Below are 144,179 nucleotides of genomic sequence, written 5' to 3'. Positions count from 1 at the left end.
AAGCTGGAGACAAGAGGAGGAGGGAGGAAGATATTTTTGATTTATAGTCTAATTCTGTATGAATCAATATCAAGGAAACTGACAGGTAACTGAATGTTTCAAACAGCTTTCTTATGAACTTATCACCTGTTCTGTGCATGCATCTATTTATAAAAGGACAAATTACACAAAAGTGTACAACAACATACAGTTTAAAGTTACAAGTCATTTAAATCTTGTAACTACAGTAAAGGATCCAATAATTATTTAACCTTAGCTATCCCATATGTACACAGTAACCTTAGCAGAATTCAGTTCAGTCAGTGCTACACACCTTTTGAATTGATTGAACTGCAAACAGCTCTCAAGCTTTATTAACTGATGTTTTTTTATTACTCTTGTAATTATTTTTATTAAATATAATATTTGTCCCTTGATTATTGATTGTCTGACATACAGTTGAAATGTTCATTTGGATGCCAGTTTATTAGGTAGTCTACACCTAGCCAAACTATTGCAACAAATGCAACAGACTGACATTAAATTCTATTTTAATTAAGGTTATAATGTTCCATTTTTGTTGAAATTGTTTAGAGAAGTGTTGATTCATCTTGATGATCAATCCGGAGAGCTCATATTTAGTCTACTCTCACTCAGGTAGACTAGATTTCAAGCAGTACTGTTGTATTAGACTGCATTAGCTTTAGCTGGGTGTACCTAATAAACTGGTAACTGAGTGTATATTGTTTAAAATGTTTCTCCTCTTTTTGGATAAAAAAAAACTCCCTATCTGAATAAAAGATATATAGAGAAAGATGGTGTTATATGCTGTACAGATTGTAAAGCACTTTGAGGCAAATTTGTGATTTGTGCTATATAAATAAATAATATATACATATTTAAAACAGACTTGAAATTGACTAGACTTTCTTGTGTGTTGCTCTGTGCTGGCTGGTTGTCTGACTGTAACTGTGAGACTACCAGACTAAATAAAAATTATACCAAAAAAAAGTACACAAAAGTCTAGCTGGTTTACAGTTAAACAAGCAAGCAAAGAAAAAGAGGGGTCAGGGTGTACGCTAAGCAGTTCTAACAAAAAGGCAGAGATCTAACAAAAACAGCAATAGGCATACAGGTATTACATGTTTTACACCTTTTGTTTGCACTGTAACCTATAGTTACACTCGGCTGCCAGTTTATTACGCACACCCAGTTAAAATGACTGCAGTCTAATACAACGGTCTTGAAATAAATCCTCCCTTCATGAAGTTTTAGAGAGGTGTTGATTCAACTTAATGATCATTTTGCAATCTGCAGTTTGTGTGTTGCGTTCAATTGTATATAGGCCTACTGAGTAAATTTCAATATTTAGTCTGCGATCAATGATATAAATGAGGTGGACAAAATATAAGAAACACCTCCCAGTATAACTCAATCAATTTCAACCGCACCACAAACTACAGACTCCAAAATCAACACCTTTCTTTCAGCTAAATCTGATTATAATTTTCATTATGATATGATTTATTCCAGTACTGCTGTATTTTAAACAGCATTAGTTTTAGCTAACGTTGTGTACATAAACTGAAAAGGAGGGTAGTTCTTCCATTAACCAAAGCGGCAGAAATCACTATTATTACTAGAGTATATAGAGTACAGAATCTGGCCATAATTATATAAACATCTCAGATAAAAATCGTCCTTATCATTCCTGAAGTGAGTCTTGTAGGAGCCTCCTGTAACGTAACGATTGGTTCATGTCAGCTCACGCTAAAAAGCGGTTTAGCTAGGTTAACGTTAACTTTCCGTGCTGTATTATGGTAGATCCGGCTTTATTACGGCGCCGTCCGTTTTATAAATTAAACTCTATAAATTAAACTTAAATTTAAGAAGCGACCATCGATACCTGTTTAATCCTGAACGCATTCAGTTGGTGACTCGCCACTACGCCCCGGCAATGCAACGTTGCCTGCAGGTTGCACGCTGCTCGCCAGTAGTATCGTAATGCTAACGTTAGTTTTAGTGAAAACGACCGTCTGTCGCAATAAAATATGGCTTTAATAGGTCCGCGGCTAATTAAATACCTGGCCAAATCGTAGTCCTAGCTTAATGTTCATTGAGCAAATGGTTACCAACCTATCAAAATACCAGTCTCAGCTGCTCATTATCCGTTGCTAGCTTACTAGCCACTTCCTGGTTACTAGCCGTTTTCACTGACGTGTACTCCGTTCCCTAGTGTAAGTGTGTGACGTCATCATTTACCGCGTTGCTTTCTCATCATACTACTAAATAATATATATATATACTACGGACATAAGCGAAAAGAAAAAAAATTGCAAATATGACATCATAGAGGGAAATATGTAATTTTATTGAAATATATAATATTAACTTCTTGTGTAGGGGAGTGTGTTGTGAACAGTCTGCTGATCCAAAATAAATCAATAGTACAAAGATGACTGTAGGAATACAAAACATAACCTCTTTTTGACAGTGGACAGCTGCATGCATGAATGAGTGTGTCCTGTGAATTACACCAACAATTTCCAAATATGAATCATTTAACATAATGTCCCTCAAGTTATTTACACTGTAGGCAAAATAAAGCTGTGCTATGAAGACACATAGCCAGGTATCTCAGATGTACCATAAATGGACTCAAGAGTCAGAGCCTTATGAGCCTTTGACCTCAAACTGCTTCTCACTTACAGGTTTTAAGTTAACATTTTTACACCTGCTCTGACCATTAGTCAGACTGGAAATGAGACAAACTGACAAGAGAAGGTACAAGTGAAAGGAATATACATTAAGGATCACAACTGATGACTGATCAACAAATGTGATGAATGTACACCTCTACTACGCTTGCCCAATCACTTACTCCTAGTTACTTTCATCAATACTGCTGGCATGAACAAATTAAAAAAAAAAAATACAGAAACACCATTTTGTTGCTTTTTAATGAATGAAATATATTTCTTAGCCACATCTTTAACTTTGGTCAACATGTAAAACTGTTACAGACAGTGGAAGAAACGTCTGAATATGCTTAACATACTGTATCTTCCAAGAAAAGCTGGGGTTGCCATTTTACAGACAAACAGATTTCAGACAATTTCCAGATTAATTCTGCTCTCTACAAAAGGTTTGGCTTTATATGGTAAGGTTACCTGTCCAGAATCAATTGCTGACCATGTGTGCTGTAGATTCATTAATTGCAAGCAAAGTCAGAATGCTGAAAGTATTGCTGTTTACATTTTTTTGAATACAAACATTAACCCCAATTTATTCTTATTTTTCCAAAAGAGCTTCTAAAGTATATTTGCCCTAATGCAAGTTTCAACACCCAAAAAGTGCCAAAACACCTCTTGCTTTGACTGCTGTGGCCTCATTTGGCCTCAGAGACCTAGATGCAAAGAAAAAAAAAAGAAAAAAAACCCTGTTCATTAAGGATCAACAGAACCACTTGAACCAGAACATACAAAAGCATGTTGTTTCAAATTTCAAATCATTTGTGGCAGAAAATCAAAAGATTTAAATCCTTGCTGTTGAGCTACATTACTAAGTGTTCACTGACTGCACAGTATGCTGACTTGTAAGTGCTTTTGTAATTTATAGCGCATTACATGAAGAAAAAAAAACAATACAGACAGACATGGCAACAGGTGAAGCAAAGCAAGAGACAAAACATCCCAACTCATATCCCCGGCCTGTCCACCTGTCTTTCTGCCACTCTGACTTGAATTATTCTTGAGAAACAGGTACAAAGACTGAGGCAAGACGGGCGTGTCAACCCCAGAAATAAACAATATTCAAAAACAGTGATTAACAAGATGAAGGGAAATGAACGCCCGGGCCACTCTTCAGTCTACTTTTACCGAACGTCAACGCTGGTTTGTGTAATGACAACATTATCAGGAGAGGAACAAGGAAACTTTAGACTGCCAGCATTCCCGGTTTCAGGGAAAACATGCTGCAGCGGAAACTGGGTGTAAGAACCTGTAGACACCCCTCCTCCTCCTGCTATTCCTCTTCCTCTTCTTGTGGATTAGTTCTTGATCACGCCTCCGTCTCCTTCGCTTACAAAACGCTTCCGCCCTCTAGTGGAGGAAATAGAGTTTGAGAGACACGTTAGTGTAATTTTAGTTTGCACCTTACAATATTAAAAGGTTAAGGCTGGTTATATTTTTTTTATCGTCAACAAATCCTGTGAAAATAAAACCCAATAATGAATTGATCCTAATAACAGGTATTGTCTGTGTTGTCAAAGCCTGATGTAGCTTATTTTTCTGTGCCATAGAGCTCCACTGTTGTCAAAAACAAAAAAACTATTAAAAATACATCAGTAAGCCACACCGTTGCACTGCATGACATTATCCTTCATTACCACGAGCACAGGCACTGTAGTTTACTTAGAGTCAATACCACATAATACCGTCCTGCTGCCGTTAAGACTTTCTAGTGCCCCGCAGCTGAAAATAGTCCCCAAAATGCACTATTTACTCCTGTTTAAGTAATGCTTGTTAAAAACTACAGTTCCCAGCTGTTTCAAGAAATTACTGAGCCTTTATTAAAAACTATATTTGTGACGCCTTTTTAAAGATTTAAATCTTAAGCAGGAACAAGTGGGCTTGTGGCTGAGAGCCACAGGCATGGTAGGAAGGTTGGAAAGTAACACATTGTTGGTTTTGGTCTTTTTATGGGATTTGTTGGCAATATGAAAAACATAAAATAATACCAAGTCTATTTATATATCAGCCATTAAGAATGATTTCATTATGAGATATGAAAAGGAAAACAAATTTTTTCAAGTGCTAATTATTGGCCAGCTAACCTGGAGGGACAGGCATCTCTCAGCTGTTTGGTGATGACAGCCTCCTGGTAGCAGAGGTCCACAAAGGTCTCCATGATAGAGTGGGCATGCGGCACATCAAGGTTGATTTCAGGGAGCTCATCATAGACACGCTGGAAACCCTACATCGGAAACCATGTATTTTCATATAAAATGCTACTTTTGTTAAAATCATAATTTTTAACTTCAATTTGGCTAAAAACTAGTACATAAAAAAGACACTGACCCTGTTCATCTGATCCACAGTGATGAGGCCTGTTTTCCAGAAGGACTGCAGCAGCTTTATCATCATATGACTGGCAGTGTCTCCTTTCGACTCCAGCACCATCACTATAGCCTGAAAAATAATGATGATATAACATGGAATATGTGTAGGAAAGAGGAATGTTCTGCCATCATCTAATGTCTATCATCTAATAATAGAGTCAAAGATCAGTAGAATCAATAAGTGATGATCAAAAATGATCTTTTAAGAAATGTGTAAGCTGCACATTTCACCACATGGTGGCAGTGTTTGCCATTTGACATTTTATACATGAGAGGAGAAGGTGCAGTAGTTTAGTAGTTTCACACTTACGAACATATAAAAAGAAACTTTGCTTATTTTAATTTGTGGTTATTTGTAGATAATAAAAATCTGATAAGACAAATGGCAGAAAAAGTCCAGCTGGGTGAATACTTTCTGAATGTGCTGCACATGTAGGACAAACAGCACCAGGCCACGTAACAGGACACTGTTTACACAACTGAAGCCATAAAAAAAAAAATTTAAACTCAATCGGACATTTGGATTCATCATCGCCTGTTTTTATTTACAAAAGGAGACGTCACACAGAGGAAAGTTCATTTTCTTTACTTAAATTTGAACCATCACAAATATTATTATATATAATAAATGACACCCTACGCATAACAATCACATTTGTATGGTGGATAGACAGCTCCTTGTCATGCAATGGGCTTCGCCATTTTGGATTGACTGATTTAGACCGAGGACTGTTAATACATGTAGTGCAAATGAGAGAACGTCTCTGCCAGACACACATTGTCCTTGGCAGAGAACAGAAATGACCAGTTTTCCTCTGCAGTTCACTTGACTCGGCACCAGGAAGAGAAAATACTGATTTTAACTTGCATCTTATTGCCCTAATGTGGCAAGAACGTGACTACATGTTTGACATTATCTCTGCAAATATGATTTATACTTGAGATGGTTTTCAATCCTGTGTCATGCTTCAATTTTATGCATAACACTTTTTATATGCTGTTTAGTATTGTATTTTGTTCATTTTGTGTTTCTGCATGTCAGTGCTTTACAGTGGTTTGAATCTGTGTGCTTTTGTTTGTCTGTTTTCTCAGTGAATATGTAGGAAAGTGTATTACTTGTAGGTTGTTTTATGACTGAATAAAACCAAACTGAGACTGACACAATAACAAAGTCTTTAATACCTCATAGACCAGCTCATGGTGAAAGTGTGGGACTTCCAGGTCCCGCAGACAGCGCTCTGCCTCCGACACGTCTCCTGATATCAGGTACTCCTTGAGCAGGAGGTTCATCTGGAACAAAGAGACACACAATTAAACATTCGCTTTTGTCTTTGTTGTTGAGATTTCTGTGTGCAAACGTCATCAAACACAGCTGGAATGAAGTAAGACCTGTAACTACTGTCATATATCCTATACAAGATGGATATACAGACGTTAAAACTTAAAAAGAGAAATTCAGTGTGACAGAGTGATGATTATGGTATGACTGTTGACGGAATAATGTGGAAATGTGAAATTGTGCTCAATTGTTCATGTTTTAGTACAGGTCATTTTATTTACCACCCCTTTGTTCCCCAGCCTTTATCTAGAACAAACCTTTATTTGTTCCAACACACCCTGGATATTGAGAACAGTAGTGTAAAACCTTAATAGGCTGAGCTGAACAGAAAGCTCAATAACACCTGAAAGTACCTGTCTCTAAAAAGTATTTCATTAAGCCACTATAGATAGGGGATTTACTCCAGCAATAACCTGACTAACCGGACTGGGAAATAAAAACTTGACACACATCTCTGAAGTATCTGACAACTCAAAGTCAGTAAGAGTACAAAATTTCTTCCTGTTCGGAGCTGCATTCAAATCTTTTAGTCTCGGCTCCATTTGTTAGTATTGCTTGGTTATGTCACTCTCACTGCTGAGCTGCAACCATATTGTTTAACATTTATTTATGGAACAATTAGTCATACCGCTTGAGATTTGAAAGGAGCGCGATTGATGTTCAACATGTTCAAAAACCCTCAAAGTCAACTCTGGGTCTAATGCACTGAGCTGGGGGAATGTGTGGTCATCTGAGAGTCAAGAAACAAAAGAACATGAGGGAATGTAATGTGGACAGGCAGCACGGTGACAGAGGAGAGGACGGAGAAATTCAAAGGATTAGAACAGGCTGCAAGTGAGAGCACAACAGAGTGAATCAGAAAAGAGAGTGAGAGCAGCGAGTGAAAGAGGCCTTGTGCCTCCTGCAGCCCAGTGCATTCCCCCTGAGGCTGCACACAGCCAGGCAGGAAATCAAAACTGGACAGGAGAGCCCAGGGGTCTGAGGGCTACTGAGGCTTGCACAATGCCATTTGACTGAAAACACACTGACAGACCACTCTCCCCGATTCTAAACATTTACAAAATCCCTTAAAATGTTGCATAACTTCCGATTTTCAAGATGTGCGCTTGAAATTCCCACACTATCCACACCCACATTAGCACGAAACATTCCAGAAAATCCAGATCATGGAACAATAATTGTAAACAAAGACAAAGCAGAGAGCATGTGGGGTGCAAGTGCGTGCATGAACAACATGTGTGTGTGTGTGTGTGTGTGTTTGTTTGTGAAGTCTGTATTTCAGTTAAAGGCTAGGGTGTGTATCTGTGTCGGCCCCTCCTGTGCACTAATTTTTGCAATTCCCACTTCTCAAGGGAGGAAAGTGCTCTGCTGACACAGCAACATAGAGGGCTGGCCTGTGGCTCTCTACCCAGCATGCATTTCTGCCTTCTGTTTACATTACATAATGTCAATAAAGAAGCAGAGCTTGTCAATACAAAAACACTCAGGTGTTAGGGATTATTTATTAAATCATTTTGCATATGGAAATGGGCAAGTGACTTGTCAGTTTATTGTTTTTAAAATGTGCAATATTCCCCGTTTGGCCTGAGCGTACCTCTTTGACAAGATGCTTGACAGGTCTCAGGCCTCCACCCACACCCCACACATTATCTAGACGAACCATCTCCCTCTTCATGGTCAGCAGCACTGCAGCACGGTCTAAAGCCACTCTGAAAGAAAACAAATATGATTTTGTTTTGCACAGAAATGTACATATATGCACATTAAGTCGAATTTGTTTGAATAGAATGGCAAGGCTAGGCTTACCAAGATAGTGCCACAACATAGAAGTTTTGTTCTATTTAAACATTATCTGATAAACACTACAGGTGTGTACTACAGGAGAGAACGATGTCTGTTCCTCTTAAAAAAAATCAAAAGTAGAAGCTTTTTTCCAAAGCAGAGAGGAGGAAAGTCAAAGAGTGTTTCGGTTGGTCTGCAATCAACTTTTTGCTTATCTTACCATAAAATTCACCTTAAAAGAACCCTAAAGAGGCTTTAGAAGATTCTTTGAAGAAGAAGCTACTGTATCTGCATTTTAATTTTGCTTGTATTGGCTCACCTGGCATGCTCACAGTCCACTTTGCCCTTGTAACAGTCCAGGAAAGACATGGGGAGGATGTGGTCCGCTATGGCTCTGGCTATAAACTGGCCTAACATCTGAGAAACATTACACAAAACATCTTTTACAACAGGATGTACTAGACATCACCTATGTTTTTTGCAGTCCAATGTTTACAGCAATATGACAAAATGTAGATTTAGTGCAAATTCACTAACTATTTAATAGTACTTTGAGTAAATAAGAGCTTTTTTCCCCCTGAATCAAGCTATAAAGTGTGAGCACCACAAATACAATCTTTTCTGTGAACACTTACAGAATCAATTCGACCGCTCCGACAAAATGTGAAGCGCCCTTTAAATCTAAGTTATTAGCTTACACAGAGTGACACAACTTTTAGAACAATTACAAACATAACTTGGCCATTTGGGCTGATTTACAAGAACGGACTCCATTAAAAACAGACATTCGACAGATGTTTATTTAGTATGCAAGTGATCTTTTGCCTCTTGATGACCATCACAACTATTGTCACACATTCTTGATTTGTGTAAGTTATAAAAATGCAGCAAGGGTGTAAAGAAAAGTATTGAAAATTTGGTGGCATGAGTGTGTCTTTGTGAGACTGGGAAGTGTTGTGTGTAATACCAGTCAGTAACTCATGAGATTTCTGTGTGCACCTCTATGAAAAAACAAACAACTGAATACATGTTGTGTCATATGGAATCTTTAAGTGTGTTAAGCACTGTAGTGTGTGTCCAGCTCCTTATGCACACATCACAAATTCACATAAACAGAAATCTGTGGCTCTGGCTGCCATTCTCCCCTCTGCATCTAAAAGGTCTACCTGTGGAGCCTCCGGTGTGTCCAGTATGAGGTCTGGCAGCTCTTTGAGGATCTTGTCGAAGGCGCGGGCCATGTCACTTTGTGACAGCAGCTTGCCCGACAGATCAGACAGCAGGCGGGAGGTCAGCTCTCTGTGGCTGGCCTTGCCTTCAAGGGACAGGGACACGGCCAGGGAGGAGAACTCGTACTTATGTGCGCCCAGGTTGAGCCCCTTCAGCAACATCTAACGGGAGGGAGGGAGCACAAATAAGAAAATTAAAGATAGCTGTGGAGTCAATTGATCAATTCTGGACCAGTGTACAATGTAAACTGTTTAATATATGGAGTTTACAGAACTACACAGTCGCTAACCAGTACTGTTACTGATTTAATGATCTGTGCATACAAGCGCTCCATTACTTAGTTCATCCATCCATGGTCGCTTCATTTGAAATCATTTACCTGGACCTCTTTTGTGTCTCCATGTTCAAAGTACTCCTGTACAATTGGGTTGACCATTTTTTCCAGTTCCTTCTCATCCACCTCAGGCACAACTGTTGCATAAACTGTGTCCCCCTGCGCACGAACAAACATCAGTCAAAAAAACAAAACATCCATCCATATACACAAATACGCACAAAGTGGATGCATATTAATTATTGCAAGTTTTTCAATTTGTTATATAAATCATATATTCCTCTACTTTACACTATCCAGTATTAAGCATTTCACAGCTTCATCTTACCGTTGTCTATTGAAATTTAAGCACTACGACCTGTTTGAATGATCAATATCAATTAGAGCTGTCAGTTTTCAAAAAAATCGGAAACCTAAAATTTACACTATCATGGTTTTAAATTCATGTGAAATTCCGGTCTGAAAAGTTATAGCATGGCATAATAATTTGAGATTATTTTCACTGAGATTTCTTTCAAAATGCCTGTGTTATCTGACCCTGTTCTATCCTTCTGTGATAATGTAACTTCGTTTCAACGCTTGCATTAGTGAATGCCGAGAACGCCAGTCAAAACTACTCTAACTTTCCAGGTGAGGTTTTGTTTGACCTGGAGAACAACAGCAGGTGTTGATACAATAATAATCTTAGCACAGATTGAAAACATAGCGCTACAAACTATAAAAAGGAGAATAACTACTTTTGGCTTCTTTTTTTTTTTTTTTTAAAGAGAAAAGCTGGCTCCAATTTTAATGTCCTGTAAAAACAAATATCAGTATAAAGAAGGCTTGTAGCCAAAAGTACAAAACGGTGATTCACTTTCCTGTTTTCTGCTCATGTTGCATGAAGTCATTGTTGACTGTAGAAGGTGGGAGAGAACCAAAACAATAATTTACGGCCAAGTACAGGCAAAAGAAGGAACCTGTATTCAACATTTCGGCAAAGGTTCTTTATTTTTTGTCTCAACATGGAGGCCACTTTAGCCAATGGTTGATCAAAGGGGGCATTCTAAAGCATGTTATAGTTATCTTTAGAGGGTTACTGAAATCATTTTAACATTTTGTCATTTTCCCAAGGACAGGATGACCTGTATCATTCAGAAATCCTTTGTCAGGTGATGCCCTCAGTCTGATTCAAAGGGCACAGTCTACACATGCCCCGTGACTTTTCCTGTACCACTCTGACCCAGTTCCCTCTTAACACACTGACATCTTTCCAATAAGCTCCTACAACATTCGAGGCCAAATCACACTGGCTTTTCTGAGCTGTTCCCAAACCGATAAACTTCTCACTGACAGAAGCTCTGTTCCCACACTGCATTCAGTCAGTGTGCCCATAACAGGAGACAAACAAACTGGGCCCTCTGCATCACACAGAGAATTTACTTGATAACGGGGTCAAAGATCAAAAATTCTGTTGATTGTGATAGGACAGGGCCATCTGGATGAAATAATCACGTGAAAAGGAGTGTTTTAAATTAGCTTTGGCCAGATCATGTAGACTTGATATAAAACAGGAGATTAATAATAAGATTAATAGTCCAGTATAAATTACAAAAATATGTACTTTGATCGCATGCCACCCAAGATATAACAAATCACAAGAGAGCAACACATTGTGTAATTCATTAGTGATGCAAGAGTGCATATGCTTGTTGTCTGAGCGTGGACAATCATTATCTTGTTCACAGAGCAAAGCCTCTTCTATATTCAGTGTTTTTCAGCAGCAGCCCTTCCAACATCAGCACGTTTGTTTGACACAAGAAATAAAAAGGCGTCATCCAGTACACCACAGCTTTGATCAGGGGGCCTCTCAGAGGGAACAAAAAGCTGCTCCACACAACCTGTCAGACCAACAACAACTGGGATAAACTAACCTCTGCTGGTGATGCCCTTTCATCAGTGGCAAAATCTGTTCAGAGTATGTGTGTACAGACTGCTGATGCTCAGGTAATGCAGACATTTTGAAAATAAAAGATCAACCTACACATTGCAAAAGAAAGACAAAAACTCATAAAAAACTAATACAGGAGTTGAAGCAATTAATCGATTAGTTGGTCGGCCGAAAATTATTCAACTATTAACTCAATCATTTGCAACTATTTTGACATCTTTAAGTAATTTTTCAGGAAAAAATGTCAAATATCTTTGGGTTTTAAACTGTGGGTTGGACAACACTTCCTTAGACTGTGTGGCAAAATACTATTTCACAATTTTTCACATGGTTGCTACTAGTAGTTTTAATTTTGGGTGTAATGTATCTTTATAAATGATAAAAAAATAAAGTATTATATGTACTCACAGACAGCTTAGCTTATCATGTTAAATGTAAATTTTGTATGACTATTAACACAAACCCAGGGCGTCATGGTGGCCTAGGGGGTAAGGCAACAACCACGAGCCACAACACCTCCAGTTCACATCCTGTCAGGTCATTTCCTATCTCTCTCCCCCCTCATTTCCTGTCATTTCTCTGTCTAATAAAGACACGCAATGCCCAAAATCCTCGTTTTTGTGAGAGCTAAGTCCAAACTCTTTCAGAGAAATATGCACATTAATCTATGAATAGTTCAAAATCCAGACAGAGACAAGTCTGCTGTACTCGCTCACCTGAGCAGATTCATCATAGTTGGGGTCCCGCACATCAGGCTCTTCATCTTCATAAACCATCCCAGCAGCCCCCCAAACTCCTTTACCACCTGCCCCACCTGGAGACAACCAAACAGCCAGCAGACAAACCATAAAGGAATGTTCACCATTATAATTATGTGCAAAAACCATCACCACAAACACATTTTGTGCAGCTAATGAAAAGCAGGTCGTGCAACACATTTCCAACCAAACTAATTGCTACTGTAAACAATCAGCACATGTGCCCAAATTGTCACAACTTCATGATGTGAGTCCAAAAATATGCTAACAAATGTTTCTACCAGTGCAATCTGGTAGTTGAGGTTATGACCTGTCAGCAGTTTATTTACATCAAAACCCTGTATGTTCATTGTTGTTAACTGGTCATCAAGAAAAGAGGAAGTCCATTTCTTAAGCGCTGCTCTACAAAGCTGAACTTTCTCAGGCTACAGAAAATTTCCATCTCCGCCGCAAAGCAGCAGCCGGGCTCAGTGCCTGTGGCTGCTCCCCTTCTCAGTTACTGTAAAAAGCAGCTGGCAGCTTCTAAAAAACAACTGCATACACCAGTGTAGCTCAAATATACCTTTTTTTGGCAGGCCTCTGCCTTTTCCCGTCCTGGATTTGCGGTCGTTGGTGTTGACTTTGCCCTTTGGACTGTTTGGATCACTTCCTGCTAAATCTCCTGACTCAGAGAAGGACTCGCTGGTGGAGTTGCGGGATGAGGACTTGCGCTGTCGACGCTTGGCTTTGGCTTTGAGCCGTGCCTCGTGGATAGCCTTCTCCTGAGGCGTCCAGTTACCGTTCACCTCCACCTCATTCAGCACGTCTTCATCATCACTGTAGGGATGGTTAGCCTCTGCTAGGTTGTTGTCGAAAGAGAACATCCCTGTGGTCAGAAAATCAGAACGGTTGATGGCTGTTAACGATGCGGTTTTGCCACAATGAGACGGTAACAAATATTGTGTTTTGTCAAAGGATTTTTGTTATTGTACGGCCATAAAAACATGTGCAAGTCACTGGAGACATTATTGGACAGTCAAGTACACTATATATAGCTACAAGTAAATGGACACAACAGCTTTTCTCCTTCAACGTGACAATTCCACCATGCACAATGCGAGGTGCGTACAGAAATGGTTTTTGGTGTAGAAGAACCTGACAGGCCGGCACGTAACCCTGACTTCAACCCCATCCAACACCTTTCAGATAAACTGAAATGCTGACTGCGAGCCAGACCTTCTCGCCCAACTTCAGACCTCACTAATGCTCTTGAGGCTGAAGCAACTCCCTGCAGCCAGTTTCTAAAAGCCTTCCCAGAAGAGCGGAGGCAGTTATATTTTGAACAGTCGTGTGTGTGTGTGTGTGTGTGTGTGTGTGTGTGTGTGTGTGTGTGTGTAATGTTCAAGTGTCCACATGGAATATTTAGTCATAATATGTGAATCTCTACTAGAGATGAGTTAATTTCTGTGTCCAAAAAATATAATACTACTAATCTCAATAATAATTCAGATGATTCAAAGAAAGATTGTATCTTTTCTACACTAGTGAATTGATTTCAGTATTAAGTATGCCACTTTTACAACTGTTGAAACAATGTTAATAAAAACTGCAGTAAAAACCTTTATGGCGCAGTTCTGAGACACAAACTGAGGCTGCAAACTTAACAAGGTTCATGTTGTCTGCAAACAAGTTTCTGCCACAGATGCCTTCTGGTGAAAAGACATGGAAATGTTCTGCATATTACTGCTGTACATGAAGAAATATGACTCCAGGATTTGACAATAGTGAGACATTACAGGTTTATGGTTAATTTGCCAATATTGTTTGTCTTAGATTTATCTGCACTGCAAACACTACAGATTATCTCGGGTGCATTCAGCAAACTGCATGAACACCTTTACACTAGAGCAACACCAGCTCGGGGCATGAAAACAGATGGCAGCACAAATTCACACATACATTCTTGTGACACTCACCAGCTCTATCAGCAGGCGTAAGGTGGGTCAAAGTGCCAAGTAATGTAATATACTACTCTTCTGTGGGTGTAAAAAAAAAAAAAACCTACTGTTTTTATTTATTTATTTATTTTTAATAAAAACAATAAAAATAAGGTTACTTCTTCTAGGTGTGGAGACAGAGACAACAAGTGGGACTGGAGTGCTCCTGCAGGCATCGGGGGCGGGGGAAAACACATGCTCGAGAAATGCTGACTCCCATTTTTATTTTGTCTTCTCGCGATCTGTCCGCAGCTAGAGTGGACCTGACTACATATGGCATGGTTGGGTCCGTGACTGGTCACATGACAGGGCTGTAGGAGAGAAGGAATGCACAAGGAGGAGGAGCAATGTCTGAGGGTGTAATGAATACTTCAAGTCCTTATGCATGGGCTCCAAGTGGCAGTTTGAGGAGTTAAGGCCTTATAGATTACAGGACATGTAGAAAACAAAGAGGAAAGGGAAGGGAAAATGTCCAAGCCACAGATAAAACTGACAATCTAAAAGCAGTAGCAGCCTGCGTGCAGCAAAAGTAGCAAATAGTACTTAACTACTCCTGTAATTATCATACTACTGGTGCAGGAAAAAACAATTAACTTGCCACCTACTTTAACAAGGTATTCAAAAGATCTCAAATGTTTGACTTTTGCAGAGTTCAGTGAGCATAGGAGTGTGAATAACAAATGAAAGGAGCACCTTTGAGCAAAGCAGGACACCTCCCTGAATTAACCTGTTGCAGTAAGAGCAGCACCACACCCTTGGCCTTGGAAATGTGTAAACAGTCGACCATGTGTCACCTCCTCCTCCTCCTCCTCCTCCTCCTCCCATGTAGGCCACAGGGTCTGCCAACGCAGTAAATTAGGAACTAACCAATGGTAGTGTGCCAAATACACGACCAGCCAATTGGAATAGAGCAGAAAAATGGAAAGGCAGAAAAAGATGGTAGTGTTTGCCAAGACAGGAGTTGCAAAACAAGCATAGCAAAATGCAGCCAAGCTAAGTAAGTTTTTCAACATGGCAGAGGTCATGTGTCTCAGTAACGCAGAACTTGACTGCAACAGCTAAAGAAGTTGTTTTAAGGTTTACTCTACAAAAGGTAGGTCTGTGTGGCACTGTCAAATAAAGCTGCAGCAACAAACTCACTCTGCTGTCTTTAACCTTGCACGCCTACCAGAGCACAACAAAATGAATACAAACGCTGTCATGGTGGTTTTCAAAACCGCCCCCACCGTTAACCAGTTTTTAAACACACAGCCAGATGCAGGCCTGCAGAGGACCTCTGCTGTGTGGGAGCTTTCCACAGCCAGCGAGCCCAAGCAGCACTGTTGCGACGTTTAGTTTGAGGTATCCATACAGTAGCAGTGTTTATGAATGAGAAAGGGGTCAGTGGAGAAAGGTTCTCACATTCCTCCCAAGGGACAGACCTAAGTTTTCAAAACTGTAAATGTACATGCAACTGCCGGCATGCAGTATTTTAATTTTTGGGCGAGTGTGTTGTATGCGGCAACATTTTGATAGTCCCCCTCCACTCAAAAATACTTATTTGTACTTCACTTGCATGTGCAAAATGATGTATATGCAGAGATTGACACTAGAAGTGTCACAAAAAAAAAAATCTCTCTGCATCTTAAGAAATATACTACAACAAATCCGAGACCGCCAGTAACTTACATACTATACTTTTGATGCCACTTTGATATAAACTGTTTATAGTTAGAAGGTAGCAGTAGGTGATCTAACTTGCACAGACCAACATATTGCACACAAGAAGTGAGACAGAAGCATTACATTAAGGACAACTTTTTCATTATTTTAATACTTGCTTGCTATGCATCTTTATATACTTCCTTCTTTTCTTTATTCCCCTCCTCGTCATTCTCAATTGAACATCCTGGTTAAATAAAAAAAGGTCAACTGCGTAAAAATCTACTAAACAAGAGATCTTTCTCTGTCAACCCACGCACAGAAAAACATGAGCATAAACATGTGTGATGTCCTCTAAGCTCGAACAAGCATCTGCACAATGATATAGGGACAAAAAGAAAACAGCCCTACTGCACATGGTCCTGTGGCGATTATCTATCGAGGAGAAAAGGGTGTGGGTGTCCTAGAATTGTAACTGTCATTTCTTTTAATGAAAGGAGAATGTGACTTAAAAACATGCTTCAGACACATCGTCTAAACTTGTGTGCATAATATGGTGACTTGTGTTTAAATATACAACAGTAACAACGGAAGCTGAGGAACTGGCCACACAAGCTCCACAAATAAAAGTACAAGTGAAACAATGTGATGTCTTTTGTTTTATTAATGCAGAGAGAGAAAAATGAACAACTTCATTTGGTGGAAACTTGTGCAATTTTGCTGACTGTGCCTCTTGAGTCACCCTCTGTAACAGCTGCAGAGCAACAACGCAGATAAAATGCATACAGAAGATTAGAGCCACTCAGATAAACGGTTACGAGTCTGATAACGTGTTTTGTTTGTTAAATAATCAGCCAATCACCTCCACTGACGCACTGTAAAGCACTACATTGCATGGGTGGTTTGTTCCATTTCCAGGCTGAATAACTTAATGCAAACGGATGGTGTGTGCAAACATGTTTTCATGAATGTATGTGGGGGGAGGAGGGTTAAAAAAAAAAAAAGGTAATTTTAGACAAGACATAATGTGTACTCACCAGGCCCTGAAGAGATCTGGCTTGACATTTATGGCAGTGGGCTTATGTAAATGTTCTCACAGGTGGGTGCTGGGTGCTGTACACAGGCTCTAAATCTGCACCTATAGGGCACTTTGCACAGCACAAACCTGCTCTGTGTTACTCCAAAAACTCACCCACGCCACATTACTTGATAAATCACTTAGTTCATTGACATAAAATAAATCTTGTCTAATTTTCAGAACTAATTTCTGTCATTTAGTAAGTCAAAATATCAAAATTCAACACTTGAAGTTGGGCAACATATTCATGGAGAGATGGGCATTACTTGCACAGGCTACTATATGCCAGAACTATGTACCTGGCATATGTGTTTTGTAATGTTTTGAGATGATGAAATATACGCAACAGTTAACAGAAACACAAACCTGACAATCAAGCAAACTCCATCTATTGATTAAGGCCGTAAGATGTGGCGGGAAAGCTCAAGCTGGTAAATGGACCTTTTGTCAAACTACTATTTCCAAGGTCAAGAACTTTCACACTCAACAAACATGATGGTTTTAGATCTAAAAAAACAAATGCAATGAGAGGCTTGCTTTTTACAGATATTTATCATTTTAAAATCAAATACTTTGGTCTGACTAGCAATTTTAAGATTTTATTACTTTATGTCCTGGTAATTTGGCAGATAAACTAGAAATAAACTGTGATCACTAGTTTTAAAGCCAGGGTAATTGATCATTTGGGAAGATCCATGTTTGGTAAGACTTGTGTGCTATACCATGTAAGTTGTACATATTTCCCATACTTTTGTGCAAGCTCAGTGTCCAGACTGACCCACATCTTATTGAGGAGTTGTTTTCCCTTTCCCCCCCACCACAGACAATAGAGGCTTTGACTATGTGTGTGTGTGTGTGTGACCACCTCACCAACAGAGGCTGCTCAATCAAGCGTGACTGACCTTCCTTTACACACACACACACACACACACACACACACACCAGTTACACACTAGTTACATTACCACAGTTGTGTGTGTGTGTGTGTGTGTGTGTGTTCAGACAAAGACAAATCAAGGTATTGATGTTAAATGCTTACTACACATGCGCAATCTCAGTTTGATACATTATAACTGGTTACAGTGCTAACAATACATTTGTACTACTTATGCAACCTTTAAATAGGCAACAACGCAGAGATTATGTAAGGCTGTCCTATTGGCTCTTATAGTAGGGCTATACATGTCGACGTCATCGCCAGGCTGAGAGGAAAACACGGAACCCAGTGTACCGTGAGCTGAAATATCAGTACAAATAAGCCACCGTGCACTGATTACAATCATTATTCGAACACTGCACGCATTATCGACGCGTGCATGATAGAGAGATAAGTAAAATATCGGTGCTGCCCGGATTGTTCGAGTTAAATCAAAATTGCATCCTGTTGTATGCATTTCTCAGTGATGAAACAGACATCCGTTGTGTTCTGCAAGCATTTTCTTATCAAAAAATATTATTTCATGCAGGAAAGGGGCGTGTAACATTATCTGCACTGCGTCTAGGTCTAAATAACGGTTAAAATAACCAGGCTGGCTCACAACGTGTTGACACTCAAGTAACGTTAGGTGATTGAGGAACCATAAAATCCTGCATATGTGCGTTCAAGAAAAAAAGAAATCGGGAACCAAAGCATCTCAATCTTATTCATGCATATAAACACCGAAAATGAACCGCAAAGGAAAGTCTGTGTATAAAAATGCATTCAGCAGCTGTGCTAGTGTATGCAAACAACGACTTGTCAAAGCGGAAGTAAGCATTATGGCCTCGTCCAATCAGAAACGTGAAAGGGTTAAATGTAAGAGCAGTCAACACCAAACGCCGTGTGAAAGATTAAAAAATACAAATGGAGTTTGGTAATAGTTGCAGCGTTTTAAGTGCAGAGCTGCGTCCGTGTGCAGCGATTGTTGCACCAGTGCTCGGTGTGTGTGTGTGTGTGTCTCTGTCTGGCTGTCTGGTTTTGACGGAGCACATGGTGGAGCATGGCTAGCGCTGCAGCCCATCCCATGCAGGGACAATGGATCGGGGGGGAGAGCACGACAGCAGGCCCAGCGGTAGCTCGCTGACACTTTGCACGGACACACGCTACTTAATGCAAGGCTGAATTCATCCACTCACCGTCGGCTTGTTGAGCGGTGGACCACGTATCCACTTCGGTGGCCATGGCGCTCTCCAAATGCTCGATTAAGAATCCTTCACGGTGCACTCCTACTATCGAGCAAGCTCCAACAAATCCCCCCAAAACTGCAAGCCAGACGTCTGCAGAGCACGCTGTTTAGTGTAAAACTGTCTTTTGACAAATGACACGTGATGGAGGGGGAAAAACCGGAGTCCTGACCTTTGGTTTGTCGTGCTGCACAGTATCAGCTGAAGAAAACACACAAAAATCACAAAGAGACCAGAAATGCTAAAGAGTGAAGGAGTGAAATGCTAAGGTTTCACACTCTTCTCAGCGTTCACGGCTGGGAAGAGCAAAATGAACAACAACGCTTAAGGGGGAAAGAAAGCGCACTAACTAGTCGGAGAGCATTTCAAACAAACAGCCTGCATCATAAACAAAGTCTGTTTTTAACTTTGCAGGAGCTATCCGAGCGGAGTCACGTGGGCAAAACGCGGATGGGGAGTGGTCAGTAGAGGGGGGTGGGTGCTAGTCCACTCTGACCAATCACAGAGCCGGAAAAATAACTTGTCTATTGTAATATCATAACCAGATCAGAAATACTTTATTGAACGCGGATGGGGAGTGTAACTCTTTGTTACAGCAGCTCGTCTTTACGTCAGTGCACACAGGAGAAAGTACTAGCAAAAAAAATATATAATACAATACACTATAAAAACTATAAAAAACTGGTCAGAAAATAAATTAAGTACCAAGTGGGTATAAGTATAAAATAAAATAAGTGTGAAGTACCAAGTGGATTTACCGGTTGATGATGATAATACGGTATAAATGCAATGTAATAATATAAGTAATAAGTAGTATTGCAGCAGCAGTAATGGAGGTATGAATAATAAATAGGAAAAAAAACTAAATATTGCACATGAGTATTACACAGTTATTGCACAGTTATTCAAGTATTGCAGAGATGTAATGATCAATGTCCAGTTTAGTGACTCAGGGTCATACAGACTAACACTTAGAGGGAGGAGTTAAAGAGTTTGATGGCCACAGGCAGGAATGACTTCCTGTGGCGCTCTGTGATGCTTTTTGGGGGGATGAGTCTTCCGCTGAAGGTGCTCCTTTGCTTGACCAGCACGTCATGGAGCGGGTGGGAGACACTGTCCAAGATGGCGTGTAGTTTGGCCAGCAGCATCCTCTCTGACACCACCGCCAGAGAGTCCAGCTCCACCCCCACAATGTCACTGGCCTTACGGATCAGTTTGTTGAGTCTGTTGGCGTCCGCTACCCTCAGCCTGCTGCCCCAGCATGCAACAACATACAGGATAGCACTGGCCACCACAGACTCATAAAACATCCTCAGCATTGAAGGACCTCAGCCTCCTCAGGAAATAGAGGCGGCTCTGGCCCATCTTGTAAAGAGCCTGAGTGTTCTTAGCCCAGTCCAGTTTATTGTCCATGTGTACTCCCAGGTACTTGTAATCCTCTACAATGTCCACACTGACCCCTGGATGGAAACCGGGGTCATTGGTGCCTTGGCCCTTCGTTAGGTCTACAACCAGCTCCTTAGACTTTGTTGCATTGAGCTGCAGATGGTTCTGCTCACACCATGAGACAAAGTTCCCCACCACAGCCCTGTACTCAGTCTCATCACCATCGCTGATACATCCCACCACAGCAGAGTCATCAGAAAACTTCTGAAGGTGGCAGGACTCTGTGTGGTGGCTGAAGTCTGTGGTGTAGATGGTGAGGAGGAAGGGAGAGAGGACAGTTCCCTGAGGTACCCCAGTGTTGCTGACACACAGTGCTGCAGACGCACGTGCTGTGGTCTGCCAGACAGGTAGTCCAAAATCCAGGACACGAGGGGGGCCTCCACCTTCTCACCCAGCAGGGCTGGCCGGATGGTGTTGAAAGCACTGGAGAAGTCAAAAAACATGATCCTGTGGATGCGGTTTAGCAGAAAGATGATGGCGTCCTCAAATCCCAGCCGGGGCTGGTAGGCGAACTGAAGGGGGTCTAGGAGGGGTCTGACCATGGGCCGCAGCTGTTCTAGCACTAGTCTCTCAAGGGTCTTCATTATGTGGGAGGTCAGTGCCACCGGTCCGTAGTCCTTGGAGCAACTGGGGCGTGGCGTCTTCGGCACAGGAACGAGGCAAGATGTCTTCCACAGAACAGGGACCCTCCTGTTATATCTATGGCTATAACAATATCTATAATATGCTATATAACAAAAATCCCCAAAATGTTGAGTTTTTTTCATTACAAGGACAGTTTTAAAACAGTAACCAGTAATAAAAGTCAGATGTCTGAAATACTATTAGTTACTTATCTAATAACTATATATATTTATATATACACAATCTCTAATTAACTAATCTACTTTATATATATATATATATATATATATATATTTAACTAATCTACTTTTTGTCATGTTTATGAGGTATTTTGATTGTATTTAATTATATTAGATATGTTATTATCCTTCCTTTTATTCACATCAAATTGTGTCAAGTACAGTTTTGCACAGTACATGCCATTTTATGACCCCAAACATAACCTTTAATTGCAGTATTTTCAAGCACTAAAATGTTGTAAAAGCAGTGGCTGCTGGAAGAATGGAAAACTGCTGGTGGTGTTACAGATGTTTGAGTGTTCACCTCAATCCATCTTTCTGGGCTTTTTTGTGGTTTTTCAGCAACAGTGGACCTGTCTGCTCTGTTTGTTGGCCTTACTCAATACTACAATACACCTTTGTGAATTTTATTTATTTTACAATAAATCATTTTCGTGTGATGTGGCCTAGGGGTTTGAGATGTCCCCAGTTTTGTATCGGTTGGGGACTTCTGTATGTTGTTGCATGTCACGCCCCATCTCTCTGCCTCATTTCCTGTCAGCTCACTACTGTCTCCTATCTAATAAAGGCAAACATGGCCCAAAAATATTTAAATGGTTAAACCATTAGAATTTCTTTTTAGGGAGGCATAAAGGTAAACTTGCTGTACATGAGAAAACCTTATAATCCACATTGAAGTATTTTTGTCATCCAAATTCACACCACCAGATGGTGCTGAAAACATGTGCAGCTAAGTTTGGTGTTGGCCAATCAGCATTCAGGCACCCTTGATATTTAGCAGTATCAACTATATTTTGACTTAAATGGCTGCAAACTTATGATGCTCCCTTAAATGTTGAGACATTATCCATGTTTTTAAACTATTTTCTGGAGTGTTTTGTCCCCTCCACGGAAGCTACTGGTTCCACTTTTCATCTGCCTCAGAACATAAAGTCTCTATGACACAACACTTGGCACACAATTACATATCGGGCTTGTAATAATCATGGCAGGAGGCCCTGGGGCAAAAATGAGCTGATGGACCCATATTAAACCCATTTCTTCCACTCTCTGTGCAATCCATGAAGATTTTCTATGCTACCTGGTTACCTGTGTGGTAATGTGCTAATTAATTTAGGAATTTGCAACATGTAAGATCAAGACTGAAATAATCAAGGTTTTGAAACAAAATTTTAAGTACCAAAACAGGCCCGAGTCAAGTAAGTTGAATTAGTGCTGTAGAGGAGCTTATTCCAAAGCAAATTTTATATTTTTTCTCAGTTGCCTGCTTTGCCAGGCTGGGTTGATAAGTAATATTTCTAGTGGGACAGTAAATTCAGTAAATTTCAGTTCTGCTCATATTTCTGGGTGAGAGGAACAATACGAACTGACTGGTTCGTCTTATCAAGGCATATGGAGGTGGTTGATACATTACATGACAGCTGTGACAACAAAAGACTTTCAATGTTCTCATACTGCATGTTGTGATCTTCACTGCTGATACACAGTGCTGCAAGCTAGATATGAGCACAGATTTCACACTAATTTTTCTTGTGGTTTACTCCTGAAACGAAGACGCTTTCACACTGAGTGCAGCCTGATGATTCATCCTGAGTCACAGTGACAGCTACTCATGAGTGGGTGTTTTTTTAGCTCATACCCTGCTTAAAAAAGGCATTTTCTGTCTTTCAAAGCAGAATATTGCTTGCACCCCAGGCAACTACAACTATGGAGGTGTATAATGTTTACAAAAGTACAGACATGTATTTGGTAGCACTTGTTAGCATTTATTTTGACACAAAATCCACAGTTTTTATTGAATAAAGTAGCACAGATGTCCTCGTCCAATGCGGTACAATCCCAATGAGCATCAATAAAAAAACCTCAAAAGGAAGAAACCTAAATACAACCCCACCTTCTGGAAAAAAAGCACCAGGATCTGTGCAGCCAAACACATATTTAAAAATGTGAGAGCATCTCATTGTTTGGATTTTACATCAGAGTATGTATCAGAAACCTCTATGGCAGGGTTATTCAATTACAAATTCAGTTGGGCCAGATTAAATTAGTAAATGTAGATGGGCCAGACATTTTCAGCAGCCTATTTAAAACCTTTATTTTAGTTTTTGGTAATGACAAATTTTAAACAAATGCAAATTAATATAATAAAAAAATAGCAGGTGTTTGGAGATGGCAGTAAAATAAACAAATACTTGCCAGTCCAGGCAGGGTAAAACTGACAGTTTTCACTGTCAAATTTACTTTTCAGGATTGACAGAGACATATTTTCAGTAGAGCACTTCCCCACTTGTGACTGTCAATAGCAGATGTTTTGAAAAGCTACTAAGCGTGGTCGGAACTCACGTGAGAAAACATTGATTTGTGAAAGATATGAATGGCAGTGTCACTACATCCGTAAACATCCTGCCCAATCGGTACTGCACATGTGCAACTCTCAACAGAGAGCGAGACGGCTCACTCGTTAGCTACTTCCATACACTATATATGTAGTTTACTTATTTTGTCATATATCAAATTTATATATGCTGGGCCACTCGGAGGTTGCTTCTGGGCCAGATTTGGCCCGTGGGCCGCCAGCTGAATAGGCCTGCTCTATGCTATACACCAAGATACAAAATCAACTTGATATTCATGATGACATAAAAACATTTGGATATTTATATTGACAAATATCATGTTAACAAATACCAACAACAATCAACTTTGGCCTCATAATAAGCGACAGTGATTTAACACCACAACAACACGGCTGACAATAACTCTCTCACACATGCGCACAACACACTGAAGAGCTGCAGGTAGAATTGCACAAGGATACCCTCAAAGAACACCACAGTTTGTAGTAATATTAATCTGAACTATTCCACATACAATCACATATAGATACTTTTATAAATCCTGCTGTCTAGTCGCTGCAGGAGTAAAAGGAGAACACTTTGTTTCAAAGTCTCGAGTTATCCTGAATCAACAGGGTTTGATGTTTTGTTTTTTCCTGGCAAACGAGTTCAGCCGTATCAATGTGGGCTCTGTGTTTTTTTTCCCCCCAATTCTTCAATTCTTGGCATTACAAAATAAAGTTAGTACAAATATAGAGTAAATACTATCTTAATAAGGAGAAGTAAACAGTCCTTTGCAGTCAAAACTCAGCGAGGTAACAGTCTTATTTCAGGCCTTGGCCTTCTGTGGCAATGAGGGCAGAGTTTGGGCATTTTGTCTGTACATACTAGCTGCTGACAAGGCAAAAGAAAATCACACTAATTCTATATACAATGAACTCAGATAAGTTTGGCTTCAATGTAAAATCAGAGTTGGGGTAAAACTAGTCCATGTTTGGGCCTCTTGTATATTACCATTACATGCGAGTAACAAAGCTAAACGTCTGTTTTTCTTAAAAATAAATACCTGACGATCTTTGAGAAATCAGGTCATTTAACAACACTTTCAGAATCCTCGAGGATTATTATTATTTATTTCCTATGTATGATATTTCATATAGTTTAGTACGGCACAAGAAAAACATGTGAATGAATGAAGTGAATACAACTATGTCCATATACACCAATATAGAAAATATAAGGTAATAAAACTTTTACATTTTGGTTCACAACGTACAAATGGAGCAAGGACATACGTTATTTCCAGCTACCATCTTTGTGTGGAATAAGAAATAGAGTTGCAACTTGGGAAATGGCTTAAAAATCTTATACATCATGCAACGGAAGGATGTTTTGTTTGTTTATATTTGAGTCTTTGAGGAATCTAAAAAAATACCTTCAGAACAGTGGTAAGGGTTTTTTTTTTGTTTTTCACAGATCGTCAGGTATTTATTTTTCAGAAACACAGATGCTTAGCTCTGTGACCCGAACATAATGGTGATACATGAGAAGCACAAACTGGGACTAAGGTAAAACTAGATAATCTGAGTTTGCACTTGGGAGAAACCTTAAGCCAAAGGCATTTCAAATGCAGTGTTATGTACAATCAAGGGCCTCTGCCCAGCACAGCTCACGGATCAGTTATAAAGAGGTAAATGTCTTTTTCACAACAGTTAATTTCCTATCAACCAGCATTAACTAGAGTAAGGAATAAAGTGTGAATACTATTGCTAAATACTATTTTTGCAAGTCTCACATGTACTACGTACTGTGTATATTTTATAAAGAGACTGCTAAGCACTGCTAGAAAATGTTTGCCCATTTGATGTACGACTATACACAATTTACAGAAAACACACACACTCACACAGCAGCAGTAAACTATAGAATGCCTAACCGAAAGTCTATTTTCATCTAGGCACCATATACTTTGAAAAACATACATTAGCTAGAACTAATAACAAAATAACAACTATCCATTCTTTAGCCAAAAAATGTACAGTAGCCAAAAGGCTTTTATGTTCAGAGGATGAAGGTCTCCGTCAGAGCATCGGCCACCTCTGTGACACACCTGTGAGTCACTGCAAAAGAGCTTTGAACAGAGATGATCAGAGGATGTCAAGATAACCTCCATAACAAACCCAAACTGCAACACAAACCTGCTTTCCTTCTCTATTAAGGTACACACAAACACACGATTTGTCTATAACAAATAAAGGTGTTATTAAGCTGTACAAAAATGTGATTTGAGACATTCTCTCTTTCTACATCTTGTTCTATGCTTCAGCACATTTTGTACTGGCAATTACTTACAAGAGAATACATGTGTACTATTCCCACTAAGACCAGAATCGACTAACTTGACATAATCCTAGGAAGTACAGATCATCAATCAAGGGTATCAACCTCACACTCCACCCACTGAGGCAGAGGCTGTTCTCTAGTGACAGACACTGTACAAGTGGACATCAACTGACAAATTATTTTACATACAAAAACCGGATCAACCAGGATACATTTAGAGAAAAGCAGTCCAACCATCAGAAGTGACCACAAGTTTAGCCACAGCAATAATAAAAGAGGCATTATTCTTGTGACTGTGACTCTAAACCCTCACTTTGTACATTTACACCTTTGACATTTCACAAGCATTACTTGACTCATACATTACAATGGGCACTTCATTTCAAAGTGTCTTCTCAAAGCCCACACCTGGCAGATTGTATGGCCTTGATGCTGTTTTGGACACTTTCCCAGAGGTTTTTAGTCAAGCATCATGCTATAAAAATTCTCCATGAACAATTTAAGTATATTTTCTTTGTTGTGATGCATAACCTTTTACATTCATTATCAGTGATGAGATTAGGCTTAAAGTTTCTGCCTTGTAAAAACTCAACAGTCCTTCCGTGAAGGAATCAGATTTACATTGCCTTGCAAAAATGGCAACGACCAACCAGGAACATGTTCAAACACATTAAATCCAAAGTCAAACAGTCAGTTAATTAAACAGTATAATCATGTAACAGTCTGAAACAACAACATATAATCATAATACCATTGTAAAGCTTTGCCACCCACACATTTTAATCAATGTTTGAACCCCTTTTCCTTTAGGGAGTAACATAAGACACAATGTATAAAACACACACTTCGTGAATCAGTCTTAATAGTTGCCTTCTCTCATTATTTCGTCTGATAAACAGAGGAAAGTAGGCTGGTGAAAGCAAAACTTCACCCCACAACAAAAAAGATCACAGGTTAGTCCTGTGACCTCGAACCATATGTTCAATAGTTGTGATCCTTTTCAAGAAAAGTTAGAAAGTAAATAAAATAAATTAAGATCATATAACGTGATCCAGACAGTTTGTTAGAGCTGCTCTTTTGAAAATGAATTGTTCAGTGATTTTATATCATATACTCCTAGAAAATATATTCTTTTCAATTCAAGAAGAAGTCAGTTAATGATAAACAGTCTTGTTCATTTTTATAGATGCTGATTAAGCTGCCTGGGATGATTTGAGTAATATACTATATCAGGCAGTGGCTCCCAACCTTTTTACTGCGTGACCCCTTAAAATGAAAGAATATTTTGTTGTGACCCCATCACACATTGCATATGTCAAGCCGTTGTGAGCAGTTCCACCAAAGATTGATTTTCGCTTCGCAGATTGTTTTACTTTTAAGGTAAAACTATCCATAATTTCACATAAAAAAGCAAAGATTAGAGAAACATCAGAAAATTAGCATATACTTTTCATATAACAGGACTATGTTTTTCTTCTTTCTTATACTGTTAATTATCACATGACCCCTTTTATTTATCTTGTGACCCCTTGGAGGGTCCTGACCCCCAGGTTGGAAACCACTGACTATTAAGGATTTCATTTCAAAGAGCTAAAATAACATTTTAGCAATGTTGCGTCATGCAGAGAAAAGACAGATGACAAGAAAACGGCAGAGGGATGTAGGGATGTTGACACCGAGCCATTGGTAAAAATGGCTTTGGTTAGCATGTGGGTAAATGGAGACAGAGAAAGAGCAATTCATTAGCATTTTCATCATTTTAGAGAAAAAGATATGCCTTCTCCCAAACCACAAATAAATTAACTACAAAATAGGACTTTCAGGTGTCGACTTCTCAGAGTTTCTCATTTGAAATAGAATACAGAGAAAACAAGAGGATCCATTACTTATCCTGTCCCTCCGCTTGAAACCATTACAGTAAGACCCGCAAGACTTTTCTTCAGTGATGGAAGATAGTCTTGATCTATGAGGATGCTATCACGCATAACCATCTCACTTTATCCACTTGTTTAACTACATCTCACTGGCTGTCAGCTTACGAGGACTCCACAGTGATGACGGCCTCGCTTGTCTTCTGGATGATACTGGAGGATGAGGAGATGTGGCCACGCTGCTCAGCGCAGTCATCCAGGAGTGGTGACTGAACAGCGGCCTTCGCTCGGAGGGAACAGTCCACGCTGTCATGCAGCACGTCTGCCCTCTCCCCCTCCTTCACAGCCTCTCTTCCTCCTTTACCAACATGCCCCTTCTGCAGTTCCTCTTCCTCTTGCTCCTCTCTCTTCACGTGGCAGCGACATACCTCGATGCCTGAGTCACCCGTTAGCCGACGATGCCGGAAATGATCCTCCTCGTCATCTTCTTCTTCTTCCTCCTCCTCTTTTTCTCGTTTTTGTTCCTCTTTGTTGTTGCAATGTGTGAAAACAGCCACATTTGAGGAGAAGAAAGCCTGTTTAGGGGGAGACAGAGTGGACCTGGGGATTGGACCACAAGGCGAGGTCTCTTCTTTCTCTTTCTGAACAGCCAGAGCTCCAAGTGGGTCTGAGAGGACGAGAGAATGGACTTGACCAGGAGGGAAGGAAGATAACAGGATGAGGGGAGAAAGTGGGAGGCGAGAAGGGTGTGAAGAATGAGAGTGTAAAGGAAGAGAGAATGGTGGAGCTGGAGGGGAGACTCCTTCACTGCCATTAGAGGACCGTCTTTGTACGGGTATGACATCTGGAGTGACCGCAGGTATAACATCAGGTGGAACTTGTGATGGAGGTGGAGAGGAAGAAGTTGGTGTGAAGTTGGCCCCAACCCTTGGCATGACAGCACAGTCGCCCCCTGATTCACTGGGTGTGGAGATGTGGCTGCTGTCATACGTCTCGTCCGTCACTTGGACAGAGAAGGACGTGCTGGAGGGGGAGGTGAGGGAGCACGACTCGCAGGAGCAGCTGGTGTAATTGTCAGAGCTCTGGGAAGAAGTCAGGCCACTGGGACCAGGGCCGGGACCCAGATAGGGAGGGCAGGGGTGACGATGGTGGTGATGATGGGGGTAAGAGGAGCTAGGACCCCCCATGGCACCTCCCTGCAGGGCAAAGACGGAGCTGTAAGGCGGAGGAGGAGTGCTAGGCTGCGCCGCCACCTCCTCGTAGGAGGGCAACTTGAAGGAAGCCAGAAAACCTGTGACAAAATAAATTTCAGCTCAAATGTGCAGTCTGCTGCTTGGGTTGTTTAAGGATAAGACTAGAGGTACAGTATTCTATATATTCTTGTTGTAAATAAATCACATGAAAAGACCCAAACCAACAATGAATTCAACTTACTAACAAGTAAAGCCTGATATAGCCTGTCATCTGTGCTATAGACCTCCATTGCTGTCCAAAAACTATTAAAAACACATCAATCAGCCACGCCATTTCACCGTCACGTTTCCTCATTACAGTTAATATCGGCACTGTAGTTTATTTTGAATCAATCCCACATACACCCTTCTAACTATCCCACCAAATGTGTATTAATACCCCCAAATTTTTGAAAATGAAACTATACATTTGTTATCCATTCTTAAAGATTTAGTGTAAGTCATTAGTGGGAACCAATGGGTTTGCCACAGACAGGCTAGGGAAGTTTGAAAGTATTGTGAGGTGGACAAAGACATGGTTGGTTTTGTTCTTTTCATGGGGTATGATGACACTGAACTGACGCTACCTTCCAACAAGTTATGCTATTTTGCTTGCATTGTGTCCTTCAGAGTGAGTGCAATTTTACCATACAGAGAGTGTCACAAGTTTTATTCAGACAATTAGCGAAACAGCGCCAGTGTTGCACCTGAAATAAAATACACATATATATTCTTAACTTTTCTCTGCAGCATGGATGTTGAAATTAATCAAGATTTTTTTCTTTTACTTAATGGTTACTGACTGATGTTCTATTTAACATGTTAATCATTTAGCATTTCTGTTATTCTATTCTGCATGGTGTAATATATACTGTATATAATATTGTCTTAATGACATAAAATGTACCGTATGGTGTAAGGATAAGCATTTGTTCCTTATGCTATTCAGTATTTTTTTTAAATGGACCACAGGAAGACTACTTGTTGATACAGTAGATACAGTTAAAATTCTCTGTTTCCTTAGAAAAACAGCACAGTAAGGAAACCAGAACATATGTACGTTCTGGGAAATTGATTTCAAGATATAAAATGCTGTATTTAACTGTATTCAAAACCCAAGCATGATTTCAAACATTCTCAGACTCCGCAGCTCCCCTGACAGTAGATCTACACAATAAAAAATACAGTAAATATGTGAAATTAAATAACACAAATAAACATACTGAGGTCCAGCATTGAGGAAGGGTAGTTGCAGGCTCCATTATAGGCAATCAGATTGATCTCCCTCTGTCTCTGCTGCTGTTGGATCCTCATCTTGGCCCGGCGGTGGCGGTAAGCACAGAAACAGCTGAACAGGATCAGCACTGTCCACAGCAGCCAGAACCCTGCAGAAAACAGGAAATGAACCCAACATGACCCCAACGTTCATCATTATGAAAACAAACGTTTTGTTCTGTTATCTGAATTACATCTCAGATCTACTCAGATTACATAGAGGCATTCGCTGTTTCACAACGACAATAATGGTGGTTATGGATATTTTATCCCATTACATGCAAATCATTTAAGTTTCACAATACTGCTGTTCATTTTCCAAAGCATGCCGTAAGATTTTAGATTTATTTTCTAGTTTAGTTTGCATTCATTTGACTTATACATATTTGAAGTAGGTCATTCATTGCAGTAAATAATTTGCTGCTTTTATTTTTATAATAATAGGTATGTATACTTCCAGAGTCTTCCAGTTGGCACATTCAAGGATAGCTCAGGAATGGAGTGGTTTTTAGTAGCCCACTGTTGTAGGAATGATAGATAAGTCCTTTGATGTCAACCTAAGCATGAACGTAACTTTATATTTAAGTGTCCAGTGTTATATGATCCTGTAAACTGACCAATAAAAACATGCAGTTTCAGATGTCATTTCAAAGATCGATCAGATTTAACTACACAGCGTTGCAAGATGTAGCCTAAAACAGTTGTTTGGTGCCTCCTAGTGTTTATTTAAAATCTTTGACCATGGTAGTATTTTAGTTTTGAGTTTAGTTTGAGTTAAAATTAAACAAATTACATAATAACAACAATGAAAGGTAATGTGCAGGGAGAGGGGAAAATATACCTATACTTAAATGTTATAATGCAATATTCACAATGTCTAAGATATACTGTATATAAGCTATGAGTAAAATCATACAACAGCGGTTAAAGTCTTTTTGAAACATGTTCTGTAACTTTAATGAAAATGTCATTTTAACCAAATGAGAAAAGAGTTCCACCACTATATCTTATTAAAAACGTATTAAAAACTGTTGCGATGTTTGGGAAGATAAAGATTTTATGACTGGTTGACCAAGAGTGAATCTCTGAATTAGTTTGAAAATAAGACATGAAATGATCTGGTTGACATCGCTCTCTGAATTTCATGGTCAGATTCTTTTCACATGCAGAAGTCTGTCTATTCTGGTTTGACAAATCTAGTCAAAGCAGCAGAAATCCAATCACAAGACAAGCAAAAATACTTTTATAACCTCTTCTTAATATGTAAGTAAAATCTTTTTTTTTTAATCCACATTTTTCACTTAATGCATCCCGGCAGGACTGATGATAAATGCCACAATGTACAGCCTTAGCCTCAGGACCACGTCTGAAGTGGAGAAGAAGTCAGTCAGTTGACTCACACCAGAGTTCGTAATAGTAGGTACAGCAGCCTGTCTCTCCACAGCAGTGCCCTGTTTCACACAGGTAACCTGGATTATTGTTTACCCCAGGACAGTACTTGGGATTGACAACAGGCCGGTTACCAGAACCCCCATGATGCTTCACCACCTAGTGGACAAAACACAGCATCTTACATCACCACAGTGAAAATAATGTTACTGCATGGATAAAGATGTAATGGTTGGTATGGCTATGGTATTACCTTTGACAGACAACAGTATGAGTGTGAGAGTTCATTCTTGAACACCCGCAAAAGTAGTTTGACAAAATACTCTTGACTTAAGGTCCACTTGTTAGTTTTTTTCAGAGCTTTTAACCAGAGGATAAGGTCAGGACAGAACGGGATGCCATTCTCATCTGACACCAATCTTTGAACCGAGACAGGGGTTACAATCTCCCCCTTTATACAGCCATGTTATCAACTGAACGAATTTCCATACTTAAGTCAAGTCACGTGATGACAACTAAGCCATCTCCATGACAACTAAGCAAATTCCATCTGCTGATGAAGACCACGAGAGGCTGTTGAAAGCTCCAGAAAAACCTAGTGGGTGGATCTTAAACTTGACTTAGCTGCTTTTTTGGCCACTTGGGGGCTGCGCAGCAAGCCCTAAACACAACACTGGTATATTATCACTATATGATGGCAGATATGTTAGAGTAACATTAGCATCTATTTGGAGTTCTGTTTCTGGTCACCTGACAAATATAAGTCCAATATTCACTCCTACTGCATTTTAGCTCTGTTTTGGTCTCCACCAACTCCTGAGAGAAACATCTGGCTCTTTAGCTGCTAAATGCTCTACTATGTTCGCCAGCTAGTCCCTAAATGTGTCTGTCTGCTGTTTGGTGCACAATGGGTTTATCATTGCTTTTTGCTGAATAAAGCTGCCTGCTGTAGCTATAATCAGAGTTGATATGGGCCTGAGACTGTACCAAAACAGTAAAGTTGTGGGCCATAAAACCAAAACAGTGAGATGAAAGATGCTAAAATGCTTCGTAGTGGGTGATAATTCTCTATAGGTTCCTCGCTATGAATGACCCCTTTCACAATACACATTTAATCCATTGTTAATATAAAAATATTGAATAGTGCAGCTTTAACATTATTTTGTTAGGTGACAGTATGTTTGTTGGCAGCTAGAGGTTAAGGTTAAATTTAAAAATCTCACACCTTATTAACTGTGCGCATGTCAGCCTCCTTCTGAGAAACAGCCACCTAATGAGAAATGAAAGGAATTTTACAGTTACATCTTAATCATTAGCAAGTCAATGCGTGGGAGAGTAGCAAGTGAAGAACTAAACCCAGACATCCAATATTAAATGTTTGACACTTCATAAAAAGCTGGCAAAAAGTCTATATGAGCTCAAGCACTTCAGCAAAACCATAAACCACAATAATAATGCAGCAAGAAGAGGTTGCTAATGTATAGCGTTACCACACATGAGACTGAGAAGTGCCAACAAATAATTATGCATTGCCATAGCAACCTCTGTGGTTACGCTTGGAGGCTTTTTCTACTCATGTGGACAATGTTTTGTATTATCCAGTGGTATGAAATGTTTAGTGGTGGTTGAAGGTCGAGCTCCCTACCGTAGCAGCTTCAGTCCCATCCAGCCCCTGCAGGGACATGGTCATCTGGTAAAAGACAAAAAGGTACAATGGTTAAGATGGAGCAGTAGAGAGAGAAATTATACAATGTAAATGGCAAGAATAAACAAAAGATCAGAACGTGTGTTGTCATTCTAGTAATGAAGCATGACAAAAAAGGCCACTACAGGCCTATTTTCCAGTCTGAAGACGCTGGTTGCCCTACACTCCTGGCTCTTCCAGGAGATGGGAAGGTCAATGGCTTTTAAACAAAACCTATTTCTCCTCTCTGGGCCCAGATAGCGGACAGAAGGCACCAATTCCCAGACACGCTCTTAAAACCTTGTGTGCTCTCTCCCTTTCTTGTTGCTCATTTCTTTCAAACACACCCATGCATGCAAAAGGTACACCTCTAAAACTGCGATGAATTAAAACAGTCAAGGGTTGCAACTACCAGTTATCATTACTGTATTTGTCTGCTGATTATTTTTTTAGTTAACCAATTAACTATTTAGTCTCTAAAATATCAGAAAATAGAGAAAAATGCCATACAACATACATTCCCAAAGCCCAAGGTGACATGTTCAAAATGCTTATTTTATCTGCCTAGCATTCTAAAACCCAAATATATTAATTTTACAATCATTTAAATTACAGAAAAACAGAAAGTGAGACGCTGGAATCAGCAAATGTTTGGCATTTCTGCTTGATAAATGAATTCATTGATAATTAAATTATTAAAATGTATTCATTTTCTGTTGAGCCTCTAATTGACAAAGCATTCTAACACTAAAGCAGTCACGCACACATATGAAATATCTGCTCATTTTAAAAGAAAATCAATTTTCCTCATAGGATTATAAATGTAGCATCTCAGTAGGCAATGAAACCTACAACCATCACACAGGCTGGCCTACCTACTGTATAAGAATGGATGTTAGTACATAGGCAACATTAATGAATGATTTTACAATGATTTGTTTTCAAATGCTATCTGCAGTGGAAATTAATATTATATGTGCGTTTACGCTACCCAAATGCAATTCTGTCACGGTGCAGATTTAAAAATTCTGTGTGTCACTCACGCCTCTGTAAATGTCATTCAGGTCCTCTGTGAGTGAAAAGAAAAAATGCCTGCGTGTATGCTACTGGATGTGGGGCCACTGTCCAAAACAATGTGGAGACACTGGGGGCTCACTGCCTTGTTGCACACCAGGCCTGCAGCCATGTAAATGAGACCTCTTTTGTTAACAACTGGCTGCTGGTTATGCACTCAGCATGAGGAACAATGTTGGCCCTAGACTGCAGTGTGTGCAGTGGCATGCACACACAGCAATTAACAGGTTCAGGATTACAACTGCTGTCTATTTACAAATTGCAAGATGACAATGAGCCATAACTCAACAAGCAGCTAACTCCACATACTGCCCTGAAGTTGTACAAATGGCAATAGTAGCTATTAGTTAGCCTAGAGACACTCATATTTACTGTAGTATGTCATACACAAGTGTGCATACTATACACTTCTTCAACCCCTGATGCATCCACAGGTTTATTAATATTGCATAACACAACATTACATGACAATTTGGTGGAAGAGCAATGTCTAACCAAGGACATACAGGAAGAGAATGGGACAGATGACTCAAGTTTTCTGCCAAAAATTGATCTGGTTGTAGGCAGCACTATGTGACCATGAACACATGATCTTCACAGGCGGTGCTATTATGGCTGGGAACATTGTTCGAAACTAGTGCTGATACAATACTTAATAATCCAATCTTGTTGTACAAGCCGGAGAAGAACTTTGCCTTCATTAAATAGTCTAAAACTGGCAAAATTCTGATTTAAATCTGTAACTATCTGTTCAAAGAATATGTAGGGTATTGACAATCAACAGTTTAATGTTAATTATGAGTCAGTTATGATTTCATGTTTGCTATTTTTCATCTACTTTGCTGCTACTAATTATAGATTAATAAGATATCCTGCAAACTGTGCATTTGTTTCTGATATGCGTAGACCAATAAATATTGTGCAACAACAAAGCCCAACACATAAGTCATGCTGCATATCCAACTGTCAAATATAACCACAGGTGGTTCATAAGTAAGCTTCTATACTGTTGTGAAAGTCAGAGTCAAGAGGGGAAATGTTCTGGCATCAGTGATGTCAAGCTGAGTTCCTGTGGTAAGCTCACCACATGGCACTGAGTACACGTAGACTTCCCCAGAGACCACGGACTAGCCACAAATGATTTCCACCCCTGGAGTCCCAAAGTTCTCTATAGCATCGCCACACACACACACACACCTTCGCTACCTCCATCTTAGGCGACATGAAACCTGTGAAGAACATGCCACTTTGTGTGTGTCTGACTGTGGGTCATGGATGTCTAGGCTTGAGCCTTTCTCTTCTACCTGAAAACCCAAAAATCGTGAGTGGCAGGAAAATCGAGTTGATGCTGACTGTGAAAGGCTGCAGGATGTAGGACAACATTCAAAATTCTGTAAACCATCACAACAATACCATTAAGTCAAAAGATATTTCAGCTGGTGTTTCAGTTGGATGCACAGAAAACATGCGATTATGTAATGTAGTCAAGAAGACTATGACCAATGATGTTAAATTGTAAAACTGGCTGAAATACTGGTTAAGATCTGATTAAGGTGAGCATCTTCTGCAAACTTGTTATCATGTGGGTCTAAGAGATTAATTTTCACTGTCAGACTGAATTCAAGAAAGACAACCACATATATATAAAGACAAACACACATCTAATATGTTTCTTTACCCCCCCTTAATGAAACATTATACTTACGTTGGAAACCTGGTACAACCTGATTTGGCAATACTGTGCTTAATTATGGTTATGCCACCAAAGCAAATTTGAATTTGAAAATTCGATTTGCAAAAATGCTTTTCTCCCCACAAGACTTTTACCTTTCAGTGCCAGGGGGTTTGTGGTCAGTGTTAATTTACATGTCACAATGACTGATTGAACCTGGAGTACTTTCAACATTTCTAGACGTAAGTCAATTTCGTTTTCATTGTGGTATTATAAATGCAGTTGTATACGCCTTAATACTTAATACTTAAACAACAAACTGGAAACAAGGAAACATCATCTTTACTGTTGAGCCGGCAGTGTCCTGAATCAGCAGTATGGTGTTCTTCTGCTGGACAAGCAACTGTACATTAGATTTATTTAGGCTATAATGGTCTGACAGTAAAAGCTCTTTTAAACCCTTGGTGCATTACCACTGATTTTCTCAGCTACTTTGCTTGAAACATGGACTCAACCTAAAATCTAATTGCAGTTTCAGCAACACAAGTCAACAAGTCTACTACTACTGAATTCAATAATATATAACGTATAACATTAATTAGTATTCCCAGAGAAAGTTGACTTTATGTCTGTGGTAGCCCACTCAATTTAGAATTTGAGTGTAGTGACCTTACAGTAAATTTTAAAACATTTGTAAAATATTCCCATAGTATTCTGGACATTTTGTTGTGCATTAGAAGGCCCACGCCTCTAAAACTTATTATCAGATGTTTTGCACTGACTACAGCATCACAGACAGCCTTTCCACTGACCACAAACAATCCAATAGAAACCATACCTGACTGACTTGACACAAAACATTTGCTGCAGTGGTGCAAAAATGCACCTGTTGTCTCCAGAAATATGCCAAAAGACGCAACGACTCAAGATGAAGAAATGAAAAAGACAGATGGGTACAGAACAAGTTGAGGCCACTGTTTGTCAACAACACATGCAGAGGGAAGCATGTTGCTCTGAACTGAATAACTGAAGCCCAGCTGTTGACAGCAGTGTTTGTATCAAAGGAAAGCTGTGCAGTGCAGTGCATTACCTCCTCAGCCTTCAGCCCGAGGCAGAATGTCAACGTTTTCTCTGGATCCATGGCGAGAGCTGAATACCAAGCTAAACAGAGAAAATAGTAATGCAGACGTGAGATGTTATTCTGCTAAACCCCCATCACCGCTGTCCCACTCCACAGACACGGCGGCCTCCCCCATCCGCCATTGCCGGACGGACGGATGCCCCTCCCAGACTCCGCTGCACACACTGGGGTACCAGGGCCAGACCCCCGGTGTATTTTATGGATGTTACCGCTGAATATCACAGTGCAGACGCTTCAGTCGTCGACTGTTGTTTGCTGTAGTGAGATAAATATGTTTCACTCTTTGTTTTCGCAGAGAGGGTTGGAGCTGTGCATGATGTCATGCTTCTCCAGCCCCCAAAGTACTTGTATGGGAGCGCTGCGGCTTTGATTGGCCGGAGCTCCCAGCAACAGCCGCACAGAGGGCTGCCTCAATGGGCTTGTATTCACACACTGTTGCTTTATTAACTACAGCTAAGTATACAACCGCAACACCTGTGTGTTTTTGTAATTGTGGTGGAACAGAAAAATGATATTTAAGTTTTTTAATTGCACAATAAACTAATACTTCATTACCCCATTACAAGAAAGAAATAGAATTAAAAATAAATAGCTTAAATCAGCCTCGGATTTGTATTTATTTTATACTTAAAGTATGCCTACAACATTTCCCTCTGAAATACACAAAAAATAGTACCACTAGCTCCCTCAAAATTGAATTGCTAAGTTAGTTAAATAGTTGTTAGTTTGCTAAGAACAGTGTTAATTCCCTAGCTAACTTACTTCCTATCAGTTATGTTAGCCTAACTTACATGTTGATGATACTTGGAAGAAAACTCTTCTGACTATCTTTTATTTTTATATTTCCAAAACTGTATTAATAAATAAATAAATATAGCGAGTGATACCAAATTTAACAGTAAGAGAGAAAAATATGCACTTTTATTTTACACTAATGTTAGCGTTAGCTATGGATTTACACGCCCGCCTGAGGGGGAAACAATTGGCACCACAATATGCCTCCAAGGGCTGAAACTGAAACACTAACAAAATGCCTGTAGCTAGCTAAAAACATTAGATTTCAGCATGTCAAAGGATTATTTTAGCACCCTATGTCTAACAGAGAGGAAAAGGTAAGGTATACTGACAACTCAATTTTGTGGTGTATGTCTGTGCCCCTTCTCCTTAAGTTGCTTTTCTTGGAGAAATGCTACTGTAGTTAGCTAAAGCACTTGCAAACATAATACTGCATAGCTTTATGGTTTATCCCACTATAACACAATTTGCATACTGTCAAAATGCTTTAGCTTAACTTACATAAATATAGTACCTAAAACTGACATTTGGATATTTGAACAGTTACAAAATGCTTTCTGCTGGGTGTCAGGATCCAGGACAGTCTTCAGAATCAGAAATACTTTATTGATCCCCGAGGGGAAACTCTTTTGTTACAGCAGCTCACTATCAGCAGTGCACACAGTCTTCCAGCTAATGCCTCACGTCTTATTGCCTGTATCCACTTTTGTCTTCTTAAAAGCTCAGTTTTTCAGTTCGGCAGCTTATAAAAACGTAGTTCTGGGTTCTTTACCCTGTTGGTAGTGCATCCCACCACACTGCAGCTTTTGGGCATTTTTCTGTTGTTTGCTAGCAAACCGAAGTGACAAGGAGGCGCCTTCAAGCGATAAAGTCAATGGAAAGCGATGAATTGTTTTCCCCTTTTTTGGGCTCTCTGGGACTTTTTTGCGCTCTCTGTCTCTATAAAGGTCAAACGTTAGCGTTACAGGCTGAATGCATGATACATCCACAGCTGAAGGACTAGCATACTTTAAAGCAATGTACGGTTTAAAATGGATGAGTGACTGCTTTAAAAACATTCTTGCTATCTCCTTAAGCAAACTATTACTATTAGCGTTAGCTTGCCAGACTGTGCTGTGTATGGACAGTCTAGCTAGCTAATACAGTGCTAACTAAGCTAATGAGCGCTAATAAAGTGCCAACTCCTGAGTCACATGTTTGAAGAGCACCTGCTTATTATGGCAAGCTTGGATTTGCTGATATTATCCGTAACCTTAAAGGTCAGTATCTGCTTATCCTGGACCACTCTTGTGACCACAGGTCTCTTCCTCAGATTTTCATATTAGAGCACGAATTCCTCTTCAATTTATATGTTAAAATCTGGGTGCTTGTTTCTACGCAGTTTTATAGATGTTTCCATTGCTATGGAGTCAGGTCAGTCCTTGGTGGGTCTCTTGGGGCATGGATGGCCCCTTGTTGGGCTCCTCAAGATGTTGCCTCCTTGCCTGTTTATAAAATGTCATCTTCTTCTCTTCTGTCTTCCCTCTTTTTATTTTGGCCTACAGTATTTTGAGCATATTGTTGACAACGTACAGTATGTTCCCAATAGTGTACACTGCACAGAACATTTGACCAAGCTATTTTCACAAAAATTGTTGTAGGTCATACCCTACATTTTGAAACATAGGCCCTACTCTTTCTGTACCTTTGTATCATGGTCAAAGTTACAGTCATTTTGAGCTAACATATGTCAGTGAAGATTACAAAAAATCCTAACCAAATAATTCATGTGCCCTGTTGCTGAACTTAAGTATGTTGTCATTTTTTGTTTGACTTTGTCCATTCTGAGCCTGCATACATGTGTTCATGAAATATCATTTTATTTTACAACATTTTATGTTGCTATTTTGACTAGGTCCATGTAAACTAGTTTTGAATTTAAAAGAAGCAAAGTAAAGTGAAATAAAATCAATACATCTATATTCAGTATATTCAGTTATAGGTTTAATACTTTTTTCTTGTTTATTTTCTGTTGATGGCATGTAGAGAAAGTGGTTTGAGAGGGTGATCAGCTGTCATGTTACAATATTGACTGTCTTGTCCTACCAGGGTAGATACAAATCCAGCAAGGGGCATCAAAGACATTTTGTGTCTGTTTGTCACAAGAGGGCAGCAGACTACAGGCTTTTGCTTTTTGAGTAATTTTTCTACACTTAAGGCTCAGAGGTAGGATGAATGACCTGTAGTAGAAAAATAAAACTCCAGCTCTGGAAGACTTGGGCAAACAGTTATAGTTGTATTGTTACAGTTAAAGAAATGCTAATGAAACTGCACTTTAATGAGATTTATTTATCTTTACTCATTTGTGCATCAGTACTTGTCCACAATGAAGTACAACCTCTCTTTCTGTGTGTGTGAGAGAGAGTGAGAGAGAGCCCTTGACACAAAAGGGGAACAAGGAAACTCTAAAGTATTTCCACCGCCCCGCCTATTGTTTTCCCCATATTTCATACCTGTGGTTGAAAACCCTCACAGTGAATACAAGTTTGAGCTCTTGCTCACCAGTTTGTGCATTTGAGTGTAAACCCATTGAACCACCTGGATTAAAGGGAGCACTAATGAACAAGGTGTGTTAGCCCTTCAGAGGTATTGTGTTAATCCAGCAATGGGTGTTAATTGGTTGGTAATCACACCATATGGTGTCAATGAGCCACATACAGACAGGAATTTAAAAAGAACATCTTTGATATGTGAAATGCTGTTTATCGTTATTCACAACTGTTGGTAGATTTGCACTAAAAACATGAAGTGAAGGAATCAGTCATTCAAAGAGTGGAGCAAGATAGCAAAAAAGCTGAAATGGACATTGGAACAATTTCTTAAAACAAGATACAACCTCTTAGCTTTCCAATACTTAAATTTTGATTTAGATTTGTGCATTAATATCAGAATAAAATAGATTAGTATTTTATCTTGTGAGAAATAAGAGATGAATAATCTTGGATCCCTAAACTTCCCTAAAAAAATCTCCCCACATCAGTTGTGTCCACCATAATACTGTAACCTGATTTAATGTAATTTCCCTACGCATTAAAGAGACGACACTTGGTCAACATGTTTGCTCACCCACGTAATGACACAATGTGACAAAACACACTTCCTCTGACGCCCACATGCAGACACACAGAAAAACAACAAACCCATAATGAATGTTAATGGGTGAGGGAAGTTGTCTTTAGTTTTAGTAAACATTTATTTACAAAAATATACAGTGTTTTGCTTAAAACCTTCTAAATTAAGAACTATTTCATGTACAACAGCTAGAGCTATATCAGACCTCTTTGTCACACAAGGCTTGTCAACAGCTAAAATGTGGAAAAGTGAGATTTAATAAATTGTTGTTAGAAACAGGAACACTTGGCAGTACACGAGAAGGGCACACCAATTCTGCAATATCATTTAGAGGAAACTCAAAATGAAACTCATTTTATGTTTTGTTTTTCTTTCCATGGTGAAGTTAGACATGTGATTTATGGTGTAATTACTCCTGCTAATTACTTTATGCCTTCTTTTATATTAGCCCCAGAATTATGTAGGTTACATAAATTGCAACTGGCAGTATGTGAGATGTGGCCCTGCAGCACGTCCCTCTCTTATCTCACATCACACATCAGTCGTCACCCCTTTCTATCCACAGAAGGGGAGTAGCTACAAAGCAGCAGCTACACATCCACAAATACATGAAAAAAGATTACTTTTCTCCAAGCAAGTTTATATTTCTTTAAGTGAGAATGAACAGTTGAACTCTCTCAAATACATACAGAAACTATTTGGGGAACAGTTTAAAGTGACAGTTTAGGGGAGACTTTGGTCAAAGTTTGTTTGGCATTGAATCCTCCTGAGTCAGCAGGCACATGTGAGGTTTAAAAGGCATGGTTACAACCACTAAACCATTTCTTGGCACAGGGTGATTTATATTCTGCTTTTCAGAAAACAGTGTTAAGAGCTGAAATTAAGAGAGCTTTTCCAAAATTATAAGTTACTGCATCCTGTAAACTCCTAATGAAGTTGCAGGATTTTAAACTGTAAACTGTCTTTGTTATATCAGCATGCACAATATTATTCTATTTTAATTTGTAGATGTAAAACGTATTTATGTATACACTGAAATATACAACAAATATTAGTTTGTTCCGTCTTCATTCCACCATCTGATAAAATGTCACTTGCTCAACCAACATACGCTTGTACAGAAATGTCCACTGTCATATCTAAAGCTGACAGTCACATCTGTAACAGCACACACAATGGATGCTGTATGACAGCATGGGGGATGACAAAACATTGGTTGTTTTCTTAGAGATTAGATGTAACCTGGGCCCAAACTCAAGAGATCATACTGTAGACTTTGACACATTCGTCAAAAATAAAGCCCTTATAAGACAGTAGGGAATGTTTCCTGTGGCTACATGATTGCTGTGTTATTTTGAAACCTGTCCATCAGATGACATAAGTCTTCACAATGATGTCACTCTGGAAAGCAAATAGGGAAAAAACTAAAATCATGCAACATTAAACTTCCTTTTTCTCTCTAAATGCCCAACAGAAAGTCCACAAATCAACCACCAAAGCATAATAATTTACTAATGCCGGAAAATGCAAAGTGGTCTGGTGCTGCAAAAACAACATGCATCTGCCTGCACTTACCACATTGTCAAGTCACATCCTGTGCCTCGTGGACATGTGACATTTAAAAATGCCACTGTAAATGACAGCACAGTGCATGATGGATCCCTGAAGGGGAGAGAAAAATTCCATATACTTTGCATTATTACCAGCCATTTTCCAAAGCAATGAGGAGCACTGAGCTTTTTGTTTATCTGCATGTTAAATTACAGCCACATTAATATTGCATTTTCTGCAAATAAGTAACCTCCTATTCTCTTTATGTTGCTTCTCCCTGGGCCCATTTGAAGGCTCTAATTTGCATTGTGTTTGACTTGGTACTCACAGGTACTTAAAACTCAGTCAGTGCTTAAAACTCAGTCAGTGCTTAAGTTCAACACACCAAGACAATTTGATTGTAAACAGAATCAAATTCAACATCTTCTGTTCTTTATTCCCCCATACTGAACACATTGCTTAAAGGCCCTAAAAACCTATTTTCTTAATCAGTTTCTTATTATAAGAAATAGAGTTCTACATGAATACAATATTATCTGTTAAAACGATACTGGTTACTGTAAATAAGATATTTATATGTTTGTATTTGTCTGTGATCCTCTTACAGACAAATACAAACGGGTCATTTTCAAGCCAAAAAGGACCACTGCCCTTTATAATAGATGCTTAATAGTTTACTCTATAGTGAGCAGTCAATTGAGATTTCAGACACTTCATCATTTTACATCTTCACAGAAAGACATAGCGTTGCATGGCTGTAATGTTCTATAAATGTGACATTGTGGGTGTGTTAGCAAAAAGTAATGTGCATGCCATGGACACAACTTAAACTTTAAAATTTAAATTTAGATTTGTGCACTAACATCGGAATAAAATAGATCAGCATTTTATTTAGTGAGAATTAATAAATGTTAGAACTGTTTCATTCAGATCAGCTAGAGCTATATCAGACCTTTATGTCACATGTGTCAACAGCTAAAATGTGGAAAAGTGAGACTTTTTTAATTCCATTATGGGAATTTAATTTAATTTTAGGGCACTATATTGCGCATACATTTCACACTGAGAATTGGGGCAGTCAAATAAAATACCGAAAAGTAAGTTTAAGTGCACTATATAGTAAACAGGGAGTGAATATCGGACATGGCGTAAGAATCAGAATCTGACAGTTTTGTTTAGGTTGGTTGCCTGTGTTGCCAGGGAGATGCCACTGTCAATCAAGTCTGATTTAACCATACCCACACAGTCCTGATGAAGCAGATTATCTTAACTAATAAGAGTGCTTAACTCTTATCGATGTATAACTAAAGAAAACATTTTTTTATGTTATAAAGAAATACTTAACATTTGAAGTTTTCAGGTGCTTTAAAACTTGTCACCTGTCTCTGCGACCAGTACTTAGACACCTCGCCATCAATTGTCCCGTCAATCAGGTAACTGTCAGTGGTACCTGACGTCCAGCACAAGGCCTTCATATGCTCCCTAGAAGATCCTCCACCAGCTCTCACAGACCAAGTCACTCTGCTAATGTACTGCAGCTGTCAAACAGAACTACAAGGAGACAGATACACAAAACAATTTCTCTGGTATTTGTTGAAGGATCACAGGACCAATCCGGGTGCAAACATTTGACATTATGTGGTACAGCCCTACACCAACCACATGTAAACCAAACACAGAAAAACACAATACATTACTATATACAGTATGTTGATACACAGACACAACTGGCCTTATTGCTTATACACCTTTCTGCTTTATCACTTTACCCTCGTCTCATGTGAGTCGACATCATGCGATATTCAGCGGGAAACGTGTTTTTGCTGATGTGTGCCCAATCAGTGTGTGGTATGTGGTTCCATAGAGACGTGACAGTTGTATCAATGTGAGTCACTATCTCCTGGAAAGAGAGCACACCCTGACTCGGCTAAATAATGAGCTGGCAGTAAAGTTCTGCTGTTTGGGCACAAACTTTTAACATTTCATTTTCGTCCACTGTGTTTTTTTGTAATGAAAGTATTGTTTCCACATGGAAGCAGTTGAAGCAAAAATAATGTATTGCTCTGAAACTCTGAACTCATCCGCAAGGAGACACTAGTTCTCACTCAGAGTAAACACACGTGACTGACAGGCTGTTTTGCACTCCTGCTCTCCTGTTCTCTTTGACAGAGGATTAAACTGACAGAAACCCCCCCACACACACACACACACACACACACACAGACACACAGGACAAACAGAGATTCATGACAAGTCCTGGCAAGTCATCCGTAGTTAACTTAATGAGGGTAGTAGAGACCTTGATGCTTGATGCACACACACACACACACACACACATATACGCACAAGCGCATGCTATCAAACATGATTATCATGCTGTTGAGTGAAACAACCAAAACATCATATGAGAAGGCTCGGGTTACCTCATGCTACTGCCTGAAATCCATTGCTTCACATCAGTGTATCATAACCAAAGAACACAAACAAAATATTGTATATTATAATCCAAAGACTTACATTTTGATATTTTTGTTTACTTACAGGTTAAAAAGGATTAACTACTGAGCCTTTTGCATCCTTAAGTAAGCTCATGTAATTTTTCTTCAGACTGGTGCCTTAAAAACATGTCCAAAAAAACATCTAGTATTAGGAAAAATAATAACAAACCACCAAAAGTAATGAGTAAAGATTGCATTGCATTGAAAACTTGAACATGTTAATTTGGAAGCAACACATGCACATGCATAAATAGAGAGCAATAATGTTTGTTTTACTTCCTAATGTAATAAATGGGAGTTAAAATGGTCCCATAGGATATATGCTGCTTTTGGCAGCCACCCTTTCAGTCTATTTCTGATGCGCTTAAATGTGCACACAGCAGTGACACAAACAACAGTGGTTTACCCTGCAGAGCGCTGGAAAAACAGAATATTTCAAAGAGAAAGGCGTTGAAACCCATCATAGGGATCACATTCCCCTTCCAAATGAATTATCCATGGCAGGGTCAGACTTAGGCCCATAGTTAACTGAAACAAGATTGGCTAGAATAACTAAAGTATTGGTCAGCATTGATTTAAAGAGTAAAGAATGGGGGAAGGGAATTGAAAGAAGCGCATGTGAAAAACAGAAGGAAAAATCATGAATAAGTTAAAAAAGCCTCCATATCAGTACAGTTCCTCCCTTTACCCCACTCCCTCCACAGGACCTTGATGGCTTTCTTCAGTGTGTGGTGCTGCTGCTGACAAAAGGCTTTTGTCTCAGCCCGGCACAACAACAAGAGGAACCCAGAGGACCATCAGAGAGGAACAGAGAAGCATGAGCAGGACAACAAGTGCACCAAGCTGAGTTGCACCACTGACTGCTGCAAGCCAGTCAGCAAAGGAAACTCCAGCACAAGCAGAAAAGCTGGTTCCCATTGCATGTCTGCAATGTGTCTGTTTCCCCATCTGCATGTCTCATTTGAGTTCAGTGACATTGTTTCAAAGAGTACTGATGCATTCAAGCCTTACTGCTGCAGCCACGTTGACATGCACAAAGAGAAAAACATGCATTTTATTTGTTCTGCAGCCTGTTGTATTGCCATGGCATCTGGTGACAAAAAGGACTGGTGAGAAACTGTTAATACGGTATCTATAAAAAGGGACTGACTAATATTGAAACATGCCCATTTGTGCTCTATTGCAAACAGCTTTTGAGGCTCACACTTTTCTGTGTCACACCTGCTTTTGGTGATACAAGATGAAAGCGTGCCTGTGACGCTTTTGCAAACACCACTAATTTGTTATTTTCTCTCATTCTGACTTGTAGTAAAACATTTCTCAAGTTATTTGGTTCACCCCTCTTCTCCTTTCCTTGCAGATTTGTTGCTGCACATTTTAATCCAGTGAATTCTTTGCTGGCCTGAGTCCACCACTGACTCTCAGTTTTCCCTTCTCCCCCGCTCTGGTGCTCTCTATTTTCTTTCTTTTTTTTTTCTGGAGTCCTGAGACACAGTGACCCACTTCCAGTTCCTTCCTCTCTCCAAAGCAGAGTGTGTGTAAATGTTAAAGCTAACGGTTTTTGTTTTTGCAGCATTTTTGCACCAGAGCCCCCCCTCCTTTGCTCTTTCTCTTTCTCCCATACAACACACCCAGCCCTCTCACTCGCTCTCGCTTCATGACCCAGGGAAGCGTCCTGTTTGCAAGTAGGAGTGGATAGGGATCTGTGCCATGAGTCATTACCAGGGGACCCCTGGCACTCGGCTGTACCCCTCCTCTGCATGCAAGGAATGCTAGCTAGATGCACTCCAGCCTTAATGAAAGGGCGCACTCATTCAGATGCAGACAGCAGAACTTTATGAAAGTTTGATAGACAGCAGGGTGTTGACAAAGAAAAGTAATTTTGAAACATGGGGATTTTCCAAGTGTAACAAGTCCATCCAGAGGACCAGAAAATTGACGGTCAGGAGGTTTTCATGAGTGTTTTATTTTTTTTAGGTGTGCACAGCTGTACTTTGGGGCTGTGGAAACATTTGCAGACATACACAGGGCTCTAGCCCTCTGACATACTCCGTCACTAAACATGCATGCACACCATGCAACCTGTGTTAGACCTATACCTGCACAATCAATTATAACAAAAAGTAAAAAAAAAAAAATTTTCTGTCTTTCTTTCTTTTTCTCATCTTTTTTCCTTGTTGTTTCTTTTACCCCTCTTGACTCCAGCCTCTCCACCCTCTTGTTTTTCTCCCTCATTCCCTCTACCTTCCCCCATGGCTGAGTCTGGCAGGGCCACGGGTTCAAAGACGTGCAAGCACCAGAATGTAGGTCAGCCATCGGTGCTGAGTTACCGATTAGAAACAGCTGTGCGTTTGTGGGCCATTCTCGCAGATCCGTACTGAGCTATAACTTCACTGTTCAAATGCCCCCCTGCCCTGAAACTCTGCACTTCATTCCACTTTACTCCACTAAAAATGATGAATAAGGGGATTGCATGAGCACTTTGGTTTTGGTCAGCTCTTATGAAACATGCTCCTAGATTTAAATGCAAACAAATCTTGTGAATCCTGCTCATCACTGCTGTCCTACTGATCTTTGTGCATGCAGAAAAAATAAATGTGTTAGCATGCATGTTTCCTCTTTTGTTGCTCATTTGGTTCATAAAAACACCCCTGGAGCCCTTAAAAACAGCCGGGCATATCTGTGGTTCTGTCTATTGTTTTCGGATGAAAACAATGCTCAACTGCAGAATGTGTTTCCCTCCTGCTGCTCTGGAAAATAGCTGATGTGTAACATGAATTAACCAGCGAGTGCCTGAGCTGAGTCAAAGCTGCGGTGGTCCTGAAGGTGACACCAACACTAGCATGTCTGGATAAGCCCTTGATGCCCCTGCAGACCTGCCCTAATTGCCTGTGCTGGTTCTTATATACATATATATATACACATACAGCACCTGGGGGTAATTACCTGCCAGAGCCCATGGGGACGCCACCTGTCAGGGGCCTCAGCAGTGTATGGAGAGAAGAAAGATGGCTTATTTTTGTAGAGAGGAGTTCCTTGCATATCAATCCTCACATTCAGTATTAAAAAAAGAACACATAGAGACCCCACCCCAAAGCCAGAGACAAAACCACACAAGCAAGAAAACACACCACTGAAGCTGTGTGTGAGGAAAGTGAAGCAGTGGAAGAGTACAGCAGGAAGAGAGCCATGATGACCTTAAACAGTCCGGACCCTTTAACACCACTGCCAGCTCAGCACCGGATATGAGCCAAACCCTGTACCTTGCAGCTGTGGGCCTAAAATGCCAGATGGGAAAAATAATGCACATAGACACCCAAACACACACATCCATATATAGTACACTCACAATGCAAGTGTACGTGCAAGCCTACAAAGAGCATAAACAAAGGTTCACATGCAATCAGTCACAAAAACACATCTCGCACTGTATGTATAACCCTTAGATGGTAGTAATTACAGTGGCGTGTTGTCTCTGACATTTGTCCCTGCCACGCCCTTCTACCACTTGTGAGCTAGCTGATGAAAAGCTTGAGCTCGACATTTCAGCAACACAGGTATTCCCACACACACACACAACTAATTATTGGTGGGGAATGTGTGCATGTATTTCTTTCCAAAGCTTATGGATGCTAACAGTTACTTACCAAAATTTCTTCAAAATATGGTTACATATTTAGCAAATGTTTTGATTAGTGTTTCTGTGTGTGTGATGACTGCTTTGTGTGACTGAATTGTCTTGTGATGATTTATATGTGTAATTTGTTCCCTTGTTCTAAATTTGTAAATTTAGCTATATTTTGGCAAGACATGACATGACATAGTAAGCGTACAGATTTACAGTTTAAAAGTGGATTATGCTGCAGAAGTGGTTCAAGAAGTTTTTGTGATCGGTTTAATAGTTTAACATTTCCACACTGTACTTAATGCACACATATGAAAGTGGTAGCATTCTTCTCATCTAACTCTCTGCAAGAAAGCGAATAAGCTAATTTCCCAAATGTCAAAGTATTTATTTATGTTATATCTATGTTTTTTCAGCTGTAAAATCTGGTAAGCATTGGCATAATCAACATCCAAGCTGACCACAGCTACTGTTTTCTATCAGAAAAAAAACTTTTAAAGGGAAGCTTTTCAAGTGGATTTCCAGTCAGTCTTGATGGTATATGTAGTCCATTGAAGCAATACATTTCTGAGTGCATGCTGTATTGACAGAGAACGCTAACTTCACGTGTAACACTGTAATAAAGTAATACTTCCTGCACCGTCATTTGACGTAGTTGGAGGTTTGGAAGAACTACAAGTGATTTCAGCTTGGATTTCTAGCTTCCATGTGTGAGTAGCCAGAGTGCGTGCTCTAGATGCTGCTCAAAGACAGAACTTCCTTGTCGTCTTTGCTTGTATTGCAAACTAGCTACGTTTCCAACAGTGAAAATGGCATCCCAACATAAGTGTGTGTGCAAAGGATGTTATGGATGAGGATGCATTTTACAGTGTTTTTGCTGACTCGGATATTCAGCCGTATTTATTCAAGCCAGAGTATATGCAGAATAAATGCAAAAGAGAGAGGCTGAAGCTGCGGCTGCATTAGCTATGTAAGAGGATATGGCTGGCTTGGACCATCCAGAACCTGAGCCACCGAGAAAAAACAGTCTGGTGGTGCCTTTGCTCAAATTACCCTCCGATACCAACAGAAACTGAATCATTCTGCTGCAACGAATTTCGGCGTGGGCAGTTTTTGACAACCCCCTGTGTGTGCGTTAAGTTTCACTCATCACTTGAACAGAGGTGTGCTGGAGACCTTCTTTATGATCCAGAAGATAAACGGAAAAGACAACCAAGACCAGCAGGGCCGAGAGAGCAGATGAGTGAGTATTTTTGTCACCTAATGCTGTGTTAAGGCCAACAAAGTAATAGCTAACGTTATAGGCTACATGTGGTAGCTGATGTTAGACTAATGTTGTTATATTGAGGGACAGTCAAGAGAAACTACGTGAATGTTAAGCCTCATTTGAAGCCAACTAAATAACAATAAATAGTATGTTGGATGCCGGTAACAGTTTTTTCATGTTTTGTGGAACTTTATTAACGTTAATATTACTGCAGTAGCTAGCCAGAGCATCTTTGAGTTTGCGTTGTTTTTATACAGAAGCCCATTCTGCCAGGATGTGTGTGTGTGTGTGTGTTGCTGCTTTATGTAAATTTACTTGATAAATAGACACGCCCTGAAGGTAATGCAAACTGCAGGAATTAATTTGCTTGGCAACATGGAGTAACTTTGATTAGGACCCTGCAGCTAGCTTGTTCAGACCATAAAATTGTAACGTTAGTGAGGCTAATACAGATCAGATTCCTGCTCAAATATGTGCAGTGGTCAAGTTTTTGGTTTAGAAGCAGTTAATGTGGTGATATTAATGGTAGAAGTGCAGCTAGACTCAGTTAGCTTGTTATAAGGAAAACCACTGGGTGAGCATGGGCGTGAGAAGCTCACACGCAATGCATTCTGGTACATGTAGGTGCTGCAGGCGCAGCTCCGCTGGCAGTGCTGTTGAGGAAAACTCAGCTTTCTCAGTCAACAAAGCACTCACTGAGGAATTTACTGCTTCAATGGACTACATATACCATCAAGACTGATTGGAAATCCACTTGAAAAGCGCTGAAGTTTCCCTTTAAAGCCACCTTTCAAGCCTACAGGGGGTGATCGTTGAAAGACAGATTTCGGGTGGAGTATCACTTCGACTGAATGCACGGAAATGCAAGGTAAACAAGTCACAAAGGTTAGAAGCAATGGCACACCAGGGATTTGTAAATCCAGACATCCTGACAAGGTTTCTCAGTGGGATATCAGACTCAAGTCTAAAATCAGAACAGTGGCTTCAGTTCTTGTTTCATCTAGAGAGCGCTTTCATTTTCTAATATTCATCCATTATCAGAAGAGAATCACATCCATTGGTGGGTGGTCTGTCACCATCCTTCTCCGCTGCCCATCCACAGGAGAAGATAGGCCTGGTTTGCATATTTATAGGGAGGATGCTTGTTGTTGTTAGAGACCCGCTGTTTGAGTGTATGAATTAGCTTAAGTTTGCCAGTTGCCATGGTCACGGGTATGGTTGTTTTATTTGAGCCCATTCAACCTCACATACACACACCCCTGCCCCCCTCCCAGACTTCCTTGAGTTTCAGTGGCTGTATGGCTTTTTATGTGGTGTGGGTGTCTGTGTTTCAGCCTGGTGGGATTTTTCCTCACTAGTTAACCAGCGCTAACATTAAAATTTTAAAATTGAGCGTGGCAAAAAATGCAGTATGTTTTTATTAGTGTCACTGCTTTTTCTTTGACAAATTTCCCATGATTTCCACATCTTCAACTACATATCTGAATACAGCAGCCATGTGCACTCATGCTTTAACATCACTTGAGTTCCTGGTCCCATGGAGGACATATGCCACAGCAACATGGTGTTGTCATGTGGCATATTGAGCACAAGAGGGGAAGGAGCAAATGACAGTGGTTCTACCGCAGCACCCATGCCAGGAAGGCAGAGGAACTGAGGAACCCAGGAACCTGGAGAAAGTCCAAGTGACCAGTGCCAGACGCAGAAAACAGTCCAGGTGCTACTGCTAGAGCCACAAAAAAAAGGATGGACCACAAAATGGCATAGGATAGACGAATAATTTGCTACCTTTCAGCCTCTTGCTGTGTGAACAGCCGTCAGCTCTGTGGGCAGTACCACACCAATAAAGAAAGCAGGACAGAGGAGGGGACACAGATGGGAGAATACATGGGTGGAAGGGGAGGAAAGAGTCTTTTAGATGGCCTTTATGCACATGTACAGACCCAGAACACACTGCTGCCAAATCTGCTTTATTATGCAAATTGCAGGAGTAAAGAAATAGGGTGCAAGTGGTAGTAGAAGAGCAATGTAAAGAGTAAAGAGACGGTAATGAACCAATGATACAATCGACATATACACTTTCACAAATACTGCTGATAGTCATGCAACCTATGCGCATTGGTGATTGAGCTACCTTAAATGTACTAAAAGATCAAAAGATTTAATGACTTCAGAGACTATTTTATCATCTATTAACATTATTTTGTATGCTTGGTACAAAAACAAAAACAACCAAACTGTGACCTAAGAATATCTACATCTTATGCTCATCACACATGCTGAGATGGTTGTATTATGACTCAAACTGACATGACAGCCAACACGTTGAAGTTGGACTGTCAAAGTTGACAGGGTGAATGTTGTCTATAAAATCCAAGCAAAAACACAACAAAAAAAGATGATGGCCTTCTGAAGTCACGTAACAGGGTCCTCCCCAAACACTTCTAAATGTTGCCGCAAAACATAAAGATCAAGTACGATGATTGTGGAGGGAAATGTCTAGACGTCTAGAGTGTGTGTATGTGTGTGTGTGTGGGAGGACTGCCCTATACATCTGAGATATTCTGGCTGAAAGAAAGAAATATAAGCCCACGGACTGAGGTTTGAAGCCTAGCAACATCAAAGCTTTCAAATCAGGGTTGAGATGAGTCTTAGGGTAAAAGAGGTTTCGTTATGGGATGCAAACTGCCAGCTATACCATGAGAGCGCCCTGCCTTAAAATCATAATAACATGATGCAATACAGTTCTGCAAACGTACAGTACCTCTTTGTGTTCATAGGTGCATAAAGATCCCTTCTCTGTTACAGAAACAAGTTAAAACAGACAAATCAAGGTGATGAATTTTCACAGTTTGCTTTGTACAATAACTTTTTAACTGTTTTTAATTGACGGCAGATAAGTAACAAACATTAGCTCATGCAATCAGATGTTTGGGTTACATTGTACAGTAGGTGTACACACCCGACTTCGCCCTTTAGGAACATTTCCAGACAGTTAACTCAGGTATTTCTCTGGTTCGTCACCATCTATGACACAAAAGATGCTCCTGGAAACGCATTAGGGGAGGGATTGATGATGGGACATGTAATTTCAGTGACTAAGATGTTTGTGTCAGTTTCTAAATGCAAACCATGTGGTGTATTGCATCAACCTAAAGCTGAATGGAAAATTGTGAATTGTAGGTGTGAAGTCACATAAGCAGGAGCACCTATTTGTCATGGGACATAATTAGTCCAGTGAACATGAGATGTTGCTCGCGACCAATCAGAGTGTGCGCACGCTAATACGATGTGACCTTTGTTCAGTATGGGCATGAACGCTGGATTTCTGATCTTAGCCTTGTAATAGGCTTTAATTCTATCAGCACAGGGTTTTAGCATCTATTTCAACGCAGAGAAAACCTATATGGCTTGATTTGTATTTTAAAAAAGCTTTTACTCCTTTAACAATAATCTGATCCTGGGCCTGTTGACAGAAAATGCTAAATGTGTTCGTGGACTTTTGTCCTTTCTGCAGTTACACTAGAGCGTAGTAGCATTAACAGGCCTAATCCTTATTACATGTGGAACCAAAATGGCGGAAAGCAGACTACAGTATCTGACCTTTGGCCTAAAGGATGGAGTGGAGGGTGGGAGGTGGAGTGTGCTTGCCAATGGGAGGAAGGTAGTCAGTAAACAATCAGTGTCAACAAGATTAACAACTCTCCAACTCTGCAATGTCTCTTCCCTCGTCTCTCATTAGCGTTCTTGATTAACAACCACGCTGGAGTCACATTAGCACACTGTACAAGAGCTGTGATTTTCCACAAGCATGGACCTAAACAATGTCAGGGTTTAATAAGATGGCAAACACTGCAGGAAAAGGGTGTTTAATATTGATGTTCAGTAAGCAGACCTTTTCCATTTCATTAGGGTAACCTCACAATATGCACATTAAAGGCACATAGTTTCTTTATTGAGATGGTGGTGATTAGAATTTGATCTTCAGAGACCATCCTGGTTAAAGAGGGGTCAAACAATAAACATAAATGACACAAACTGATAGTGATTTCTCTCAGACTTGGCTTGTCTGTCCTGGCTCCAGACTATTTATTGTTGAAGAAGGTTTCATGAGCCACATGCATGACTGTAAATGCAGACTGACAGAGGAGTCTCATGTAAAAAGGAACCACCCTACAGTCGCATATTGAAAGCATTTGGGTTATTTCCTGAGAACATCACTTTGATTGGGGGATTATCACTTTGAGACTGCCTGCTGTGGCTAAGGAAGCAGAAAACACATGTTGCTCATATTTCATTCCTCAGTCATGCCTAAAAATGGAAACTGACCGAAGTGGGAGAATGAAACTTTTTCATTTCATGAAATTGATTCCTTTTATGACTGATGACTATTGTATAACTGTACAGTGAAAAATATACTTGTAATTATCTTTAATTCTTTATGAAAATTCTTACAAAGAAAGACCTTCATTTATTAATAGTCTCAGTTCTCTGTGATTACATGCAGAGTTGCAGCATAGGCCTTAGAGTGGTATGTATTAAATTTGGCTCCAAACAGTTTGCACAGTAATATACAAGTAAACATATACTGTACATATACAAGGAAAAGGGAAATGAGTAGATTTTGATTGAAATTGTAACGGCTAAAAAGACCACAATGAAGAAGCCTGCAGTTTCAGTTGAAACTGAAAGAATTATACCTGCAGTCAATGAAACTGACAGTTTCTAAAAAACAAATGTGTTATGCTCACAATTAAACAAATATTAATATATAACAGTGAAAAGTAGTGCAGGATAGCATGCATGTTACTTAAATCTAAAAACTAGGGCCTACAGTACAGAACAAAAAAAAAAAAAACACAACCCTTAATATTCAAATCACTATCAAAAGCTCCTCTCAGTTGATATTATGACCTAAATTTCAAAATAAAAGAGTCATAATGCTTTTATTTACTGTGCAGATTTGGTCACAGATGATCTGCGGCACAAACATTATCGTTGAGGCCAGCTGGACACTGGTGGGATCGACAGGATCGAGGTGTTTGGCTAAGATGGAGCGACAGATGGAAGAAAACAAAGAAAGAGTGGCGAGAGTAGTCATTTGGCTGACAGGCCTGAGGCAATGAGCAATGCAGGGCCTGAGCCACTATGATCAGAGAGCATGCAGATGATAAGTCTATAAATAGAAACATGCAGCAGGAGGGACAAAGGCTATTTTCTTTCATATGATGCAAAAGGATGGTTGAATTTCTGTGCTGTAATAAGCACTTTGGCTCAATAACATAAAACACACCAGCATGATGACCATATTGTGTACCATGTTTTAGCCTCTCTTCACTGGTTACTAGTTAGTTTTAGAATTGATTTTAAGATTTTACCGATCACCTTTAAAGCACTTCATGGTTCAGCTCCCATGCTACATTGCTGAATTGCTGCCAACCATGTGAAGCACTTTGTAACTTTGTTTTTGAAAAGTGCTGTATAAATAAAGTTTATTATTATGAATCTATTATATATAAATGAAATATCACAAGATTACATTGCTAAACACATATCACCAGGCGTGCTTATGAGATGACGATAAACAGTTTACTCCAATATTTTAGTAAGTTGTAGGAAATATGTCAATAAAAAAACAATAATTCATGCATGCTACATGGATAGCACAATCATGAAAATAGATACCAGGCAATTGATGCTAAGTTTAGGCAATGATCTGGCTTCTTTATGGCTGTGAAAATGCTCCTGCTGATCAAAAGGATTTTGTCCATTTTTTTCTGGGTTTGTAGCCAAGAATTTGCAGACGTCCACATGACAGTGGGTCAGTTTCCATTTTAAAATATATTTTAAATGTTATACAGGCTGAAATCCAATAAATTCAAGTAGATTAATAAAACCAGATGTTATTTTCAAAGTCTTTTACATTCTTGAATGAACAGAACAACCATACTAACCCCTTTTTTATAAAGACTCTTGGATAAAGTTATCACTGCAACTGCGAATATAGTCAAACCATGTCCCTGAATAATTACAACAACGGCGGCAGCAAAAAGCCACTTCAGTAAGAGAGGAAACAGGACTTCTAAAACAGTGCAGGGTGAATAAGAGCAAAAAGAAATGATAACATGCACAAGATGATGAATGCTTGCTTACATAAAATGTCCTTGCAGGGTCAAGGTCAGCTTTCTCACAGGCATTTGCTTCATTGCACTGACCTCCAGTCAGGTCAAACAAATCCTCACACAACAAAACCTGAAGGGACAAACACACCATGTGACTGTATAAACCTGCGTCCTCCTGTAATCTGAAATAAATCCAGATGTACAAAGTCCAGCTGCAGAGTGAATCGACGTCACTGCATATGTGGGCATATGATAAGAAGTGTACAAGTGGCATAACTTCTCTATAATTACCCCAGGAATAGTCATGAGGTGTAGCCCAAACATGGCACCAGGCTTCATCAGAAATGCAACAGTTTAGTTGTTGTGAAACACTTGCACTGTATGTGTCTCTGGGTTATTTTCACTATGACTGTATACCGGCTGCAGTTTCAAACAAGGATGTAGTGAGGCTAATTTGGTCTCTTGTTTACTGTGTCTTCACATCACCACGGAGAACGTACATGTTGGCAAGACAGCAAACGATATTCTCATGTGAAAAGCCATCAAACCTCCTCATAAATAAATCATTGTATTCTATTAAGCTTAAGGAGTGGCACAAAAAAGCAAAAAAATATCTCTCCTATTCTGATCTGTAATATAGTGAATTAAAATTGCATGGGAGGAGAGCTCATTAATCATCTCACTGGCAAACAGCCTTGCCTCGTACGTGGGTATTAAAAGCACAAACAAAAGATAGCTAACACAACATACAAACCATCCCCATGATCCTGGTCTGCATCATGGCAACAATGAACTTGTGAATTACAAAAGAAAAAAGCTAAATAGGAGTTGTCACTCCATTCAGAGGACACTGAAATTAAGTCATGCAAAACGAAGGCAGCCAAAAAACAGGAAATAAAAGCTCTTGATATACATAAATTCATATACAGTTTCATTTGCAGCTGAATGTGGTTTCTGCATGGCTTCAGCTGGGGGGACCAAATATAATCACAATTTTTGTAAATGTCAAACCATCCACAATCACCTGCATCCTGAATGTCTTGTACAACTGTGAGTGGACTGAAAATGTTTTTTTACTTGACACACAATTAATATTTACACTTAGTTGCCAGTTTATTAGGTACACCTAGCTAAGACAAATGCAGTATAATACAACAGTCCTGTAATAAATCCTACCTTCACTTTTTGAGAGGTGTTGATTCAATTTCATGGTCATTTTAGAGGTTGCACTTAGTGGTGTTGATGAGTTGGGTTGTGCTAATAGTGAGAAGTGTTTCTTATATTTTGTCCAACCAAATTATATGAATGAGGGTAGATTATATTTTGAAACACCTCTGAGTATAACGCATTAATTTTAGCTTGATGTAAATAAACTGGCAACTGAATGTATATACAAACAACCGACAGCATTCAGTCTTTTCACAATATGTTGTATACAAATAGATATAGTACATTTTTAGCACCACTGACATATTTCCATTGTGTGTGGCTGGTAGTGCACACATAGCTTTACACATTTTAGGTAATTTTTAATTTTTTTTTCCTTTTTGCAAACTTGTTCATATATACAAAAGCTGACAGCAACTGACTTACAGCAATTTGTGCTGTCTGAAATCTTGCAATCTATGATAGTGTCTGCAGTACAGGCCCCATGAGGATCCTTTGTGACACTTATTACCATGACACTGCAACAAAAACAGTGTTTGTGGCTCTAGTCCTCAAGGTCTTTTTCTTCATCATTCACACTTAAAGTCACTTCCCTCATCATGATGCCTTTGTGATTTCTGCAGAATGTACTCCAGCAATCTGATGCACACACATCTGGCTGCTAGCAACATCCACTGCCTGCCATACAGACCAACCCACATTTATACTCTGCAGGCACTCCTGCTGAGATATTCATAACTCTTCCATTGCTCTTGCAAAGTGACACTTTGCCCATGCCCACAATTCAGCTGCAAGCATATTACACAGCTGAGGGTCTTCTGTGATTATTAATTAAACAACATAAGGCCTCTGAAATGAAGCACTAGTACTGAATCTGGAACCAGAAGTAGCTGCTACCAGAGGTGTACACTCGAGTCACATGAGTTGGACTTCAGTCAGACTTGAATCTGATGACATTAGACGTAATTCGACAAAATCAAAAAAGACTTGCAACTGTACAATGACTGTGACTGTAACACAAATGACTTGTAATTTCACTTGGACTTTATCCTTTCGACTTGGAATGTCTTGTATCCTCCCCAAATCCATAAACTAAAAATATCACAGTTTGTTACATTTTGTCTGTTGTCATTTCCCTAACAATGGATATTGAAACACTTCAACAGCAGAAGGGAAATGTCTTTTTTGGGGGGGGGGGGCATTGCTAACAAGCAGACAGACAACATATAAATCCTCGGATCATCACATTCAGATGTAAAGACTCTGCTGAGGTCAACAAAAAAAGGGAGGCAACGTGGAAAACATGGAACAGAAAATGTTTTATATTTTTTACTTTTAAAAAGACTTAAATTAATCTATTACTAAAATAGTTGTAGATTAATTTTCTGTCAATCAACCGATTAATCAACTAATTGTTTCAGCTCTAACTGTGTCAAAGGAATAACATACCAAGTCACACCTACAATTTTAAATGTTATAAAATGTATTGGTGAGTAATAAATGAGAATTTTAAAAAGTACTGTTACTCTGTTTAAAATCTTAAAATGGCATTACATGTGAAAGCTGCATAATAACTTGTATAGGACTCAAAGTTTAGGACTTGGACTTTACTTGGAACTTCATAGCCACAACCTGAGACTTATTTGTGACCTGCAGAACAATGACTTTGTCCCAGCTCTAGCTGTGGTTATATTAAGAAAGAGTTCTTAGTATTACATCTATGCCACTATACCTCTATTCAAACTGCTTTTCAAAATGAGGTGGCCAATATTTAGACTTTTCAAGGGGAAAAAAAGTTTTACAATTTCACCGTATTTTCCTCAACACCATGCAAATAACACTATAGCTTATTTTATATCTTCAAAACTCATAAACAAATTCAGTTTCTGCAGCCTCATACAAGACTTTCATAATGACTTGAACAGGAAATGAACACAGAACACAAACGTATGGGAAATGGCTGACGTATGAAAAAGAGGCTTGTTGACTGAATGGCCTTTGAATGTATTTTACTTCAAGGTCCAAATCAAAAAGCATACTATTTGAGAAGTTATCAAATTAAGCAACCAAAACAACACCCCAAGCAAAGGGTACAGAAGCAATATAAGTTCTTAGGCACAAGTTCAACTATCACACACGCCCAGAATTCATCCCAGCCAATCAGAGGCCGGTTGTCCTGGTGTCAAACCAATCAGCTACGAAGGGGGGGGGACTCAGGCTGTTGCTAGGGTATGTCCCTGATGACTTTTACTCTGTCAAGCCAATCAAATCGCACCTCAGCGTTTTCAGCCTGCTCATAGGCTAAGACTCATCCGGGGAGCCCGCCCACAGGCTTTTCTTATTGGACAGAGGCGCGATCACTCACTTCTCGGAGTTTTAGTTAGGTGCTGTTGATAGTGAGTTTGGAGTCACCAAGACTCAGAACAGAATATAGGAGGCCTAGATACATCGCTCTGACACAGTTTTTAAATTTCCATTCCATTATTTCATGACTTGTACATTTGTGTAAATAGATTACTTCTATTTTTATAACGAGACAACAACAAGATGGAACTTAATTCTCTTTTAATTCTGCTGGAGGCTGCAGAGTACTTGGAAAGAAGAGACAGAGGTATTTCAAGCTAAACTGACAAGTTGACAGGGTTTCTGGGCTAATGATTTGTTTGTGAATGGAACATTAGGAAGGCAGCTAGCTTAGTATTCTGTCATGTGAAGTTTTAACGTGCCCTGCCACAGTGCAGGTATGATGTCACTTTACAGACAATGGGACACAGACCAGGCGATGGGTGCAAACTGGACCTAGTAGCTTACATGCTATAAAAGAATAGCTGTATTTTATTACTGAAAGTATGTCATGTATTTATGAACTGTGTTTGCCATGTTTTCTAATACAGGTCATGTGTTATATGTGTTATGTGTATATACTCAGAATGCAGCGTGTTTCTGTATTAACTCTTCGGAAATGAGTAAACAAGAGTGACATTGAAAATATGAGCCAGTATCGTAATGACAGATACTCATAAACGGCCATGTAGCAATAATTGTTTAACACACAGAGCTTGCTGTCGGCTATACAGAGCTATATAGATGTATTGGAAGCGATTAAATTGATGATCGATCACGTAGATCATATAGCCTCTACAGCTATTTCATGTTTCACCATTTCCCTAAATGACTCATTGACAGCTTATTTTTTATTTTTACTCTTGCAGACACCACAATAAATTAACAATATTTTTTCCCCTTGTCAATAGAGGCAGAGCACGGTTATGCGTCTGTTTTACCATACAGTAGCGACTTTTCCAGAAAGAAAACGAAAGCCTCGCCAATTTCCAGAAAAAGTCAGAACAATAGGTAAATATAATTCCTGCTTTTTATTTGTTTGTGTAAGTGCCAGCTTATAGAAACACACACACACACACACACACACACACACACAGTGGAGGAGAGCTGTTTTCATGCACACTGCCATCTTTCTGCTGTCTGGGCTGGGCTCTCTGTTTTGGTCTCTCCAATAAACACTGCCACGCGTACACTGTCAACTCTGCTGCTCCCACTCTCTCTCTCTGTTTCACACACACCTAAAAACCCTCCCCGAGCTTAGATGAAACACACCCGACGTGCACATAACCTTTCGTTTTTGCGCCCTGTCTCACACGGCTATCGTGCTGTCACCTGTGAAATGCAGTTTTTTTCATGTGGTTAGTGTGTTTTGTATGTGTCTGATGTTAAATGAAAGTGTCTCTGTCAGGGACCACGGTCCTCCAACCCCCCCGCCCCCATCCACACACAGACACACACACACACACACACACACAGAGTTCATGAAGCTCTCGCTGTTGCCGTAGATCGAAGCTTCTGATCAGAATATCGACTTGCTTTTCCTTCTCTACTCATGAAACTGTAATTAACGCGCGTTCATCCCGAGTTTGACCCCATTCATATGCTGTCACAGTCTGCAAACTAAGACGCTGCTGCAAGGCCATCAAATAACACAGAATTACCTTACATAAATAAATAAATTTAAGTTTCAGTTTCGGTTCTATCTTGCTCTGCCGGTCGTTGGACAGCTGCTTAAAGGTCATTTAAACGTCAGCAGGTTAACATTTAATTCTCATTTCTAAGATTAAAAGGCCTGTTCAGTGGCAGTGGCCCTATTAGGGCTGTTATTATATATTATTTTCATTATTGATTAATCTGGCAATTTATTTATTTATTTTCTCGAATAATCGATTAATTGTTTTGCCTATAGAATGTCAGAGAACCGTGAAAAATGCCCAATCTAATTTCCCAGAACCTTCAAATCCCTTGTTGTATCCAACCATCTGTCTGAAAGAGGGTTTAAATTGATTGGATCAATGTTGGACATGCCCTCATCAGGAATCCCTTTTCTCTTGATGTCAGCTAACTACCTGATGATTCATAGTAAATGTGGTTTTGGTAAAACTCTCTGGAACCATTTGCATGATGTGTTCTAGTCAGTTCCATTCCCAAGAGTGCTTGCACGTCTAGATCTGATGAAAAAACATAACATTTCCTGTTGGCTAATATTAGTTTAGGGAAGCACAGAGAGCCTGATTTCCTCAGTAGTGAGTCTTGCGTCATTGCACGTACAGCATGTTAACCTGTGGTATCACTATTGTAATTATACTCCTTTTTAAGGTGTAGAGTTTTGTACATTTGAAAGTGACGTCACAAATGATAATGCATTCTCGTCCACATTCCTTTCATACAGTCTCTGACGCAGGAACACAATTATTAATGTGCATGTGTGTGTGTATGAGGGTGTGTATGGAGATGTGGCAGGTGGGTGTGGTGGCTGAAACTACACACTGTGACAAACACCCTCCAACTAGACTTTATGCACCAGACCTACTTTTCCCTCCTTTTCCCCAATTCCCCAATTCCCTTTATACTCTCATACGGTTTTTGTAAGCCTCAACAGGATGCTGGGGGCAGTGAAGTAAAAACATGTTTTATGTTTGAACTTAAACCATATTTTCAGTTAAAGAGAAGCTGGCTGTTACTTAAGAAGCACAATGCTTTGCTTTGTAGAACCAAAAACTGGTGTTATAGCGTTTGATGTCATGATCAAATGTGCAAATTAAAACCGATAACATGTTTTGCAATGGTACAATATTCAGGGCATGTGAAAAAAAAACACAGTTGGCAGTCTGTTTCTGCACACAGAAAGAAGAAACCCTGGTGGAGTTTCTTTTTTTTATTTTTAACTTTTGTTAAATTAAAATGCTTCTTTAAAAAAAAAGAGGGAGACTTGGAATTGTATTGGTGAGAGTTTTCCTGCTTCACCTCTCTGTCACACTAGATATAGTATAAATAGTTCTCACTAGAAAAGTATAAATAGTTCAGATGACAAGAAAAACCCTGCTTAACTTCTTTTGCATCCTTGAATTCCTTCCTGTGAATGTGGGAAAACATACACAAGGATGGGTGGTGAGGATGAGCTTTGCCAGTTTTACATCCCATAAAAAGGGTGATATCAGCCTAATTTATAGGCCTTTGATCATCAGGGCCAAGTCCTTTGCGTGCCACACCATTCTTTTACATAACATGTAAAGGTGCGTATTACCTGCTGTTATTACAGGTCCTTGTGCATTATCTTCCTCTGCAATCTTCCGTATGATTTCCTGGTCAGGCCCTGTGCTTTGACTGGGACGTTTCCCCAATTTGGGCAGGTTTGAATAGCACAACTTCCTCCATGATGGAATAAAGCTCTTTGTCTGCCTTTTGGATCAGGTTATTAGCAGCAGTGCAACATCCTGTGCAGACACCACGTTATCCCAGTTGCACAGTCAACTGTAAACCTTGTGGTGCAGCGAGTGGTGTCGCTGTGCAGAAGCCTCGGTCTCACAGCTGTGGGAACCACTGCTTCACGAGCACAAGGGCTCTCAAACAGTGGAAAATCTGAAAAGGCTTGTTGTCAGTCTGGCCCTTTGTTGTTGCTGTTTTTGTTTTTATTGCTGTGGTATCCATGGCGGTCTCATGAACAGAGGGCCTGTTTCAGATGGACTGCAGTGCCCTCGCTGCTCCCGGCTGCACATCATGATAGGGGCTCTCCTCAGAATAGCCCACACGCTGAGGAATTCTGCAGCGTCTAGGCCTCCAGACGTCTGAGTGTGTTTTTATCCCATGTCCACGGTGCTTTTCTTCAGCCAGCGTGCAACAACAACAGCAGTGTGTGCATGCTGTTTGTATGTGTGTGAAAGCAGGCTAGGGGTGGGGTGGGGTGCAGTGTCACAGATATTGCTCTCTCTCAGGGTCATTTTTGCCCTCTGCTGCACACTCTCTGACAGATGTCACAGACACAGAAAAAGATTTTTTTTAAAAACTAGACAAAATTTTTGCACACTTGTCACGGATGTCTATTTCCAGAATGTGTGATGAAGCCTTTGCATTGCTTGTTTGTGCCCTTAATTCCACTGCAAATCAGAATGAATATGCAGCAGATAAGGCTTGTTCTGGAATATTATAGTATTCTATGTCTTTGCTAAAACTTTCTTTCTGTCTGTTACTGCACAATAAAGGAAAAAGCAGAGAAGAATCGACGCCCTTACTCTCTTGTCTTGACACATTTTTCTCAGAATGTTTCTCAGATCTGCTGTTTCTTCTTGCTTTTCGCCTGTCTTACATTTAGATCAAAACATTTACTAACCAAGTATCTCACCTTGGGATTATACATGACATTGCATTCTAACTTTCATGTCATGTGATTTGACAGTATTTTAGCGCTTGCTGCCCTGACACTCATCCTTGTCTTTTGTCTGTTTGTCCTTTCAGATCGTCGCACAACGAGCTGGAGAAACACAGGTAGGGTGACATCTGAAGCTCTTTGACCTACCGCATCTCTCATGTTTGTCTGATTTGCATTCCAATTTATGCACGGCACCTTTGAGTTCCTAACATACTGAGTGAAGGGATGCTGGCTGCAGGTAAACATCAGATATTTTCCTCTCAGTCAAAAGCACCAGATCAGATCAGAGGTCATCTTCAAAGAGATTTAATCAATTAATTCCTCGTGTCTGAAAATGGATAATAAGCTGATTTCAAAGAGCACCCTCATCTTGATTAGATCTGTCTCCATTTCACGCATGAAACTCGTTACCTTGTATGGAAAGGGAATCCTGTCAGTAATGTGATAATCCTGCCCAGAATGACGCTGTGAGCGGAGGCGGAGTGAATCTTGCCCTCGCCTGTCATTTCTCCAAACTCCAGCTCACACAACTTTTTTTTTTTCTTCGCCTCCTTTTGGGGTGCAGCGCTCAGCTCTTGGTGATGTGATATCCTTGCTTATTAAAGGCACAGGCGTCTCTTTTTGCTCTGTTTTGACCAAAGATGTGAAGTGACCCAAAGGGGGTTCTTGTCAGAAAGCAAAACCCCTGTTTGATACAACAAAGCTTTAGGGAAGAACGTTTGGAGGAAGTAGCAAAAGAGTCATTTTCTTTTTTCTATTCTTAAAAAACTGCCTGCCATAGAGGATTTAGGAAACAGCTGATGTGACTATCAGCATGTGAGCAGAGGCTGAGATGGGCGTGTTAGGCTGCATTTGCGTGACACACTATCACCCACGTTAAGGGATTGGGGTTTGCGAGTCACATGTCTGGGAGTGAGTAATGGATGTGTGTAGTGCGAGAGAGAAACAAGTGCAGACATATTCCTCGCTGACTGGAGAGACAGAGCAGGCCCTGGCTGATTACACTGCAGGTGTTGAGACACATTAGTTACCTCATGTCCGATGATGGGAGTGGTTGGTTACAACTGAAGTGATGTCCAGTCAAACTGACAAATGCATGTGCCAGTAAAGTGTTCCATAATCAGTTTACCCACTTCCCTTGTCATCACTGCGGTCACAAGTTTCTAAAAAATACGGGTTTGTTTGGCTTTACATCCAGTGCAGTGTCATGACTGTAATGGTAAAACGTGTGAGTTCTCTTGCTTATTCACTGATGTTTTGGCCAAACAAATGAAATTATGTTTAAAGACTCATTATGGAGTCAATATGGACTGAAGATTCATTAGTCCATATATAAAAGTACTTTCCTGGCGTAATATTTCTCTTATCTATGACTGTTTGTTTGGAAAAATTTCAACCTACGTATTTGTAATGACAGGCCCTGCAGTGACGAGGTATCATTGTGATCCTTTGCAACATAATGCATCCTGATTCAATCTCTGTCTGGACTTTCGGCCTCAAATAACATGGTCATTATTCCAACATACAGGTGTTAAAGGTCGAAACTGTGACTTCAGGCTTTAGCACAATCATGTACAGTGCGTGTGTATGTAGTGTATTATACCTGCTATAGTTGTGTAACTAATATGTAGTGGTGAAATTATTAATTGGACAGTTTACCAACAGGAAATTAATCAACAATAATTCTCACAATCGTCGACAAAAGTAATTTATCAAGCAAAAATGCCAAACATTTGCTGGTTTTAGCTACTCAAACGTGAGAATGTTTGCAGATTTTCACAGTTTTGCATCACGTATATTGAATATCTTTTGGTTTTGGACTACTGGTTGGACAAAACAAGCACCACCTTGTGCTCTCAGACTGTGCAATGGGTTTCTTACAGAGACCTAGAGACCAAACGATTAATTGATATCTGAAAAAACAATCAAGAGAGTGATTGAAAGCAAAAATCGCATTAGTTCGAACCCTATTGGTATGCTACTGGAATTCTCAGTTTCCTTGGTTGATCTCGGTCTATCTGTGGCTAATTCATAAGAAAACCGAAAGTGTTCAACGGTCCTGTTCAACCAGTTCAATGAGTGTGTGATCAGTTTGGAGAATCCACTCGGAGCTTCAGCCCTGTCTAATCTTGGGCAGTGCCGGTATCGCTTCCAAAAGCTCGACCTCACGCCCTCAAACGCCACTCCAGGGAGGTGCTGCTGTTTGCTCCATGACTCACTGTCTTTGTTTGGTCATGTGTCGGTGTGTTTGGTTCACGCTGGTGCAGCACAGAGCCATCCTTGTGCTGTATGTTCACGTGGTAGACAAGGTGACCGATGAATGTCTGGATTAGACGCTGAAAGGCATTCAATGTATTGTGAATAGTCAAATAGTGGTTTATTAATGTTATCTTGCAAGTAGGGCTGCATATACATGCAAATGGAATATCTTCATACCTGATATTCTGTAGGAATACCAATATTATAATAGAAATATGAATTTTTTCTACAAAGCCCCTTTTTTAACTAAAGAAGCCAAAGTAAAGAACTTTGCCTAAAAAAAATCAATATCAAACATTCAATAACATCTTTCAATACAGTTTGGGTGCTATGGACACATTTTGGTAGGTATCGAAAAAGAAAAAAAAAATTAGATTTTTGATACTCTTTGTAGAGTAAATTTTAAGCCAGTGTTTGCGTCTAATGTGACAGTTTCCAAAAAAAATTATTTTTTTGTTGCCTAAATTAGTCTATTTCCTGTGGATGTCAGGCTCACTGGCTGCTGCTCAGCGATCTTATGCATGCTAGGTGTCTCTCATGAAACTGACTGCTGTCTTGGCAGCCGTTCAGGAGGCACCCTGCATATATTTGTGTCCTGTTATCAGAGTAAGACGTCTGGGTGGGTGCTGGCAGCGTCCCACAGGGTTGCCTATCCTCACACAACCCGCTTATCTGCTGCAGCCTGAGTGCAGCGGTGACAGCTCTGTATAGAACATCTCAAGGGTGACTCTGCTGGGTTCTTATTTTTTTTGTCTGTCATCTTTTCATTGGCACAGGCCGGAGCTGCAGAGCATCAGCTTGACATTTCCGTGAAACCAAATGCTACTGTGTGGTCGGTCTCCGCTGGCATTGCTTCCTTCCCATTTCTGACTTCAACAGCTCTCAAACCTATGACGACTCTTCTGTGCCACAAGTTTCCTTTTCTAGAAACGTCAAGAAATTGCAAAACTACAGAGGTTTTGTTTTCCCACATATCACCCGTTTACAGGAAATCTCAGTCCATTGGCGTAAGGCCTGGTATCTGGTATGTTTGTGCTGCTTCCCTCAATTGCAAAAAGGATTTACAGATCTATTTTTACCTCTCCAGACACAAACACCGCCCGTGGCTGTCAGGTGCTCTTGGTTTCATTTCTGAGATCATTCAGAATGATGCTCAAAGTATTCTCTTACAATTTAGATCATACCGGAGATAATATGCAGCAACTGTGTGACACCTATTGAACTTAACTTTAAATTTACATGCGCTTCATGGACACGGGAACAAGCACCCACTTTGTCATGGTCTAATCTTCTCTCTAATTAAATTTACTTTTCCCTGTGTCTTCTACGTCCAGCTGTGATGAATGACTTATTTGGCTTTGAGGACCTCTTTCCCCTTGAGTGAAGCTCCTGTGTGTGTGTGTGTGTGTGTGTGTGTGTGTGTGTGTGTGTGTGTGTGTGTGTGTGAGAATGTGTGTGTGTCTACGGGCCGGGCAGCGGCTGCACCTCACTGAGCTGTTTGAGTTATGGCGGTGTGTCAGTGGGAGGGAGAACCGTCCACAGCCCTGTTACTTCACCTTATTGCCTTCTACTCTTTGTCTCCTTCTTTCTCCAGAGACCACATCTGTTTTTTCTGTTATCTTTTTTTCTCTCCCTTCTCCTTATCCTGGCTCTCCTTTTTCGCCCCCTAAAAGTGTCTGAGTCAGCAGAAACCTGAGGCAGTAAGGAGGAGAAAGGCAGAGCTCCCCTCTCACAGAGGGCCTTTATCACTCTTTACTGGTCCTCCTGCCAAAACTCATCTGTACCCGTTTCTCTGCTTTGGAAGTATAAGTCATCTTTTGTGACAGCGAGTTTATTTGGAAGAAGGCCAGGCTTTGATGGGCCTGTTAATCCTGTTAATCTGCATTTTATTAGGGCATATTATGTCCACATCCTGCTTTTAAAAATGAATACAGTTTTTAAAGAGTTAAAGGTCATGTTTGTCTCTTATAGGCAGTGACATAAACAAACAGTCTGGATTCCTTCCAGTTTGGGTTTTAGTGTGGCATTCCCATGATCACATGATTACACGTGGCTTTTGTACTTAACTTCTTCAAATGTCACACTGTCAGTTACATTCTTCGTGTGTGTGTTATGACCTGGAGTCATTAGGCTTGCATGAGCAGCTAATAACCCACAGTAATGAATGATGCACTGTACATGGTATAATCATTAAGGCACATGTAGGCCATGTAGTAATGTGTAGCAATGTATATTCAACATGAAATCAGTGAATGTTGACCTAATGTTATAGTGTACTTGAGGTGTGGATAAAATCCTCCATCAAGGTAAATGTAATTTTATATTGCGATGTAAATATATATAGGGCTGCAACTAATGATTATTTTCATTATCGATTAATCTGCCAGTTATTTTCTTGAGTATTTTTTTTGTCTGTTAAATGTCAGAAAGTAGTGAAAAATGTCCATCAAAATATCCCAGAGCCCAAGGTGAATTTTTCAAATAGATATTCAGTTCACTATCACATAAAACAGGAAATGCAGAAAATCCCCACAGTAGAGAAGCTGGAACTAGGGAGGGTTTGGCATTTCTTTCTTGAAAAGATTACTTTAACGATTAATCGATTATCAAAATAATTTCTGATTCATATTTTGCCAATAAACTAATCGTTTCAGCTTTAAATTTAGTATGTAGTTTGTGATTTTGTCATTTTTCTGGAACTTAAATTGAGAAACCTTTTGTAGATAAAATAATCAGATGGGAATGTCTGTGTATGGCTAATCTAGTGAATAAAATAACATAACAAAAATAAGGTATTTAATCAATTAGAACCAAATCCAATACATTCACAATACAACATAATTGCCATAAAGTAGTCCTGATATGGAGAAATACAACCAGATATATTAAAGGGATATCTTCATTGGAATAAACAGTATGGCAAAATTTCAGACAGTTGACACATTTCTGTCCTCTCCTGATATATTTCATCATATTGCCCAACCTTACGACAGACTGGGTTTGTTCAAGTTGTTATACATTTACTGAAGTCAGTGGACATAGCCTTAGGAGAGTCAGGGTTGTAACTGTTGAGAGGCTGACTGTGGACAAAGAATTAGAAACAGGCTACAGCTGGAGGTCAGCAGCAGAGGTCACATGTGGAATTTCTCCAGGCTGAGTTTCCCGGGCGCTAAGAAGCTCTCTGGCTCACAGAGGTCAAGCCTGGCCATGATCGCAGAGCGGCTGCACATACACTATCTGCGGACGACTGTGTGTTTGCTTAAGGCCTGTGTATGATCTGTACACTCACACAGAGATATTTGAGTATGTGAACGCAACCGCCGTAGATGTACATTTAGGTGACAACATTCCTGCTCCCTCTCAGGTGTCGCTGCTGCAGGGTACACCACGTTTCTGTGTTAGTAAACTTGGGGCACTGCCACAAAGCAGCTGATGCTCATAAAAACAACAGTGCAGGACACGCTTTAACAAGGTGCGTGCATAGCTTTGGGTGTATGTTTCAAGGGTAAGGAAAGACAATTAAAGAAAGAAGTGAAAAGCAGGAGGCAGGGGAGGAAAATAAGTTGAGTGAACCATTCATGGTTTGATTCCGCAGGCCTTGTGAGCCTATCGAAGGGGAAAGCGCAAAGACATTCTTGAGCGTTGCTGAAAGGGAGGCAGCGTAGGATGTGGCTGCTTTGTGTGTCAAGCAGGCAGCCTGAAATTCAGGTCAGCAGAGTATGCACACATACACTGGAATGTAGAGTTAAGTAAGAGAGGCAGTTTAGGGGGGAGAGTCTGTGGGTAGATGGGGTTCACGTAACTAGCAGGCCGAGTAGAATGCTCTGCAGCCGCATCCACATTCGGTGCTGTTTGTTTTTTTGGCAAGCAGGGAGTCACAAGCGAATATTTGTTTGATTATGCATTGATAGAGTGAATTAGAGCTGCAGGCAGTCTGTCATGCATCAATCTGTTTTTGTCTCTTCTTTATTCTCTCTAGTTGTTTCATATTCTACAACAGCAGTTTGTAACCTTTTTGGCTTGTGAACCTTAAAATAGCTCCTTGTCACAGGTTGCATAAGCCTTTGGGTTGTGACTCGGTCGACCAAAGACTGATGTTTTTTCTCCCAGTATACTGCAAGTCACAAGAAAAAAGCAAACAAATTGAGGAAAGTCTTTAAAAAGCAAGCATAATTTGTGTAGTAGAAATGTCTCCTTTTTATGTTTACTATCTCACAGCCCCTCAGATTTCTTTCATTCTTGCGGCCTTTTAGGTGGGCCCAGACCCTCAAATTGGACCCCACCCACTGTTCTAAAACCTCCTTTCAGAAGTAAACAGACACACTTTGACAGTAAACATGGAAGCTGGAGTCGTCTCTCATGCCACTAGATTCCTGTGTGTTAATCATTGACAAGGAATCATGATAAAACCAGAGCTCCCCGTGTCAGGGGAATGTGTTTATTGAGCTCGCTGAACTTGTCTCTGCTAGTCCGTCCAACATTTGCAGATGTACTTTTCAATGCGCGCTGCGGAAGGCATTTAATGTCCAGGTCTGTCATTTGACATTGTGTTGAAATGATTCAGAGATGCACAGGAAAAACCTTTCTTTAGTCCGACCCCCCTCTCTCTTTGCTCACACGCTCTCCTCTTTAAATTCTATTTGACATCTGTTTTTCTGTTAACACCAGTGTAAGCTGGCTGTGCTGAGGAAGGGATTTTGTAATGATCCATGCTCGCACAGGGGATTGTTTCAGTACACGAAAAAAATCAAATGAATCTAATTACTAGGCATTCCCTAGCACGCCTAGTGGAAATTCCAGTTTGTTTTGTGGAAATACTACTACAACGAGTGAACAACAAACTGGCTAATTCTGCAGTTTCCTGTTGTTTAATCACCAGTAAAGCATGCAGAACTCATTCTTTAGCGTAATTCTACGAGTAGTGAAGTAACCAGGCCCCTCCCTTTGTCTGCACTGCTGGTGTGGTTGTTTGCTGCTTGCGTGTGAGAGCAGAGTCATGTGAGAACGAGCTCCATGTTCCTGCCATCAGGAGAATGTGTTTATGGGGGTCTTGTATTCCGTCTGTTCTGCTTGCAGTTGTCACTGCACACAGTGGGTAGGTGTGGCATCCTCTGACAGAAAACAAATACAGCTCAACCCAGATGACTGACATACTGATACTTTCATATCAGCGTGATAAAAGCCTCTTGTGTCTACCTGCGCCTCACTGCGCGTCTCTCGTCTCACTGACGTGGGCAGCGTGGCGAACCACTCTGCCAGTTTCACATGAGCTGCTTCAGTTCCATCTTATTTTTCTACCCTCTTCTTTTTCAGAGACGACACATCAGATCACTGTTAAATGTAAACATGTTCAGGGCAGGGCTGGAGAGTGACAGGAACACTGATGAACGGCTGCTGAAAGGCCCAGTGTGTGTGTGTGTGTGTGTGTGTGTTGTGTTTGTCGGTTGGGCCCTGGGCTGGGTTCCTCACCACCTCCCTCCATCTGCCTCTTATTCCCCAGGAACCTGCCAACCAGATGTGGAGCCACTCCACTGGCAACCCCAAATTCCACCACCTCAACATGGTGATCCACACTCACGCAAATGCAGCCCCCACTTTCACTTCACATAACAGAGCTGTAAACAAGGGAGCCAGATGCATAAAGGTTTTGCTTTGGAAAAGTTTTGGGGTATTTTTTGTATTCTACTCCAAAGCTTAGAAAAAACACTTATAAAGCGATGCTTTGAATGATGAGTGTTGCTACAAAAGAAGATATTTAACATATAGAAGGGTAACACCAGTGTTACTAAATGATTGTAAGAGATTGTTTTAAGGGACGGGAAGACACTTAAAGTATAATTCTGGTTTATTACAACTTGAGTCTCATTTTATAGTTTTGGCCGTCATTTCTAACTGTAATGATAAGATTGTACTCAATCATCAAGTTATTTGCTGATATCTAGAAACACAGTAGTAGAAACAAGTCTGATGGGATAAGAAACACAAGCAGCCAGAGGTTCATACAGGCTTTAAACAAACCTACAGGTTAGGGAGCGAATGGTTAAATTAATACCCAAACTGACTTCCTGGTTCAACTTAAAATGAGCACATCCAAAATGTTTGTAATAATCCCTGATTGAGGAAAAACTATGGCAAATACAGTAGGTCAGACTTCTTTTACTGATAAGAAAGATGGCCAAAAGTAAGAAAATAAGATCCAAGTTGTAATGAGCTGGAATGATCCTTTAAGGCCTTAAAAACGCAGTTTAGATCCTCTTTATTTTGGGGACGTCTTGAATGATAAATTGATACGTTGCATTTTGAGATTAAATTACTGCACTCTTCATGCCTGCTTAAAGCTGAGCAGACTAGGCAGTGAATCCTTCATGCTGATGTCTTGTGGGCTCAAAACAACACCAGAGGCCTGGTATCGCATTTTCTTTTCTTTAAACCCAACAGGGAACAAACCGAGTCAGCTCTGGCAGTGAGAGGAAACATTGCCGTGGTGTTTCTGATGACCTTTGACCTTAGTTTATCGGGTTTGGCTCTGTGCCAGACAAGCCACTCAGTCCTGTGCGTATGGGTTGAGGAATGCTCTGGGCTACAGCGAGCCCATTAAACAGTGCAGTGAGTGAGGGGTGAAGGCCTGTTGTTTGCACTGGCTTGCCTTCTCAGGCCCTGCAGCTCTTTGTGTACCGATAGATCTCCAATCCCAGAGCCCTGGACGGTCCTGGGACACTGCTGTCACCAGGACTGTGTGTGTCTGTGAACAATTAAGTGCGTGTGTATGTATGGACATGGTGAAAACGTGTCATGGTCACCTCTTTGGTGCAGCATACAGTGATGTTGATAATTGTAGTGTTAAACTCGTGTTTGACGTTATATGGTTATAATTATGGTTATATTCATGTATGTTGAAGATGTAAAACTAATAAAATCCCAAATCTGTAAATACACTCTAGACACACAGCAGCTGACAGAAAGAGGAGGTCATATTATACAGAGAAATATTAGCTTTTTATTGGGTGAATAAATGTTAACGTGACTAAAGGAAGGAAGCTAAAGGGCAACAAGAATGCTGAGCTTTCAAGTTTCATCAGGAGTCATAACACCATCAAGCACATCATGTTTAATTAGTAAAGTATTTTAAAAACATGCACACAAAGGGCAACCATTTACTGCATACTACCTTTAGAAACCAAGTACAATTAGCTGATAATTAGCCTGATTAGCCACCATCAGTAATCAATACAAACACACATTATTAGGCTGTAAACCATTAATCAAACCAATAACTAACCGCAGTCAATGTCATGACATGACCTTATCATACTATTCAAACATTAAAGAAATATAGGCTACATGCAGTATTAGCAGTTTGAATTAAACTGAAGCTCCCTGTGCGAAAATATTACGCCAAACTCCATTTAAGAAATATGACACATTAACAATTCCGTACGTGTCCTCAAAAACACATAACTCTAAAAACACAAGATAAAATATGTCCTATGTCGACAGTCTTCTTGTCAATTTGGCATCAATATAATTCATAAAGATAAACTGTATTTCCATATTTACATACTTTCCGTATCTCACATTTTGGGTTTCCTCTGTTGTTTAGCTGTGCTATTTTAGTGGGAGAAGACCGTGGGAATGAGAGGCGAACGTTTCAAAAATTAAGATTCCTCACTAAAATATGTGGTGGTTGGTGGATCAGATATACGCTGAATTAAACGCAGACTTATAACACTGTTAATTCACTGTCTATCGTGTGTGTGTGAGATGATTTGAGGAGTTTTTTCGGTCGTTGCCAAATTAACTACCCGGTTATCTGCTACCCGTTTGGTGCTGGAGAGATACAGTATAAGAAACAGGTTTTTGACAGCAAGGTTTCTTTTGTTTATTTCTATGATTTCAACATGGATTTGTTGTTCACGATGTAGCATTATTAGGGAGAAATATGGTGCATCTCCTGGACACGTCAATAGTGAGTTTAATGCGTCCTTTCGGACGTAACACGTCAGAGACGCAGGACGTGTACCTAGCAACATCACTGAGCATACATAACTATTCTTCATTATGCATCCATCAGACAAACAGGCTACTGCAGATACACTGCTCGCCTTTGGCTTGAGCAGCAAAACGAGATATTTCACGGTTGTTCTCCTTCCAAGGCCCACATCTGTGAGAAAGGCCTGGTCTGTACCCAGTAACCTTGGAGCGTAAGTCAGCAGTTTAAATAGCTTGTTCCAGTTTCAGCAGCGTGCAGCTTTCTGAGCAAAAGTTCCTTTTTTCCCTCCTCTGCCTTTGCTTTGTTTTGGCACTGATGGTGAAGAGAAGAGGAGTCGAAGGGAAGGCCAGAGATCAGACACAAATCATCGCGTGGTACTTCTGCACGCGAGAATGGTCAGGTGGTCATTTCCCTGCAGACATGACTTCAGAGCAGATCAAATTACACCATAATAATGCACAGTATCACATTTTCGCTATTTTTGGATAAGTTTGCAACACAAACAATAACACTTTGAAATGAGAGTATTTGAATTTTAAAAATTTATCCCATGAGTATTATGTCCATCGTACATTGAAACCCTGACTTTTTCACTGTTTGGACTTGTTGACACACATAAACCAGGAATTTGCCTTAATTACAAAACCTTATGTGACACCACACCAATAGTTTCACTCTGTGACACTATTCATGACTGAAATATCAAAGACCGTCCTATTTTCAACTCAGACAAATTGGAAAATTTGATGTGATTCATAACCATGTGGGCCAGGCGATTCAAACTGTCTGCTCTCCTTCATGGACACAACATTCACGTTCATCTGGTGCCACACTTTATATGGCTGTTTGAGGAAATCTGATAAACATTGCGTGACCAGGGCTTGGATTAGGAATAACAAACGTGAGCAAGGGAGGGTCCTAACCCCGCTCCAAATCAGCTGTGCACTCTTGAGGAAAAATAGTGAGTGTGTCTTGCAGCAGGGGAACATGCGCTGCTGGGAGGGAGCTGTCAGGGACACAATGCCATGTTTAACTAGGTCCTGTCTTGATATGCATCAGAAACATGAAGCTTTTCTTAGACAGAGTCACAATAATGACAGATAGAAGTGGGACATGTAGCATTCATTTTATGGCTCAAGACAAAGAGAAGCTCAGCCCAGACTTGTTGAAACTTAAGTGACAGAAATGTTAAGGTAGATCGTTATCAACAAGAAAGATCCAGTTTGACGTCAATTCAAAAGCTGCAGTTTGGATGTAGGGAGAGAAATGTGCCACTGAACTTTTTTTAATACTCAACATTTTTGTTGGGTTTTCACATTTGAAACTGGTAATGTTACAGAAGTACAACAACAACCAGCAGCTGGTTAGCTTAGCTTAGCATAAAGACTGGAAACAGCTAGCCTGGCTCTGTCCAAAAGTAACAAAATCCACCTTCCAATGCCTATAAAGCTCACTAATTAATATGTTGTATCTTGTTTGTTTAATCTGTATGAAAAAAAAGATGAAAAATGACAAGCTGTGGTTTTATTGTGTGCCAGACTATTGCTTGGCCGGGCGCAACGACTCCCTCGAGTCCTGTTGTCACAGTGAGGTTAACAGGCAACGAGCCAGGAGAGGCTAGCTGTTTCTCCCTGTTTCCAGTCTTTGTGCTAAGCTAACCGGCTGCTGGCTATAGCTTCATATTTACCATACAGATATGAGAGATGATATCAGTCTTCTCATCTTAACTCTCAATGTTTGTTCCCAGATTTCTGTCAAAAAAACATTTTTTCTCAGTATAGGTCAAGATTGGTACATTTTCCCACGGAATAATTTGCTGAACAATATCAAGCCATTTCTCTTACTTTAGAGGTTCAATTTTAGCAACATTTTAGCTGGCTATAAACAAAATTTTAGTCTGGTGGACAAACACCAGACAAAAATTTTCTCTGCAAACCTTCTTTGTATAATCTCCTCAGGCTTCCCAAGATACATTACAGAACAGTTGTTAGTAATGGTATATTCCATAATATCCTTTACAGTTGTATTTTTATTGCCCTGGAAAGGTTTTCTTTTTGTGAAACAAGAAAACATGGGTATGGTTTGCCTGCAGGTCATCATCGTTGTTGAGTGGCAAGTTGTCTGTTTTTTGATTTAGGGTGTAACGAAGAGAAGTGGTATTTCTGATGGCTTGAATACCAAACAGTGCAGACATTCATTTTATTTTCATGTGGTAAAAGCAATGGTCTAAGTGCATCTGTGCACATTTCTATCCTCTGCATGCCAGTTAAAATATGTGGTGAGCATACAGGTGGGGCCTGTGATGAACAAGTCTGTAAAAACGACTTTTCTTGGGGGTGGGTGGTGGGGTAGTCAGGCAGAGTATTTGGGGAACGCCTTGTTTTTGCTTTTCATTACAAGAGAGGGAGAGAGGGGGGAGCGGGGTGCAAGATGGTTGCCCATTGGCTCAAGTTACCCTTTGGATGATGTGTATGGAGCACTGCCTAGTGCAGCTGAGCACACTGCACTCAAAGAGGCCTTTTTTCAACCCAAGAAAAAGTCATCCACTAGCTCGGACCCCACTCCATTCCAAAAAAACTCCCCCCCCCTACTGCAGACCCCCAGCTCCTTCCTGCCCGCATCCCCTGGCCGCAGTCCAAGTGCTTCATGTGGCTCGACTGGGGCAGGTTGGAGGTGGGCCCCCGCCCCTGTCATCAGAAGACACTTGTTTTCCAGTGGGATGAGGGTGTGTTGGTGTTGGCAGGGTGGAGCAGAGGGGTTCAACTGAAGGGGGAGGGGAGGGGGGATTGCCTCCTGGGAGAGGAGGAAATAAAAGAATGAGAGCACTTTCACACACCCTGTTTTTGGGAATGCCTGTATGCACCTGTAGCGAGGCAGAGATGGTTTAAAGGGCACTTTTGCTAATCTTTTTAATATATATTTTTAAAATCTGGTGCATTTTTTATAGCTAAAATCAAATCCCTAGAAATTAAAGATGCAACTATCATTTAGGACTTTGGATTATTATGTTTAGTCCCTGAGACTCTCTTGTTGCCCACAGGCTGTCTCTGGCTGACCTCTAAATGAAACAGATGGGGCTAGTGAGAGGGTCTTACTTTCTGTGAATAACACAGGCGACGCCCTTCCTGAAAAAGAAACAGGGAAAAGACTGTGTGTGTGCATGTGTAAAGACTGTGTTCTTGTGTACTAGCTGTGTTCTCCTGTGTCCTGGGCTCTGCAGCCAGCCCTGGAGAGCTTCATTTCTCTGATTAGGTTTATTGTGGTTGCAGCGATGGCCAGTGGAGACCTTGCATTGTTGGAGTTTGTTTACCGTTCAGACAGAGTTAGCCAAAGGAACGGGAAAAAAGGGGGAAGGCTAGCTCAGAACAAAGAAACGGTTCATGGACAAGCTTGACTAATGGACGATTGAAAGGCCTTTATGGACAAATCTGAATGGACCAAGGACAGACAGGGGAGGTAATCTGCTGATAAAAATGTTGTGAATGAAAGCAGTCCATTGAAATAACATACAATATCCATACAAAGTCAGTCAGTGTCCACACAGATTAACTTTGCCTTCTTGTCACTGTCATTGAATTAAACATCCAAATGCTGTATCCAGTGAACTGCTAACTTGTGGATCCAGGGTTGTTGGCCTGCAGGGCTTTGGCAGGGATGCGTGGTTTTCCAGGGCCACAGTTTGTGTCTTGAGTTCAACCAACAGAGTGATGGGAACAGATAAGAAACTTCTCATGGCCGTCAGTTTGGTCAATAATGATTTTTGCACCTGGTGACTGTGGGTTTAAGGAGTCTCCCTCAGTTTTAGTGTATAGCAGGGTTTTCATTTGGTGGATCAATCAAACACAAGGTTTAGGAAAAGTGAAATAGACAGCTGATATGGACAATGGTAATGCACCACTAGACAGTGCACAGTTATATTGAGGTCAGTATGTTGCACTGAGGCATTCTGCATATACTGTACATTAGTAACAGTGAGTAGTCATGATTGTGCAATGCAAGTATGTTTTTGTGAATACAAAACCAACCAACCTAACAAATTTAGTCACACAGGCAGGCGAAACCCAAAAGGGTTAGATAAATATACTTTTTCTAAAAACAGGAAAGTCTCCAAGCGATGGCCCTGTTTGGCTCTTTGAATGTGTGTCACATGTGGGTGAACAGTGAAAACAGCTCTTGTTGATGAGGAAAGATGTAAATGTTGAAGTACTTTCATGAACTCTGGCTGTATGATACAATATGAAATCCAAATCATAATTATAAATGTAGTAAAGTATTTTGTAGTTATATCAGTATAAGACTTTTACTTTCTCATGCTGGCTTACTTTTTATAAATTTGTCTGGTTTAATGACAATATGACCAGTTAGCTATTCCGGACTACTGGACTGGACTTCGGGGAGATTGGTTCGTTGAATATCTGGTTAGATGTCATTGGTTGGTGTATCTATTCTTAGTTTAATTACATGGGATTCAGACTATATATTTATTGGAAATGCCCTTACGTGAACTATTTCCTGCTTTTTGTTGTGAATGAGGGTATTTGCATTGCAGATGGACGAGGATGTGACTCCTCACAGGGATTTGAAAGTGGTTTGCTGGAGCATCTGCAAGCTTCGAACACGTGTAACCAGCGAGACTCTGAACCCCCTCAACCCTTTGAACATGCAACTTCTCACAGTCAAGCCCAAGTCACAACTGAAACCAAACCTGCAGGGCATCAACCCTGATCGAGCTAGTATCCATTCGCCATTCTCACTGCTTTAGTACACGTTTACCAGCACAAGAAAAGAACATGACAGTCACAGTATAGGAAGAACAATATTTGTTTCTGCCCTTCAGGGACGTGCGGATAAGCTCTGTTTGTGTAGGTGCCTTCTCACTTTTCTGCTGGTGGATGTCTTCTGACTCACCCTGTGCTTGTGTGTTTGCAGACGTGCCAAACTACGGCTGTACTTGGAGCAGTTGAAGAAGCTGGTGCCTTTAGGTCCAGACAGCACAAGACACACCACACTGAGCTTGCTGAAAAGGGCCAAGATGCACATCAAGGTACTAAAGAAACATACAGCCGAATCAAAAAATAAAATGATCGAGACTTGCCATGTTCACAACATGCCTGATGTTTCTTTTTGCCTTTAAGTGTTAGGCTATATTGTTTTCTAATCTTTCAATCAGAGCGGTTCAGGGCCTGCCAGAAAAAAGTGCTCCCAAGACTGAAAGAAAAAAAAAACCCAAAGTGGAATATACAGGACATTTGGTGGCTGATCTTTAGATATGTGAAAAGAGATAATTGTTAGGTTTGTTTAAGGCCAACTCTTCCTTCCATGGTTCTTTAACTCTTGCAGTTCACACACACCGAGAGACATGTAAGATACTTACACTTATGAAGTACAGTTTAGGACATGCTGTACTAATCTTGCTGTTTACAAGCAGCAACAGTGTGGTTGGTGGGAAATGCAGGCGTAGCGAGTTTTAACCCTTCATTTCCTGTTTATCATGCATGTCCTCTCTGCTCAGATGAATTCCGCTAATTCTCGTCATTGTGTTCTCACATCACAAGGGGCCAATGTTTTAAACTTTGCTTTGATTCACCACCGAAAACTTTCATATGCAAATAAGTGCAAAACTAAATCCCACGTTGAGTCAAATTTTTACAAAAGCTTATGTTTATTTTTACTTTCTAACCTACAAATCTCACACAGTCCCTTGGCCACTTCCTTATTTCATGTTGAATACTCTCCTTTTTGGCAGAGGTCTGATTGTCAGGAGATGATAGAAAACAAAACTGGTTTCAGAAGTTTAAGATTTATATATGAATTCATCAGTAACAGCATCTGTATAATATGACATGAATCCAAATTCTAACAACGATCCACAGTATCCAACATCAAACATAATTATAAAAATAATTTGGTAATCACAATTGGAAGAAATTATTTGGATTCCTATTGCAAGATAATGCAACGTATTGTGAGGGAAAGAAAAAATAAACCAGAAATTTCCCACAGTGACCTTTCGGGGGAACTGTACATTTTTTCAACAGTACGACACAAAAATAAAAGACAGAAAATACAGCATACAGTTAAAAGAGAGAATAGATGGAGATGTTTGGGTCCAGTGAACATTATTATTGATTCTTGGCATTTATGTGTGTCTCTGCAGAAGCTGGAGGAGCAGGACAAGAAGGCTTTAAATGTGAAGGAGCAGCTGCAGAGAGAGCACCGCTACCTCAAACGCCGCCTGGAGCAGCTTTCTGTGTCCGGATCTGTTGAGCGCATCCGCACTGACAGCATGGGCTCCACCATCTCCACCGACTCCGAGCAAGGTAAGCTGACTTTGAGAAGTAAACTAGCTGTACATAACTTTCTAGAGTGGCTTAAGACGTGCGTGCCATATTCTGAAATGCTTTAACTGAAAATGTACATGTAGATTCATTCTAGAGAAAGATATCGTCACTTAGAACTTCTCACAAATTTGCAATGTGCAGCTCTACTGCATCATGTGGTCAGGGCTTTATGTGACTATGGCATGTAAATCAAATGTAGATCTCCTCCACATTTTATGCAAATCAATAACAAACAAGGTATGGCTCAGGCTGAGGTTGACACGCACACTGTATACCCTGAAGCTATATCTGCTAACTACTCAACACAACACTATTAGTGCTTTCATCTACATGTGAACCTAGTCAGAGCTGTTTGGCTGTTTGCATTCCTCTCACTGTCCACTGATAAACTCTGAGCCTCCTTATGATCCAAGTGAAAAGCCACTTGATGATTAGCCTTGTTTGCAGGCGATGCCCCGGGGTCAAAGGTTAATGCCTCAGACTGCAGATAAAGAAATCTGGCACTCCTCTTTAGCTACTGATGGTGGGAGATTTCATGTGGTCTACTGTGTACTGGTGCAGGTGGTTTCATCTGTCGAGATGATATAAATACAGTAATCTGTTGTCCTCTGAGGTCAGGGGCATTACTTCTGTCCACTACTGCTGATTGTATTTGAATGCCATTATCCCTAAACCAAAGCCAATCTCATGAGATTTAAGGTGTAAGTATACTTCATCAGAAGTGCTTGTCGGATAGTCAGACAGCATCTGAACAACCCCACACACACACACACACACACACACCTTCTGATGTTGGAATTAGGGGCTGTGTTCGACCATTTCTTTAACTTTCAGAAACCAGCTATCCGACAATCACGGCCACTTCTGCGAGAGAAAGTTGGCAGGGTTTGAACTTCTCTCTTAAGCTCTCTTTTCATCCTTTATACAACTATGTGTCACTTTATGTTTACAACCACAGAGCAACACTATGAATGAGCATATCCTGAGCTTCAAAAGGTGCAATCTGCTGCTCACCAGTGTCACAGACTCTCTTGAAATGCTTAGTTCGGACTGTTAGAGTATGTGTACTAATCCTGGATGAGTTAAACACACATGCAGTTGTTTATCAATGGATGGGGATTAGCTGTGGGAGCACAAAGATCTGCCTGTTTGCCAAGAGTTAATGGCTGTCTAAATCAAAGTTTAATCCACAGGCACAGCAGGCTCCCTAATAAATATTACCCACATTGGGTGTAAATACACTTTCCCCTCTCTTGTTCTGTTTTTGAACAGTACCGAAAATAACCTGATATATTTTCTTTTTGTGTGCAGAGGTGGACATCGAGGGCGTGGAATTATCTCCTGTCGAGGCGGACAGTGTGGACAGCATCAGCGACGGTGAGGAGGAGGACCACTACAGCCTCCAGAGCAGCTCCAGCGACACCAGCTACACAGCCACACATTCCCACAGACTGCAGCCGCACCACTGTTAGACGCCGCACGGCCATCCATCTCTCAACCAGCTTCCTCCAACATGCTTCCCTACCTTCCCCGGCCATTTGCAATCGCCAACGCCGCCCACTAACTTCATCAGACCAGTCCACAGCGGCGGTACACCTTGAACCTGTTCCTCCTTTCCTGGCCCCGGCTCTCCAGGAAGCACATGGGGCTGAAATGCCACTCAAGCCTTCCTGATCCCCCTGACCACTGACCCTACCTCACCCTACTGTATCCTGCCTGAACCTGCCCCTCCTGACATGCCCTGTCCTCCCACTGCCCTCACAACCCCTACCTAGTGTTGCCGCAGGCTCAGAGAGAACAGAGCAGAGTTTGTGGTTTAAATGGGGACGTCTGTGGTGTGGTGGACAGCTTTGACTTGTTAATCAGGATTTTGCAAAGTGCGTGTTTATGTGTGTGTGTGTGTGCGTGCAAGAGAGAACGACCAAGTGTAGGAGTTTAAGAGAGGTCATCGCCATAACACACAGACAAGGCTTTGCACTAAGTTTGTGATGTAAAAGGTAAAGCACTTCTGTTTGTTCTGCAATATATTCAACATTGGGACCTTGAAAGTTATTTACATCATACAGTATCTTCCCTTTACACAATAAGACTTACAGGAGTAGCTATTGCAGATGTCCTGCACGTTCCTTGAAACGTTTGACTGCTGAAAAATGGTCAAAGATTGAAGGAATAGTTTGACATTTTGGGAAATATATTTATTTGCTTTCATGCCGAGTTAGATGAGAAGACTGATACCCCTCTTTTTATCCGTCTGTTCACTATGAAGCTGCAACTTGCACCCGTGAAGCTTAGCTTAGCATAAAGACAAGTTACTGTTTAACAGCGGGTTATGTGGATGTCACTGCTTCTGACCAAGAAACAGTTGGGCACATAAAACCCTGTAAAACAGCAATTTGAAGTTTTCACAAGTTGGTTTTTATATAAATTAAAACAAACAAGATATAACTTAATATAACTATATAATATAACTTAAATTAATTAGTGAGCTTTTGGGGTGCTGGTTTTATGGTTTTATTTAACTTTTGGACAGAGCCAGGTTAGTTGTTTCCCCCTGCTTCCAGTGCTTCCCTCTTCTTGTCCTTCCAGTCTTCATGCTAAGCTAAGCTAACCAACTGCTGGCTGTAGCTTCATATTTAGCGAACACACATGTGAGTGACATCGATCTTCTCATCTAACTTCCTAAATTTCCCAAAATATAAAACTATTTTTTTAGTTTTTTAAATTTTTTAGGATCATGTCAATGTGCAGCAGTGCTTCTGCAACTGCTTGACCTAAAATAGGACTTTTTCACTAGCTCCTTCTGTACACATAGTCACATCTTCATTACCAAATGTGGCCGATCTTTGGCCAAAGACAAACTGAAAAAGTTACAGAGCTGTAGCAGAGAAGAAAGAATGTAAATAGATGTACAGTTACTGTCCAAACCCTCAAGTCTCCCTCTGGTTGGGTTGCCTAACCACTACTCCACACTACTGACCACTACACTATACCACCCTATGGTGTGGATGGACTACTATGTAAAAAAAAGGAGTTGCCTCAGAACTAAAAAACTATTCCTTAAAGATTGATTAAAATCTTGTGTTTCCTCAGTAGCGAATTGATGTAGCAATAAATACGAGAGGCGGGTGCTTCCTCTGAGTGTTTAAATGATTCTGGTGGACCATGAGGTGTCACGGGAGACTTTTTCCTTTACCTTTTTACCCTGTGGATGGCAAGTGGTTGCTTACAGAGAGCGGACCTGCAGAAAAAGGGGATAGTTCTCCTTTTTCTTTTTCACTAATGGATCCTTCTCTTTGCTCACGATGCCATTTACCCAGAATTTGCATTTCTCTACAGCTTTGTTACTTTTTCAAGCAGTGTTCATGTGTGTCTGGATTTTTTTAGGTTCTGATTAACAAGTCAAAGCTGTAAATGTGGAGAAAAAATATTAAAAGAAAAAAAAAAGGGCCAGCTCTAATGATTTGTTCTCTGTAGAGGCGTTCATTTTAGCTAACTTAGCAAAGTAATCAATTCAGTTAAACTTTTAATTTCTACAAGACTGATAATCCTATTTTCTCTCTGCTTGTTGCTTATTTCTGGAGCTTCTGGGCACTGGACCTTTTCTGTAACTTATGCACAATAGTCACTATTGACTGAGGAGGCGCTTCTGTCGCTCTCTGACTATTTAATAATCATTAGGCCTCAGTCTCTGGAAGTCTTTAGAGCTTGACGTCCTGACACTTATAAAAATTGGGGCCAGTCCACCAGGTCTGACCAAAAAAATAAAAAACTACAAAAGACTCAAAAGAAAACAAAAAACTTGCATACAAAAGAAGTTAAGTGTCACTGAAAGTGACATTAGACAGTGTAGTCTATATTTCTTGTATTAAATTTTGTATTATATTTTCCTAAATGTTCTCTTGTAATGAAAAGACAAAAAAGAGTGAGTATATCTATCTATCTATATATATATATATATCTATATATATATAGATATATATATATCTATATATATATATAGATATATATATATATCTATATATATATATGAGAGACAGACAGACATGAGGCCAGGCTTGTTGAAAGGAGAGTGGGGGCAGGGGAGCTGATACACTGGCCCCTCTCCCTTGGGTGACTCTCCTGCTGTCATTCTGTGCCTTGGTGAGCCTTCGACCTCCCTCATCCTCCTCCTCCTCCCACCTCCTCACCCTTGATCCCTACTCAGGTCACACTCCCCTCCTCTTAATCTCATCCTCCCTCTTCTTGTCCTCTGGCGGGGCTGAAAGGCTGAAAGCTTTGATTTCAACCCTTACCATGCCAAAATACTTCCATGAGCAAGGGGCACTTGAAGAGAAGACCTCATTTTAAATAAAAATATAAAATAAATAAAGCCCCTATGGTCTCTACTGAGAAGCCGCTGTTGTTGTACACTCCCCACCCTCTTGACACCCGCTTGTCTGCCAGCCTCTGTCAGAAAAATTGAAATAAAACACACACTGGTAAACTCCCATGGCAGCTTCCAGTCACCCCGAATGATCACCAACGGGGTTCAAAACTTCTGGGCTTGAAGCGTGTTTATCTTTTTTTTTTTTGTCATTGTACTAAACTTGTATGTTGACTATGTGTTTGTTCAATGGGAGTCACTGGGAGAGGAGCGATAAAAGAATAATCCAATCGATGGCAGCTTAAGGTGTTATCCTCCGTGCTCCCAGTGGTCTGTCCCAAAAATAGTGTTACCCATTGATCAGGGGACCTCTTGAAACACAGCAATATTACCATCTTGTGCTTTCTGAGGGAGGGTGGGGCGGGCAGGGTTTTTAAGACAAGCAGGTGGTTTTGCTTTTGACTCTGTGGTGCATTTTATGGTGACCAACTCTATCTTTTGTTTTGATGAATTTTACCTCCTATCTGCACTCTCTCCATACATTGCAGGAGGGCAAAAAAATTTGATAAAAAAAAAGCTGTTTTTATTCTTTTTGTCATTGAGAGTTTACATTCATGTCAAAGAATGTGTACATGACTGTAGCAAAAATGTCCTTTTTCAGTTTGTTGGTCAAATGAACAACTTAGTAGACCATATTAATGGCATAAAGTTATTCTCTTGCACAGAACCTCCCAGTAGAAGAGTGACAGATAAAGACAGATTGAATGGGATGAGTTTAGGGCCAGATATGAGATTATAATTTTTCAGTGGCGTCATTGAAAAATATACATAGCACACACTCAGAATGAGTGGTTTTTGAGCAGTTGACCGGACATGGTAACATTTTGTTTGAATACTGGATGGATAGTGTTTATGGAAATTCTTTTAATGATGTGCCTTGGAAAAAGTTATTTTCTTTTTTAAAAAAAGCAGAGATTGTACAAAATAATGAAGACTTATTTTAACCCCTTGAAGAGGCAACAGAAGATGTAACTGCTTCCTTCTTCATTGCAAAAAGGTAAACATTTATTTATTATTGAACTCCTATAAGGATCAAAGTGTGATTTAAGAGTCATTGCAGAGACGGGGGCTCAGTTTAAAAATTGTTGACTTCAGAGCAAGTACAGACAAGGTTTGATATTTGCTTTCATGTTGCTGTTGCACAGAGATTCACTTCAGTGTGTTGGGTTTTCTAAGAGCACAAAAGCACAGTGTGGTGTTTGGGGAAGTCAGCAGGCAGACAGAGAAAGAGAGGGCGGGTGGTGGGATGAAATCAGAGGGAAGCACAGACCAAGGACAGTCTGCACAGAGAGCAGGGTCAAGGCAGAGATGTCTGTACACAGATGAAATCAGAAACACAGAAGACACCATCCTGTGCCTGAACCTGAAGAGTAACGGTGCTTATAAAATCAACACAAGGACTTCCATGATATATTATTCCTGCCAAATAAATAGTCACTTTTAAACCTACCATGCTGAATGATTACTAAGAGCTCCATGTAATTCCAGATGAATAGCTTTAACTACTTGTAGGCTTCAGGTCAGCGTCCCGCTTTCTGGACCCCAGCCTGGACCTTTTGTCTTTATTTTGCATTTGCTCTAAGATGGGAGTCACACCAGCATTAAGTTTCATCTGTAGAGGAGGGCGAGCTGGCTGGCATTTAGTTGAGGAGGATGGTGGGGACTTTGTTTGGGCTGACATACTGTGCAGAGTAGGGAGAGTTCTGTGCCAGAGACCTGTGAATATGTTCCTTTTTAGCGGATGTGTAATATGCATTCAGAAGATGTTATATAAGTTCCTTTTTTTTGTTTTGTGTGTGTGTGAGTGTGTGTACATGAGTACCTGGTGCTGGCTCCATTTGAGCAAACACTTGAAGGTATAGTGTATTCTCTCATTGTAATATAATTAAAGCGTTTTATACATAAAGTTGCAGCAGCCTCATTATTGCCTGTTAAATGATTTATGAGACACTTATTGTGAAACACAGCACTGTGACAACCTTTAACTGAACAAAGCAGCAGGAATATGGTAAATGGTCTGTACTTGGTCTTCAGACCACTCAAAGCGCTTCACACACTACATATCACATTCACCCCATTCACACACATTCAAACATTGGCATGCTAACTGCTCATCAAAGTAACTAATCATTCTCTCTCTCTCTCTCTCTTTCACACTCACACACACCCCGAAGGCACAGCCCTCAGGAGCAATTTGGGGTTCAGTGTCTTGCCGGGATCAAACCACCGACCTTCCGATTGGGGGACGACTCGCTGTACCATTAAGCCACAGCTGCCAAGAATATGCAGATAAAGATGTTCAAATGTTACAGGGCTTCCTGTTTTGGTTTGTGCAGCTGTGTATCTGATCTGCAGTCTGGAATATTAACTTTTAAAAGGTCAGAGTTCATCTTTTGTCACTGTTCTAGCACAGAAAAGTTAACTGGTGAAATCAACAAAGAGGCAAAATTAAACCAATAACTTTATAATAACAAATTTTATTACTGCTCGATTTGACAATGAGAAAACACAAGACAACAAACACTGGACTTTAACTTGCAGGGTTGGTTGAACATGTTTTTGAATGAGTGGCAAACATGTTCAACTCTTCAATTAAAAAGGTCCAGTGGAATCTTACTACTACCTGGTTGAAATAAATCTATATATACACCCCATATTACAAATGCTTAATGCTAAATAATTCTTCATAAATACATTACATAACTTATTTTTGAACTCTAATTCAAGTCTTGCAGCAGAAAAATCCAGACAATTCCATCTAAAAAGGGAATGCAATCACTGAAATGTTACAATAATATTAGCTTCATATCAACAGGCAGACTGAAAAAATTAAGTAAAATTGAGCACAAAGTTGTGAAAACTGATACAAGTCACTTTGGTATCTTGTGATTATCAACACTTCAGTACAGGCTGTGCTGCCAGTGACTAACCAGTTGCGTTTATACTTAATTTTCTATTTATGTGCAATATATATAGATTGTGTGCTGACACTAGTAACACATACTGTGTGCTGATGTGTTTCAAAGTGAGAAGTTTAGTACAGTCGCAAACCCAGAAAATGTTAAACAAGGAAGAAATCATGAGGATAACTAAATAAATACATGCACATTAAACCATTAAATTATAATCCTCGTCCTTCTTTGCTTAAGTGAAATTAAAACTACACCGTCACAGTATTATGATTTGGTCTAATGTGAACTTGAGGCTGGACCAATACCTAAAGCCTAGTAATATATCACTTGAATTGCTGATGATTGCAAGCGAAAGTGCCATTCTGTTAAAAACAAGTTTGACCATAATTTTGCATGAAAATATGCTTACTAAAATAAAATAGATAGATAAATTAAATATATTGCAAGACACGAAAATGTGCATTTGCACCTGGCGTAGTTACAGCATTAAAAGGGTGCTTCTGGTTTTCACAAAGGCAATATGTTTCTTACATAGGCTCAGGCCCTGAGATTTAATGAAAGCTGAGAGAAAAGACGGAAAGCTGAGAACAGAGAAAGAAAAAGACAAAAGTTTAAGCGTAGAGAAGAGAGCTAATCTGACAAACACAGATTGCAGTATTAAGAGAATAAACAGCGATCGGCAAGATCCCAGAAAATTTCAGTCTAGTCAAGATGATCAAAAAGGCATTGTGTTGAGCTCATGTCACCTGGACAGTACTTCACACACTGTCCTGTCAGACGTACTGCTGGGGTTTCTGTGGGACAGCAGCAGCTGAAGCCAGGCTCTTGGCTGCCTCCTTGGCCTTCTCTGATGCATCCTTCATTGTGTCCCTGAGCAGCCGCTGGGGCGTCTCTCCTGTGAGTCCAGAGAGGGAGACAGACAGGACAGAATGAGGACCTTTTCAGACACGGAACACGTAACTTCGCTGGCTTCATCAAGCTGTTCAAGTGATTTGAAGTCATTTTGTTGTTCAGACATAAGGTGACTTTTACATAAATGTTCTTTACGGCTTTGTTCCAACATGACACGACAGGAAAAGGCCCCGTGCTCACGGGATATTTGGCACCTGGTGCGTGAGAGGAAGCACATTACTGCTAGAAAACAGCGGTGAGTTGAAAAGAATAATGATCATGAAAAAATACGTTTTCTGTCCTCTCACAAGCTGCATCAGTGATAGATATTAAAACGTATTTTGCTGTTGAAGGTTTAATTAATGACCATGGTGAGTACGAGGGACGCTCAGCCCCACTTCTCTGGTGAATATATTCAATTTTCTCACCAGTTTAATCATTTATTAGATAGAGAATTCTGCTGCCTATTTGCTTTATTTTGTCTGACAGCACACAAACAAGCTGGAACTCGTTTTTGCGTTTTGCTGGATATTAATTTATTCATTGATGCTGTTGGCATAAATGAAAGTTAAAAATATAAGGAGAGAGACAGCTGGTCTGATTATTACTGTGGTTGTGCAAAGGTTTTCTAACCTCTATTGGCCCGGTATTACTGTGAGGGGTAAATGATTTTTAGATCTGATCTGACGTGAGAAGAATCTCGCCAACACTGTAAAATCGGCTCATTCACAGCGTTTCATAATTTATTAAACTGACTTTCTATAGGAGATGATACTTAAGTCTGTAGATTTAACCTTGTGCTGCTGCAGCCTTTACGTTAATCTGATGGAATTTAATTCAGACTTGTGCCATGTTGAAAGTGTTACAGAAATGTTACTAGGTCCGACCTAGTAAGATTGCCGTCATGACTTTAACGTAAAAGTGACTCGGGTGTTTATTCAGACATGAGACCAACATGTCAAGTTACCATCACATTTATGTAAAGAGGTTCATGTCTGAAAGAGGCTTTATATGATGGCATGCAAGATGGAAAGGTGACAAAACTTAAATCAGTATGGAGAAAACGTTTTTGAAAAAGTCTTGAAGTGAGCACACCCATATTTGTTTGCTGTTACAAACTGCCTCACTCTGGATTCAGTGCCATGGGCTGCAGAGTCTATTTGAGTCTGACCTCTCAGTGAACCCTCAAACTTAAAAGTACTTCACGCGAGAATAACAACCAGACTCACAATACAACAGAGCAGTTTCCCTAAACTGTGAGAGAGACTGAAAGAGAGCAGAGACGAGCGGTTTCCTTCACAATAAGGTGCTTTCAAACAAAGCAGCAGAGATGATATGTGATCGTGTTTTTCCTGCGAGGGTGGCTGCATGGTGGCAGAGGGAGAAACCTTGGAGACTGACAATAACTGGAGGGAGTGGATCCTGGGAATTTAAAGGGGCCAAAAACAAAGCAAAAAAATGTGTTAAGTGCTGACATAGTTGATTTATACATCATATAATCTTTTAAACAACAAAAACAAAGAAAAATAGTCTAAATTGGCTGTAACTGCATAATATTTCACTGTATCCATCTTTTGGTCACCATGCGTGTTTTAGTGGGAGCTGACGTCAGCCCTTACTAAAATTAAATTGGCTGAGAGGTGACGTACTAGCAGCAAATTTCCCTTTGTAACTGTCAAACTGGTTGTTAACATGTTTCCTTTTCCTCACTACAGTGGAGTTGATTTCTTGTGTATGTTTGCTTCACTGTCTGGTGCAGTGGCCCCACTAAGTCTTGCTGAACGTGAAAGGGGAATTCACTGCTTGTATATAAAAAAAAGTTCACTTCTACCCTCAGGTACTTACACAATATCAGAAAAACCTCAGCAGTCCCATTGTCTGTGTTTGGCTGGTTAATTTATATGCCAACAGCTGTTATGTTACAGTGTTTTAGCTGTTTATTTTCCTCTGAAGGAAGTGTCTGAAAAGCAGACGCTGCAGTCTTATAAGAGAGGTGGGACATGTCCCTCTGTCTGTCCATCTGTGTACTGTGGCATCTCAAGTGATTTCTCAGACACTACTGGTCTGATTTTGATACAAGTGATTCATTTTATTACAGTGTATAAAAATACAATGGTCTCATGTGGTGCTATAAATACCTGTAGGTTTATATCAAGTTCATAAAACTCACAACTGGTCTGATTATAACTTGAATGTATGATTTTGGCATTACAAAATTGTGTTTTGAATCTCTCGCTGTAGCTCGGTATAACAGTCTAAAGGTATAAAATGAGCTGGGTTTATTTAGTGCTGTCATTTTCCAAAAAAGGTACTGTAAGCGTAGCAGGTAAGTATATTTGGTTCAGTATAAAGGGTAGTATTCATTTGGCTATAGATTTACAGGCTAGAAAACATCTGACACCTAATTTTGACAAAAAAACAAATGCAGCCAGTAAAATGTCTGTTGAAGTTAGGAACTCATACATTAAAATTTAACATGATCGAGTTACTAAGAGCTGACGTGTTAAGCGTAAGATATCTTAGGACTTTGAGGACCTGCAGAGACCCTGTTGCTGGTACCCCAGTCGAACATTTTGATCATGGTAGCCATTTCTTCCTAATTTCCTCTTTACTTGCAATTATTCATCTCTCACTTCATTTTCTGCCTGTGTTCCTGCCCACATTTGGCCTCTCTCTCTCTCTCTCTCTCTCCATGTGCTGTTAAAATCCTAAGTTGAAACATAAATAAAACCTCTTTACCATGTTAACTTCTTGATAAAAATCAAGTGTTGATTATGAGGAAGAATCTGACTAATGAGCTGGTTGATGACACAAACTGACATGAACTTGAGAAGCAGACTCAGTGATCGGAGAGGAAGCCGGCCAGCGATACAGTAGTGACCACATGAGCTCCAATTTCACTGGCTGGGCAGAACAAAACTTGGAATTAAAAATACAAAGGCTGGTTGTATTTCTATTTAGGGATGGGGTGATCATTTAATATTATCAATTATTGTCTTTATATAGTCTTATTGTAACAAAATGCCCATATTGAGATTCATAGTTCCCCTGCATGAAAGTACGATACCATGTAACATTTTATCTAAATGTCTCAGACATTTCACAACACTTTTTTTTTTTTTTTTAACTTTTTTGGTATTACACACACACTTTTTACCCGATGGGATGAACATGAGTTATTTGTTACCATGTAAGTTTTAATATTTAATTAATAATGATTATGTTTATATTGCCCAGCCAAACTTTGATGCAGCACAATCGGTTTTAATTAATAACTGTGACCTGGAGGTTGGTGATGTTCAGCTGTTAAAGCTTAAACAATATAAATACCAGCTTCTCTGAAAACATCAGTGAACTTATTTCATAGTTTTGCATCAGCCTTTAATTGGGGCCTTTCTAACAGTTGATGATAGCAGTGATGCTAATTAACTGACAATTTATTCACAGCAAGAGATCAGAAGAAGACTGCAGAGCTAAATGTTAAAAATACTGTATGTGGACCTACGAGATGAGTTTTGTGTCTGACAGTCAATCTGATGTATAAAGGCAGAAAATAAAAAGCATAAACTTCAGTTCAATGTTCAGATCAGCTGACAGTAGAGGCACACAGACCCATAAATCCATCCCACACATGACACTGTTCCCTCCAACCTTCCCTGTCCATCACACTCTTTATCTACCATTCTGTCCAATCAGAGAAGATTTTTTGTTTATTGGATAGTTCAAAATATATTGTATAAAACAGTAAAACAGTATAGAACAAACCATGGAGGTCCTCTCTGTTACTACATCAATTGTCATTGACTATACTGCCATTCAATGGCAAAATGCAGTAACTGACACTATTTTCAAAGTCACAAAGGTTTGCCTCTACTGTATAACATGATTTGTTCAACGTAAATGTAATTTGTAACTTTTTTAAAATCTCTAAACCCCAACATCACAGCATCAAAACTGCATTAAGTGCAAAACAAGAACAAATGCAAAACATCCATTTCAGTTTTGCATTCGGATGCTACAGTACTACAGTTTGTCCTGGAGTTTTACTTTATTCTGATGTTTATGTAGCATACTGGGAGGTGCATTTAAAAATGATTAATATTAAATATTGATCAATGTAGAAGAGAAACTTGCAACTAAAAAGATCAAAGTTTAGAGATTGTGATTTAACCCAAAAGGTAAACAAACAAAAGAAAAACACTATCGATAACAAGCGATTCTCCCTACTGCAGTGGGTATTATTAATACTTGATGACCCATTTGTTAACTGGATATTTGGCATCATTTATGACAAGAAAATATTCATTGTTGCATTCGGGGGAAAAAGACAAATACTGCTGTAACTAATTTTCCTCTTATAAAAAGGTTATGACTAGGGTTCAGTTTTTATCTCAAACAAAAAAGAAATTATGGTCAACTAAACTATACACTATCTACTTCTATACCAATGCTAAAGTAACTTTTGAGTCACTTTTACTCAGAGTTTCTGCTCTCTGACTTTTCAAGACAGATATGGTATGTATCTGCATACACAACACACAAGGGGAGACAGCCACTACCTCAGCTACACAGTCTACTGTGTGAGGCTCATATATGGCATCATGTGACAACCCTGGGCAAGGCCTGGGATGGCAGATGGATGCCCCACTGCTAACATACTTACCACAACGCTCAGCCTGATGCCCATCCCTGCAGTGCCATCAACAAAGAGGCAGTGGGACAGAATCACAACAATGGGAGAATATCCTTTCAGACAACAGTACGCTGCATCAGCACAACACACAGTTTGTAGCGCAACACAAGCCTCACTCGTCAGGGCCCACCACCAATAGCGGAGCGATACCTTTTTCACTAATGATAATAATGATTTAAATTCGTTCAATTTACTTTTCAAACTTTTATGTTTTGTGTTGCATTGATTTGTCTTCTTAATTCAAGTTTACATAATTTATGTCAGCCAAAAACATTAAAACATTTAATTTTTCTTTTGAGTCTGATAAAGCACAAATGATCAGTGCATGACAAATAAAGGGGTGCGATTAGAGCTGAATAAAAATAATATAAATAAAAATATTCACTTGATCCAGCTTTTCAAATGTGAATATTTTCTGGTTTTCTTAGTCTTCTATCATATTAAACCAAATATCTTTTTCTGTTTTGGACTATCGGTTGGACAAAACAAGAAATTTCAACAGTGTCATCTTGGGATTTAGAGGATAGTGATGGATTTTTTTTTTTTTTACTATTTTCTGACATTTAAATAGACCAAACAATTAATCGATTAGCTTCAGAACATAATCAACAAATTAATCAATAATGAAAATAATCATCAGTTGCAGCCCTAGTTGTGATCAAGGACACACATTTGCAGATGTTGCAGTTTTCTACAGCTGCCACTATTTGTTACTGAGGACCCATATTTTACAGAAAGCACCTTTAATTAGACATTTTTTCATGTTTATGTTATCATGTTATTGATGATTTTGCCCTATTCGTCTCTCTCTCTCTCACTCTTAAGTGCCTTTAATATGAACTGCTCTACAGTTTTTTGTTTAGGCAACCCAAAATTATTTTGGTCTGAGCCTAAATTCAGAAATCCAAGCTGTTTGTCACTGTAGTTGTCATGGTTTCATATCCCCCTGCAGTCACATGGTATTTCTAAGCAACAACGACCTTTAGGCTGCTTAAATTAACCCGTTTCTAAGAAACATGTAGGCAATGCTGAGAGGCTTAATTGAGACAACTTTCCAACTGCAGAGTAATTACTGCTTCAAACTATTCTGTGATTGTCGATTTTGCACAAATAAAAAAGGAAATATTTTTTGCTGCTTCAGGATCTAGGGAGGGTAAATGTTATAATTTCAATGTCTGGGGCGAGCCACTTCAGTTTTTACTCTCACCGGAAAATTTATGAAAATGCATGATGAAGATGTTTCAAGGATGTTTAGCCATTTATCAGTTTAGCCAAGTACAGAAAAGGTATAAGTTAAAACATAAATAAGAAAATAAATAGTGTACGATGTGTCGCAGTCCAGTGCTTTGAGGAAGAAAAGCCTTACTTCTCGTATGAGTTTTATCATTTCCAGAAATGGCAACAGTTAAAAATAAACTGTTTTGTACCCCTCGTCTCTTTCCCTTTTCTCCCGTTTCTGCTGGTGAAGTGTACATACCCTGTAGGTTGGACAGTGCGTATTCCAGCCCTTTCATGGCCTTCACCTGGTTGCTCTTGAAGCGGGCCAATCCAAACTCCTGGGAAAAGACAGAACAGGAAATAGATTTACATGGGGAGACGTCTGAAAAACAACACTTAGCTAACAGCCCTCTCCCTCCTTTTCTCTGGGGATAACAAAGCAAGCCTGGCATCTTCCGCATCTAATAATAATATTTTAGGTTGACATATTTTTGGCACTGTTTTCACTTCTCCCTCAAATCTCCAACTTCTTTATTTTGGCATTTGCACACAGGCTCCCATGCCTCTGCTGCTCATACTATGACCTACAAATTAAACTAAGGCATTGAAAATAGTATTCTGTATGTTACCCCCTGGGTTAAAAACAAATGTGGGCAGATAAAAGTAGGTGATTATAAATACATACTACTACTATTATCTTAATACTATTACACCTCCATGCTAATGAATTCATATCTGACTTCTGTAAAGAGCATAAAGGCTTATTCTAGCTGAAATCAGAAAGACTTTTCAAAGAAAAAAAAAAGAATATGATGAAAATGCACTCTATTCAATACAATACAGTACAATACACTCAGAATAGTTTAACATGTTGATTTAAGCATGGGCAGCTTACTGCATAAACAGGGTAAAAGTACCTGAACAGGTCTGGAGAAGCCATAAACATTTGAGGATATCCACGCTTCCCGTTTCAGCTGGGTGGTGGCTGGCTGCTCCACGGAGTCTTGGAAAACACAACGCTCTTCAACCGACTAACATGCAAGAGAGAAAAGTGACAGCAGGTTAAGGTAAAGTACAAGGCTGTGGAACTGTTTTAATTTGTCACGCATTCAGGAACAGAAGTAAAAGAACCAAATGTTTATTTTTTGTACAATTTCCACATACAGGTGCTTGAGAGCTGATTTATAGTGAAAACATGTGCTGGAAGCAAAAACCCCCACTTTTCTTGCATGCTCTTTGCCATTTAATACGAGTGTGGACAATAAACAGAATTTTCTTGTAAGCTTCTTTGTTAGGTTTAGCTTTAATACATGTGAGAGTACATTTTAGGTAATAATATATAAAACCAATCAATTACAAGAATATTGGGAATGTTACAATCTGATTTGGATTAGCGTGGCCATGATTGGATCCAAATGAATACTCAATTCAAAATCTATTTTAAAATTTTAAAAATTGTTTCTCTTTTTTTGTATTAAGAAGTGTCAAAATTGGTCTCAAAGCTGCAGGAGACTACCAGTTTACTGTTTCAAATGTTACCATAACACTGTACTCTCTCAGACTCTCCTCGGCTATATTTGTCAATGCTTTGATCAGACAATTTCTTTGATCACAACCAGTTAGTAAGCTTAACTTCCAGTTATGTTTCATGCTGCAGTAGATTAAAAACATGAGTAGCATAAATCCATCCTGCATTAGTGTATAGAGCATAGCAGTAAGAGTGTGAAAATAGCACACCTTAGAGCTGCACAATGTACAAGTCATGTCAAGGTCCTTCTTCCCTGGGAGATTATTACATCTGAACTGTGTTCAAACGCTAGCCTCTTTTGAAGATCTGGCTGGTTGAATTAATATTTTCTCCTCCTTTCTGGGGTTACCAGTGACATGTGCCTACACTTCGCAGTCATGGCACAGAGTTCAATCTCTTACTCTGCCAACATAGTGTACAGTATCAAGCGAGGAGAAACCGCAGCACTAATGAACAAGAACTGATTTTTTTTAATTCATGAGCTGATTTTGAATTGTAGAAAATAAGAATTTTCAGGTATGAGGTATGTAATACTGCACTTGTAATGACATCTAACAGTGATGTTAGACCACAGTACTCTCCTATATCACTGAAGCAAGGGGATAACTAACCACTGGAAATAAGTAAAAAAAATGATTTTCTTAGACCGCTTGGGCCAGACAGCTAAACAATGAGCTGAAACTCGACATAAAGCTCCATAAAGATGAGAAGAGCTGCAGATTTATGTGATAATTCTCTGTAGTTTCATTACTACAAGCGACCCATTTCACATTGACACATTGTTTTCACATTATCATTCAATACATTGTTATCATAAAAATATTTAATACAGCTGCCTTGAAGGGACAGTTTACCCCAAAATCAAAAATACACACTTTTCCTCTTACCTGCTATTTATCCATCTAGATTGTTTTGGTGTGAGTTGTCGAGTTTTGGAGATATCGGCTGTAGAGATGTCTGCCTTTTTGGAATATAACGGGACTATATGGCACTCAACTTGTGGTACTCAAAGCGCCAAAAAAATAAATAAATTAAAAAAAAAACATAAAAACACAACAGCAATGTCTCTTTTCAGAAATCATGACCAGATTACTCAAGATAATGTATTTTTTGGAACTTTGAGGACCACAAGCCGAGTGCCATCCAGTGCCATTATATTCGAGAGAAGGCAGACATCTCTACGGCAGATATCTCCAAAATTTGGCAACTCACACCAAAACAATGTAGATAGATAAATAGTACTACAGGTAAGATGAAAAATATGTATTTTTAATTTTAGGATGAACTGTCCCTTTAAGAGACTCAGGCAGACAAGAAATGCTCCAGTCAAGTGAATATTAGAATTTTGTCTAAGTAATGTAGGCCGAGAACACATGGGAAATGAAAGGGAAATGTTACACTAAAAGCAACAAACCACAGAGAATCAGACACCTCACCATGAGAGTTGTGTGGTTGAGGTTCCAGGTGTAGGTGGTAAGACTCCTATTGACAGGGTCCACGATCGAGTCCTCGATGATGTACACACAGCGAGACATGCCGGCGGGGAACAGCCGCTCTGCCCAGCGAGGCAGCCGATTGGTCTTCATCAAGAGGCGTCTAGAGAGGAGCCGATGGTCTGCAGTCACCTCCCGGTACACAACGTCCTCTGTGAGAACATGGGTGCTGACACATAAAAAAAAACACACAGCCATGTCAGCTAGACTGTTAGGTTCTGTACTAAAAAAGACTGCAACTTTGGAGGATACCCACTTAATGTGACTAACTCACAGTTCAACTTTGGAATATATTTTTGCACAGAAAAAAAAGGGAACATCTTAACTTCCAGGTTTCATATCAGTTTGTGATTAATTTCAGTTCTGTTTAAAACAGTGGTCCACTTTCAAACAGTCAATTAAAAGAAAATGTGTATGTGTGTATTCTGGGTCCTTGCGAAACTTTTTGTGAACAAAATGCCACTGTGATGTTTTTATGAGATACTGGTATTATACAACAAAGATCACTCATGATTCTGATGTTGTTAGGTCTAGTCATAACACAAATAAAACAGATTGACAACACAACTATGATTATGCTAAACTTAGTTTTACTTCTCTGATGTGTTTTCTCAGTTCTCTTCTTAATCATGACTGAGGGATCTTTAGTTGTACGTTCACAAATGCGAAGCAATGTGTATAAGGTTCACCTAAATCATATAGTAGGACTCAACAATACACTCCATCTGTGCTAACTCAATACAATAACAAGATTCCTGCAGGTCTACAAACACTCCAGTAACTTCACTTCATCCCAAAGATCTTCTATTGAGTTCAACTTTTGTAAATGCAAAAGGGTTTTGATAATATTTAAATTATAATGTGATTTGTCATCCGAATTGCATAGTAAAAATGTAATATTGTGACAGCCCTAATCCATCAATAGTGATCTAAAAACACTTCCATCATATTTATGATGAAGGTGGTTGCAAATTACTGTAGCCAGTTAAATATCACTTTAAAAGCAGTTACTAAAAACTAAGAAAGGTTCACAATGTAGTCTTGTTTTGCCTGTTTTTCAGGTATGATTGTGGGTTTTTGCTCTATTTTCAGGCACTGAATCACAGAAAACTATATAACTATATATTTATTAAAGGCTGTGTTGACATTTAACACACACTACATTTACAATGAGCATCTCTGTTAAAATACTGACCACGAAAATATTACGATACCTGAATGGGTTAGGGTACCTCTGCCAAAATGCAGAGACAACATGGTCCCACGTACTCCTGATGTCTATGTTATTACAGAAATATTTGACCATTCTTCTCTCGCTGATGTAGAGGATGGCCTGAATCCCGAACCCTGAGGTCCCTTGCTGCGACTACACAAGACAATAAAAACTTGGGTGCTGACTCCATCCAAAGTCTGGCACAGTCCTGCAAAGGTGAAGAGACAGACCTTTACTACATCTATAAACCATCAGGGAGAAGCAAAATATATGGTACTTACAAACTGTATAAATGTATTTACAAAATATATTACAGTATATTTATTGAAAACCGTAAACAAATTTCTTATAACATATTTGGCCAGTGAAGTTGATTCTAATTCAGTTCTGTGTATGTACAAAATGGAAGAAAGTAATTTTACTGTGGGGATCTATTATTATTTTAAAGCAAAGAGTTAAAATATAATTTTTACCAAATTAAAGTTATATTTAAACTTCATTAGCGCCATATGTTATCCATATTTTGTTATTCTTCACAACAAATCATAAAATACGTCTATTAAAGTCTTACTTCTTCCAACAGCTTAACCATGACTGACACAAATGGTATCTAATTATTACTGTTACTTACGTAATCTGTACACATGTCACCTTGACTTATGGCTTTACATTGCGCTATAGCTGAGCCTATGGCTTGTTCTTAGCTCGGTCTGGTGGCTAATGTCACTGCTAACAATATGTTAAAAGTTCCTTGGACAGCAAACAGCTACCTAGCTTCTTAAAACAGACGAAAATTACTCAGTTTGGCATCTAACGGTAACACGGCGATTGGATGACAACCGGTACATTGTTTATTTTACAGCTCAATCATGACTGTATAAAATATTTGAGAGCTAGCTAGCTTACCATAACTATTAACTCAACGTGGGTTAATTAAATTTAGCTAGTCTTAACGCAAAGTGGAGAGTAACTACGTATCAGGAAACAAGTCTTACCTGACGTCACTACTAATGAAATACTATGCTAATAAATATCCGCAGAGTAACTGCTTGTTGTGCCTCTAACCCACAAATTAACTAACGATAGTTAATTACATCCACTATCCTATCCTTCAGTACATGAGACCAACAGATGCGTCGGAGTCGGACTGTTTACAACGCTGCTGCTGCTTCTTCGTCTTCTTCTTCTTCTTCTTCCTCCTCGTGTAAAAACTACAAAGGTTCGTTAAAGGTGCATGCCGCCACCTACTGTACCGGAGTGTGTAACGTCATGACTTCATAAAGAGTTATGACATATATAACATTATATAGTATATTATATTTCTATTATATATATCTATATTAATAGAGTCAAACACTAAGTATCATTACTTAATCAAATTATATATTTTTCTGGTTTATGCTGTTTGCATACACTATACACTATACTTGCTACACTACTTACACTATCATGCTACTAATCACACCACTATGTCACTCTTGCCTTGTAATTTCGAGTTTAATTGCTCTTGTATAGTTTCTATTTTTATTCAGATTCTTATTCTTATTTTATATACTTCTAATTATTTAGTTTTTTACTTTCCCTATTTATCTGTTCTTAGGCCTACTTCTGTCCTTGTGCTGCTGCAACACCTAAATTTCCCTTCTGGGGATCAATAAAAGCTTATCTGATCTTCTCTTATCTATTATCCTATCCAACATTCTACATTTGTTTGGTCAGTATGAGACAGTGTCTGAAAGCACATGTTTCATGCCAAAATTGTGAGAGTTGGCACTGCAACCATAGAAATACACAAAGTAACTAAACAAATAGATACGATGTACTACATGTAAATGAACAAAAATAAATAAATAGAATAGACCAGGTGCTGGCCTGAACCTGCGCCAAAATGGGACGCCATGGTTTTTCTGCAGATGTCATTAATTGTGTCAAATGAATGGTGACATCATCTGTGACATTATCAGTGATCATCATGGGAGCATCTCAGTCCCACAGTGAGGTTTTAAATAGAGCCTGTGACATTCAGGATATAATTTTCTGACAAACTCCTGCCACGGTCATCCAGTTCGCAGACGCAGGACACCTGCAAAGTCCACCGCTGTTCCCAGACACAGACGAACTGTCCACTAGTCAGCTTAATAAACATGAACTGCATGCATTAAAACTGCAGTGCACTCAAATAATACTTGAAAAAAGTTAAGTGACAGCTTACAGCTGTGAACAGCTTAATAAGTTTTACTACATTTTATTTTTAAATTAACATTATGTTAAAAAACAGGTGCTGCTGTCAGCAAGAATCAGAAGAGAAAGCAAAGGCCATTTGTTGACAAGGCATTTCCAGCAACTTTGTATTGCACTTCCAAAAAGTTGGAGGGACTCGTAGGAGAGGCTGAGATATCCTGAGTTTTAGGCCCTAGTATGGGTCAAGCTCCTAAAACACTGGATCCTCCCCTTCCCATAACAGACTCGATAATGCCTTTGATTCATTAGACCCTCTCTGCCTGGTAAACGCCTCCAAAACAACACCCCCCCCCCATTTGGTAACATAGTCTCGAAACCCAAACTGGTTTAACCCTGATGACATCACTATGACATCATCAGGGGGTTATTTTCTCAGACTTGACAAAGCTCCTCCAGAGCCACAGAAAACATTACACATCTGTTTTCACAGGCAGTGGAGTACTAACCAAGACTAGTACACTGACTTTGACATGTAAAATCGTGGTGCCCCTTTATTGAAGGAGCAGTATGTAGGATTTAGTGGCATCTAGCGGTGAAATTGCAGGTTGCAACCATTTGAATATCGCTCTCCTCGCCCTCCCATTCCAAACGTGTAGGATAAACTACAGTGGCCGTGAAACTCGCAAAAAACGCCAACGGTCCTATCTAGAGCCAGTGTTTGGTTTGTCCGTTCTGGGCTACTGTAGAAACATGGCGGTGCAACATGGCGGCCTCCGTGGAAGGGGACCCGCTCCCTCTGTAGATAAAAACAGCTTATTCTAAGATAACGAAAACACAACGATTCTTATTTTCAGGTGATTATGCACTAATGAAAACATAGGAATATTATATTCCATTTCCGCCAATAGCTCCTCCTAAATGTTACACACTGGACCTTTAAAGATTCGATATGTAACTTTCAGAAAACCCTTGTTAATAATGACAACTTTGGCCGTTAAGTGAACTGCAGTCAGCATCTTGTTGCTCACGCTCGCACTGTGTTAGCCAGCTAAAACCACAGTATCACAACATATTTTGCATGCTTTGCAGTAATGTTAGCTTAGACTTTGGACTTTGTGTTTGTGTTTTGGTGGGTGCCAGTCATTTGTTAGAGGACTCCATTTCTAAGCCAAATTCAGCAAGTTGCTGTTGCTGCTATAGGGGAGCTGAAGAGAAGGCACTCAGGTGCGCATATAAACGTCACATCCTTCAAATTTTCCCTGAAAAACCGACCTGAGTCCTTTACATAGAAATCAGTCCACAGGCTGCTAGAGGCAACCGAGAAAGTCGGGGAATGTCTCATTTTTTAAAATGGAGTTTCAACCTGTTCACACATTGGCAATAAAAAGCGATTAATACATGTCAAAAACTGCATACAGTACCTTTAAAAGGCCTGTTGCTCATGAAAATGTATACGTTCCTTATCATTCTTGTGGTTTTCGCCATCTAGTGGATAAAACTGGGCATAAACACCGTTGTTGAGAAATGCTGATCTCTGGTGGTGTGACCATGGATGCAGAGTGTGACTCACATCTGCAAAATATTGTATGTCATGATAAATATGTCATAAACCAGAAACACTGCTTGTTGTGAACAAACCTGACTGCCATACAAGACTTCAAGACAAAAGAGACTTCCCTGCTTCTGACACCCTTCTCACACCGCGTTTTTCTGTCACTGTAAGAATGATTTGAGTTCAGAGTTTTATATTTGCATAAAAAAATAGGGGGGAAAAAAATGAATAAATAAACATGTCGTGTCACATCTCTTTCGGTCCAGTAGGCGTCGCACTAGAATTTGTCGAGCTGTTCAATCGTTTCCTCTTCTTCTTCTTCTTCATTTGTGTTCTTGCCTGCAAAGGGAAGTGTCCTCCATGGTGTCATTGTAGGCTTTTTGAGGTTGAATATCCAGAAATAAACAATGTCTGGATACACACCAGACGAGAAGCTCCGTTTCGAGCAGCTTTCAAAGCTCCGGAGACAGTGGCTGAAGGACCAGGAGCTCAGCCCGAGGGAGCCCGTGGTACAAGCTAAACCTGCCGGCGCCGTCGCCAAGTTCTGGGCTGGCTTTCTGGAGCCCAAGAGCCTGTGGAGACTTTACGTGAGTGCCAATACACAGCTAATGCTAGCAAGCTAGCAAAGCAATCAGTGATTACAGTGAACATGCGAAATACCAGTAAACAAACCGAACGGTTTACATTGTGTAACTACTGTCGGTTTTATTAAAGCTAACGTATTTAGAGTTACAACACAGCTTCACTTGCCTCCAACGTGGTGAAACAGCAAAGTTAACCCAATTTATAATTTCTGCAATTTATAAGCTTGTTTGGTTGTATCACATTCAAGTCTGTAAAGTATAAAGAATTGTCAATTTCACCGTCTGTCGAAATGATAACAAATTAGCACATTATTATTATACTACATTTATAAATTAACTACATAGTATGGGAGGTGTTATCTGTATGTCATATTCTGCAGTGACTGAACACGTGGTTAAATAAGGTAAAATAAACCTGCTGCGATTTGACATTGTTTTCCACACAGAGAGAGAGTTAGAATGAGTTGCCTTATGGTGGCCTTTGATCCAGTACATGGACTCTGCATCATAATTTGGTACAATAAATTCCTTAGTTTATCCTCTGTAATATACATAAATAAAGTGGTTTTACAATCGGTACAATATATGACACCCTTCATCCTAAGGCCCTCAGTTTAAGTTATTTGTCATGCAAAAATACCAAATATTCCCTGATTCCAGTTTTTCACTTACTGGGACACTTGAGCAGAATAAAGCCAATGTTAATATTATTAGTAACACCTGTGTATTTCCTACTACAAGTCAAAATGTCTGCTTTAAATATCTTTGGCTTGGGGATGTTTTGATGGGCATTTTTCACTATTTTCTTACATTTTATACTGACAGTTATTAATCAATTAAATCAAAACTTATGGCAGATTAATCAATAATGAAAACAATCATAAGCTGCAGCTCTATTTTAGAGACAAGTGACTGTTATGAAATTAATACAAACCAGAGAGGGAGGTTTGTAACCAACATGTCTGGTGAAGTGTTCATTGAGATAATGGTGTCAGTCTACTTTTACATATGGTAATTTATTCTGTGAACTGTAACAGTCCTCCTTTATCTTACTTGATTGTACATTTGAGACTTCTCTGAGTTGCTTGGGTCCACTTTTTGTTTCAGCATGTATCCAAGTCCTCAAAGCAGCACCTATTTCGTTTTTCACTTTCCTAATTCAATTTTCTCTTTTTAAAAAAAAACATTTTATTTGTGAATATTTTACAACTGAATATTTTACATGCATAAACTTCTCGCCTACTCAGAGTGAAGGAGCAAGCTCCAGCCTATGTTGAAGTATACTTTATTTGTTTGGAGCAGTCAGAATAAACACTGTGATTCATTATGTCTCCTTACAGACCTACAAAGCATACAGAGGTGGAGTTTTCACATTAACACGGCTGTTGATACCTGCTTGGATTGTTCACTACTACGTGAAATACCATGTTGCTGTAAGTCAACAGAAATGTTAAACATTATTTGTGATCTTAGTAAACAAAAAAGGAGTAAACAGAATAGAAATCTATGACATGTTACAAGTGTAGATATCTGGTGAACAGAATTTTACCACTTCATAAGCAGAACTCCTGGAAGTTATGTGCATTAGAGTTAGACCTTCAGTTTGTGTGAATGCCTAAGTTTCTGAACAGCCTGTGTTTGGCTGATGTTCTTTAACTGTTGTGTATGAGCTTTAAGAGAGCCATGATACAGAGTTAGATATTTAAACATGCATGTTTAAGTATCTAAAGTGCTATTTCATTCTTTGGATAGCATACAAATGTGGTAACTTGCAAATAAAGCAGGAGCACTTGAGACAGACAGATATATACAGCATTGACTTTATTCCATGTTCTTTCATTCTCTCTTACATTTGACAAACAAGGGTACCACACATTACTCAATTCATGCAGGTGTCAGCTTCAGTTTATAAATAGAAAATTCAGTCATGTGACAATGTATTGATCAGTAGGCATACTCAATAACAATATCATTGTCCCCCACAGCAAAGGCCATATGGCATTGTGGAATTGAAACCCAAGCTGTTCCCAGTAAGTATGCCTAATTTATTAATTCTAACATTGTACTTTTGTTTTTCCTATAATCACTACAATCATTCATTTTATTTTTTGTATGCACAGCTACATATTAGCTTGCTTTACCAGCCATACGAAGGTCCGATTGTCCCACTGTCTGATTCCATGCAAACAGGCCCCTGTCCTGAGATGCTCCGACAATAGCCTAGAAGAGCTGCTCTCTGAGATCTCTTGATGGAGGAAATTGGAAAGGAGTATTTAAATTTTTTTGTCCTTGTTTTTGTGTTTAGGGTGACACCATTCTGGAGACGGGTGAAGTTGTTCCAGATCTCCCTGACACCCATGGTCATCACTGAAGTTGAAATATTTCAATAATTTTCTTGAGTTTCTGTTGTAAAAACTGTGTATATGGCAATAAAATATTACAAAGTAATTTGAGTAGGAGTGATTTTACAAATTAATGTAAATAGTGATATATTACAGTGGAGATCATTAATGAATGTTTTTATGCTTTCACAAATGAGAGGCTATTGTATTTTCCAGTTCACTCAGTTTAAAGAAAAAAAAATTGTAAACTCAACTTCAGTAGCGTAGCAGTTATCTGTAAATTACATGTTACTCCACTTGTTTCATGCATTTCTTTTTGAAGCAGAATACTGGGGTGTAATGCAAGGAAAAAACAAATGCTATTAGTTGAAAGGAGAAAATCAGTTTGCAGTATTTTATGGAGAGCTTGATAGGTGGGATTCAAAATGTTGGTTTTAAATTTTTGATTTATAGCAACTCTGGTACAGCATAAGGTAACCACTGGAGATACACTGGATTTCCAGATAGCAAGTGTAGCCTAATGAACAGAAAAACATAAAAAGATGGCAGTTATGTTATTATTTTACTCTGATATGACTCGAATGATGTTTCAGACATGCTTCAGACTACTATAAATTGGCCTGAGAACCCTCACCTTATAAATAACTCTATACATGCACAGTATGTGGTATCATTATGTAACATAAAAAAACAAGGCCTTAATGGCTCTTATTCTGTTAACTATCGGCCGGAAGTGTGCTTCATGCGCGTTACAGTAAAGTAAGTAGAACATTGTAGAACAGCTATTAACACTAAAAATGAAAATATAAAATAATTAAAAAAATATATGTATCTTGATGATTTGATTTTGTGTTTTTTGGTGGGTTGGTGGGTCTTCAAAATGTGAAGATTGCGCTTTTACTGTGAAGGGCGGTAGTAGCTTGTAGCTTTATGATTTAAAAAAATTCTAACAATGTACGGCAGGATATGGACGGAGAAGCCAGGCAGGTCTTGTAAACAGTTTATCTGGAATGACATTTATGTAAAAATGAATGGGTTTCTACAAGACGGGGAGAGCTAATCACTTGCCAAGCGCATACGTGTTTGAGGAAGTCAGAGGTAAATATTGCAAAACTTTTCTCGAACGTCCTAACTAGTCGTAGAGGTCCTAGCCTACCTAGCTACATAGCTATAACGCCCTAGCATACTTAGCTAGCTAGCGTGCTAACTTTAGCTAACCAAGTTATTCAATTCGCGAACTAGAGTTAGCAGTTTCTGTGTGTGGTAGCGTCAATGTAACTCTGATAGGGTTGTTTGTGTAAATGTCAGGGTTGTTAAGATACTATCATCACTTAAATCCAACGTATTTCGTAAGTGTAAGAGTTAACCGACACTAACGTTACTCACTTCTGTGAGGAAACAGGGCGCTAGGCACGGTTCTAGCCTAACCTGCTAAGCTAACTAACCGAAAACAACAACGCAGTCGACGGTGGGGAAGGACAAAAACGACTATCGATCAAATGCCAGAATTATTCCGATGTGTTGTTTTCAGTGGTGACATTTCTGTCAAGGTTAGCGATAGATGAGTAGGGCATTTCCAGGGTCTAATATGTAACGTTACAGCGCGAATAGATCCTGTGTTACGTTAGGACCGTCATACTAGATATGTAACGTTATCACGGACTGTCATAACGTCGCTATATAACACTATCCATGGTCTATCCGAGTTAAGCATACATTTCTGTTATTTATTCTGCTCTGGTTCTCATTACAAGAAATATTTGTTAATATAACAATATTTTTTCTCTCGTTTCTACCAGATACTTTCATGTATCATGGTTATTTATGTAGACATGCATGTTATTCCTGTACTCTTCACATTTGGAGGGAGACAGTAGTGTAATTGTTTTAACAAAATAGGCTGGTATGTCATAATAACGACATTATAATGCTAACCTTTGAGTATCTTGTATAGTGTGAAAAAAGTAGTTGTTGAAAGTCATAGTTAATTGTTTTAATTATGATGAGGAATTGGTCATTATAACAAAAACATGAAGAACACCTGAACAGGACACACCTGTCAACAGCAGCAGATCATAATCATCCTCAAGGATTTATGGTTGTATCCAGTGCATACTGTATATGTGAAGAAACATGCTCAACTCTTTTTTTATTTTCATGTGTGGAGCGTTTTTCCCAATGAACAGGAAAGTGGTTTGTGCAGTTGTAGGGTTAATTATAAAATTAACCTACTTAAGTTTATAGATCTGATGGTAGACTTAACTGCAGCACCTCATTGGATCGTTATAGGTTACTCTGCTTCACGCTGCCTTACTATTCTTACTTGGTAAATATGAGACTTTCCAATTTCATAATAATTTTAACCTATTTTTTAAATTTTTTTTATGTCAGATCATGTCAGCAATCAAGATTGCCCTGCAGCAGAGCCAGAAGAGTGGTAAAAGGAAAACCTCTGAAGCAATGTCTGCAGAGGTGTCACCAGACTCCAAGTGTCCCATCTGTTTGGACATATTTAACAACATTTCTTACCTGGACCTCTGCTTGCACAAGTTCTGTTTCCGCTGTATTCATGAGTGGTCCAAGAACAAAGCCGAGTGTCCTCTATGCAAACAGCCATTTAATTCAATCTATCACAGTATAAAATCAGAGCAAGACTTTAAGAAGTATGACCTGCAGCCACTGGACAATGGCTCTTTTGGGACTTTTGGGGGAGTGCGGTTTAGATACCGCACAACTCTTACCGGAGTCCATCGACAGATGCGAGGAAGGACCTCTTCACCTCCAGACAATGGAGTAATGTTTGAAGCCGCAACAGACCGTCCGCAACAGCCTCAGGACCGTTATATCCGGCGCATGATGATGAGGTTGGCAGCCAAGAGGAGAGCTGCGAGTGAAGGGAGGGCAGTGAACAATGTCAGAGAGCAGGAAATGATAAATTTCAGAAGGGAACTGTACCGACAGGGGGTGAGGGTTCGGAGTGTTCGCGATGGTGGCCGCTCCCGAGACACCTCAGCTGAGTTCTTCCGAAGAAATCCTGCCTGCCTCCACAGACTGATCCCCTGGCTAAAAAGAGAACTCATTGTATTATATGGAGCCCATGGCACTTTGGTCAACATAGTTCAACACATCATCATGTCACGCATTACACGTTATGACATGGAGGATGGAGTTATTCAGGAAGAGCTCAGGCCGTTTCTCCAGGGGCGCACAGAGCACTTTCTGCATGAGTTTACCAGCTTTGCAAAGTCCCCCTTCAATATGGAGGCCTATGACCAGCATGCTGTCTATGACTGCCCAGCCCCTTCCTCAAATGAAGACAGCAGCTCCAACTCGTCTGTAATAGCTATCTCAGAGGATGAGGATCTCTTGGTGTTGGAACTGGACCCCCCAGGAGACTCCATGTCTACTCTGAGCCACTCTGTGTGGGATGATGAGACGCCTGGGCCATCGTATTCTACGACAGCAGAGCAGAGCAGGGCAGAGTGTCTGTCAGTCCTCGACTCAGACTCAGACAGCAGTTTAGAGGAGGACACACAAGAGATTGGGGCTTCTCCACAGCAAATGAGTCCTCATAACCACACAGACGTGACTCAGGGTGAAGTTAACAGCGAAGAGTGTTTGTCTTATGACAGCGATGACTGTGTCATTGTAGGTTTTGTTAAGCCAACAGCAGAGAGGACTCCTGAGCTGGTTCAGCTCTCCTCTAACTCTGATGAGTCTGCCAGTGAAGATACTAAAGAAGTGCCTCTTCTACCTCAACACATCCGCTTCTCCAGTCTCAGTCCTATAGCTTCACAGAGTAGTGATCCAAGTGATTCTGGACGGTCAGAAAATGTAGAAATGGACCACTATCATCAGTTGGATTCAAAAGAAAGATGTAGCTCTTTAACATCTAGCAGACACAAGACATCCAATAAGTCAGACAGAAAAAACACAGATAGAAGATTTGACAGTAATTATAGATCTAGGGAGCGGCGCTGGTCAAAGGACAGAGACCATAGGAGAAGGAGAAGGTCAAGAAGTGGAGAGCGCAGACACTCTAGCAGGAGCCCAGTGATCTCCCACAGCAGTGTCAGCACTCTATCCAGAGAAAGAGGTTATTCTTACACCAGTGGCAGAGACTTCTACTCAAAATATGACAGTAACTATAAAAGGAGGGACAGCGATCACGACTATCAGTCATATAGGCATTACAACCAAAAGAGAAATGATAATGGGATGCATTACACAGAGAGGCGGTCCTACTATTACAATAGCTGCAAGTACTCAGATCGGCACTCGTACTCTCGCTCTAGGAGCCGCAGCAGGGACTCTGGGAGACGGGACAGGAGGTATTCTCGATCTAGGACTCATTCCAGTAGTCGTTCCCCTTCAACGAAAAGGAGATCTCACCACGACAAGCCTGGTGGAAAGAGGAAATACAAAACAAGACATTTAGAGGAGCCGTCCGAAAACACACTTTCCACCTCATATGCTGAAGGTGACTCCCCCAAGTTGTTGACAAAACACAAGAAAAAGAGCAAAGAGAAGCATCATAAAAAATCCAAAGAGAGGTCAAGAAAGACTAGCAGGAGCCTCAGCGTGGAGCTCGTCAATGAAGAAAACTCTAATGAGCGAAGCAAGCGTCACCATAAGAAAAAGAAGAAACACAAGAAGAAAAGCAAAAGACGCAAGAGTAATGAAATCACAGAGAAGTGCTCACCCACTGTCATTACCATTGATAGTGACAGTGATTCTTTTGCGAATGACTGTGTCACCCAGGCCAGCAGCACTAACAAGGACACCTCCATTGACAATACCACAGATGACCCAGTAGACCCCGCCCCGCCCTACTCTCATCTGTAGTTATATGGAAGCTCAGATTCCTGCTGTGTGTGGTGGGAACTGATGGATTAACCCTCAGCTGCTAATGCATCCCAGTAGCATTTTAAATGTTCAGTATGTTGAAGGTCACCATACCTTGAAGGATATAGGATAGGATGAAGACACGTATCCCTTTAAAAGTGTTTTCTACTATGATAGTTCATTGGACGCTGGCTTACATGACAGATACAGATATCCGTGTTGAATTGGAGAGTGGTCATCATTGGATAAATGACAAAACCATCAAAGTCTAGTTTCTTGACTGTGTTAACTAACACCTGAAACAATCCTATGCCACTATGAACACGGCAGAATGGAATAATATTGGGAGTCACACGTCTTTTTAGTGTCAATTATTCTGGAAATTAATTCTTGATGTATTTTATTTCTAAGGTGCTCTCAGGGATAATGTTGATTACAGTGATTTTCTGTTATTATAAGTCAGCTATATTCTTGAGTCAAAACAATTTCTACCTGCTGCTCATGGAGTAGTACTTATTATCCAGAGTTGGTGTTTGGATTTCAGAATGGGCTCTTTTGTTTTGAATTTTTTTTTTTTTAAATAAATTGCTATCAGCAACTGTGTGTGCTATTTTGTTAAGGTTGGTTTTCTGTTAATTTCATGTAGTATCAGATTGAGTATGCTGAAGTATTGTTGGGTTCATATTAATAATAGCTCGGTCATACATTTGCCAACTGTCTTAATGCAACTTCTGCTATACTGAGGCTTTATTATCTGATTACCTAATTGAGTGTTTTGCAAAGAGCTAAAATTATGTAGTGAAACTGGCAGTGAAAACGTGCTTACATTTATTGTTATTTATATAATATTTATAGAATTGCCATTATAATTGAGTGTTGGTGTTTCCACTATGCACATGGATCATGTGGTAAACTGACATTTTGATACTAAACCCCTAGGTAGATTGATGGTTTTCATAGAAAAAAGAGGTTGCTATAGGTTTGCTATAGAGAAGAGAACAAGAGATTGAGTGGGGGGAAAGTGCCATGGCACAAACGTTTATAACACTATATATAAAATAAGAGGATTATGAGCAGTACAGTATGTTGCGAGAGTATCCATCTCCCTTTACTAGTTTACATCTTGTGTTACAGCTTCAAATCTAAGGTCTAAAATAATTTGGAGGGAAGAGGTGAAAGATGGAAACTTAAAAATGCTAAAAGCTAAAGATGACTGAACATGTTTTCATAGATTTGTAGTGTTATGACCTGGCTCTGAGACCATAGCAAACATACTGCCAGGCTAGATAATACTAAATAAATATACAGAAAATCTAAAACCAACATAACGCAAGTGGTGCCGGGGAGAGGGAGCCTTTCCCCTACCAGGATCGAAAAAAATTTGCATTCTCTATTTTCTAAATTGTCCATGTCAAGGCCACATTCATTCAGGGAATGTTCACATAAAAGGACTATACCTTGTTTTTGCACGTTTTAGTCTTACTACAAATCACATACAATATAGACCATTTCAAAAGCACATTCCTGTTTTTATTTATGTGCTCTTTTTTTCCTTCTTTCCAGCATCCATTTCTTTCTTTTTTTTTTATATAATATGAAAATCAATTAGGATATCAACTGGGTTGAGATAGGTAATGAGGACAGAGTATGCAGTTATGAAAGTGTTATAGTGGTATGTTAAATAATGCTGGAGGTGCAGATTGAGCTGAAAAGTCTTCACTTTATTACCTAGCCACAAAAATACAAACTACAATTTAACACCAAAACATCCACTTACTTCCATTAAATATTATATTTTTTATCATTTAACATGTACATATCATCATGCACTTTCACTATCAATATAAATCCTGCATGCTGTATAAATACATGTATATATGCATATACTGTACATAATCATCCATATATCCTTTCACTATTTATTTCTTTGCACTATTCATGTTGTTTACAACTTACAAAAACACTTGACTTGTATATAGACATTTTATATTTGTTGTTGGTCATTGGTGCTTTATATATACACCATTCATGTGTACATAACAGTCCTGTCTATTATTTGACCTTTATTTGTCCAGCTTTGTTGTCCTTGTTCTGCTGTTAAGTCTATTTCTGTGTAAGTAGCCTACATTGAGAGCAATGAAAAAAATCGGAATCAAATTCCTTGCATGTGTAACCATACTTGGCCAAAAAAGCTGATTCTGAAATATACAAGACATTATGTTTATTGATGGATTACAGGACGTTTCAAGCATCGAGTGGTCTTTAGTATTGTTGTCAACTGAATGGCAACCAACGGTTTACCTGCAAGGTAAGTAAAAAGGTAAATACATAGTTTGCTTTTTGGAGTAGACAAGTAAATGCAGGTTTAACGCTATGCTTTTATTTTTGAAGGCGAACCGATCAAACAGGAAGAGGAATGATGTCCGTTGAACTGACGGATGTTCTTAACGGTTGTGGCTATAAACCGTCTTCCTCACAACTTGGTCAAATCTTCACTTTTACAGGCAAGAATACTGTCGTCATGTCTTCTACGGCGCCCATTAAGGTAACCTAACATTAAATGTCACTTTGAAAGTCTTGCTAACGGAACATTGTGTGTTTGAACACTGTGCCAGAGGAAGAAAGGATGCATTCAATGAGAAAGCATAGCTAGGTACCGTCAACGTAATTTCATGCCAAATGTGCAGTTAACGTAATGACGGGAAAAGCTTTTAGCTGTTAGCACCGTATTATCAAAGCTGTACTTACAGTCTACAGTCTTTAAAGTAAACGGCCATGGCTAAATATCACAAGCTAACACGTGCATGCTAACTGCTAGCTTGCTCTATACATTAAGTGTGGTCCTTTTTAAACAGCTAAAGGTGAACCATCTCAGGTAGTTAATTTGGCACGTGGCCAGGCAGAGTGCACCCTGCAGCTTTCACCCACTGCACCGTGACAGCTGTCAGCAGGTAGCTAGTTAAACAGTGGTGGAAGAAGTATCCAAGTCCTTATCTTAAGTAAAAGTAGCAATAAGTTACCAAGCTGAAAACTTATTTAAAGTAGTAGCTGAAGTTGATTATACAGGCAGTTTGGCCTTTTCCAGTGTTATGCTTTTTGTTTTTAAACAAATGTATTTTATTGAATTTTCAACATAATATCCACAGACACTTGAACGTACAAACATTCAGACCAACAAACAAATAAGGTACATTCACATTAAGGAGCCATCTAATTTCCAAGTGCAAAAGAGATTAAAAAATCAACATATTACAGTGCAAGCAAATCAATATAAAGTGTACATAAATTATGATATCAGCAAATAATCAAGGCAAACATGCTTCTGCAGATTTCTCCATAAACTCCATAAAATATATATATCTTCGCAAAGCTAGAGTATTTCCCCATAATTATCAATGTCTAGTTTTTCAAGTGCAAGAGAGTGATAGACCCTCAAGCCAAATTTGTAGACTGGGTCTGTTAACTGATTTCCAAAACTTGGCTATAGTATGTTTTGTTTGTAATAAACAAATTGTCTTTTTCTTATCTGTTTTGCGTAGTTTACAATCAGCAGGGGAAATTCTGAGGATACATAATTTAGGGCATACTGACAACCTTACAAATGTAACAAGTTAGTGTAATGTTGTAATATTGGAGTATAATTGTTATTAATGCATTGATTAATGTATAAGCTACATTTCAATGTTGTAGGTGGTTCAAGGTGGAGCCAATTTTAACAATTTTGCTAACATAGTGTTAGTAGTTTAATCTATGACTATGTATCATATTTTAGAATCTGATCACATGTTGTTACGTAATATATTAATCTGCTAGTACTAGTAACAAATACAGCTGTCAAATAAGTGGAGTACAAAGTTACAAGTTATAAAGTTACAGTGACCCTTAAACGAATATTTTTTTGGTTGAACAAACACATTATTATAATTTCACAAAATATTATGTCCTGACAAAACTTGAAACCTTTTTCTTTTAATGAACGTATGTGTAAAAAGTCTCCCTTTTGAAAATAAATAAAAAGATGTGCACACGTAGGTGAGATTCTCTGTGTGCTTGCATTTTTAATGATTTATTTATACCGTAAATAAGCAAATGTACATGAAATGATAAACATCATTTTCATACCATGGTATACTGTGAAAACGGTATACCACTGCAACCCTAGTACTGAAGCTTAAAACAGAAGTACTGTGCTTGAGTAATATTATATACCTTCGAGCATTGCTGTTAACTGACTATAAACAGTAAAGTAAATATGTACAAACACAAACACCTTTCTCTGTTAGAGGGGAATAACGAGTCAAGTCTTGTCATTGGGTTCTTGGAGTTTGTCAATTAGTAATGAGTTAGTGACTTATTTGAATGTGTGCTCATCTAGTTTTAACCACATTGTTTGCTATATTGTGTTTTTACTTTCCATGTCATAATTTCCATACACTGTATGTGAAACACATTTTGAAAAGTTTTATTTATTTGTGTGTGTGTTTTGTTTTGTTTTTTTGTTTTTTTTTAATGTAGTTGTCTGTTGACTTTCTCAAAATTTTTGTTTAGATTGGAATAATTGGTGGTTCAGGGCTTGATGATCCAGATATCTTGGAGGGAAGGACTGAGCGTTATGTTGACACACCGTATGGAAAGGTTAGTTGTGCTTTTTGAATTTGTGGTCCATAGATATTTCTTGTCAAATAGAACAATGTAAACAATAAGCTGTACTGCCATCCTGGCCTATTTTGCTAGTAAATGATTTCTTACAGTATTGTTTTTATGTATAATTGGATTATTCTGCTCTTCTTGAACAGCCATCAGATGCTCTGATACTGGGGAAGATAAAAAACGTGGAATGTGTGCTCCTTGCAAGGTAAGAAAGGGTGTTTTACTTTACTTTAAAATGTGAATAATGAAAGTGTGTTCTCTATTAGCCCCATCTAGTGGTAAAACCTTGCATTTGTCAACATACTGTGCAATATGCATTGTTTGCATCCCTTCAATATTTCACTCCATCTAAAAATGAGGTGCATGTTAAATCCAAGCATATATTTTCATGTTTCTGACATTGACCTAAACATGCTTTTTCTTATCCTTAGACATGGGAGGCAACACACTATCATGCCGTCCAATGTGAACTATCAGGCCAACATCTGGGCACTGAGAGAAGAGGGCTGTACACATCTGTTAGTTACCACGGCCTGTGGCTCGCTCCGAGAGGAGATTCAGCCAGGAGACATTGTCGTCATTGATCAGTTCATTGACAGGTGAGTGGGATTTGACCACAACAGCAAGTTATGGTTCAGATATTTGTTTTTTCTTTCCACATACTCTCAGGACATATAGGAAACAGAGAATGTCAGCGCATTTAAATTGTATTCTTTATATATGCTTTAAGTAAGTAATTGTCCTTTGTTTTCAAAATGTGAAAAATACATTTAGCTGAGTATGTTTATCTTTGCTTTTGTTGCTGACTGCTATCAAAGGGTTCTGTTTAGGTGGGGCCAAAAGCTGGTCATCATAGCAAGAGGAAATTATTAAGTGGTACGAAGTGATAACATGAAGTCCTTGCAAGAGCTCAATATACAGAATACAAAAAATGAAAGATTGCATTTACAAGTAGCACATAGGTAACTTTTGTTCTTGGTGTGTTAAGAATACCACCTGTGTGAGCTTAATGCACAAACATGAGTGGAGAGAGTCCATCTTTCCCGGCTATTTTTCAGAACCTGATCCCAAATTCAGTCCCACTCCTCCTATTTGTCCTCTGTAAGCATATGACCCAGCTTCATCACTGCCAGTACAGCGGTGTGGTTCAGAAAAGTTTATTTGGACTGAGAGCAATGTGGAGAAATTCATTTGCCACACACTTGCCAATTGCAACGAAAACATACAGAAACCAGTCAATACAGACCACCCAGTGTCCAAATGTGGAGGAGCTTTCCACTACTTTAAGACTTTTGGATCACACTTCTTTCCATGTATACATTATAAGACCTGTAAATCATATGACTGACATTCTCATACAACAGCCTTATTCTTATTAATCCAGCTAATAAAATACAACACTCATGTCCTATCACAATCTATGACATTGGACATCCTTAAGTGTGTTACTGCTTATTTCAATGGATTGACCTTTTTGCGATTCAATCTAGAAAGCAACACAGTTGGAAGTTTATGTGAATAAAGTGGCTACCTTGTTTGCTGATGTTTTATGAACAAAACCCTGTAAATGAAGACTGGTTTTATTAACGGTCTTAATGTGTTCCTTTTAAATAGTTTGACCTTCTGTCAAAGGTTGTTGTTGGTTGTAATGACTGTACAGAAGGTCTGTTGTAATACAAGCATCTTCCCACACATCTCACTGACAGGATTCATGTTACTGTGTGACAAAGGCATCCAGCTAGCTGAGTGAGAAAGGGGGAATGACTTGACTCACTATGTTTGACACATTTGTCAAAGCCAATATTTGTTTACTAGGATGTTTGGTGGGAAGAATTTTTAACCTCTGCCAGATGTTTTGTTGGGCTCTCAAGTGTCAATTTGCTTAGGGCTTCAGTGAGAAGTAAAAAGGCCGTCACTGTGATGTTCCACCTATGGAAACTGCTGACACCAATAAAATAACAGATCGTCTGGAGCATGAACCTTTGAAACTTTCCAGTCGCAACAAAACCCTTGAAAATATCACTAGAAATCCACACTCAGAGTTACACTTTGTGTAGCTTGACCCTGTGGGAGTGTTGTGCTCTCTGTTAGCTGATTGCACAAATTCCATTAAGTAACTCAGTGTGTTCAGTGAGAGGTGCTGTTTAAGTAGGATGGCTTATTTGTTACCAATTACTTTGCATACAGCTGGTTGAATTGCGATAAGACTGCCTTCCCACAGTCGTGTCAGTAGTGTGTTCCTCTGTACACGTGTATACAACTGTATCACGTTGCCTGTGGCTTTGCTTGTCTGTGTTGGTGAAGCAGATGAATAGCTCAACTACCAGTATCAAGCACAGACAAGATCTATTTAGCAGAAATGAGGAAGTTGCTTGTTGGGACTTGTTCAGACTTGTCCCACAGCATGTGATGGCATGTTTCTGAAGGCTTCACTTTACTGATGCCAGGATTGTTGTCATGCCTGCTTACTTGTTCTCTACTATGACTACTTCAAACCAAATACTATGTACTTGATAACTGCAGGAAATATACCTCAGAAAGAAAGGGCATTATGGAGGGAATGAAAAGATCAGGGCTAACAGGAGCAGGTGTAAAGGGCATACTGAAGTGTGGTGTCCAGTCAGCTTTCTTTCTTAAGAGAACAGGATTGATCGGGAAAATCTGACAATCCAGAACCTTTAGGAGTTAACTAACTTGCCGAAGATGGCTGAAATGCAACACCAAGGATTCAAGCTGCTGTTAAACCTTGAAGAAGACCTTACTTGGTTGCTATATGTTAGTGCTGCTGCCTTTTGTCGAGTTTTTAGCATTACTGTCTCACACAGGCCTAAGATGCTTTTTGCACTGAGGCTCCAAATCCTCCTAGTTCGACCTTTGATTTAGGTTCTCTTGTTTTCATTTTCACTTTGCTTAGTACTATAGTTGATCTTGACATTTGATAAAAGTGCTGCATTTCCTCATACTAAGTGGCATCGTCAACATTGGCATTAAGCTAATCTGTTTTTCATGTAACCAGCTATATTTAAAAATGCATCAGTAATTAAGGGCTGCACAATTAATTGAAATTGTAATATGGCCAAATCATACAAGCTGCAGTTTTTCAATAAAGGTAAAATGTGTGACAAAACTGCATTATAACGAAGTACTGTAGTGCTGCAGGGATGCCCTGGCCTACAATCTTGTTCTCCAGATGTAAGAAAACATGTTTGTTTGGTACAGACCCTAACAAATGTCACATCATCATAATTTTAGTAGTTTTTTCAGTGAAATTGAAAATTGTTGCGCAAAAATTATCATCCCCACTAATTGTGAATCATATCATAATATCTGTTAATCTGATTTATTTTTTTTACCGTTTTGTGCAGCCCTAATATGGTGTATAGTAAAAACTTCAGATAACTTAAAGTAGCCTTAGGTTTATTGCTTAATAAACCAAAATGATCTAATCTAGGGTGGTACAAACTCTGTATCTGCTTTACTTAAATGTTTTTGTGATTTGATTTTCATTCTAGTATAAATAACATACACACTTGTGCTAGAGGATTCACAGTATATATCTAATGCTTAGTTGTCCAAAGCATATCTGTTTTTGCATTTTGGGAATAATTTGAATATTTGATAATTATAGGCTGTGGGAGCCATTCTTTGCAAGAATGACTCTGAAATGACATTGCTAATGAAATGCCGGGCCAAGATAACTCGATTTCTACTCAGCTCACAGTTTATCCCACACACTACTGTTAGTATTTTTTCAGCAGGGTGGAGCTGCAGCTGGCTCAGTCTATTTAAGCACTGACTGTCTTCCAGTGCCAAGGTTATGAGTAAGAGATGGGGTTGGGCATCAAGTTAAAAGATTACTGCTGACGGAGACATTCATATTTTGGATGTCTGAAATATTTGTCTTATGACTAGGTAATCCCTGGGAAAATAGAAGAAAACCAAACTTTATTACAGGAATCAGCACAACTAAAAACATCTTTTTGATGATCACCTCATTACATTATGATATATTTATTTATTTTAGGGCTGGGCAAGTTAACGCATTTTTATCGCATTAACGCATTAATTAATTAACAACAACCGAAAATTAGTTTATCGCACGTTAACGTACTTTTTATTTTGAAAGTCTGTTGCTCACTGCGTTTGAATACACATAGATAGACTGTAATAATACAACCGAATACAACACAAACCATGGGTCACAGGAGGGGTGGGATGTTTATCAGTAGGCTACTGGCTGCTTGGGATGAGCGTCATCACGCGTCTCAACCAATGAAAGCATTTGTTGTGTGCCTAAGAGCTACAGCGCGAAACAGAAAATATCTGGTGCGGACAGAAAAATGGAAAAAGGTACCGAACTCTTAAATGGACATTTTTATTTTAAACCTCTCCCACACGGTGGAGTTGATAGAACTAAAGCTATTTGTAACCACTGCAAAGCTGAATTGTCTTATCATCGGAGTACTTCGAGTCTGAAGTATCACTTAAATGCAATGCACAGCGTTGATGCCAGCAAATCACCCACCCAAACAAACAGTGGAGGAAGGCTTCGGCAGACTACATTGGATGCAGCATGTGGGAGAACTATAGATAAACAAACAAAAGAAAGACAAGCTAACAAATGCCATTGCGAAGTGGGTAGCTACAAACTGCAGGCCGATTAGTATTGTGGAAGATGTCGGTCTGAAGAATGTTATTAGGATCCCAACGAATGACTGCACGTATGAGCCTCCGCCAAGACGCACCATCGCAAGAAAAATACATAAACTGTATGAATAGGAGAGGATTATAAAGGTGACGGCGTTACAACGTGCACCAACTGTTGCCCTCACCGGAGACTACTGGACATCGCTGGGTAACCATAATTACCTCGGAGTTACAGTGCATTACATTGATGAACAATGGGAACTGCATTCACATGCTCTGACTGTAATGAAGACACAAGAGAGACTTTTTGCTGAAACGTGCGCTGAACATTTTATTCATGTTGCACAGCAGTGGGACGTTTCAAATAAAGTCAGCACACTTAGCACAGATAGTGCAAGAAATATGATCGCTGCTGCGAGACATCTGCCTTTTGAACACGTCCCCTGCGTTGCGCACAGTCTCCAGCGTTCTGTCACAGTATCTCTGCACAACAACGCGTTTGACAACGTCCTGGCCAAATGCAGATAGGTTGTGGGCCATTTTAAGCACAGTCCAGCGAGTGCTGCAGAATTAGAACAAAAACAAATTGAACTTGGACAAAAGAAGGAGTCGCTTATACAAGACATTCCAACCAGATGGAATTCGACTCTGGACATGATAAAAAGTGTCCGCAGAAACGAACAGCCACTGAGGGATGTCCTCACCACACACAACATAAAGATTGCCATGCCAACAACAGCTGAAATGGACAAACTGCAGAGGGTGGAAATGCTACTGGAGCCCTGCAGGTATATTTTACGTCATATATTTCTCACTGTCTTGTCTGAGTGCATGTGAGAGAGAAATAATGTGTCTGTACGTGTGTGTAAGCATGAATATGAGGACATTTTTTATGTGTATAAGTGAATGCAAAACATTTGAGTGAAATGGGTTTGCTCTTCTGCAGGTATGTGACTGAACTTCTGGGTGGAGAAAAATATGTTTCATGCTCTCTCTCTCTCTCTCTCTCTCTCTCTATATCTATATATATATATATATATATATATATATATATATATATATATATATATATATATATATATATATATATATATATATATATATATATATATATATATATATAATCTATTATATATATCTATTATATATAATATATATATATATATATATATATATATATATATATATATATATATATATATATATATATATATTATATATATATATATTATATATATATATATATATATATATATATCTATTATATATAATATATATATATATATATCTATTATATATATATCTATTATATATATATCTATATATATATATATATATATATATATATATATATATATATATATATATATATCAGCATTATATATAATATATATATATATATATCTATTATATATATATCTATTATATATATATCTATTATATATATATTATATATAATAGATATATATATATATATATGAACAGCATTCAAGTTGAGAGGATACGGGGAGACACAAAATCCTGGGTGTTCTCATGTCACTGGGCTAATCGAATCAGTCTCTTGTGGTCACCAGACCTGTCTCCATACAGAGCTGAAGTGTGCCTGGTGCAACTCCACTGACTCAGCAGAGCTGGAAATTGGACAACCATTGTTGGCATGGTGCAAGAGACCAGGGTGCTGCTGTTCTGTTAATTCTCCTGGATAGCTGTGAAAGGGCTGTTCATAACATGTTGAATAGTTTAATAATAGATAGAATTAAACCACTCTGATAAACTTGTAGTTTTTCACTAAAACTGTGGCTGCTTTAGAGGATTTCATTTCATTTCATTGTTCTGTCCACTCGGTCATTGCTCAACATATTTGCCCTTTGGTGTTTTAGTATGTTGATGTCAGTTGTCTGTGTTTTCGGTTAGTTGTTTCAACTTTCATTTTCATTGTCAATCTGACATAAATAAAGTGAAATCGAATTGTCCATTAATTATTTCTACATTAGCATAAGTTTGAGATTTGCAAAACAAATCAAACAAAGTCATTATTTTATATGGATTTGGTTAATTAGAAACAATTGAACCTAAAGACATCTGTAATTTCCTGCTTTGTCTTGACATTGACATCTTGACTTTCAGTACTCCTGTTTGCTTCTTTTTGCCAGGACTACCAAAAGAGCTCAGACTCTGTATGACGGGCAGCCCACCAGTCCTGCAGGTGTGTGTCACATCCCCATGGCTGAGCCTTTCTGCAACAGAACCAGAGAGGTAAGTCATCAAATGCCTGTACCCCATTTCATACATATAACTTCCTGTACTCCCTGAGATTCTGTATAATTATTTGTTCTACAAAATGATTCTAAAATTAAACTTTTATTTAACATTCTAATTTTCCAGTACCCCAAATTTCCACTGGATGTCGTACCGTAGCTGCACTCTTGCCCTTATTGTTTTAATTGTGCATAAATATTACATTTATATAACACTGATATCTTGTAAAATGTATTCCTCTACAATGATATGAGTTGGCCTGACCAAAATAGACCAGAAGTGTGAAGATAGTGGAGAGGCAAAAAAGCAAAACCACATCTGATGGACATTAAAGGGGTGCATTTAACCAAAAATAAACATTTTTTTTAAATGACTTGATTAAGGAAGTCAAGTTAATAATATTTATATACATGAAAAATTTCATAGCGAAAGTATGTGTCATTGGGGCTTAATTGTGTGAGAAATAGTATGTGACCAATCGTTCATTGCTCAGATCTCATATTCAGGATGTAGCTACAGTTTTTAACTTTAAGTTGAACTTTGATTTCAACATTTAGGTAACTGTCTTTTAAACAAGCCAAATGCAATAGCATCCAAACAGGATTCTTTTTTTCTTTTTTTTTTTAAACCATTTTTAAAAAAAAATATTATTATTATTATTATTATTCACATTTTTATTACTACCATAATGTTGCTAATTATTTGGAAATGATTGTTAGAAGTACAAACTTGAGATTGCAGTTGACCTGCAGTTTCTTTAAATTTCCAGTTTCTTTTTATTGAAAACAATGGTGACTACTTACTAACTCTCTATCCTGGTGCAGGTTTTGGTGGAGGTGGCGCGGAGCCTGGGGGTCAAGTGCCATGTGCGAGGGACTATGCTGACTATCGAGGGGCCCCGCTTTTCCTCGCGGGCGGAGAGCCTGATGTTCCGCCAGTGGGGTGCTGACGTCATCAATATGACCACTGTGCCAGAGGTGGTCCTCGCCAAGGAGGCCGGCTTGTGCTATGCCAGCATTGCCATGGCAACAGACTACGACTGTTGGAAGGAACACGAGGAGGCGGTGAGTTGCAGGCTGGAGGTCCTGACAGCCGTTTTTATTACTTTGATGTCTCTTCTGTCCTTGTTTGTGTCTTGTGTGAATCAGTGTCAGCAAAAGGTAATGCACGGCTGGTGCACTTTGAGTGACTTTGGTCACTTCCTTCCTATTCTGTTTGTTTGTCTGTCCAGCCAGCAGTCACAGATTTAACCAGTTATTTGCTTTTAGTTGATATCTTTATTTTTTGGCATTCAGCTTACTATCACTGGAGAACTTTTGGATACAAGCTTTGAGCTGGGTACCAGCAGGCTAATAACATTATCTAAATATAGCATTTCATTATTTATCTACTGTAAATACCATCATAAGTGGTCATCTGGTTTTATACTTTTATACTATCTACCTTTTACTAAGCTGTGGGGATGGCAGATGGATTACAGTTTTGTGTTTCTATTGCTAACTTTGCTTGCAAGCTAGCAGCTGAGTTAGATAACCAGTGGTTTCGTTCTTTCTCCACCTATCATCAAGTCCCTATCAAATTATTCTCCTACTTCATAGAGGCGGAAACTCTCCTTCGACACCTGACCCACATCCATCTTTGCTTATTGATAGCTTATAGGCCAAGGTAAACTAAACTAGCTCATTGGACAGCATGCTATGATGTCAATGAATCAGTCACACTTTATTTATATAGCACCTTTCAGACAAATCAAATGCAAATCAACATGCTTTACAAGGGATTGGCAAAACGTAGGATATAAAGAATGGATTTAGAGACTAATGCACACCAAAACAATCAAAAACTAAAAGTTAAATGAATAAGACAACAATAAAAGATGTATAGTTAAGATAATAAAAAAGATCAGTAATAAAAGTGAAATATTAATAAATAAATAGATAATAATAAAATACGTATAAATAATAAAACCATAAAATTATAAAAATACTATGTTAAAGCCAGACTAAATAAATGGGTTTTTAGTTTACGTTTAAAAATATCAATGTTTTCAGCTCCTCTCAGATCCTTTGGAAGGCTGTTCAGTGGCTTGGAGCGTAGTGGCTGAACGCAGCATCTCCAAATGTTTTTGTTCAGCTTTGTGGAACAGCTAAAAGAGAAGAACTTAAGGGTTTTCCTTGTTCAGCTCTTAGAGGTAGTCTGGTGCAAGGCCATGTAGTGCCTTATACATTAATAAAATTATTTTAAAATCAATATGAACAGGTAAGCAGTGTAAAGACTTTAAAATAGGTGTAACATGTGCTCTCCTTTTGCTCTTAGTCAGCATTTGTGGAGCAGAATTTTTTATTAATTGTAATTTATTGTATTTGGTAGACCAGAAAGGAGAGCATTACAGTAGTCTAGCCTGCTAGTTATAAAAGTGCACATCAGTCTCTTGCTCAGAGAGAGAAATGGCTGCACTTTAGAGATATTCTTCAAATGAAAATGTGTTGGTGACCTCTCCATGACACTAATACATGACATACTCATATTCTCTTGACCTTTTCATGTTTAGGTATCCTAAAATTACAGGTATCTCTGTTCATTCTAGTCATAACTTTATATATAGTTATTTACTTTATATGACCATGGCTTTCCCCAGTTGATTTCACCCCATTAATCCCCCCTCCTTATCTCACCCATTCCTTCTAATCGGACATATGATTTTTGTTTGTTTTTGTTTGAACTGTTTGTACAGCATTGACAAGGTCACTTTAGACCAGTGATTCCCGAAGTAGTGTCCAGGAACCCCTGAGGGTCTATGAACCATTGTCTCTACAAATCATTTCTTAAGATAAAATTGTGCTGCTCCATTAAAATGCACAGGTGTGGACTACTTGTGCCAAAGTATTCAATAAAACAATTATTGCACAGTTATATCCAATCCACCCACGTTAGTTCTGAGCTAGTAGTGTGATTGCGACACAACACATCAAGGTAATAATCATTGCTCTCATAGAGAAAAATGTTGATAATGGCAGCCAGATGGTCACGTCTACAAAAAGATGTACCAGACTGAAAGTCTATTTACTATCTGTCTTCTTTGGTTGCTGTAGTAGGACTCATTTTTTCAGTTTTTCTGAAAATAAACAAAAAACAAACTACCAAACAAAAATAACAAATTTGGAATATAAATGTATTATTTAAAATTATTTATTTGACTTGCATAGAGGGACTTTGGTACTTTGACGCATACAGTAACCACTAGCTTGTTTTTCTCCTCATTTTCTTTGACTGGAAAATTCTCTGAGTTGTGCTTGTAACAAAAGGACCTTGTTTATTGAAAACCGCAGTAATAAGTCTTCTTGGAGCAGGAAACACAGCGTTTGGGTGCATGAGGTCCTCTTCACTTTTTGCAACAGAGCATGCTAGTGTTTGATCACTTTTTAAATTGATTGATTATATAATCAGTTACATATTGTTTGGGTACACATTCAGTGTCTCACAAATTGGGGAAAAACTGCTTCTTATTGTTGTTTCATATAAAAAAGAAAACATGTTTATATATGTATACTTTTCCAGGATATTTAACAAAAAATCATAATTGGTGATTTGTTTGTTCATAAAATTATCTTTTTTAATAATAGCTATAATAATAGTAATAGCTCTGTCAACTTTAAGGGCGTCCTGTCTGAAGTTGAACTTTTCTTCCTTCCTCTTGGAACTGTTTTGCAGAGGAGTGTTAAATTGTAGGTGGGAACAAAAGAGCAAGTCTTTGCTTTTAATGAAGTTTCAATTACTTCAAATACCATTTTGACCTTTCTGCAGTGTTTAAAGTTAGCACATCACTAAAGCATTACATTTTTAAGGAAAAAAGAGCGTTTCTAGATCAGATATAAGTATAACAGGTTCTCGCCATCTGTGCTCCATAAGCAGACTGGACTATCTGTGGCTTCTTATGGCTTCCGAGTGACCTACTCTCTGTCACTCTGGATAATGCAGTTGATATATTGTGTGTGGGCGAGTTTTGGCCTATTTGTCACTGATCCAGCCCAACTTGCAACTCCACTTCCGAGTTCCTGCAGCTGACCTCTTCCCCTCCTGTTGCAGAACGCTCACCACATCCTTCCGCCCCCCCCAACCCAGCCTCCTGGCCTCCCCCAAATCAGCTTGCCTGCCAGCCTCCGGTGGAAGCCCTGCCAGAGGAGGTTGAGTCACACTGAGTCATCAGCTTCACTGTCTTTATCCTGGCAAACACCACAAAAACACGAAGCTAGTCATTGAATGTGACACGAAACAAAGCACTCAAGGGAGGGGTTAATGAAGGTTACAGGAGGTAAACACGAGCACAGGATGGAAATAAAGTTGTAAATTACTGTACTCTACCCTGTACGTCTGGCTGAGTAATGTTGATATTGTCACATCATTTCATGCAGATATAGGCTACCTAAATATTTTATCTTGACCATGTGACTGAGGCCTCAGTTTTACAGCAGATAAATAAGCATGCTGATTGCACTGTTTTCATTTTTATTCCTTTTTCTTGTAGTGATGTAAACCGTGAATAATGTAGTGATTGTCAGTGTCATAGACATGGCAGGTGAAATGGCTCAACACTTAATAATACCACATGAGTAGATAGGTAGATAGATAGATGTACTTTATTGATTATTATATTATGTATTCATAAATATAAATACTAGAAGAGAGAAATATATATCAATGGAAAATAAACAACAACAAAATAAATTAAAATTGCTCAATACAGAGTAAAAGAAAAGCCTTAGCATACTCATAACTATAAATTTAATAAGATATAGATCTATAGAATACACAATATAAAGAATAAACTAGAATACACAAAATATATAAAAATAGGCTAACATACTGTATACATTAGACAAGTATGTAGAGTCATTAAAGTTTTAGAATGCAATGACGTAGAGGAGTATAAAAATGTGCAAATAAGTTATTGAAGGAGCAAAACAGAGGAGTTGTTTAAGACAGAACTATAAAACTGAGCGTTCTGAAAGTTCTCATTTAGACAGAGGTGAGGTGTCGTAAAGAGTTATTGCTCTGGGCAGAAAGGATTTCATGTAACAATGACGCTGAACCAGTCTATTAGAAAAAGTACTCTGCTGTCTGTCCAGTAGGTGGTAGAGAGGGTGGTGAAGATTATCCATAATGGATAACAGTTTGTTCAGTGATCTCCTCTCCACCCCAAGGTGTCTGGTTTGCAGCCAATTACAGAACCAGCCTTCTTAATAAGTTTTATTAGGTCTGTTGGTGTCGCCGGCTCCCATGCTGCTCCCCCAGCAGACTACAGCAATGTACAGTGCCCTGGCCACAACAGACTGATTCCAACATCTTGCTGCACATGTTGAAGGATCTCCCCCTGCTCAGGAAATAGTCTGCTCATCCCCCTTACATACAACTTCAGTCACAAATGCACTGATGTGAATTGTTTCTTATATTGACGGCTATTTTTGTGGTTGAGGTCCTGTTGTGGCGTGACTAATGTGCTTTCTTGAAGTGAAATATGAAGTAAGCCCAGGCGATTAATCAGTATCATTCTTTGACTTTCAGTGTGAGGTATCATGATGATACTGTGTTAGTGTTGTACAAAATTCTATTGTCCAAGTTACAATTCCAAGAAAATTGTTATTAACAAAATTGTTAACATTTTTTTCATGTATTTATTTTGTTTTGTCAACATAAATGAGAATTTATGTTATAGAAATATTTGTATTAATATCATGATATTGATTTCAGCTCTGTTGACCTGCCCTAATTTAAAGTATTGTTAGATTTGTATTCCAGCAGTGCCATAAATATATTCACATAAAGATCGGCTTCACTACTGAAAGTTTTATTCTTTCCTGGCAATCCCTATATGATCTCCATTTGAAGTAATTGAGAGAAATACTGTGTGTTGAATATGAAAAATGTATAAACACATCTGATAGTCTAATCACAACTGCTGCTCTGATTTTACAGGATAGTGTCTTCCTTCACATCATGCATTGCTAATTCCATAAAATGATGTTCACAGTGCAAACATTCTCTTTAGCATCAGTAAGGATACATGTGAAAGTACATTTTTGGGAAATACAAAATGACTGACACTTATAGGAAGTGAAATTTGCATTGCTGTATGTGATTCTTATCACACAGCGGCTGTTTTTCTTTCCTTGTCCCAGGTCTGTGTTGACAACGTACTGAAGACGATGAAGGAGAATGCAAACAAGGCCAGCAGTATCCTGCTAACTGCAATACCCCAGATTAGTCAGATGGACTGGGCTCAGACAATGAAGACCTTGAAAGTAAGTCGTCGACTGTATGATGATTCATTTCCATTCAGACTTTGGAGAAGTTGTGAAAGAGGGCCTGTTTACCTTTTTAGCTGTCTGAGATCTCATTTTGTCTTCCGTCTCACCGAACCACCTCCTTAAACTGTTTCAAAAGAATAATCAGACCTCTGGAGCATGATCACTCTCAAAACACTACCCATTTATGAAGGTGATTATTACCATGAGGCAATGACACATACCTCCATGTGAGAGGCTGCTTCAGACACTGTCATTATGCTGTTGCACCTTTTTTATAGTGTTATAAAAATGAAACTGAGCAGGTTTGAGTGGAAATCTGCATTTGACAACGTTGATTGTGAAAACACACAACTGCAAGTGTTTTTACACTAAGTACATCCTTTGCATCAATACTTTTCATGCTTAATGTACTTTGAGGTTGCAGGAAGGTAAGTAGCCTAGTTAAATTTCTATTCAAACCCCATCTTTATTTATTGGAAACGTGTACGCTTACACTTACACACTGGAAAACGTGTAGCGTTAAAGTTCCCTAATATTTAATTTATTTTATTAGAATTTTAATAATGATGACTGCCACATCAGTTTTAATAAAACGTTTAAAAACGTAAAAAAAAGATGTTCCTGTTTTTCTCTTCAACTTTCTAAGCAAATTAACTATGATGATCTAAATGTAGTTATTGTTGCTGTATATCTGTGAGACATGTGTGGAAAACAAGCTATTTTGTTCCTTCTGTTACAGTCAATGGCACAATCTTCAGTAATGTTACCAAAACACTAAGAAAAACAATGAAATAGAAAAGGATTCGGATCCCAGACACCACCCACACCGACACGGACAACAGACTCAACGCTGCCTGTGGATTTGTCATCAGTGAATCACAACAAAGTGCCTCACATAAATAATGCATGTGGTCTGTCTTCAGCTGGAATTTCAGTGTTTTTTCTCAATTAACCCCCCCCCCCTTAAAGATACAATCATGTCAAAAGATCAACAAAGGTTTTAAATCTTAAGATTCTACTAGATATTATTTTTTGTGGATTTATATTTTTTGTGGTAAAACCTGTAAACCATTGGTGTCTTTATTGCAGTTGATGCAGGAGAGATAATAAAAATGCTTTGCAAGTTTAGTACATGGATACTTGGTTACTGCCTAGTTACAATTAACTAACCAATATACTTTTAAAGTTGTATCTGATGTCTTGGACACATTTGTGGGATTTACTGAAGTAAAATATTTTACTTAAACACTTAAGCAAAACATTTTTAGGATAATGTTTCTATCTTTACTTATCTGGGCACATTTTTTTTATTTTGTAAATACTTTCATTTTTATTTGCTCTTCTTGACTGTTTTATGTTTCATGAATCAAAACCCAACAGTATTTTATTCATATGTAGGGTAGAATCTGCACTTAACTGTTTTCCAGCATCATTAAATCAGCTAATTGACTGAGTACTTCTGAGAAACCTGTACTGACTGCATTTATTGACACTGACAGAGGAGAAAGATGTTTCTCCACACCTAAAATGTTTGATATACTGTAAGATTCATCATCATCATCTAATGAAATTAGCATTTTTGTCAGAGTTCTGTTGCCACTAATGTTTGCATCTATCCCTGAACCTCATCACACTGCACAGAATCTAAAAATATTCTGTCTCTTTTATTTCCTCTTCCTCTTGCCCTGTCTCAACAAAATGAATGCATTATGCAGCATAAATTAGCTCAATGAAAAGTAGCAGATTTTAGGCCATGCTTTAAAGTCCTTAGAAAACAGATAAATGAAAGCAACTTGCACTGATTAAAATGTATCTTATCAGTTGCAGTTAAGATTCAAAGGATGTATTTATCACATGTTCATAATATATGCAGTGAAATGCAGGGTGGAATAGTCTGGAGTCTGTGCTTAAAAAGCTAGTGTGCAATAAAGAATAAGAATTAGAAAAATAAATATAAAGTATAAAGTAATAGTGTATTTATATCCCCCTGTGTTCAGATTTGAACATCTGGTCTTGAAGTATGACTGTTGGTAGGGAGTAAGTTAAGCCAATGATTTCATTGAATATGTAAATCTAAAAACATTCTCCTGTTTGACATGTGATGAACAGAATTTATTGTTGAGATAAAAACGGTTTGCCGTGTTAATGGTAAAATATCAGGCCAATAAAGCTGCAAACTGCACCCATGCGTGGGCATTTCAAAAGAGACAAAACACCAGTGTTATTTACGTCCTCCGTGGTTTTGGGGACTTTTCTATGTTGTCAAACATCACGTTGGTTGCATAAAGCCATAAAAACTGAAAGATTAAATTAAACTAAGCTAATGTTTAACTCGCCTAAACGTAGATGCATAGCCTTTTTTATGACTCATCTTCATAGTATTCATAATGATTTTTTCTCCTTTTCCTGTTTCTCTCTCTTCGTACTGCAAGGCAGCAATATGGCATTAACTCGTAATGGCAACACACTCTGTGCAACTATAACCTGACATCCTTTTACATAGAAAAGTCATTTTTATACATAATGATTCTACGCAAAAGTCTAATTTAGTGGTGCATTTCTGTCTGTACCCTCTGGCAAATTCAACCAACTTTTGTCAAATATAGCCTATAATAAAATTAAAAACATGTGCAAGCATGTTTTTGTCCCATGTGAATTGAAAAATCGCCTCAAAAGTTTCATAAAAAAATTAAAAAGTCATCAGCCTTGATCTTAATGGCGTGTTGAACTGTGAAGTCACCTGAGGACAGAACATGATCATGAACCTGTAGCCAAATATTTACCATGCAGTGTTTGGAGAAAGACTCGATCTGTATCTGATCTGTCTCTGTCAATATTCCTAAAAACCTGTTTAACAAAAGCAAATCCAAGGAGAAGTCAGCGAACTTTATATATTACTCGTTTGGCATTGCTTGTTCTTCACACAATGCGAAACTCAACTGAATTCAAACGCAAAGTCAAAGTCAAATAATCATTGCTTGATTCTTTTGTTTTTAATTCTCTGGTACCTATCACTAATCCATCCATCCAAGCACAACCTATCTTCTTATATTTTAATAAATTGCATAATAGACATCTGAATGGCATATCGTTTGTACAAACAAGACATTGGAGTCTGCAGAACAAAGATAATGCTTACATAATTGTGCATAAGTTAGACACTAATGTTCAAATGTGCAAAACATTTTAAATGGCTTTCGTGTTATTTGGTTAAATATTTGACATGGAAAGCTATTCATGGTCATCTCATTAGGTTTATAACGAAAACCAACAATAATCCTATTTTTAATATACAATATACTGTACAAATACTATAGTAAAACCGTACACTGTAGAAGTGTTTTTTCCGGTTTAGCGTGATATTTAAATGATACAACGGAAGTTAAAATTACAACAAATTGTGTTAAGGTCGCTGTGAACTACGGTACTGAACAACCCGAATATCCCGGCTTTAGATCGTTATAGCAATATTGTACTCGTGTCATTTGTCATAACAGCGACCCTACGCCGATAGATAACCCTGATTTCGTTAACAATAAAATAATGATGCATATTCAGCAAAAAAGAGACAAATAAATAAAAATACATTTTACAGCAAAACAGTCTATATGCATAATTTAGGCTGCAGGCCTTTTCAGGCCCCGTTTCTCAGAACCCTGAGTCCCCATTCAAAACAAGCAGCAGGAAACCAACATATCACAGCGAGTGTTTTACAGAGACTCCAGAAACGCAACCACATCTGTATGGCCGTTGTCTCTGGCCAAATCGATGGGCCGACGGTTTGCATTGTCCCTTGCCTGCGGGTCAGCCTTGTATTGCACCAGCAGCCGCGCAGTGTCCAGAAAGCCCGTCCTGGCCGCGTCATGCAGCGGGGTGGTCCCGGTGCTTCTGTCCTTCACGTTGGGATCCGCTCCGCGCCTCAGTAACACCTGAGCCACCGGCGTGCTCCCCATCATCATCACCTTCATAAGAATATAACCGTGTGTTAGATCTAATCTAATTTGATTACGCTTATAAAACATTTAAAAAATCAATTCATTTATATGGAACCCTTACTTAGAAGAGCAAAGGACCGGAATATGGATGGTTTGACATGCAGTCTAATAATATCACACTGAACAAATAATTAGGTCCTACTCCATTTTCACTCGGATATTTGATCAATGGCTATTTACGGATTTGGAAATATATGTGGCAAAACACATTACAAGGACCTCGCCATACTGAAGCTCGGGATAATAGACTTGTAAAGAGATTATATTAAGCAGAGTAACGTATTTTCCCACATGGACTACAGTTTACTATATCTGAACTAATTTTTGTGTGGAAAAAGGAGAACGATGAACCACTGGAAGCATCACTACACATTTAACCCAACAATGCAGTGCTAAAATGAAATCCCGTCTGTAATGATTTGCGCAGCAGCCTTTTGGAGGCTCCTTACAAATTTAGTTTCGTTTTATTTAACCTTAAAGAGAAAATCTATTCTATAAAGCTGACTTTAAAGCAAAGGAGAGTTTCGTTTTTTCCTCGCTGCAGTACAACCTCGATCACTGCAAGTTATGATACAAAGTCTGCATTTTGAGATACGTCACTCTATGCAATAAAATAAGATAGTTAAAACATAAAACAATATTTCTGGTTTAAGATAATACGCTATGGGCAGTAGACTGCTGGCTGCCAGTGGAAGCTGTTATGTTAATTCTGCTCATTTGTTGCTGCAGGCCTAATTGCCCATTTTAGAGATAGCCTAAAGATCAGGATAAGTCCAACATGGATGAGACATATTTTTGTGGTAATTGGGGAGTGCGTTATTATGATAAGAATATTTTCTACTTTTCACGGAACCCAGCGCAAAGGTTATCCTCACCTTTGCACTAGCACTATTTAAATGTGTCGTTTATAAACCCGATTAAAACAATGCAGGGCGAAAATGAATCATCCAAAGTCGCCTAACAACATTCAATAGGCTATGTCTCTTGTAACTCGTGCAGCCATCTAAAGGCTCCATACAAACGTATAGTTTCGTTTCATTCAGCTGGATGGGAAGTTATTTTGCTTTACATCGCAAGGGAAAGCTGGATTGTGTTTTTCCTCAATAAAACTAAGTCGAAGTTTGATTGTAATTGTAACTACAGTCCACAAAGACTCACAAGACTGCGCATCATTCATTTTGAGATGCGTTGCTTTTTCAATAAGTAGGCTAAATAAGATATCTTAAAAGTCTTCCTATGGGCAATATGTTGTCATTTGAAGAGGTTAATGATGTTAACGTTCATGAAACACGTTTAAGTGCGAAAATAGTTTTCTTTTTCGGTCGATGAGGCGCATCTGGTGACACTGACCTGTACAGCGGTTTGTCCAAAACTGTTCACCCCGTTAACTTCAGCCCCTGTCTTCAGAAGACACTCCACATCTGCAGTGTTTCCCTTCGCTGCGGCTGTTGTCAGCTCATCCTCGAGAGTCATTGTCACGTCCACAAATCTGCAGCGATAACCTCCGTGACAGATTGCTTTGACAGGTAGCCCGGTGATGCCTATTTGAGGAACAAGAACAGCTAAAAAAAATAAAAAATAAAAACACGCCAGAGAGCTCGTGTCGAATAACTACTGCCCGGTGTTGATGTGTGGCGGTTGACCTTCAACCGTCCAAGGCTCGTCAGTTTGTCCGTGCCACCGGTGGTCTGGGTCGGATAAGTAAACCGTAGCCTACATCGCCTGTCCAGAGATCGGTCGGTGTGTGCCTGGACTTGCCTGTGTTTTGAATGGGTGACGTATTCTCTAATACTGCAGTGGCGCGATCGTGCGCATGCGCTGCTACAACTGGTTTTGACAGCAGAAGCCCAACAGTTAGCTTCCTTCTGTTCCTCCTCCATCCTGCTGTGAGACGATGGAAACAACTCCTCCCGAAAAATGCGACAGAATCCCAAAAAATCAAACTGTTCTTTGGCGGTTCGTTTTTTAATAGAAAAACGCAGCTGCGCATAGATACTGCAACTCATTTTGAGTCTTAAAAGTTCAATCACGACCCTGGAAACAGAAGTTAACTTAACAATCTCACCTATGTTCCATTTAATAGCAGCTCTGGAGCTTTCGATCCTATCTCAAGAGATGGCGTTTGTACAGTTGAACTGTAGATGTTCAAATTTACATTTTATTTACTAACCTTTAATCCAACATTAATCCACAAGAAGTCCTTAAAGTGCTCAGGAAAAAAAAAATGTCAATGTATCAATAGTTCCATCGCAATTGAGCATACTCCCATCAACTGATGAAGATCATGTGATATGATCAAAACCCCCAGAACAGCTACTAAGTGGACCCTGGGGTGGGATTGTTTTGTCAACTGTAAATTATTTGTTTGTAAAGTGTGACAGCTAACTGTAAGGGGATCAGTACACCTATTAATTATTTACTTTCATTGCAAAATGACAAGATAACAGAAATGGCATAGTGGGGGCAAAACGGGTGAAGACCCCAAACAGGAGGAGTCCCTAAAGCATCTGCCATGGCTGAATTAATTTGCTGGGGGGCCCAGGGACAAGACTGAGCTGCTGGGCTCATATTACTGACCGTTCAGACCATAAACAGCACTGCTTAAAAAAAAACAACAAAAACCCCCAAAGCAAACAAACAAACAACAAAACGCAAGAGCTTGCATTGGTGGGGGTGCAGGGAACTGGTGATGAAATATGACCCAGGAAGGCTGGTTTGAGTAATACATCTATGAGTTTGAAGGCTTATCAGGCATAAAAAAAGTTTATACGGAGCCCCCCAGGGGTCATATAGTAGAAAAAAATATTGACATGGAAATCTGTGTGGATGGACTGATAAATTGAGTGGATGCACTGAAACACTGCACAGTTTAGGGGAAATTTTTGTTTAATTTACAATAACTGGTGTCAGAAAGTCAGAAGTCTTATGGTTGGATGGCCCATCTCCATTTTCTGGGAAGTTATTACTCTGTGTTTCAGTTTCTTAGGAATGGGCAACATTTTGCAAGTCTCTTTCAAAGCATGACACGCACAACCAGTCTTATGATTACACATATGACATGATTTGGTTTAAGATGTTGATTATTCAGCATGGTTGTGGGCAGCTGAGTAGTTCCTGATTTCATTCTTTGACTAATGTCGAGCGACGAGACTCCAGAAACGCAACCACATCTGTATGGCCGTTGTCTCTGGCCAAATCGATGGGCCGACGGTTTGCATTGTCCCTTGCCTGCGGGTCAGCCTTGTATTGCACCAGCAGCCGCGCAGTGTTTCCCTGCTGCGTCAATGCGATTTGTCTTGCAGAGTTAATGTTTGTATTAACATGGCCTAGAGTCCCGTTCCTCCTACTCTGCATGCAAGTTTTTCAGTGCTGGAATATTACATGGAAATAATGAAAGTCTTGAAACTATATTTTGACACAGTGCCTCAGGTAATAACGCAGACCCCATCTTAAGGCCCTGATAATGTCAGTTGTGCTTTGGTGGTGCATATTCCCAAAAAATTTCATTTAAATGAGTAAAAGCGAGTTGACACATATAAAGCTTGGAGCTTTTGTGGGCCTCTGGAGTTTTGGGACTCAAAACAGCAAAAAACAAATAACAAAACAGTTTTAGGTAATCTGTGACCAACTGAAACATACAAAAATAAAAATTGGGTCAGTTTTTGCTGAGCAGACTAAATTAGATTTTTAACAGGGTGCTGTTTGTGACAGCTGAGTTGTGTTAACAGAGTCATGGACCAAATGCATCATCTCAATAGAGGCCTTTCACAAAATAATTGGAATGCCTGTCTGTCTCCACAATGGAAGAGACAGCCGCTATTGTGTGTAAATCAATGGTTCGCTGCATTTGTTAATGTCTAATAAATATAGGAACAAAAGTAATAAATGTGTGCCTTAATAATGGAAACTTAACATGTCATAGTGAAACTGCAATGCTTCTCCACTGTTTAACCTGCTTAACCACTGCCATAAATTAAGGAGTTTCTTTTGAATGTGATTTCCAGTAATTACATGTGGTCATGATGGAGGAGAAACAACCAAACAAACACTGTGTGTAAGGCCTCTGTTAGGAATGTGACCTATAATTGATCAGTAAATGGAATGTGTGTTGTGTGAGGTGAGGATGGATAGACTTGTTGTTTGTCATAGATGGAAAAATGGCTGCCTCTGTATCAAAATAAAACACATCACATTTGCCATCAGGTTGAATGTGGGGTGACACTGGGCTTAGACTGAGGAAGTTTAGTCTTGAGATGTGATTCATGGCAACATCTTACTTTTTAATTAAACAGGATTAAAAGATGGTTCATGATTTGTTAGAGACAAATATGTCACTAACCTAGTTTATTCAAACCTGCACTGGCTTGCACATACATAAGTAGCCTGTGTGCACTCAGCGTGGGCAGTGTGTGATGTCTGCTGCTGTGAAGTGTCAGGCCATTTGTCATCTTATTTTGTCAATGCAAAGTGCACTGACACAAAACGCACAACAAGCTGACAAACTCTTCAGCCTATAGTTTCTTAGGAATGGGCAACATTTTGCAAGTCTCTTTCAAAGCATGACACGCACAACCAGTCTCATGATTACACGTATGCCATGATTTGGTTTAAGATGTTGATTATTCAGTATGGTTGTGGGCAGCTGAGTAGTTCCTGATTTCATTCTTTGACTAATGTCGAGCGATGCTGCATTCAGAGTGACATCTAACCACACAAATTCAAGCAGAAAATTTGAAGTTCTGAATCCAAAAAAGTATTTTGAAAACAAAACAGGTTTCAGGTTTTGGCAACCACGGTAGTGTATTGACAAAAAAAAAATCTCTTCAGCATTTCTCAGAAAAATTAGAGAAACCCCCATTTAGGTGTAGAAGTAACAACCTAGTTTTGACAACAGATATTAAACTCTTAAAAGCCCTATTTTATTTTATTTTTACCAGTGGTGGAAGCAGTAATCACATCCTTTACTTAAAGGTCCAGTGTGTAACATTTAGGAGGAGCTATTGGCAGGAATGGCAGGAAAGGAAATGGAATATAATATTTATAAATATGTTTTCATTATTGTATAATCACCTGAAAATAAGAATTGTTGTGTTTTCATCACCTTAGAATAAGCCGTTTTTATCTACAGAGGGAGCGGGTCCCCTTCCACGGAGATTGCCATGTTGCACCACCATGTTTCTACAGTAGCCCAGAATGGACAAACCAATCACTGGCTCTAGATAGAACGGGAGGGTGAGGGAAGGGATATTCAAATGGTTGCAAACTGCAATTTCACCGCTAGACGCCACTAAATCCTACACACTGGACCTTTAAGTAAAAGTAGTCACACCACAATGTAAAAATGCACTATTACAAGTACAAGTTCTGCATTTAAAATCAATAATTCAATTTGATTTAGTTCTTATTATGCAGCAGAATGGACTCTGTCAGAGTTATATTATTTTATTGGATTATTATTACTGATGCATTGCTGCATAAACAGCACCTTAATGTTGTCAAGATGGAGCTCATTTGAACTACTCTACACATATACTCTTGTGTCTGCTGGCTAGTTCATACTGTGTACTATGGAGGGAGTTAAGAGACAAAACTAAATATTTAAATACATAAATAATTCTATAATTAAATGATTAAATAAATGAATAAATATATAATTATATAATAAAATGCTTAAATAAATAAATAGATAATTATGTAATTTAATGCTTAATTGTTACCATAAATAAATAAATCACAAATCAAATGAGACATTGAATATATAAATGTTACATTTATTTGTGTATTTATTTATTCATATATATATATTTATATATATTTACACATATGTATATTTATTTATTCATTAATTCATATATGAATTAATGTATTTACTTATTTATTCACACATTTATTTATCTATTTATAATTGTATTTATTTATTTCTACTTTCATTTATCCATAGTGTTACTTGCTTCAGCGAAATAAATAAATGTGTCAGCTTCATCCATCAAAAGTCAGGGGGCGGGTTAAAGCCTCTGATTGGTGAATGAACAGTGTTACAGACCTAGCAGGCTCAACCAGTTGATCAAGCTCTCTTTGAGCTGTTAGTAAACAGTCAATGGTTTGCACTGTCAAAAGAAGGATGGCCAGGTCGACCAGTGTTCCTGTTGCAGCCCTCCATCATATCATCCTGCAGCCTCAGTTGCTGTACTATCTCCGCGAGGATCGTGAATACAGCTTCATTAATTTCTATGTCAGTCAGGGCGGATATCGATATCATTCCAATTCATTCAGCGAAGCCCTCAATCTGATCTAAAAAAGCATAGGATTTGGCAGTTGCCTTCATCTGTTCAGCTACAGCCAACATATCTACCGTGCACTTGCTGCCATCTTGAATTAGGCAAAAGCAGGAGATTCAAGTTCAACCACCAATCGCAGGGCAGAGTCCGCCCCCTGACTTTTGATGGATAAAGTTGACAGATTTATTTATTTCGCTGCAGCAAGTTACACTATGGATAAATGAAAGTATATATAAATACAAAAATAAAATTATAAATAGATAAATAAATGTGTGAATAAATGAGCAAGTACATAAATAAATGAATGTACAAATGTGTAAATATATATATATATATATATATATAAATGAATGAATTAATAAATAAATACACAAATAAATGTAACATTTATATATTTAATCTCATTATATTTTGTGATTTATTTATTTATTGTGAAAATTAAGCATTAAATGACATACTTATTACATAGTTATTATTTATTTAAGCATTTCATTATAGAATTATTTATGTATTTATATATTTAGTTTTGGTCCTTAAAACCCTCCATAATATACAAGTAATTGTATATAGTAATATAAGTAATTAAATAAATATAGTGGAGTAAAAAGTTTACTATTTTCCTCTGAAATGTATAGCATAAAATGTAAATACTCATATAAGTGAGTGTCTGTGAGAGCAATGAAATGATGCAAATAGTTTTTGATTATCACATGACTTCCCAGCTCATCAGCAGCGTGTTGACTTGATATAACACTAATTGCCTGATGTAGTTGCAGCTCTAGGAGTGGTCATACAGTATATTGAAGTCAGCGGTACTGGAGTGTGGCAGTGTGTGTCAATAGTCTTAATTCTCAGTTTATCTGTGTATATGTGAGCAGACCTGTGTGGAATGTGTGTTTGTCTCGGGGTTCACAGCCTGTAGCGATGGAGGCTGAGTGTGGGTGGAGGTGTGTTGGTCTGGAAGTCCCCTGGGTGCGCACGCATGTGTGTCTGTGAGCTTGTATGTGTGCGTGTTTGATGTGAGAAAAAGGGCACTGTGAATGATTACAGACGTTATGGCTTATGTCTTTTGTGTTCTGTTTAAAGTATGGAAGAATAAACAGATCACAATTTTTACGTAGTAAAGAAAAAAGGACTTTGTAGGGGACAATTAAGGCTTGCTTTTAATAACAACCAAGGCCATCATCAAACATGTCTTACACGGCGGTTTTTCTTTGTAGGGCTTGACTTCATGACATCAGTGCACTTGGAACGTTCTTTTGGTCAGAAAAAATGCTTTAGGAAGAAAGTCCTCCTTTTTATTGCTAAATTTAGCAACTTAGTTTGGAGAAAAGCGGTCAATAGTGATGTGGGCATCATTGTAATCTGTCAGAGTTATATGGTTTTTCTCACTGAACCTCCTCTGAGTCCTCTTGGTATTTTGATGTTACAGCCTGTGGCTTCTGATGATGAATAGATGTAACTTTTACCCTGATTTGGTAGTTCAGTTTTTATTTTTTAAACTTCTTATCATTCACACTTCACTCTGCACCGAACCATGCTTTGCATACTAACATTGCTGTGCAATCCAAACCACTGTCCTCGACAGCCGAGAAGGGGAATACCTATGATCTGATTCCCGGAGAATGAAATCACCTCCTGCTGACTGTTCATTTGAAATCCCCCATTTATTACTCGTTTTAAATGGTGTTATTGTCTGTGCTTTTGATTGCTTAAAGCTGACTGTGCTTTTTTTTTTTTTTTTTTACTTCTATTTACTCTTGTGCTGTCATTTCCACATCAAAGAGTGGGCTTGTGCATACAGAAAAAAGGCCATTTTTGTAAAACACATTTGGTATAATTTGAAAAAGTCAAATAGTATAGTATTATTTGAAATGTTATATTTCTGCCTCTTCAGAGCAGCCTTATGTAAACAAATATAACAAATATATGTGAAGTATGCCTTTAACTGTCACCTTGGTTTTGCCTCCACCCAGTGGTATCAGTAGACACTATGGGGCTAGCTTTCTATAAGCCATGCAGAGACACACGTCTATTGATAGCCTCTCATTGCTGCTAAGCAATTCTACACAATATGTGGTATTTCACCGTGCTGTGATGAGTAGAGGCTCTGCCCTTCTTACACACTGGCCTTTCACATTGTTCTATTTTTTTATTGCATCTGCCTGATGTTATTTGTGTCTTAACCTACTCTGACACTTCCCAGAGAATTAAAATGACTAATACAAACAGTTTTTAGACCGGTGGTATATCAGTGATCTTTATGCCGAGGTTAAATTGCACAACAGTTCAATTAAGTTCTCTGTTATTGTTCAGTTTGACTCCCGATATGACCTCACACACTGATCTAGCCCCTCCTCCACTATTTTCATACCACTCATTACATCAAAGACACATCACAAACCATGACTTAGGTTAAACACACACAATTCAGGATACTGTATGGCTGATAAAGCCTTTGCTATGTTGGTTTTTTGCTTTGAAGTCCTCTTGACAGAACACTTTCCACGAGCAGAGGGATAACAGCCAGACAGAGGGAGGGTTTTGTTTTATACTTGAGGTTACTTTTTAATGCCAAAATAATTGATCTATTCATTCAGTTATAATATGCAGTCTTAAATTCTTTCTTCTCTCTACTTTACTTGCCCATTTGCCAAAATACAGTTGAGCTAATAACACTATGCTGAACATGAATTAACTAGTTTAGTGAATATTTTCATCAACAATTTATATTTACAAAGCTGTGTTACAATTCTCAATCAACTAATAGTTGTAGTAGGATGAAAACAATTCATCTAGGAGGAAGTGGCCTCATACATGTAGATCAGTGAATGCTTTGTCTCACTTTTTTGAGGCCAGTTTGACCTTGGCTTGGCTTTTTGAACTTCAGCCAGAGTCCGTTTGATTGTTTATTACTTGGCAAAAGTGAGACATTTCTACGAGATACTGAATCTGAGAGGGACACATACTAAATGCAGTTTTATGTAAAAGATAAGTATTTACAAGCAGAAGCAATTTCCTTATATTTAGTAGTCACACCACAGCGTGTATTAGATTGAAAAGCCTCCTGGCAAATCAATCTCTAACCAGACTGGGCTCATTCTGTGAAAATATCAAAATATATATCTGGTTATGTACCTGCACTGTGCTATTTTGTGTTTGTGAAGCATTTATTTTTAATTTAGGCTGTTCAAATCTAAATAGTAGAGTCAACCCATGTTTTAAATTTCAGTCACAAGACAATTAAGAGCAATGCTTGCATACCAAATGGAAAATCAGGTGGAACATTCGGTGTATGCTGAGTGTAAATGACAGTGACACATTTAATATCCCCTAGAGGTTTGTGCGATTATTGTTATAAAGCTCAGCGTAAGTTAATTCAGGAACACTATCTTTAAGCCTCATTCATTCACATCTCTCTCTCTTCCTGCTTTTCTTAATCAGCTGATATGGGTGTTTACTCTTTCAGTTAACCAACCAGATTTTGCCACGATCTCCATAAGCCAGTCGTATCACTGCTGTCAAACTTTAAAGGGACAGTTCACCCCAAAATAAAAAAACAAAACATAGTTTTCCTCTTACCTGTAGTGCTACTTATGCATCTAGATTGTTTTGGTGTGAGTTGCAGAGTTTTGGAGATATTGGCCGTGGAGATGTCTGCATTTTTTGAAAATAATGGAACTAGATGGTGCTCGGCTTGTGGTGCTTAAAGCACTAAGAAAATACATTTGAAAAACTCAACAGCAATGTCTCTTTCCAGAAACAATGACCCAGTTACTCAAGATAATCCACGAATTTGTTGTGAGCAGTTTCATGTAGGAACTATTGGTAGAAAGAAAATAGTTTTGGGGTGATCTGTCCCTTTAAATCTGTTCTCCTCTACCTGCTGTCAGCTATCATTTCAGTGCGGAATCGTTGCGACCCTCATCCACCCCGTTCACCTCCAGTTCATCACATCCAGTGTCTGGGTTGAGCTCATCAGAAGTCCACTCTTCATCACATCCAGCCATCCTCCCACCACCACTACCACCACCAGTTTCTAGACTCCATCGACAGGGTATCCTATACTACTCAGGACTTCACTACCCCTTTAAAATATGATGATGTCACGATAGGGTCTAATCGCCAACAACTCTTCACATTTCTTATCTTTATTATGTGCATGTCAGATACATTTTTTTCACTCATGATAAAGTCTCACCTGTTTGAAGTATTTTAATATACATTTTCCTGCTTCTATTGAGGTGTTCCTTTAGGCACCAAATGTCAAGCACAATGGAAAGGTTATCTGGCCTCTTGGTAAATGCTGAATTACACTCTCACTGTAACTGAAGTGGCTTCACGTTTCTGTAAACCTCGTCAATTTAACATGTTCTCACTAATTTGATGCAAGATGATGGCGTGACACATTACTTCTTAATTTCACTGATGGTTTGCTGGAAAAGTGTTTTCACTTCTAGCAAAAATAAGCCTGCTATTATTGTGTTTGTGAAAGCTGAAAGTTAGCTTTTAGTGGTGTCTTTTGAAATGGCTTAAATCTAAAAATGTATTGACAGTTTTATACGCATATTAATTCATAGTCTTGACACCCATGTGTGGTAAGCCCAGTAAATCCCAGTGTTTCAGATTTTGTCTGGTGAGCAAGACACTGTGGATAGTAGCTGCTGAGTGTTATGTGTGTGCCACCCTTGGTCTCATTGCATCACACACACACACACACACACACACACATGATATCAATAAGCTGTTTGTGAGTGTGTCAGAGGCATATAAGGCCACAGATTTTCTAGGACTTGGCTGCAGATGGAGAGCAGAGCGTGGAGGGAGGGAGGTAGCTGAGAGCACTCAGGCTTTGCTTCTGCTGCCGTTTTCTTGTTGTGCCAGTCACATGCACACAGAGCAGCCGCCCCCCCACACACACACGTATGACTGTCTCGAGCCACTGGGCCACCACGATAGTAATGCTGAAATAGATAGACACATGGAAAGAATGAGAAGAATTAACTGTAAAAAGGCAAACAAAGTTTTTACAACAGTTAAATAGTTTAGACTTCGGTTGCTCTAACAAGGAGTCTATTGT

General features: G+C 39.2%; 9 protein-coding genes across 14 annotated transcripts in view; 4 read left to right on the top strand and 5 right to left on the bottom strand.

Annotated features, from left to right (window-relative positions):
* Nucleotides 1-2,235, bottom strand: part of mogs (mannosyl-oligosaccharide glucosidase) — a 7,997-nt gene extending 5,762 nt beyond the window's left edge. The window contains exons 1-2 of one of the 3 annotated variants that reach the window (XM_044189120.1): nucleotides 2,116-2,235; nucleotides 1-3 (exon numbers count right to left, since the gene is read on the bottom strand). The exon at nucleotides 1-3 is cut by the window's left edge and continues 361 nt beyond it. Coding sequence is in view for 1 of the 3 variants with exons in the window: in XM_044189118.1 (XP_044045053.1) it covers nucleotides 1-3; nucleotides 2,064-2,096 (36 nt within the window). In the remaining 2 variants the exon portion in view is untranslated. The other 2 variants (XM_044189118.1, XM_044189119.1) reach the window with 2 other exon arrangements.
* Nucleotides 2,236-2,920: 685 nt separating this feature from the next.
* On the bottom strand, nucleotides 2,921-19,783 carry pdcd4a (programmed cell death 4a). Of its 2 annotated transcripts, XM_044189121.1 has the most exons (12): nucleotides 19,279-19,758; nucleotides 13,031-13,333; nucleotides 12,427-12,524; nucleotides 10,641-10,676; nucleotides 9,826-9,939; nucleotides 9,386-9,607; nucleotides 8,539-8,636; nucleotides 8,032-8,146; nucleotides 6,281-6,388; nucleotides 5,058-5,168; nucleotides 4,814-4,953; nucleotides 2,921-4,079 (listed from the first exon to the last, which is right to left on the bottom strand). In XM_044189121.1, the coding sequence occupies exons 1-12, from the start codon at nucleotides 19,322-19,324 to the stop codon at nucleotides 4,028-4,030; spliced, it is 1,443 nt and encodes a 480-aa protein (XP_044045056.1). In that variant the 5' UTR covers nucleotides 19,325-19,758; the 3' UTR covers nucleotides 2,921-4,027. The 2 variants fall into 2 exon arrangements, with proteins under 2 accessions (XP_044045056.1, XP_044045057.1); XM_044189122.1 differs by lacking the exon at nucleotides 10,641-10,676 and having other exon boundaries at nucleotides 19,279-19,783.
* A 3,597-nt stretch (nucleotides 19,784-23,380) lies between these two features.
* LOC122872956 (proline-, glutamic acid- and leucine-rich protein 1-like) lies at nucleotides 23,381-38,034 on the bottom strand. The gene is made up of 6 exons (XM_044189117.1): nucleotides 37,602-38,034; nucleotides 33,727-33,771; nucleotides 33,307-33,351; nucleotides 32,093-32,240; nucleotides 30,641-30,802; nucleotides 23,381-29,476 (listed from the first exon to the last, which is right to left on the bottom strand). Exons 1-6 carry the CDS (start codon nucleotides 37,650-37,652, stop codon nucleotides 28,350-28,352), a joined length of 1,578 nt encoding a protein of 525 aa, XP_044045052.1. The 5' UTR covers nucleotides 37,653-38,034; the 3' UTR covers nucleotides 23,381-28,349.
* A 22,117-nt stretch (nucleotides 38,035-60,151) lies between these two features.
* On the top strand, nucleotides 60,152-87,419 carry mxd4 (MAX dimerization protein 4). Its single transcript, XM_044189116.1, has 6 exons — nucleotides 60,152-60,399; nucleotides 61,043-61,142; nucleotides 64,587-64,616; nucleotides 79,679-79,793; nucleotides 80,907-81,069; nucleotides 82,402-87,419. The coding sequence occupies exons 1-6, from the start codon at nucleotides 60,336-60,338 to the stop codon at nucleotides 82,560-82,562; spliced, it is 633 nt and encodes a 210-aa protein (XP_044045051.1). The 5' UTR covers nucleotides 60,152-60,335; the 3' UTR covers nucleotides 82,563-87,419.
* A 551-nt stretch (nucleotides 87,420-87,970) lies between these two features.
* prelid1b (PRELI domain containing 1b) lies at nucleotides 87,971-100,663 on the bottom strand. Of its 2 annotated transcripts, none has more exons than XM_044189115.1 (6): nucleotides 100,093-100,663; nucleotides 99,463-99,669; nucleotides 98,192-98,417; nucleotides 96,145-96,258; nucleotides 95,487-95,565; nucleotides 87,971-89,320 (listed from the first exon to the last, which is right to left on the bottom strand). In XM_044189115.1, the coding sequence occupies exons 2-6, from the start codon at nucleotides 99,552-99,554 to the stop codon at nucleotides 89,199-89,201; spliced, it is 633 nt and encodes a 210-aa protein (XP_044045050.1). In that variant the 5' UTR covers nucleotides 99,555-99,669; nucleotides 100,093-100,663; the 3' UTR covers nucleotides 87,971-89,198. The 2 variants fall into 2 exon arrangements, with proteins under 2 accessions (XP_044045050.1, XP_044045049.1); XM_044189114.1 differs by having other exon boundaries at nucleotides 100,457-100,663.
* Nucleotides 100,664-103,514: 2,851 nt separating this feature from the next.
* ndufb6 (NADH:ubiquinone oxidoreductase subunit B) lies at nucleotides 103,515-106,226 on the top strand. The gene is made up of 4 exons (XM_044189111.1): nucleotides 103,515-103,781; nucleotides 105,119-105,211; nucleotides 105,764-105,808; nucleotides 106,084-106,226. Exons 1-4 carry the CDS (start codon nucleotides 103,602-103,604, stop codon nucleotides 106,147-106,149), a joined length of 384 nt encoding a protein of 127 aa, XP_044045046.1. The 5' UTR covers nucleotides 103,515-103,601; the 3' UTR covers nucleotides 106,150-106,226.
* An 825-nt stretch (nucleotides 106,227-107,051) lies between these two features.
* Nucleotides 107,052-111,563, top strand: toporsa (topoisomerase I binding, arginine/serine-rich a). Of its 2 annotated transcripts, none has more exons than XM_044189108.1 (2): nucleotides 107,052-107,218; nucleotides 108,512-111,563. In XM_044189108.1, exon 2 carries the CDS (start codon nucleotides 108,515-108,517, stop codon nucleotides 110,963-110,965), a length of 2,451 nt encoding a protein of 816 aa, XP_044045043.1. In that variant the 5' UTR covers nucleotides 107,052-107,218; nucleotides 108,512-108,514; the 3' UTR covers nucleotides 110,966-111,563. The 2 variants fall into 2 exon arrangements, with proteins under 2 accessions (XP_044045043.1, XP_044045044.1); XM_044189109.1 differs by lacking the exon at nucleotides 107,052-107,218 and adding an exon at nucleotides 107,309-107,588.
* Nucleotides 111,564-113,232: 1,669 nt separating this feature from the next.
* Nucleotides 113,233-131,008, top strand: LOC122872951 (methylthioadenosine phosphorylase). The gene is made up of 9 exons (XM_044189110.1): nucleotides 113,233-113,273; nucleotides 113,357-113,510; nucleotides 115,514-115,600; nucleotides 115,762-115,820; nucleotides 116,047-116,214; nucleotides 122,416-122,518; nucleotides 123,346-123,585; nucleotides 128,698-128,820; nucleotides 129,566-131,008. The coding sequence occupies exons 1-9, from the start codon at nucleotides 113,248-113,250 to the stop codon at nucleotides 129,602-129,604; spliced, it is 999 nt and encodes a 332-aa protein (XP_044045045.1). The 5' UTR covers nucleotides 113,233-113,247; the 3' UTR covers nucleotides 129,605-131,008.
* Nucleotides 131,009-131,865: 857 nt separating this feature from the next.
* Nucleotides 131,866-134,651, bottom strand: cdkn2a/b (cyclin-dependent kinase inhibitor 2A/B (p15, inhibits CDK4)). Its single transcript, XM_044189113.1, has 2 exons — nucleotides 134,172-134,651; nucleotides 131,866-132,788 (listed from the first exon to the last, which is right to left on the bottom strand). Exons 1-2 carry the CDS (start codon nucleotides 134,292-134,294, stop codon nucleotides 132,537-132,539), a joined length of 375 nt encoding a protein of 124 aa, XP_044045048.1. The 5' UTR covers nucleotides 134,295-134,651; the 3' UTR covers nucleotides 131,866-132,536.
* Between the last annotated feature and the right edge of the window lie 9,528 nt (nucleotides 134,652-144,179).

The sequence above is a fragment of the Siniperca chuatsi genome, linkage group LG3, assembly GCF_020085105.1.
Source record: "Siniperca chuatsi isolate FFG_IHB_CAS linkage group LG3, ASM2008510v1, whole genome shotgun sequence".
Lineage (NCBI taxonomy): Eukaryota > Metazoa > Chordata > Actinopteri > Centrarchiformes > Sinipercidae > Siniperca > Siniperca chuatsi.
Note: the sequence above shows the minus strand (reverse complement) of the source record. Positions and strands in the feature narration are given on the sequence as shown.

Coding starts and splice junctions, on each gene's coding strand:
- pdcd4a (XM_044189121.1), bottom strand. CDS start 19,324: ATGGCCACCGAAGTGGATACGTGGTCCACCGCTCAACAAGCCGACG. Junction 8,147..8,538: donor GTGGACTGTGAGCATGCCAG/GTGAGCCAATAC, acceptor GTTTTCTTTCAG/AGTGGCTTTAGACCGTGCTG. Junction 5,169..6,280: donor ACCATGAGCTGGTCTATGAG/GTATTAAAGACT, acceptor ATTATTTTTCAG/GCTATAGTGATGGTGCTGGA.
- LOC122872956 (XM_044189117.1), bottom strand. CDS start 37,652: ATGGATCCAGAGAAAACGTTGACATTCTGCCTCGGGCTGAAGGCTGAG. Junction 33,352..33,726: donor ATGGGACTGAAGCTGCTACG/GTAGGGAGCTCG, acceptor ATTTCTCATTAG/GTGGCTGTTTCTCAGAAGGA. Junction 29,477..30,640: donor TTCCTCAATGCTGGACCTCA/GTATGTTTATTT, acceptor ATTTTGTCACAG/GTTTTCTGGCTTCCTTCAAG.
- mxd4 (XM_044189116.1), top strand. CDS start 60,336: ATGGAACTTAATTCTCTTTTAATTCTGCTGGAGGCTGCAGAGTACTTG. Junction 79,794..80,906: donor GGGCCAAGATGCACATCAAG/GTACTAAAGAAA, acceptor GTGTCTCTGCAG/AAGCTGGAGGAGCAGGACAA. Junction 81,070..82,401: donor CTCCACCGACTCCGAGCAAG/GTAAGCTGACTT, acceptor TTTTGTGTGCAG/AGGTGGACATCGAGGGCGTG.
- prelid1b (XM_044189115.1), bottom strand. CDS start 99,554: ATGGTCAAATATTTCTGTAATAACATAGACATCAGGAGTACGTGGGAC. Junction 98,418..99,462: donor AGGTACCCTAACCCATTCAG/GTATCGTAATAT, acceptor TTTATGTGTCAG/CACCCATGTTCTCACAGAGG. Junction 96,259..98,191: donor TCAACCACACAACTCTCATG/GTGAGGTGTCTG, acceptor CTTGCATGTTAG/TCGGTTGAAGAGCGTTGTGT.
- ndufb6 (XM_044189111.1), top strand. CDS start 103,602: ATGTCTGGATACACACCAGACGAGAAGCTCCGTTTCGAGCAGCTTTCA. Junction 103,782..105,118: donor AGAGCCTGTGGAGACTTTAC/GTGAGTGCCAAT, acceptor GTCTCCTTACAG/ACCTACAAAGCATACAGAGG. Junction 105,809..106,083: donor TGAAACCCAAGCTGTTCCCA/GTAAGTATGCCT, acceptor TTTTGTGTTTAG/GGTGACACCATTCTGGAGAC.
- toporsa (XM_044189108.1), top strand. CDS start 108,515: ATGTCAGCAATCAAGATTGCCCTGCAGCAGAGCCAGAAGAGTGGTAAA.
- LOC122872951 (XM_044189110.1), top strand. CDS start 113,248: ATGGCAACCAACGGTTTACCTGCAAG. Junction 113,511..115,513: donor CTTCTACGGCGCCCATTAAG/GTAACCTAACAT, acceptor ATTTTTGTTTAG/ATTGGAATAATTGGTGGTTC. Junction 115,601..115,761: donor TTGACACACCGTATGGAAAG/GTTAGTTGTGCT, acceptor CTTCTTGAACAG/CCATCAGATGCTCTGATACT.
- cdkn2a/b (XM_044189113.1), bottom strand. CDS start 134,294: ATGACTCTCGAGGATGAGCTGACAACAGCCGCAGCGAAGGGAAACACT. Junction 132,789..134,171: donor TTGGACAAACCGCTGTACAG/GTCAGTGTCACC, acceptor ATTCTTATGAAG/GTGATGATGATGGGGAGCAC.